Source organism: Molossus molossus, unplaced genomic scaffold (assembly GCF_014108415.1).
Source record: "Molossus molossus isolate mMolMol1 unplaced genomic scaffold, mMolMol1.p scaffold_m16_p_4, whole genome shotgun sequence".
NCBI classification, from domain to species: Eukaryota; Metazoa; Chordata; class Mammalia; order Chiroptera; family Molossidae; genus Molossus; species Molossus molossus.
Window position 1 is genome coordinate 121,079,962 of NW_023425377.1, and position 144,179 is coordinate 121,224,140.

At 41.2% G+C, this 144,179-nt stretch overlaps 2 protein-coding genes across 2 annotated transcripts in view; both read right to left on the bottom strand.

The window, feature by feature from the left end:
* The window catches only part of SLC25A31 (solute carrier family 25 member 31), a 14,116-nt gene extending 13,418 nt beyond the window's left edge, over positions 1-698 (bottom strand). The window contains exon 1 of the mRNA XM_036241435.1: positions 455-698. Coding sequence (XP_036097328.1) covers positions 455-698 — 244 coding nt within the window. The remainder of the gene's footprint in view (positions 1-454) is intronic.
* A 4,904-nt stretch (positions 699-5,602) lies between these two features.
* Positions 5,603-66,885, bottom strand: INTU (inturned planar cell polarity protein). Its single transcript, XM_036240692.1, has 16 exons — positions 66,684-66,885; positions 56,375-56,913; positions 45,895-45,980; positions 38,286-38,492; positions 32,661-32,779; positions 29,926-30,015; positions 27,335-27,412; positions 23,823-24,012; positions 22,217-22,270; positions 17,840-17,902; positions 16,658-16,879; positions 15,338-15,811; positions 13,385-13,482; positions 11,647-11,836; positions 10,703-10,860; positions 5,603-6,020 (listed from the first exon to the last, which is right to left on the bottom strand). The coding sequence occupies exons 1-16, from the start codon at positions 66,824-66,826 to the stop codon at positions 5,909-5,911; spliced, it is 2,823 nt and encodes a 940-aa protein (XP_036096585.1). The 5' UTR covers positions 66,827-66,885; the 3' UTR covers positions 5,603-5,908.
* Between the last annotated feature and the right edge of the window lie 77,294 nt (positions 66,886-144,179).

The window sequence follows — 144,179 nt, forward strand, 5'->3', positions numbered from 1 at the left end:
TGAAGAATAAACAGAACCCCTTTTCACTGAATAGGGACCAGAGTACTGGGAGGCCCCAATGGTCCCAGATTTGGAACACCTCTCAAACATATTACTCCAACCAGTATTTACGCAATTGGAGCATTTGTTCACACACACCCCAGTGCTTAGGAGCGCCTCCCCTAATCCTGGCAGTCAGCCTCTGCCTTCTGGGCCAGGCTCAGGGGCCCCGACCTGTAATCCGCCGCGAAGGAGAAACAGAAAGAGGAGGCGGTGGGCTCCCCTGCGCGAGGACCGGTCACGTGCAGGCCCTCTGGGCCCCGGGAGAGCAGAGCCTCTTAGACTGGGTAAGACCACTGAATTGTCCCAGGGGAAGAATCACACCCTGCGCCCACGGCAGACCTGGCGTGGCCCCTGCGGCCGGCCCCTCCCGGCCCACCCCGGGGAGGGAAGCGCGGAGGCCGCCCGTACGCACCCTGCTCGCGGGGAATCCGCACCAGGCAGTCCACCATGCCTTTGTACTGCGCCTCGGGGCTGATCTGCTTGGACGACGCCTGCACCTGCAGCAGCAGCTTCACCCGCTCGATGGGCGCCACCGCCGTCTTGGACACTGCCGCCGCGACGCCCCCTGCCAGCAGATCCTTCCCGAAGGACGCGGCGTCAAAGAGCCGCTTCTCCGGCTTCTTCTCCGGCTTCTTCTTCGGAGGGTCACGCTGCATGGCGGGGCGATGGGCGTAAAAAACCCACAGCAGCAAGTTAAACCGAGCCCAGGAGAGACGACGAAGGGGAGCAGAAAACCGCTTCGGCGTCGTCCTGGCGGGAAAGCGGCGCTGGGGACGCCGGGAGATCAGCGCACCATGTGGGCGAGGCGGGCCGCTGCGCATGCGCTGCCAACCGCCTCCCGCCCCCGGGTGCCAGCCACGTGACTCCCGACGCGCAGCCGCCTGCGGGCGGCGTTGTCTGGAGCAGTGTCCGTGCGCAGGTTTTTCCTTGCAGGGAAGGTGCAGGGAGGGGCCGGGAGGGGCTCGCTCTGTGTAAGGACCGCGTACAAGCTGGAGCAGGGCAGTCAGCTGCCGGGTGGGATTAGCCGGGTTTGGTTTTAGTTTACAGGATTACTCTTAGTTTTCTCTTAGAAATCAATGACATTTTGCTCCTTATTTGTGCAGGGGTTTAGTTACGTTGTCACTGCTTCATGTTCCGCGTTCTCCTTTGTTGCATTGAAATTGGTAATTCCCTCCAGAGCCGTGCCTCCCCCAGCCCCACCTGCACCCAGGGCGCCGGGAGTGGCATTTAACTGTGTGGAGTGCGTGGGCCTAGGGAGTTCTGATACGCAGAGCACCAGGGCCCGGCTCTGGAACCGCGGCCCACAAACTCTGATTTCAGGACCCCCTTTTCACTGCTCAAAATGAGGAGCACAAAGAAGCTTCCGTTTGTGCGTGACATAAATGGGCATGTACCATTTCAGAAATTGAAACAAAATTTCAAACTATTAATCCATTTAAAATAATATGCACAACACAAATACCATTTAAAGTAATTTTTCAAAACAAACCAAAAAAATGTAGTGAGAAGAGCCTTGTTTTGTATTTTCAGAAATCTTTCATGTCTCAAGGAAACGGCTAGATTTCCGTAACTGCCCTTCGGCCCGTCGCAGTGCCACCCCCACGTGGCTGCTGGCACACCCCACTTACACAGCCGAGAGAATGAGTGGCTGGCCGGTGTTGTCCTAGTATCATTAGGGAAACTCTGGGCCTCACGGAGGCAGGTGTCTTCGTGACACCTGCACCTGTTGCCTGCCACACTGAGGACTCCTCTGAGATTGATCAGACTCAGGTTTGACTTCTCTGGGCAAGAATACTCAGCACGTCATGTCTGTCTCTATTTCCTTCCCCCTCCCTTTTTTAAAAAAATTTGTGTATCCTAGAGATCCCTCCATAATATATTCCTTGTTCCTTTTGATAGCCGGTTTGGTGGTTTCTCATAAATGGAGGCACTGCTATTATTTCTTACTCTGTAGAACCTGCAGTCTTGAAACATATCCAGAAAACCTGAGATGAGTTATTGACATTTTTGAACTTAGGTTCTGATTTTTTCTTCGTTATCTTGTGTGTTGTAACACTTTTTGTACTACTTGTCGCTAGTCAAAAACCAAATATGTAGGCCAAACGTGTTCCGGAGTAGGACTTGTGTTAATATTTTGATTACCTCACATAAATCAAGTCGGCAAGTCCTACTGGTCTGGTGTCTCATGCTACTTCCCTTTCCATAGCTGCTTATCAGGCTCTTAAGTGGTTTTTTAGCCCGAGTCTCTCTCTGTTTTACATGTTGTCATCAGATTAATCTTTCTGAAGAAACTGCATTAGTCATCATTCCTAGGTTTAAAAACTTTCAAATCTTCTCATTGCATGGACTTCAGAATCCTTTGTGAAATCCATTGCAAATTCAAGAAATAAATGATTGGGGGTGGGGGAGGACAGGGAGGAGGGTGTTAAGGGGGAAAACATCTGTAACAAAAATCAATTAATAATAAAAATAAAAGGATTCATGTTTTATTTGCAAAAATCTGAAAACTGAAAGGTTTCAATCACCTTAAAGGGAATTTGAAGCCTTAACAAGCAGACAAGGAGAAATATAAGTGTAATTACTTGAATCACCCTGCAAGGTGCCGAGAGAGGTCGGTCAAAGGAAACATCTCTGGTCACAGGGAACTTCGATGTACGGAGGATGGAAAAGCAAATGTTTGGCTGCTCCCTAGGGCAGTTCCTGCTTCTTACCTTCCTTGCATCCCTTTCCCCTCGCTCCTGCATTTGACTCTACAGTCGACAATGTTTATAACATATTCTTTTTTGATATCTTCAAGCTTATTTATGATATATATATTCACTGATATAAGACAGCAAAACTGAAAGCACTTAGAAATGTAGCTTTTTTCCCTTATTAAGAGCTTTAGATCAGCTCTTTTCAACAGAGTGAGCTGAAAATGTTTATTTTAATGTGCTGCATTGCATTTTATTTACTGATTTAAGGAACAGAAACAGTTCTGGTGATTCATATGTTAATAAAAAAGTATAGAGTCTCGGGTCTTTGTGCTCCTCTCTTCCATGAAGGTGGGAATCCACCCCCAACCCAACCATTCCTGTATCCCCAGCATCCAGAACAGTGCTTGACACAGAACAGAAACTCAATACACATTTTTTAGACCAATGCATGAAAAGGCAACACAACCACAAACTCCAAACCATCTTTATTAAAATCAATATTGTATAAAAATAGCTTTAAATATATAATATAGAAATACAGTTCTACAAAAGTAAATTATTTTCACACAGTTTAGTATGTAGACTGAAGTTTTAGCAACTTTAATATTTAAAAAAATATCCAAAGTATAAATCCTTGTTCTAAAAATATGTTTAGTGCTGAATACTTTTCATCTGCTTCTTTCCAACATTTTGTATGGTAGCGGGTATGATTTAGTTTTCAACCAATGGATATTTGATCATAATAGTAGCAGCAGCTAACACTTTTATAGCACATAACATGTGCCAGGCACTATTTAGAGGTAACTCACGCACACACTACTTACAATAGTCTCAAGAATATTCAAAGCAGACAAACCTACTAAGCTGGTTTCATAGGTTTTCCCATTTGTATTAGAAATATAAAAAAAGGAAGCACTGCAAATTTATTATCTTGCCTATGTGCTTCATCATTAATAGTCCCTTGGCACAAATCAGAAACTCTCCCTTACTAAGTACAGTTCTCCAACCCCACAAAAATAAACCAATGAGAGCTAGAGAAAGGAGAGGAAGGAGAGGGAGTAGACTCTAAAATGGAATTTAGTGGGGCTAAAAATACAAGTTGGGACAAAAGTAGGTTTATAGTTGTGAGTACGCAGACTGCAGAGTTTATTCTTGTATTATTATTATTATTAATTTTTTTTATCCTCACCCGAGAACACTTTGCACTTATCTTAAGATAGAGCGGGAGGGAGAAAGGAAGGGAGAGAGAGAGAAACATCGATGTGAGAGAGACACATCCACTGGCTGCCACCCACACGACCCCAACCAGGGCCAGAGACAAACTGCAACCGAGGTAGGTGCCCTTAGCGGGAACTGAACCCGGGACTCTCCGGTCTGCGGGCCAAAGTTCTAACCATTGAACAAACCGGCCAGGGGTGTATTATTATTTTTGTTGTTGTTAATCTTCACCTGAGGATATTCCTTCCACTGAATTCCAGAGAAAGTGGAAATGAGGGAAGAGGAGAGAGAGAGAGAGACATCAATGTGCGAGAGACACCTTGATGGGTCAGCTCCCCCATGTTCCCGGACCAGGGCCCGGGATCCAACCTGCAATCCAGGTACTTTCTCTTGACCCGGAATCAAATCCGAGACCCCTCAGTGCTAGTGACTCTCCATTGACTGAGCCACAACAGCCAGGGCTTGTATTATTATTTATTAATTATTGTATTATTTGCCAAATAAACTGTAAACCTACTTTTGTATATGATGGTGATGAGATTTTTTTAAAAATGATAATTATATAACCTTTTGCATTAATAGTCTTTCGTGAAAGGGACCATTTGCAGGATGCTAACAAAATCCAACTTAAGAATGTTTCTATCCTTGCCAAAGAGTATAAATACCTCTGTGGTATCTGCACTGTTGTTGTTTTATCCCCTTTATTTAATAAAGTGGCAGATAGGTATTTATTAACCAGTAATCAAACTAATGTACTTTCAGATGTGACTACGAACATATTTGGAATAATGGGCAACTAAGTTTGTCTGCAATGTTTACTTCAATATCCATTTAGATGACGTTTGGTTTCATTTTTTTTTTTAAATGCAATGTCTCTACAACATGGACATTATGGTGTACATCTATAATATAGCAAATAATTTCCCCTTATTAAGATCAGTAGTTTGCTTTATCTCCTTATTTCAGTTATTGAGCAGTGGTCAATATGATTCTTTGATACCAGGAAAGCAGTTTAATAAATTAAACTTTCATTAAATGAAGCAAAAAAAAAAAAAATCCACTATAATAAACCCCCAAGTTTTCAGTCTGTTGGAAAATGTGAGGTGATCAGTAGCTGAATGTGTTAATAATTCTCAGTATTAAAATTAGGGTATGGCATTTTGGGGGGAAATATCAAGAAATTTAAGAGATTTAATATATACTTTTTTTTTTTTTTATCCTCACCCGAGGACATTTTTCCATTTTTTGTACAGATAGAGTGGGAGGGAGGGAGAGGAAGAGACAGAGAGAGAGAAACATCAATGTGAAAGGGACACATCGAGTGGCTGCCACCGCACGACCAACCAGGGCCGGGGACAAACTGCAACCGAAGTACGTGTCCTTAGCGGAAACCGAACCCGGGTCTCTCCGGACCGCAGGCCGATGCTCTAACCGCTGAGCCAAACCGGCCAGGGCTTAATATATACTTTAAAAAAAAGTGCCTTAATACCCATGATACCTTAATGCCCTGAGCTCAGAGAGGTACAAAGACTTGCTCATGGTCACAGCACTAATTAGTTATAGGTCACGTTCCCCCAATTTCACGATTCTTTCACTAGATTCAATATTAGTTTTGAGACAGATACACAACCAATTGAATATTTTTCCAAGATAAATATTTCCTATATTAATTTTATATAAAACACTTCACATTACTTCAAACTAGTCAATAAATTAATGTTATATTATCAAAATGCAAATAAGTTAACAATTCCTTCTTCATATTTTGATAAAGTATTTTTTAAAAAGTCTCACAATACTAATTAAGATCTAGTGTATCAAATCTAATAGCATATGATCTCAATATTTAGCAATACTATGTTCAATACTAAACAGTGAAAAAGAAGCTAAATCTTATCTTCTGTGTATGGATTTCAGCAATCCTAACACTGCTCAGTGCTCCATGTACAGTGTTACAAAGTCAACCCAAAGAACAACTTAAAAGCCATTTCAACGGCAATTTCTGTGACTGAGTCATGGAAACAGACGTAAAGTTCTTGAACTTTGGGATGAAGAAAGAGTCTCCTGTAGAGGAAAAGGAAACACTTATTTTAGAAATTCAAAAACAAAGAAAAGTTAAAACTTCCAATTCATTTCATTTTATTTTGTTTTGTTTCTGATAGTATCAGTAGTAAATTAAAACAATAATCTAAATCTATAGTAGGGTGAAATGCAGCTAGGTTTTCTTTTAAATAAATAATATAACCTTAGGTCAATTATTTTTTATTTTTCCAAAGTGTAAAGCCTATTTTTACCAATATGTTTTACCATATTCCTCAGTTTTTAAATATTAAATTTAGTCATTATTACAATAAAGTCAATGGTGATACCATCATTTTAGGTATAACAGTTATTAAACACGGCCATTTACTTTCTAAAGGGTAATTATTATTAAAATATTAAACATATGATACCTCTTTTTGCAGATAGTATTGGATTGGGATTAACAATGAAACTTTACTTGGTTTTCTTAAAGAGTTAAAATCTATTTAATCAATACTACTGTCAATAAATCAAACTATTTAAATTAGGGGTAGTCTACCTGACTTCCTTAAATATCTCTATTCTACACAGATCTGCATCAACAGATTCAACACCTCTTGATTCTTTCTTTCTTTTTTTTTTTAATCTTTATTGTTGGATGTAAAATGTACTACAGATGTTCCACATTTCCCCCCCATTGACCCCCTCCTCCCCACTCCCGCCCCCCTCTCACCTTTTCCCACACTATTGTCTGTGTCCATTGGTTATGCATATAAGTTCTTTGGTTTATTTCTTCCCACCCCCCCAACTCCTTTCCCTTTGAGGTTTGTCAGTCTAGCAATGAATTTGTGCTTCTTAATCCCTTCACCTTTTTCACCCATTCCCCCAACCCCGCTCCCAACTGGCAACCAACAAAATGTTCTCTGTATCTATGAGAATGTTTCTGTTCTACCTGTTCATTTTGTTTGTAGATTCCATTGTTGATAGATATGTATTCATTGCCATTTTGTTTGTTCATACATTTTATCTTTTTCTTCAAAAAGACCCTTCATCATTTCATATAATAACGGTTTGGTAGTGATGAACTCCTTTAACTTTTTCTTGTCTGGGAAACTCTTTATATGTCCATCGATTCTAAATGACAGCTTTGCAGGATAGAGTAATTTTGGTTGTAGGTTCTTACTTTTCCTCACTCTGAATATTTCTTGCTACTCCCTTCTGGCCTGCAAAGTTTCTTTTGAGAAATCAGCTGACAGTCTAATGGGAACTCCCTTGTAGGTAACTAGCTGCCTTTCTCTTGCTGCTTTTAAGATTCTCTCTTTGTCTTGAACCTTTTGCATTTTGATGATGATGTGTCTTGGTGTGGGCCTCTTGGGGTTCATCTTGTTTGGGATTCTCTGTGCTTCCTGGACTTATATGTCTGTGTCCTTCACCAAGTTAGGAAAGTTTTCTGCCATTATTGTTTCAAACAGGTTTTCGATTTCTTGTTCTCGCTCTTCTCCTTCTGGCACCCCCAAGATGCGAATGTTGGCACGCTTAAAGTTGTCCCAGAGGCTCCTTACACTATCCTCATTTTTTGGGGTTCTTTTTTCTTTTTGCTGTTCTGATTGGGCATTTTTTGCTTCCTTATATTTCAAATCGATGCTTTGCTCCTTGGATTTACGTACTCTATTATTGAAGCTGTGTAAATTATTCTTTATTTCAGTTAATGCCTCCTTCAATTCTAACTGTGTATCCATGATTTCTAACTGGTCATTTTTTTATGCTCTTGAGGCCCTCCCTAAGTTCACTGAGGTTCTCACTAAGTTCATTGAGCATCCTTATAAGCAGTATTTTGGACTCAGTATCTGTTAGGTTGCTTATCTCCATTTCGCTTAGTTCTTTTCTTGGGGTTTTGTTCTGTTCCTTCCTTTGGGACCTGTTTCTTGGTCTCCTCATTTTGGCTGCCTCCCTGTGTTTGTTTCTGTGTATTACTTAACGAGAGGTATGGGGCTCGCTGAGACCAGATGCTTCTCGTTTGAAAGAATTTAGGAAAAACCTGAAGCAGGATCCAAGACAGGCTAATCCTATGGTTAAGCAAGTGGCAACAGCTTGGGTGGGCTTGAAAGTTGGGTGGGGTGGGGCCTCAGGGAGTCAGCAGGGCGGGGCTACCAGTATGAGCCAGGTTGCTGGGGTCCCAGTTATGGCTTCTGTCTTGCCGCCCCAGGGAAGGGCTCACCAAAGGAACAAAGGCCTCTGACAGCACGTCTGTCCTGGAGGAAGCCCCCTCTCCAGCCTTCGCTCCAGTGCCAAACAGCTCAGTTCTTCCCTGTGTGTCTCTGGCTCCCCTCGAGCTGCCTCCCCTCCGAGCTCAGAGGGAGCGAGTCCGATAAGTCCGTGCGCGGGCCCTTTAAGGAGCTGCCTGGGGCTCCAGCCGCTTCAGCCTCCCTGAGCCTCAGTTCCCGCTGGTTTTCCAGCCAGAAGTGATGGGGATTCTCTTCCTGGCACTGGAACCCTGAGTGGGGCACCTGGTGTGGGACAGGGACCCCTCAGTCCTCAGGAAGGGCCTTCCCAGCCAAGGTGTCCCCTGATTTTTATCCCCACACGTGGGTGTGGGCCCAGCCTGTTGCGCCGCCGCCCCTCCTACCAGTCTGGATGTGGCTGCTGCTTTAATTTCGTAGTTGTAGGACTTCCATTCAGCTTGATTTCAGGCGGTTTTGAATGATGGTTGTTCTGTAGTTTAGTTGTAACTTTGATGTGGTTGTGGGAGGACGCGATACCGCGTTTACCTACCCGCCATCTTGACCGGACTTCTGATTCTTTCTATTCTAATTGTTGTGAATGCAGTTAAGGTTCCACTATGCACCTGTATGTGTGCCTAACTGTTCCTCTCTGTAGCCTCTCATGTATCCATACCATTCCACTTGCTGCTCCCAACTTAACCATCCAATAGCATGGCTCTGATCACACTACACAGAACTGAACTTATGCTGATGCTCCCAAACTTGGCTGGTTATACATCAGAATCACAAGGAAGCTTACTGGGGTGGGGCGCAGGCATCTCTGATTTAACAAGTGACTTGAGTGATTCTAAATCCCATGGACCAGCACACTGGAATCACTGCTTTGGATACATTTGTAAAGCGTTTGTCATATAATATATTACTACATGGTAGGTGTCCAGTTAGTGTCACCTAACTTCCTGCCCCTTCCTCCACCAAGTCTTTAACCCAAATCAGAGACTCTTCAGTGGCTCAGTATTTCCCTCAAAATGCAATTCCTTAGTCAGAATTGAAGGCTCTCTGCTTCCCAGCCTGACCTTTTTAACTTTCTCTTTGGGTATATCACTCCTTTACCATCCTGGCAAGCCATACTCATTGCTGTGCCTTATGATTTCCCTTGTTTGGGTCTTTGTTCATCCTTTCTTTTTCTGAAATGTTCTATCCAAATCCAATTCATTTCCTAAACCAGATCAAATGGGTTTTCCCTTCCTCTGAATTCCCATAACATTTGGTTGTATCGACTAATTAGCCCCCCCATCTGACTATATATATCTGTATATTCTAATAAGTCTATATCCATATAATATCTATCCATAAACATATAGATATCTGAGCATAGTTCATATTTCTTCTGCTAGATGTAAGACCATTAGGTGCAATGCGTGTGACTTTATCTTTCTATTTGGCATACCACCTCCCACCACAGTTTGCCAAGCACAACTCTATTTACTAAATTGTTTATTTTTTTTTTATTTTTTTTAAATTTTTTTTATTCTCCAGAGGACATTTTTCTATTTTTTGTTCAGATAGAGTGGGAGAGAGAGACAGAGAGAGAGAAACATCGATGTGAAAGGGACACATCGAGTGGTTGCCACCCGCACGACCCAACCAAGGCTGGGGACAAACTGCAACCGAGGTACGTGCCCTTAGCGGGAACCGAACCCGGGTCTCTCCGGACCGCAGGCCGACTCTCTAACTGCTGGGCCAAACCAGCCAGGGCCTAAATTGTTTATAATATATTTATCAATATATGTGTTAGGTACCAAGGGTGCTCGAGACAGATATGATTCATAGAGCTGACACTGTAGTAAGAAAGACCATAAACAAACAAGAAAATAAATAATAAAGAGGTTATATAATACAGCATAACTGAGTAGCCCTTTTAATGCCGTAAAGAGATCATGGATCCTCTCTTTGAGGAGATGACATGTTAGCACTGGTCTGAAAATCGAGGAGCCAGAAATGCAAAGGTTAAGAGGCAGAACATCCCACACACAAGGAACAGCAGGAACAAGATTCGATTGGCGCCAGTGTGGTTGTGCATATGGGAGGAGGAGGAGGAGAGTGACAGGAGAGAGATGGAGAGGTGGGCAGGGACCAGGGCAGGCAGGGCTTGTAGTTGGTGTGGGGTGAGGGGAAGGAGAGCGAAGGGAAGAGGGAAAGCAAGGAGGACAGAAGGAAAGAAGGAAGTAGGGATGGAAGGAAGGAAATAGCAGTAAAATTGTGAAATCATTGTTTTTTTAGCTTGTTACTAATATAATTTTGTAAGATCACTGACTAAGCTATTTGTTTTTAATAGAAAAGGACTTGGGAGGAATTTAAAGGAGATAGCAAATAAAATTCTAAAATATATTAAAATATTATAGTTAGATCAATAATTGTATGCCTACATCTTAAAACTTTGTCTCCTTTACCACTTTTCTAACATTTTACTTAACTTTCAAATACTCTTTTTCGACTTACCCTACTACCCAGTAAGCCATTACTGGGGGTGCTTTTCTCTGATCAGTCCAGTTTTCAGGTGAACATTCAAACAACACCCCATGTTCTTTCACAGGGTTTAGAGAAGACCCTGAATTCGTAGATTCTGAATGATCTGCAACATTCAGTGCTTTCTTTTTCTGTAAATTAACAGGTATTATTAGTATTGACAGGTGCTAATAGTGTTACTTTAAAATGTTTTCACAGATAGACCTGAATTGGCTGATTCTAATACTTAAGAGCCTGCAATGACATTCTTCTTACCTGTAGGAAAATTTCTACTCTTCCTCATACTTTAAATACCATCTCCTAAAAAAGACTTCGTGGATAAAGCATCCCTTGACTCTTGCAGGGAACATTTTGTTCATAACCGTGTATTAGTAGTTACCTTATATTATATCAATTATATTTGCAGTTTATAGGTCTTTCTTCCCCAGTGGATAAGCTTCTTTTCCAGGGCAGAGACAGTACACTATTCATCTCTGTGTTTTTTAAAGTGCCTGGTACATAGTAGGTACTTAATGAATAGATTGCTAATGAGTAATTACTAAGTGAACAGATAAAATTTTATAATATACTTAAAACACATTAAACTTAAAGCAGTATTGTCTCTTACTCTGATTTAAAACTCTCTAAATTTCCCATTGATAAAAAAATCATTAGAAAACAGTGACTTATGTGGAATATAAATACTTTTTGTAAGGTTCAGGCCAAAACAGTAGTGATCCTTGGTTCTTCTTTCTCTAATAATTCTTATCTAATTCCCCACCAAATCATTTTGGCTCGCCCTCTAGAACACATCCCGAATCTATAAACCATTGTGCTTCTTGTTTTGAGAGATTCCAAAGCTGGACATACTGATTAAAGAGCGTTTAGAGATCTGGAAATGAAACTGGCAGAAAACTATATTTGCAGCATTGCCCTACCTCTTCAATCAAGGTCTGTTGGAAAACTGCACGGATGGAGAGACAACACTGATGGAAATTCTTTATTAGCTGAGGGTGAATAGAGCCACCTAGCTGGGCCACTTCTTCGTGGGTAGGAGTAATAAAGATCCCTTGCACTGTTTCTAAGGCAACATAGTGGAAAAGTGTGTTCTCTGGACCGGATGTCAATCTTGAAAACAAGAAAAGAAAAAATATATTTAAGTAAACTTAAAAAATATTGCTTCATTTTAAATTGTGTAGACTCCTAACAAGTTTTTTTTATCTACAATATAATATTAGGAGTCTAATTAGGGAAAGGAAATTAGGCCAAACATTTAATTCCCTCTTCCTCTTTAACTGACGTACAGGCAAGGGTTATTACCAATTCCCTAATGGAGGTAAGTATTACATGTTATGCAAGGATAAACAAATACCAATTCATTTGCAAGTAACTTAATTCGCCCCCCTGCTAAACAACCCAAACTGGCCAACACCCTCTTTTTCCACAGTTGGTAATGAATAACTCAGCCCATGTCTGGCCCAGATCTCTGCAAGCCACAAACATGCTGTCAGTTGAAGTGGATCACATATAAAAACATCTTCCAACAAACCAAACACATTTAAGTTAGCAGCATTAAAGCCTTTTCCCATGATAGTTAAATTGATGATCCTGAATAAAAATGAAATTGTTACCAACTGCGGAGCTGGGTTAATATTCTGTAATACCACGACAAGACTAGTTGTATTCTCTTTTTCATTATTACAGTCTTACTTCTCTTCTGGCTCCTCTTATTATTTTCATTTCTCCATTCTTCTTCTTCTCCATCTTTTCTTCCCCTAGTTAGGTCTCAGACTGGCAGGGAGAACCTATACATACTGCTTATTTCTACCATTAGTAAACAGAGCTGAAGAACAACAATATAATAATAATAATGACAATAATAATAATGATGATGATGATAAACTGAATGCCCTCGATGTGCCAGGGTAGGCGCTTTAAAATATCTTAGTCTTAATTCTCATAATGACTCTTCAGGGTATTAAATATTACCATCCTCGTTTTAATCACGAGGAAATCAATGTTCAGAGGACTTAGATTAACTTGAGGTCACACAGCTAAGTGGCAGAGCTCAGCTGACTCTGTAACTTGATCCGTGGTACCTTGCTTTTTTCTCTCTACTGCAGACTCTGACTGGCAGTCTTTAGATACATGGACAGCAGTTCCCCATCTGGATCTCAAATACTCAGGCTGCCCCATTCTAATTCTAATGTCTAATGTCATTTGACTTACACCCCCCCCACCCCCCCGCCGCCCCATGAGCACAGAGGCAAGGAACAAACTTATTCCAGCTCTTAGCCTATGTGCTGCCTTGGTCGTCCCTGGTCAGCACTGGGAATGAGCACTCCGGGACAAGGGGTATCTGGGCAGCACACCACAGCCTCTGTCAGAGTCTAAAAATAGTAAACTCTAATTTAGAAATTAGACACACAAAAGGGAGGGTACCTGTGGAAGAGAGATAAAGGGGCTTTCACATTTTGAACTGTTACTTTGTATGTTTTTTATCTCTTATGAGTATGTTTCCTACATGTGTAATGACGAACATTAGAGAAATAGCATAGATATTACCTATGACATGTAAGATACATCATAATTACAATTGTTGAATAAAATCTCTACATGTTTTAGACTTGTACAGGGTTTAAGTGAAAAAAAGAATATTATAAGAAAGTTTCTTACTTCATTGTGTTATACATTTCCAATTCTTTTTCTGAAAGGTCCCTTTTCAAGTTACCCAAATGAAACGGATTTGGAAGAGTAGACTTCTTTTTAGTGACCTGAAAAATCCAGTTTAGTAGATCAGTTTATATCTAAGAATGGAATCAAATAGCAGAAATAATGTAAAAACTAAATATCATTCTAAGAGAACTATTTACTATTTTGCAATGTTACCTTTAAATATTTTCAGTGCTGCCATGGCCAGTTTGCTCAGTGGTTAGAGCGTCAGCCTGCAGACCAGAGTCGCAGGTTCGATTCCAGTGAAGGGCACGTACCTTGGGTGCGGTTTGGCTCCCAGCCCTGGTTGGGTTGTGCGGGAGGCAGCCAATCGATGTGTCCCTCTCACATCGATGTCTCTGTTTCTGTCTCTCTCACTTTCCCCCTCCCTCTCTCCTTCGCACTCTATCTGAAGATAAATGGAAAAAAAGTATCCTCAGGTGAGGATTAAAAAATAATAAGTAAATATTTTTAATGCTCACCTGTCTCTAGGCTTGTCCTTTGCTATCAGAGACCGCAGGGCCATGTCATAGGAGGACATGAAAGTTCTCCCCCCAAAACCTTCTACCACAGCCATTATGGAGCCTTTACCAAGTTTTGTTATAATTTATATGTATGTGTACTTGTCTCCCTCTCCAGACTGCACTCCCCAAAGGGCAGGGGCTGTATCTTTTCTTTACGTAATTTTAAAATTTTTTTATTGATATTTTAGAGAGAGAGAGAGAGAAACATTGATGTTAGAGAGATACATTGATTGGCTGCCTCCTGCACTCACCCAACTGGGGATGGAGCCCGCAACCCGGACATGTGCCCTGGCTGGGAATTAAACCAGGACCTCTCAGTTCATGGGATGATGCTCAATCCACTAAGCCACACAGGCCAGGCTGGGGGCAACAGTAGGTGTTCAATCAATATTTGTTGAATAGCTAAATCTTAGACATTAATTCACTTTTTCTTAGGTATTGCTCATGGCTTCTTAATTCTTTCCAAATAGTCTTAAACTGTATTTCTGACCAATTTCACTGACTGGGATGATGAGTACAGTACCAATGTGAGCACTTCCTAAATACATCCACTTAGGGCTGAAGAGCACTCTACTGTTTAGAATTAGGAGATCACATCTATAGTTATAGTTATAGTTATAGTTATAGTTATAGTTATAGTTATAGTTATAGTTATAGTTAAAGTTATAGTTATAGTTATAGTTATATAGTTATGCCATGACACTCAGAAACTCATATTTTATCCCTGCCCCTTCTCAGACACCTCCTTCTTCACCACATCCACCCAAATGACAACTTTCAAAAATGTTTTAAAAAGCCACATTACTAGAATAGGTAGAGAGCCTCCAGGAGCAATGACTTTGATAATAACAGATGGAAAAAACACACATAAAAAATGATAAATAAGAGGTCTGAAAAATGAACATTCTCTTTGCTTAATAGTCACATTTTCAATTCTTGAGTATGGAGACCAGGACTTCACAAGTGCACATTAAAAAAAAAATCTATAAAATAAATAGAACAAGGCACACATATATTTTAAGTTATTGATTCTCTCTTTGTTTCCGCTGAACATTTTATTGGCTAGTCAGATCAGCCCCCTAAATGCCCCACAACTAGGCTGTTCCCTGTTAACATCGTAAACAGAGAAGATCAAGATGAACAGGGAAAGCAGGATTAAAGAGTTTCCCTGCTTGTAAGTAGTGTCAAAGCAGAAGTCCTGGATATAACTGTTATTTCTTCCTCTTTTGGGTTCTAAATCATTGGCTTCCCAAGAGTGACTAAAACAACCACCAGTTCAAATGAAGGATGACCTGCCTTTAAAAACTCTATTGCGATGATAAAACAAGGGCTCGAAAGCCAGCTGCGCTCCCAGAATGCACAGCTGGAATGAACACACACCATGAACACACACCGTAAGCAAGGCCCCACTCACTTCCGAGGCATCAGATTCCCTCTGCCTCCGCACTGCGTCCGGTGTCGCGTGGGGGCTCGGGCCACCGCCTTCTCCCCCTTCGCAGCCAGGGTCGGATCCTGCACCGCTTCGGGAAGGACTGGGCTTCCGTGTCTTTAAAGAATAGTCACCAAAAAGGGTTCTTCTGCAGGTTGGAGAGGTTGCTACTTTGGAAGTACCTTGTAGCCTACTGAGGATGGGTGAGGTTGTCAAACAATCTAATTTCTCATGTGACCCCGCAAGGAACCAGTCAGCACAAGACAAGCAGGGGCTTGCGGAAGCCGCCAGCCGCTCGTGTATGCGGCACTCCGCTCCTCCCAGCTGGTGGAGGGCTGTTCGGGCCTGATCCACGTACACACAGTCTGGTCCAGGGTTCCCAATGGCTCTGGATGTGCAGCCTCCAGCTTCTAAGAGTACACACAACATATACTGCCTCTGCGAGAAAAAAGTTATTAGTATGGATTTAGCTACATGAAGATATTTATATGTAATATGCATGCATGAGTTTATGAATAATGAAGACATACGGGCATATGGCATAACCATGTGATGATTATTAAAAACTCCTCCTTCCCCCTTCCTTCTTAGTTATGCTCAGTGCTTCTTGATCACCCTTGAAAACAAATCTCATGTTGCCTTATCCTGATACACCATCAGCCACTACTTCTGGCACATGGAATGCCCTAGGGTAGCTTTCAAAAAGCCTCAATTACTGGAAATCCTTTCACTTATGATTACATATTTATTCTGACTCTTTATTCTTTTTATGTTTCCCTCTATTTTCCCCTGCAAAAAAAACCCAGAGGATAAAACCACTATATAAATGGGGAAAAATATCTTAATAACCTACTAAAATTCATTAATTTCATTAATATTTCTCCCTAAGTATTCAATGAATGCTATAGAAAAGGAATAAGGGGCATTTAACATCTTCTTGAATACTGGCATCTGACATGCTCATAATTTTATTATTATTTTTTAAATATGGTTTTATTGATTTTAGAGAGAGAGGAAGGGAGAGGAAGAAAGAGACAGAAACATAGATGTAAGAGAGAACCACTGATCGGCTGCCTCCTGCATGCCCCACCCCAGGGATAAAGCCCACAACCTGGGCATGTGCCCCGACTGGGAACTGAACCAGTAACCTCTTGGTACATGGGTCGACGTTCAACCACTAAGCCACATGCTCATAATTTTAAATTATCATTTTGTGTATTTATTTAGATAGTAAATGGCAAACAAACATACAAGATAACAAGAAAGAAACCAAGGTAAACTCACCCAGCCAACAATTAACAAAAAATATCTCCCTTCAGGTTCCTGAAAGACTTCAGTGTTTGAGTCTGTAAAAGGTTGGAGGTGATGTCGAGGAAATACTTCTCTCCATATGACCAACTGACCAATTCTTTGTTTTGCTGCTAAAGGCAGGAGGCCATAGTGGCGACAGTATATAGCAATATCAATAAGATCATCCTTAGGCAAATGACTGCATATCAAATAACCCTTGAATTTAACCACAAAGAACAAAAGTCAACCAGTGATATCAAGCAATAATCCCATAATATATTTCTAAAAGTTTTATAGGTACTTCTTCAGTTGACTTAAATTATTCCAGTTTCAAATGGAATAAATCAAGACATAGTAAAAATAATTTCCCTCCCCTGAGGTCAACTAGAGATAAAATATTTATGATAACTTAAGTCTAAAACAGGTAGACAGTAGCACGAAGCAAGTCAATCACCTCTGAGTAGCATGAGCCTGAGTGGCAGAATTAGAACAGAACTGAATTCTGAGGAGGGAAAGTGGAGAATAGGGAGTTGAAAAATTAAAATACTGAAATTCATTTGATGCTTCACTTTCTTTCCTTCTTTTTTTACTTTGTTTCTATTGTTGACACTACTACAGATGTCCCCATACCGCCGCCCTTGTCTGTCCCCACCCCCCCTTCCCTCTGGCCATCACCACACTGTTGTCTGTGTCTATATATGTTCTTTGGCTAATCCCTTTGCCGGCTTTCATCCATCCCCCCTCCCCACCCCCTCTGACAGCTGTCAATTTGTTCCATGTATCCATGCCTCTGGATGCTTAACTTTCTTTACATGGAAGTCAACTACTTAACGTTAAAGTATTTATTAAAACAATGCATGGTTATGTCGGAAGATAAGAATAAGCACACGACTGCAAAAGGAAATCCCGAAAGCGCTCTCTCCTCCTCTCTTACACCCTTGGCCCTTTAGTTTCTTCTCTACAAATTGACAGATGCTTTAGCACACAATGAAACCAGAACTATTTCTTGCATTTGTAAATATGTAGGTACAAGTTTTGTTTTAAGATCTTAATTTTAGGGTACCTACATTCAGAGGAAAAGAAAAAGATGTATTTTTCATGTTTGTAAAAGTTTGAGAAAATTTGGTCTGTTCATACAGCAGTTGGACATTTATAAAAATTCAAGCTTCAACTTACCTTGTAGAACAGAGATGACCCTAGAATGGAGTACAGCCTCCTCATGTCATAGTAATCCTCAGACTGGGGGGAAAACAGTGGATTTAAAAATCCCCGTTAAGCAACAAGAGTTAAAATGACAACCACATTCTTTAGTAACTGAACTTTTCATAGGATCTTTATTAGAAATCAATATGCTAGGATATTAAGGTAGAAGATAATGTGAAAAATAAGTATTTTGACTTAGTCTTACTTTTTATTCTTATAAGAAACTGTTGATTAGAAACATCTAAGAATTAACATAATATTTGTTTCACCAAGAAGGATAAAAACAATTGTATCAAGACAAAAAGCTTCTACACTATCATCATCTAAAATATCTAATATTACCATATAATATTTTTGAAAGTAAAAATTGGTATAACCTATTTGGGGGCCACTGAGAAGTATGTAAAAAATATATAAAAACATATACTCTTTAATAGTAGAATTATTTATAATATGTAAAAATTTTGATGTAAAGTGATTTTTAATAATGGAAATTGGTTAACAAAATTAGGTAGATTCATGACACAATATCATACCTGTGTTTAAAACTATGGTTGATCTATATAGCACACACAAAATGTTTTAGGATATACAATTTGGCAAAGAATGCAAGCTGCAGAACCAAATATCACTAAGATCTAGTTTTTGTTAAAACCAGCACCCCTGATGCCCTGGCCAGTTTGGCTCGGTGGTTGGAGCGTCGGCCCAAGAAGCAGTGGTCATGGGTTCAATCCTGGTCAGGGGCACAAACCTGAGTTGCGGTTCATCCCTGGCCCTGGTTGGGTTGTGCAGGAAACAACTAATCATAGGTCTCTCTTACATTATGTTTCTCTCTCTCTCTCTCTCCCTCTGACCAGTCTATCTGATGATAAATGGAAAAATATCCTAGGGTGAGGATTTAAAAAAAAAAAGCACCTCTGATGATACACATGTATGTAGATATACATGGGTGTTGGTTTGTGTGTGGGTATGTATATAGAAAAGGTCTGGAAGAACGCATTCCAAACTATAAGGGTAGTTATAACTGAGGATGGAACTGGGGAGAGGATGAGGAGGGAAGACATTTGCTTTTAGTAACCAGGTTGCATTTTTTATCCAATATGTATGCATTACTTCTATAATTAAAAAAATAAAATCTAAAGAAAAGCAAAACCTGGAAATAATATAAATATCCTTAATTGGGGAATGGATAAACACTGTGATACATTCATACAATGGAATATTATTCAACAATAAAAGGGACGGAATTACTGATACATATAATGACACCAATGAATCCAAATTCATCATGCAAGGTCAGCGATTTTCAACCTTTTTCATCTCATGGCACACATAAACTAATTACTAAAATTCTGCGGCACATCAAAAAATGTATATTTGCCAATCTGACAAAAAAAAAAAAAAGGTCTAATTTTTATTGATTTACAACAAAACCAATAGTAGTAGTAATTATCTACCTTTTGCTCCAAAGTGACTTTTAAAAAAATCAGGTGCCTATACTTGTATATAAGGATTTCTGGTACCAAGAATTAACCAATCAGATGCAATATGATGGGACCAATAAGATGCAACTCTGTTATGTGACCTATATATCTATGATTCAAGACAGAGCATTCACACCAGACGGCTACGGCTATTGTGCTGGCTGTTGTCATGTTGTTTTTTTGACAGTCTAAGGGAAAAGAGGTCAGTGCCCCGGACTAAATAGTCAGGCACTGCATGTTTTAAAAATTCTTGCAGCACACTGGTTGAAAATTGCTGGGCTAAATGAGAGAAGTCAGATCCAAAAAAAATTACCTACTGTATGATTCCATTTATATGATATTGCAGAAAAAGTAAAAACCATGAAGATGGAAAACAGATCAGTGGTTGGCAGGGGCTGGGGGTGGGGAGAGGGGTTGACTTTAAAGAAGTGAAGATGTAAATTATACCTTAATAATAATTTAAAAAACTAAAGAACACAAAATAAGGATATAAGATTAAATCTTAAATCTAATTTCTAAACACTTAGACTAGATCTTATTTTAATTTTCTTCAGTTACAGATGACATTCAACGTATTTGAACTCAGGTGTACAGCATAGTGGTTAGGTAATCATATACTTTACAAATAGTGTTCCCCTCATTATTATTTTTTTCACTGTGAATTGTTCACTGTGAGTTTTGATTAAGTGTGTACAGCTATGTAAGTGCCACCAAAAATCAGGATATAGAAGTTTCACCATCATCTCCCACCAGATTTTGTGCTGAGTAGTGTTCCATTGCATGAATACACCACAGTTCGTTTCTCTATGCACCTGCTGATGGACATGTATTTGAATTGTTCCCAGTTTTTGGCTATTACAAATAAAGCTGCTATGAACATTTGTTGACAGGTCTTTGTATCGACATGGTCTTCTGTTTCTCTGGGTCAAAAGATAGGAATAGAGTGGCCGAATCATATGATCAGTGTAGGTTGAGGTTCTTAAGAAACTGTCAAACTGTTTTCCAAAGTAGTAGTCTCAGTTTATCAACTATGACCAGTACATGGCTAATTTTGTTGCATCTATATCCCTCCTTCTCACTTCCTGCTGAATTATTTCAAAACCAATACCAGACGCTATGCTATTTCACTTGTACACACTTCAGAATGTATAGGAGGGCTTAAAAATATATATTATCATAATATCATTACCACATCTAAAGAACTACTCTCACCTAATAGCCAATCATCAGTATTTATAGTTTGACTGTCTCATAGATATTTTTTAGAAATTTTGTTCGTTTGAATCAGGATCCAAGTAAGGTCTGTATATTGAAATTGGTTGATATGGTATAAGTCTCTTGTAAGTGATAGGTTCTCTCTCAACTTCTCCCACCCATCTCCCTTCTAATTTATTTGTTGAAGAAACTGTCTTATTGTTTCCCAGTCTAGATTTTGCTGATTGCAGTCCCTTTTCCCCAAGTAGGGTCATTGCACATGTCCCTTTCCCCCTGGTATTTCCTGAAAACTGGTAGTTAGATCTGAGGCCTGCTCAAGTACACTTCATAGGTGGTGTGTGTGCTTCCATCGGAGCCGCATACTGTCTGGCTGACTTGTGTGAGTGATGTTAACAGCTACTTATAATCATTGCTTAGATGCCATTCATGCACTAGGGGAATTGCAAAATGGTGACATTCCAATTCTGTCATTCTTTCTTTCTTTTTTTTTTTTTTTTTTATCCTCATCCGAGGACATTCTTCTATTTTTCTGTTCAGGTAGAATGGGAGGGAGAGAGAGGAAGAGAGAGAGAGAGAGAAACATCAATGTGAAAGGGACACATCGAGTGGCTGTCACCCGAAGGACCAACCAGGGCCGGGGACAAACTGCAACTGAGGTACGTGCTCTTAGCGGGAACCGAACCCGGGACTCTCTGGACCGCAGGCCGATGCTCTAACCGCTGAGCAACACTGGCCAGGGCCTGTCATTCTTTCTTGATACATTAGGTAGTCCACTTCCATAAAGATACCCCCCTGCCTATCTCTACTTGGTAACCATGAGGTGTGGTTCAGATAGGAAAGGCAGATAAAAGTTTGATTCTTCTTCCTTACTGACCAGTTTTCACAAAAGTGACTTGTTTCCCTAGCTCTTTCCCAAGTTGACCAAGAAATTTTTCTTTTTTCCTTTAGTATCATTATGAACTTATGACTTAAACATACCTGATATGTTTCAATCTCTTGCAGTTATTATCCTTATAGATGCTTAAGTGGAAGCCTCTTCAAGTTGTCTCCTGTTTACTTGAACCCTACATTAACCCTAGTAATTTTTGAAAGTTTCCTTGATTCCTGATATAACAAGATGGTGCCAGGCTTATCATGTACATTTTCAGGCCCAAATCTAGATTCAGCCATTGCTCTTAGGAATCTTGGTTCCTTTTATTGAGAAATATTATTTATATACCATGGCCTGGGTGATAGTGGTGCTCATTACTACTGGGGATGGTCACAATTTCTAGGCCTTTTCACTGAACAGAGCTATGAAATACATTTTTTTTTAAAGATTAAAAACCATACTGATACTTCCAATTTAAATACAGATCTACAGGGCTTTTACTTAATTTAATCAACATTACGTGTGTGTCCTATCTCACAAAGCCCAGTTCTTAATGATACTAAGGTAATTTATCATTACATATACATTATGTAACAAATATTTTTAACTGAATAGAAATCTTTAGGCAAGCAAAATAGATTTTGTCCTTGTCAAATCAGAGACCTAATGTTATGTATTTCAAGATCATTACACGCCCACTTGTAAAATATTTAGAATAATGACTGATTTATGAAATGAGAAGTCAACATTGTCTTTCCTAAAATCCACTGCTTCTCTTACCAGTTCTGCAAAATCTGCAGCCTCCAAGTCACTCAGAGCCGTGTCTAATTCCATCTGTGGGGGTGGGTGGGGGTAAACAAATATTTAACTCACAACTCATTTCTAATCATGGCCATATAAAAATGTTTAATAATTAATTGAAGAACTGAGTATCTTTCTCCAAATAGAACATCTCGTTTTTAAGCTTTGCAATGGCAAAAAAGTTAAATTAACATATAGGCATTTTTTCAATTAAATCACAATTGCAAAATGGGCTTCACTCTGTATTCAACATAAAATAATTTATAAGATTAAAAAGTTGCTTTCAGTTTTGAGTTAGAAAACATTTTAACATATTAAAATTCTTAGAGAAAAAAATCAGTCGTAATGTAGCCAATCTATTTAAGTTGTTTTTGTTTTTCTATTTCCTATGTATTTCTCAACAGATGGATTCTTAGAAAAATGCCAACATTCTTCCCTGTCTCTCTCTCATGTTTTATATAAAAAGACTGTTAATCTTTATTCATGGATTAAAACATGAAGGCAAGTGTTCCCCTGGAATCGGGCACAGTTTAACTACACTATAGAGTTATTAGAAAAATCTTTTACTTAGGATTTAGCCTTTTTTTCTATGGAAATTGCCTGAACTCCTTCATGCACATTTTTTCCCTTCCTAAAGCATTCACAATTTAAAAACAATAAATTTAATCAGCAGTTTAATATGTGCATATACATAAATTAAAAACTATTGGCAATCAAAGTTTCTAGCATATGTGCTATTTGTGAGAAAGAATTCTTTCTAAAACAAAGTGCAAGGCACTCTCTGCAGAACTGTGTTACCAACTGGGTCTCACTGGGATGACAGAAGCTTTGGAAACATTAGTCATGCCTTTCAGTGCTTTTCACACTGTATGACTTATTACTCTCTTGTGACCTACACTTTTCTGCATCTAGCAAATTCTTCATGTTCTCCTTTCTGCAGCTACAATGTCTCTTGAAAAAAAACTATAGGACACAAAGAAAGTTACCCACTTGTGATTTTGAACTTCAGAAACATTGCTGTTTAATGGGTTGCTGCTCCTGCTATAGAACTCTGTAGGCTAAAGCACAAGGTTGCTATAATTGTTTCCCATATTCCTTAAGGGAAAAGGTAGAATAAATTTTCTCTTAATTATTTCAACATATCTTAGGAAAAATTATTTTTTTAAAAAAGAGAATATCTGGCAAACAAACAAAATAAGGAAATTCTCAAACACCTGAGAACGATAACTAAAGACCTCATTGTATACTAAACTCAGAACAAGTCAGTTTTTGCTAAATTAAAATAACTTTCCACCTAAAATTTATTAGGCACAAATAACCTCTCACACATATGTTTTTAACTAGATTTTTTAAGGCATAAAATTCCTTAATATTTTTCATTAGACAATATATGGTCACTAAACCCTATATATATATTTTTTAATCCTTACCCAAGGATATTTTTCCATTGATTTTTAGATAGAGTGGAAGGGACAGAGGGAGAGAGAGAAAAACACTGACTCTTACCTACAATCCTGAAAATAACAAAAAGCTTAAGGGGGGAAAAAGAGAAGATTGATTCTTATTCTATGACACCTAGGCTTACCTTGATTTCCTGCGGGAGAACGAGCCACCGCACTCCAGGGAGATTGTCGAGAAGAACTGCACCGGCGGCCTCGTACTGCTGGGCACCGGGACTGGCCCTGCTGTGCAGCCTGGCAGGCTGGAGGGCTCTTTGAAAGAGCAGTTCAAAGAAATGATCCAAACGAGGAACGTTCTCAACCTGGCAAAAGGCACTGAAGAACCCAGAGCTCTGTTAGAACGCGCAATGGTCATCTCGTGCGTGCTGCCAGGGCCCTGGGCCTTTCCCAGCCCAGGAGCTCCTTACTTACCCTGTTCCTCGGGGAGAACTACTGCCGTAATGTGCGAATGGAGTGTGTTCAGAAATTCACCCTGTCGATATTTTTTACCCTGAAACCTACTCTCAAATGCACTGAGTAGATGCTCCTATGGAACATCCATGGGCTAATACGAGTGGTGTGTCTACAACAGAATGGGCTGAAGTACCCTCTTTGTAAAAAATGTAAATTGCTTTTACCTCTGACTATCAGCCGTTTATATCTCTCAATATCTTTTGGACAATATGGGAAAACAAAGAGATTTTGAGCTGTGTAATAGTATAGATCTGATCTAGTTTTGAATCTTATCACTATACTATAAGATAGACATCACAGGAAAATCATCTAACTTTTGTCCGAACTTTTCTCCCACTCTGTAAAAGTGGGGAAATACAATTTAATTCACATTCAAAGTATGTAGTATATAATAAGTATAAGCACATATTAGGCTTATTACTTAGTAAACACATAAATTAGCCTAAGTTTCTTCCCCCTTCTTTATTAATGAAGGCATAACTGTTGAAAACGCAAAAGAGGGAGAGAGAGAAACTTGGTTTTAGCCATGTATAAAAAATACAGCTGTGCCTGTGACTATTCACTGAACAGCTCACTGGATAACACAGTAACTGGTGCATATCAGAATACTACTCACCGATCCATTCGACAAATTATCTGAGTGCCTGCTATATTCCAGACACTATTCTCATTGCTGGGAGCACAGGGGGAGCTCAGTACAAAAGCCAAAGGTGGGAGGAGGGGGGTGCACAGGGGTGCACAGGGTTGGCCTGGGTGCCTGCAGAACAGTGCAGACGGGCGGGTGTGATTTGAGATCCAAAATAAAAAGGTAGGTAGGAGCCACATAACAGAAAGATCGCTTTAACTGTGTTTGGAAATTAATTAAAAGTGGACTTGACTTGGGATGGTGAACACACAATACAATATACAGATGATGTATCATAGAATTGTATACCTTAACACCTATATACTTTTATTAACAAATGTCACTCCAATAAATTAAATTAAAAAAGAAACGTAATTAACGTAGCAAGAATGGAGAGAAGGAAGCAGTAGGAGCTGAGTGCGGTAGTGAGAGGGGTTGTGGCTGAGGGTGATGGTGAAGATGGGGAGAACTGGATGGGTTGGCTGGGAATGGTGCAGGAAACTGTTATAGCTTCAGTTTGATCACAGCACTAAACTCTGTTAATGTACCATCAGTTTTCTGTGGCTCAATTCGCCTTTCATGTCTTTCCTAATCAGAAAAAAACCTTGCCCTGGCCAGTTTGGCTCAGCGGTTAGAGCGTCGGCCTGCGGTCCGGAGAGACCCGGGTTCGGTTCCCGCTAAGGGCACGTACTTCGGTTGCGGTTTGTCCCCGGCCCTGGTTGGTCGTGCGGGTGGCAGCTACTCGATGTGTCCCTTCACGTCGATGTTTCTCTCTCTCTCTCCTTCCTCTCTCTCCCTCCCACTCTATCTGTGCAAAAAATGGAAAAATATCCTCGGGTGAGGATAAAAAAAAACCAAAAAAACCTTGCCCTGGCCGGTTTTGCTCAGTGGTTAGAGCGTCGGCCTGCGGTCCAGAGAGACCCAGGTTCAGTTCCTGCTAAGGGCATGTACCTCGGTTGCAGTTTGTCCCCGGCCCTGGTTGGGTTGTGTGGGTGGCAGCCACTCGATGTGTCCCTTTCACATCAATGTTTCTCTCTCTCTGTCTTTTCCTCTCTCTCCCTCCCACTCTATCTGAACAAAAAATGAAAAAATGTCCTCGGGTGAGGATTAAAAAAAGGAAAAAAAAACCTTGTTGTTAAAAAATTATTGCAACGTGACTATTAACAACATATTGGATCCATACTGCTTTTTAGTTTGAAGAAATCAATGGGTCTTCACATTTATTGCACAATTTGCCTTTCAAGTTCTCACTTGAACAAGAAGAAACTAATTAAATTTGCTACCAACTTGGAGATACTTCCAAATCAGTGGAAGCTAAATTTCAAGATAAATTTCAGAGAAATCAAGAGTCCCTCTGCCTCCAAACTACTCCACTGAAATCTGCAGATCAACTCCAACTGATGATCTTCCTGAGCAGAATTCACTGTAGGAGTTTTTTCCTTGATTACCTCTGGTTTTATGAAAACAGAAAGCTTCGATTAGGGCCAAACATAGCAAGGTTTGCTCATCTAGTACAAATTGAAGGCGGTAGTTTATAACCACACCCTTACACCTCACTGGTTAAACATTTCCTTACTAGTAAAAGGTAAAAGCCTGGACTTTAGTAGTTCACACGTTTGGAAAATGCTAACAAGCGGGTCTGAGAGGAATGTGTCTCCTAGGCAGCTCTCGAAGCAGAACACTGCGAACCAGACAATTACCAGATGGCACAGTCACAGAAGGTTCCTGCTTTGAGAACAGCAACAGCAGAGATCCACAAAGACACAGAGAGCGGATACCACTGCGGTTTGGGAAAATGTGTGAACTGATACACAGTTAACGCTTTGAAAGCAAAGGTATCATTTTAGCTCTCTGAAGTAATGGAACTTACAAAAATCCCACAAAGAGAAAAATTTATTTTCCACTCATAATTTTACGTGTTCAAATGTTGAAAGGCTACCTCAAATATCCTTCTTTGATCAAGAAACACACATCACATTATACTGTAAGGTTATAAAAGCAAGAGGCAGAAAAATATGTACAGTATGAGCTCACATGTGTAAAGAAATAGAGTACTCATATTCACATTACATAGAAAATAAACATGGAAGGAAACTGAACAGTCAATACCTTATCCATTGTCTTTTTATTTGTTTTAATAGTGCATACATATTTTTTACCTAACATTTTTTTTAGAAGGAAGTACTCCATTTTAGGATGGTACATTTGACAATGGTTTCATAATCAGAGAAAAAGGCTACATAAACACTTAAAATCTTCTGTTTTGAACAAATGCTCTTACAGTGACCCCTACAGAAATATATCAGAATATAATTGTGGTTCATCACTTTTCACTAAAGTAACATATGACACCAAAAAAAGAAAAAGCCAGGGATCGAATGAAAAACTGCTTAGAGCTGTAATAAAAGCCACTAATAAAGGATGAGAAAATAAGAAGGGAAAAAAAACAAAACGAAACTCAAAACAACTAACTTGCCAACCAAGGAGTAGTAGTAAGTACAAAAGGTGATTGAGAATCATACACTTAAAACTTGAGATTTAATTCAAAGAAGTACTTACCTATCTAAAGAACCATACATAAATTTTAATATTTGGGCAACATCTTCTATAATATTCCTTAGCTGAGGCAGGGGAACTCTAAAAAAGGCAAAAACAGTTGCTTATGTATAGCGCAATCAAATGATGCGTATCTGAAAGAAGCAGACCCCGTTACAGCCTCCACTCAGCTCCCTCGCTGGGCTTTCCTCTCCCCCCTCTGACGGCCTGTGCTGCCCTTTTCTTGCCATGGTATTTTGTTTTTCTTTAGCCTTTTGGACTACTACAAAAATAAAGACAATTTTTTTACCCTGCCACTACATCCGAAAGTGTCTTATTATGGATTTTCTACATTCTTGTAAACCCACACTTACAAAACAACCCAGCTTTTCATAATCCAACCCACTGGCTGCGAGCTCTCTCCAGCAGGGTCCTTGTGCTATTTTATTAAAGGGACTTGAGCATCCCCAGATTGGGTATCCAGAGGGGTCCTGGACCCAGTCCCCGCGGACAGGAAGGGACGACTACAGTCCCCTTTACACGGAAACATGCACCAGCTGATTAAAGAGAGCCATCGTCGCACCATGATTGCCTCGTGTTACAATTCTGAACCCCACATTTATGATAGATCATATCTCTGTTGAAAACTAAAGTCACCTTTAAAACATAATCCTTTTGATATTTTTCACTGTAGCCTACTTTGGAGTTCCTGTTTGTGGTGTTAAAACATGTCCCTAAATTGTTTGATACTCTTCCCCTCAAAAGATGGAGCTTAATTTCTTCTCTTGAGTGTGGGCTGGACTAGGTAACTCCCTTAACATTCCCTTAGTGGAAATGATAGTGTATCTATTCTGAGACTAAGTCATAAAAGGTCTTGCAGCTTCTCCCTTTCTCTATTTTGGATCTTGCTTTGCGATAAGCCTGTGGACATGTGTGAGGATGCTCAAGCAGTTCGATGGAGAGGTCCATGTGGCATGTGTGTGACAGCAGCCATGTGTGTGAGCCATCTTCTGACTAAATTCCTGGCCCACATTTTGACTGCAGCCTCGAGACAGCCTGAGCCAGAACCAGCCAGCTAAGTTGCTCATGGATTCCTCACCTACAAAAAATACCTATGAGATAATAAATAAATGTTTACTGTTTTCAGGCTGTAAATTTTGGGGTAATTAGTTACGCAGGAATAGAAAACTAATGCACTGTTACATAATGAAAGAAATCTGATTAACAAAGTCATTAGGAATTAGTAATTAGAAAATAGTCATATTCATGAGTTCAGATTGACTGGATAATACATTTTTGGGGTTTAAGGCAAAACACCAAAAGAAAATTTGTCCAAACTGGTAGGTATTCTCTAAAGTTGTGTCAGTCACATACTATAGTATTTATTTTATAATTGACTAATTGTTAGACAATATATGAGGGTTCTATGGACCAGCAGGGAAAACTAAAGTGCATAGTTTCATAGAAACTGACCAGTTATGCCTGGCTGGTATGGCTCAGTGGATTGAGCCTCGTCCCATGGACTGAGAGGTTCTAGTTTGATTCTTGGTCAGGGCACAGGCCTGGGTTGTGGGCTCAATCCCCAGTAGGGGGCATGCTGGAGGCAGCCAATCCGTGTATCTCTCTCACATGGATGTCTCTCTCTCTAAAAAATCAATAAACATATTAAAAAATAAAATAAAAAAGAAAGAAATTGACCAATTGCTGCCTAAAGTAGGCAAGTCCCTAAATTACAAGTGTTACAAATCATTGAACAGGGACATAGTGTAGTCTACCAGTAGTGAAACCCATCACTGTGGGGCTGTTCTCCATATTCCTACATTTCTTCAGCTTTCATGTGCTCAGACATTAGGGAAGCGATGTAATACTAAGAACTCAGACAGACTCTTGTTCAATTTCCAATTCTGCCTCTTGCTGATTATGTGACCTTTGGCAAGTTATTTAAACCTCTTTGTTTTACGCTCCTCATTGGTAAAATGTGACCAGAAATCGTTAAGTCCATTGGGAGCTGATTTTGAAGATTAGAGGAGATCAGTGAATGTGAAGTACCTAATGCAGTCTCTAGGTACATGGTCAGCTCACTGTCAATATCAATCCTGCTCTTACCTCCAACTATTAAAATAAAATATATTTAAAAATACTTGCAAACAAGTTAAGAAGGAGACCATGATGAACTTATAAGACATACCATCAGAGAAGTCACTTTAGGGTAAATATTCCTTATTTTGCCAAAGGTACTCAAGATCAGGGCAAAACACCTTTCTGCTGACCATAATTCTCCAAAATCTCAACAGTCAACAACTGTAAACATGCAAAATCTGAATCATGGTATTGTCCAAAGTTTGACCAGAGGACAAGCTCATCTCTATGGGCCATGTCGCAGAGGACAGTGTGACAGCCCCACCCTTACCAATCGGTCCAATGGGCCCTCCTGCCCTTTCTGCACTACTCATATCACAGGAACACACAGCTATTGTACTAGCACAACAGACCTTTCAACTGTAAAGCAGCTTACGGAGTTTGCCTTCAGACAGAAATGGAGTGATTTTAATGAAACAGACTTTGTTAGCAGTATTCGAGAGATTATTTTAAGGTAAAAAAAAATCTCAACTTACTCTTTAGCAGGCAGGCCGATTAGCAACAACTTGTCGGATTCTTTCCAATAAGCCACGTGAATTTGTTTCCCATTTAAAAGAAGGGATGAGCTGAGAAAGAATAAAGTTAGATATCGTCAGTGTTAGAAAACTGTGAACAGTCGTTCAGGAAAGGCTGCATGTGGGGTGATTCAAGAGCCGCGGGCTTAACAAGCACAGTTCTCGGCACATCCCTAACTGCCGCGCGGAAAAGACAGGAAATTGTGTGACAACAAAAACATATTCTGAAATAGTTCTTTAAACTCCATTAAAAAAAAAAAGAAGTTTTTTGCTAACGCTGACTATACAATTTTTTTTCCAAAAGAATGCTTCCTTCCCAGTGTGTTCATTTACTAAATCTTGTCTGACTGCCAGCACATTAACAGGCTTTACTAAAAGAGACTACAACAGAAGACATGGTCCCAACTTACAAGATAATAATTCAGTATGGGGCACAGATACACAGATAAATAACCAAAATATAAGTCAGATTTAAACATGTTCCTCAAGGAAACTTTTAGAGTGATAGATACATTCATCGCAGTGATGGTTTTAGTATCTAGACCTATGTCAACACCAATTATATTGTCCAGTTCACATATGTGCGGTTTATTGGACTTCACGTATACTTCAGTGACGGTGGAAAACAAAAGAGAGAGTATAATGAACTATGAAAATAGAAAACATGAGTCCTTTTTATAGGGTGGGTATGTACAAAAATAAAATTAAAATAGATTTAGTATTTTCCTTCTTTAAATGAAAATACACACCTCAGTCTTTATCTTTTTAGTCCTTCAGATATAGTGTACCTTCTATACTGCAGTAGATATGTGGGATTTTAAATATGAAATGCTAAATAGATTTTTGTTTCAAAAAGGATATTACTTTTGGCTTAAAGTTTAAAAATGCATCTACATTTAGACAGATATTAAATTCTAACAGACATTAATATTACTATAGTTTTAAAAAGGCATGTGCAATAAAAAATGCGCACATCGCTAAAGAATCCCTGAAATAACAATTTTCATACTTGTTTCACAAAAAAGGTTTTTCTGCCTCTATTTAAAAACAAACCCACATGGAGAATTTAAATTGAATTTTCGTCCTAATACAATTAGAAAAGAACCCTGAACCTTGAAAACATATGCTGAGAGAAGTTAAGTGACAAATGCCCACACATTATGATTTCATTCACACACAGTGTCTAGAACAGGGAAACGCACAGAGACAGAATGTAGACGAGTGGTTGTCTAGGGTCTGGGGTGGGGCAGGTGGGCTGACGGCTAAAGGATGCAGGGTTTCTTTCTGAGGTGATCAAAATGTTCTAAAGTTGACTCTGGATGGTTGCACATATCTGAGAATATACAAAACCACTGAATCGTATGATACAAACTGTATCTCAATAAGGCTGTTTAAAAAATCAAAGGAGGCTTGCAGCATGACTTTATGATTGCAAACGCATACACTACATGGAACCTCAGTTACTAGTGTCTCGGAAATAAACCAATATTTTCTATATACACACTATATTAAGGGTCCCACAGCTGAAAAATGACTTTTATTTAGAACAACAAGTTTTCTTCCTGTTGTCTTGCAGATACTACTTCTTTTAACACCACAGAGATGTCCTTTTTACCAGAAGATGGAAAAAGAAAAGTTAAAGCCTAGAAAATCCAAGCTGACATTTTATCAGTATTTTAGGGCTCTTAAAATTTGAGATAAACCGTTTTTAGTAAAGTTAAAGATTGTTGAAATATTAAAGAAGAAAATGAGTTATATTTCATAAATTTATTTTATGAAAAAATCAACCCCAAAACAAAACTTAAAAGCTTAGAGCCCCTCTTCCTATAAGTTAATCATGGCATTTCAAAGTCAGGGCTGGATAAGCCAATGTGGAATGGGATATTTTGCTTTATAATGGCCTATGTGATGTATTTTATTTTTCCCAATTTTTTTTTTAACATCAGTCTTGCCTATCTCACTGGAAAAACTTGCAAAGATGATACTGCATTCTAAATATGCCTCCTGAGGTGTATTCTGTATTTTTCTATCATTGTTGTAAGAACCATGGAAAAAATAAGCACTTAGTCCTTCTTACCCACCACAAAGGCATTACCCACCCAGGAAATTAACAATCAAGATAAAAACATGAAACAGCCAAGACTCATCATAATGCCATGCTTACGAGATATCACCTTCATGAAACAAATTCTAAAGGATAGGTCATTGGTCCAACTTTGTGTGCCAACCCCGGGCTAGTGTGGCTCAGTTGTTAGAGTGTCGGTCCACTCATCTAAGGGCCATGGGTTTGATTTCCGATCAAGGGCACGTACCTGGGTTGTGGGTTTGAGCTGGGGCATGTGAGGGAGGCAACCAATCAATGTGTCTCTCTCACATCAATGCTTTTCTCTCTCTCCCTCCCTCCCTCCTTTCTAAAAATCAATGGAAAAATATCCTCAGGTGAGGATTAACAACAACAAAAGTAATAAAATAAATAAATAAAGTGTGCCAAAATAGCCAGATCTACAGCCATACTGAGAACCTACCCTTTAAAAGATGACCGGTAGAAATAACTTAGGTGAGAAACAAAGTATCTGCAGATACATTACAGATACAAATATATTTGTATACTGGATACTTCTCTTAGCATTTTGTCAGAATCAAGGTGAAGAACTTGAAATAAAAAGAATTAAAGCTAAATAAAAATCAATTATTACCTAGTGACTTGTGTCCCAGTTACATTTTCCAGCATGTCACACAGTGTGAGAAATATCCCTCTCACACTTTTAAGTTTCTGAGATGCATCGGATACTGGATAATGATAAAGAATTTCCTGCTGTTAAAAGAAAACAAAACAAAACAAAATGATCACATTCCCCAAATTTTCCAACCGTTTATTTTTTTTGTCATGGAAAGTTCAGATTTTGTATTAAGAAAAGAACAACAACAACAAAAGAATCCTTTCCAGCTTCAGTGGGCGTTTCATTGAAACATAAGAAGAAAAATATGCCTGGAATTCAACACATTCGAAAATCAGTTAGAGACTGTCAAAATTAGTCATAATATCAAAATATGTACTGAGTAGGACACTAATTAGTTGGAATAATTTCAAACAATTTTTTAAACTTTAATCTACTTTATAATAAATTCTAATACTAATATTTTACTATATTTCATTCTATAGATATTTTTACCTCCTGTAGTTAATATCTCCACAGATATTACATGTAACTTTTAGGAGTCTTTAAATTTAATTACTTTCATACTGACTTTAAAAAGATAATCTTTGTCATTTTTGGTGAATTTGTTAAATTATTACATCTTTATTTAAACCCAACAAAACACTAAAATGAAAAAGTTCGAGTACTGCAGATAGGAAGAAAGAAGCATCATGATAATATGAAATTGTACCTGTCTGAGACTTGAAAGGGTTTTCCCACCACAAATTAATCTGAATGAAATCTTTAAAAGACAGCACATTTTAAATTGTGGAAAATGCTAGATCTGTAAGATTAATTCTCAAAATGCTTACTACTTTTCCATTTCCAAGAAGAGCCTGTTTCCAGGAACATGCAGTTTTAACAAAATACCATATTTCAAATTCAGGATGTGAACTTCCACACAAAGGGATAACTCATTCTGGACCTCACTTTTTCGCTGTTAAGGCATCATGCCACTTTTCTTACAAGGCAAATAAATAGCAGGCAAAATAAAAATTTCCAGAGAAAAACCTTGGAGAATTCAGAGTAGCTTGCACTAATACTATTTAATGGCAATATACATAAATGTAAATACAGCCACTATTGAAAGCCCATCCTCCTAAAACATTATCAGTTCTTTTCCTTGGCTCTCTACCTCTCTAAGACGGTTCTGCACCTTGCTTTGGTCTCTTTATATAAGAAATTGTGACATGGTGTGTATGTCTTGGCAACTTTTACATTAAGGCAAATATAAATAATGACGAACTGTACACATCTGCTTTTTATACTTACTAACAAGCACATTCAATATATGTAAATTGCTATGGAATGTGTTGGCCAAATACACTGCCTAACAACTCACATCTTGCAATTTTTCTAGTGTAAAAACAGTTAAACACTTTATCTCTAGAAATTAAGTCAAGCATCAGTTAAGATCTGTTATGTCTACTTACATGTTTAAAATTTTGTTAGTAAATAACAAATTTTGTTTTTGTTTTGTTTTATCTTCACCCGAGGACATTTTCCCATTTTTTGTTCAGATAGAGTGGGAGGAAGGGAGGGAGGGAGGGAGGGAGAGAGAGAGAGAGAGAGAGAGAGAGAGAGAGAAACATCGATGTGAAAAAGACACATCAAGTGGTTGCCACCCGTACGACCCAACCAGGGCCGGGGACAAACTGCAACCGTGGTACATGCCCTTAATGGGAACTGAACCTGGGTCTTTCTGAACCACAGGCCAACACTCTAACCGCTGAGCCAAACCGGCCAGGGCACAAATTTTGTTAGTAAATAAATTTTGTTAGTAAATAAAAAAAAAATTTGTTAGTAAATAACACCACTTTAAACAACTAACCATAGTTCCTTTGAGTTGTTTGGTAAAATTTCCAAATCATGTAATTCGAAGAAAACAAGCTTTTCTTAAATATGTAACTCACAAGAAAACAAAATGACCCTATGACATTGTGTTGTAAAGTAAGTCATATCAGGCCCTGGCCGGTTTGGCTCAGCGGTTGGAGCATCAGCCTGCGGTCCGGAGAGACCCGGGTTCAGTTCCCGCTAAGGGCACGTACCTCGGTTGCGGTTTGTCCCCGGCCCTGGTTGGTCGTGCGGGTGGCAGCCACTCGATGTGTCCCTTTCACATCAATGTTTCCCTCTCTCTCTCTTCCTCTCTCTCCCTCCCACTCTATCTGTACAAAAAAATGGAAAAATGTCCTCGTGTGAGGATAAAAAAAAAAAAAAAGTAAGTCAAAGTAAGTCATATCAGCGAGAAACGGTCCTTTAAGAAAACCTTTGTTCCAAGCGCTGTAGCAACCAGCCCGGGGAGCCTTATTATTAACGGCCTGGCGAGCTCCGCAGCTCCTAACCGATTTAATTGGCTGTATTGTAAGCACATGAGCAGCGCATTTGCTGCAGCTTCCACTCTGTTCAGTGAGAATAAAAGCCCCTCCTGATCACAGTTTTGATCCAGGGCTGTGCACAGACAGAAACCTGTTCGTCTGAGAAACATCTACACACTTTCCCATGGAAAGAAAGGCAAGGATGACAAAAGGCCTCAGCGGTACCCTCCTCTAAGACAACCTATGCAGAGCCAGGGCGCTACCACCCCAGAGATTTGTTGTGTTTTATATAATAAATGGTTAAGTTTCTCATTTGTTTTAAAGATATAAACGATTAATCATACATGCAAGAAATTAGAATTGTTAACGCTAGGTCTCTAGGCATTTCAGAACATAGAAAATAATAAAAAATATACATGAGTAAATGCCTTCTTTTCCATTTCATTTAGTGACGACATTTTGATATACAAAGAACATCAATCAAGGAAATACACCCCTTGGATAAAATGGCTTTGGCATGGAGAATACAGACTGCAAGGATTTCAAACACAAAGAAATGTAAATTAGGTAAACACTGTTTAGATCCCACGTCTGCGCCAAGCTTTATGGTAAACCAGATGCTCTGAGACTCTTGTGCTGTAAAACTAGATCCACGGCCAAAACATGCTTGTTTAACTGCTGCATATGTGAGAAGTACTGAGGTTTCCAAGGACATCCTCTGCATACCAGTCCACAACCCTTCCTCACCACTGCAGAGCAAGCTGGGGCCTCGGCTGGGAGTGGTGAGTGGTGGGCAGAAAGACAGAGGCAGGGAGCTCTGGGCCAGTGGCTCAGCAGGTGAGCTAAGCCCAAGACCAGCGGGTTAAACCCAGATAGATGCTTGAGTAAGGCTGAAGTGTCCAAGGTCAAAGGCAGAGGCAGAAGCAGCAAATTCTCTCAGGGGGAACAAATTACACTTTGGAACCACAGGACTCTCAAACATAAAATCAAGCAGTAGGCCCTGGTCAGTTTGCTCAGTGGTCAGAGCATCAGCCCGCTGATAGAAGAGTTGCGGGTTCAGTTCTGGTCAAGGGCATATATGTCGGTTGCAGTTCGATCACAGGCCCTGGTTGGGGTTGTGCAGGAGGCAACCAATCGATGTGTCTCTCTCACATTGACGTTTCTCTCTCTCTCTCTCTCTCTCTCTCCCCCTCACTCCCTCCCACTCTATGTAAAAGTCAATGGGAAAATATGCTTGGGTGAGGATTTAAAAAAAAAATCAAGCAGTAGGTTTAGCCAGTAACCTCCTTGGCAAGTCATCACAAGTCAGAGTCCTCTCAGGACGTAGCAATATTGGGATGGGCAGATTCAGAACAGAGAAAAACTGTATGAAATGCTTAGAGAAATAAATTATAGAATCATTAAGATGACCAAGCAACAAAAGACTACCAGGAACAGCACTGCAGACCTATATGCATAACAGCTAAACATTCTTCAGACTGTTTAAACAGAAAACACAGTGGAGAGGTTAAAAAACAGTATGTACATAGCAGAAGCAAGAAACTGAACAAAGAAAATAGAAGGCATTCCTTAGAGAGAAATGACTGACAATAGACTTTTTTTTTTAAATAATTTTTCTTTATTGATTTTAGAGAGAAAGGGGGAAACAGAGAGACATCGATGAGAGAGAACATTGACTGGCCACCTCCTGCAAGCCCCCCACTGGGGAGTGGGCCCACAACATGGGCATATGCCCTGACTAGGAATTAACCCGGTGGCCTCTTGGTGCACGGGTTGATGCTCAACCACTGAGCCACACCAGCTGGGCGACAGACTTCTTAAAAGCAATTATGGAAGTCAGAAGACAAGGGAACACTATCTTCAAACAGATTAAGAGAAAATCACTTCCTACCCAGTCAGCATAAGCAATACTATATCTTGACCCCATCTTCTTCCTGGCCACACAGAAAGTCTACATTTATGACCTCCTTGCACCAGGAGAGACCATATAACCAGTTCTGGGCACTGGAACATGAGCAGAAGTGATGTTGCTACTTTTAAGCCAGGCCTCGGAAATGAGCCATGTGTTATGGTTTGTTTTCTCTCTTCTCACATTGGTCAACTAGATGTAAAAGATGCGACAGAGGACTGGGAAACTCTTAGAAATAATGAAACCACTAGACGAAGGGCTCGAATCACAGAGCCACACAGCCAGTAATGTTCCATTGAAATGAGAAATACTCTTCCATTATGTTAAGCCCCTGAGACAAGAGAGTTGTCTGTTATAGCGACTGGCCTATTCTGACAATGTAGAATTTTATTTTTAATTTTATTTTTTTTCTTTATTGATTTTTAGAGAGAGAGGAAGGGAGAGAGAGACAGAAACATCAATGAGAGAGAACATCCATTGGCTGCCTCCTGCATGGCCCCCTCTGGGGATCGGGCCCACAACCCGGGCGTGTGCCCTGACCGGGAATTGAACTGGTGATCTCTTGGTTGACGCTCAACCACTGTGCCAACACCAGCCAGGCAGAATATTAAAGCTACCTTTCAAAAAGAGGTGAAATACATCAACAGATAAATAACAAAAACAATTTATCATGAAAAGACATTCACTAAAAAGAAATTCCTAACATATGTTTTAGGAAGAAAAAAACAAGATCAAGTTAGAACAGTGTGAGATATAACAAAGAATGGTGAATAAAGAAATTGGTCAGCATATATGTAAATTTAAAAAAGAAAATAAAATATGTATGAAACATGAATTTTATAATATATAATTTATACATTTTTATAAAGTATAAAATATAATAATCACTAGTAGTAATAGTATACTTATGCCAATTTGTGGAATTAAAAAATGATGGCACTAAAATATTGGCGACAATAGCATGTCGGTGAAGAGGGGGAAGATGAAAGTGAAGCATACCAAAGGCCTTGAATTCTTTTAAAAAGTGGTAAAGATCGTGTTAAACTTTAGAATCTGGTAAGACAAATAGGATAAAATTTTAAGAGTAATTATGCACACACAAAACAGAAATAGAGTATACTACAAGAATAATAATGATACAAGCAACCAAAAATAGGTAAGAAAAATATCATGGAAAAATCAGTTCAAACAGAATTTTTAAAGACAGCATAAACAAAGTCAAGTATTTCACTCATCTCTACCAATGAACTCATTGAGTTTGGCATTTAGAAGACAACAATTAGAAGAAGAGATGTACCAAAAACATAAGGACACAAAATGACTGAGAAAGTGCTTCTCCTTCACTCGGAAGACTACACTAGGTCCTCCCGGTTTCCCTGCACTTTGGGAGACACTCACCTCCTCCTTCGAAGTCTCGGAGTCCAGCTCCAGGGTGAGGTACATAACGACATGAGGGGTGTCGAGCAGATCCTGCTGCACGCCTTCAGCCTCCGCTCCCCACAGCAGTTTGACTAAATCACCTTCGGTGTTTGACTGTGCCTTTTTCTGTTTTGGTTGGGTCGTTTCCTTTTTCACGGCATATGCATTTTCTAATGTCAGTTTCACCTTTAAAAATTAAAACGACAGCGTTGATGTTCCGTCAAGGGAAAGTCAGCTGCAGTTCTCGTGAGGAGGCCCTGCACACGCACGCACACCCAGGTGCGCACAGCAGGCAGGGGTGTCGGTCTGCAGCCCGGGCTCCCGCCGGTGTCCGCACACACTCAGCAATACCTGCTGAGCAGGAAAGTATACTTCTCTGTATAAAAATTCATTTGTTTATACATAATCATTGCATTGTAAGTATTGACAGCAAAAACAAGAAATGCCCCAGAAAAAACAAAAATTAGTGTGATCTGACAGTGTACTAAAGTCTACCACCACCTTACCAAGCACTGACTCCTCTGGGAAAAGCAGAGGAGGGGACTGGGGGGTGAAGGGCGGAGGAGGGGGCTCGGGGCGGGGTGAAGGGCGGAGGAGGGGACTGGGGGGGGGGGGGGGGGGGGGGGGGGGGGTTAAAGGTGGTGAGGAGGGGGGCTGGGGTGTGAAGGGCGGAAGGGGGGCTAGGGGGGGTGTGGTGTGAAGGGCGGAGGAGGGGACTGGGGTGTGTGAAGGGCGGAGGAGGGGACTGGGGGTGGTGGTGAAGGGCGGAGGAAGGGACTGGGGGTGGTGGTGAAGGGCGGAGGAGGGGACTCGGGGGGGTGTGAAGGGCGGAGGAGGGGACTCGGGGGGGGTGTGAAGGGCGGAGGAGGGGACTCGGGGGGGGGGTGAAGGGCGGAGGAGGGGACTGGGGGGGGTGTGAAGGGCGGAGGAGGGGACTGGGGGGGGTGTGAAGGGCGGAGGAGGGGACTGGGGGTGGGGTGAAGGGCGGAGGAGGGGACTGGGGGTGGGGTGAAGGGCGGAGGAGGGGACTGGGGGTGTGAAGGGCGGAGGAGGGGACTGGGGGTGTGAAGGGCGGAGGAGGGGACTGGGGGTGGTGGTGAAGGGCGGAGGAAGGGACTGGGGGTGGTGGTGAAGGGCGGAGGAAGGGACTCGGGGGTGGTGGTGAAGGGCGGAGGAGGGGACTCGGGGGGGGGGGTGTGAAGGGCGGAGGAGGGGACTGGGGGGGGTGTGAAGGGCGGAGGAGGGGGCTCGGGGCGGGGTGAAGGGCGGAGGAGGGGACTGGGGGGGGTGTAAGGGCGGAGGAGGGGACTGGGGGGGGTGAAGGGCGGAGGAGGGGACTGGCGGGGGTGAAGGGCGGAGGAGGGGACTGGCGGGGGTGAAGGGCGGAGGAGGGGACTGGCGGGGGTGAAGGGCGGAGGAGGGGGCTGGGGGGGTGAAGGGCGGAGGAGGGGGCTGGGGGGGTGAAGGGCGGAGGAGGGGGCTGGGGGAGGTGAAGGGCGGAGGAGGGGGCTGGGGGAGGTGAAGGGCGGAGGAGGGGGCTGGGGGGGTGAAGGGCGGAGGAGGGGACTCAGGGGGCGGGGGTGAAGGGCGGAGGAGGGGACTGGCGGGGGTGAAGGGCGGAGGAGATTCGGGACGAAGAGCGACCTCGTACACCAGAAGAAGATGCTCACATATTCTTCCCTTAGACAGTCGTGGCCCATGGACACACACAATAGACAGGCCAAGGCCAAGGTAGGGCGGGAGATGGGTGGAGGGGAGCAAAGGGGGGGGGGGTAATGGGGGACATTTGTAATACTCTCAACAATAAAACAAATTTTAAAAAAAATGCTTAGGAGAGTAAGAAACAACGTGCTGGATCTTGGACCATGGCCCGGAGAAGACTATGTATCAGCGTTGTCAAGACGGTTTTCAGTTGATGGCCTGGTGCCCAGCCAGCCTGGTGAACGTCCAGGGCGGCCTCCTCCCCGATGCTGGCAGGAGCTTCACCCTCGGCGGCCTTTCTTTGAGGAAGGAGGCGGGTCGGACGCTGCCAGCTGGAGAGAACGCGCTCACTTCAAAGCCCCAGTGTGCATCTTGACTGCAAGGAGCTTTCACTTCACTAGAAGAAGCTCTAAATATACTTAATTTTGTGCAGCAAGGACGTCATCATAAGCTAGAGAAGTACGAAGTAGTCCTAATGTTTAAAATCTGACCGGAAAACAGAGGAGTAAAATGGGACATTCTAACTGTAACAATCCATAAAATTTTAACTTTAAACACTAAAATGCAATGACTCTTTTATAATTAGATTAAATTTTAATTAAAAAAAAATTTTTTTTTTTCTTTTTTTCGGCCCCTAGTGGGAACCGAATCCGGGACTCTCTGGTCCACAGGCCCATGCTCCAACCGCTGCGCCAAACTGGCCAGGGCTAGATTAAATTTTAAAAGTTAAAAAATAAGTTCATGCTTATCAAGAAAAATGTATGGTCAACATAGGTATATTTAATATATTGTATAATTTTTTAAAAATCACATTGTACAACACAGATACATACAATTTTTATTTGTCAAGCATACCTCAATAAAGCTGGGGGTGTGGGGGGAAATCTGGTTAATATTTAAAAGCAGATCAAACTGTTTGTATGCAGTAAATTGCATCTGGGGACAAAATATCTAAAAATTATTATCAATATAGTAATAATCCCTATTTTTAGAAATTTATTACAAGAGGTACCATTTTTAAGGCCAAATATAAATATATGATAAATACACATTAGAAACTCTTTTTTGATATCAGTTTTATATATTTACTTATTTTTATTAAAAATGTTAAGCATATTAGTTAGTTATTTTAATATCACCTGAGGATATTTTCCCATTTTATCATCAGACAGAGTGAGGTGGAAAAAGAGAGAAACATCGGTGTGAGAGGGACATATCGACTGGTTGCCTCCCGTAGGCCCCAGACTAGGACTGGGGACAAACTGCAACCAAGGTACGTGCCCTTGACTGCAATCGAACCTGCAACTGATTGGTCCGTGGACTGACGAACTAACTACTGAGCAAAACCGGCCAGGGCAAGCATATTATTTTTAAAAAATTCATTCATAATCCCACCGGCCCATCTAACGGTTGTTTGTATTATACTATAAAATAAATATTCCCCAATGAATAAAACCTTCCAAAATAAAAATACCTAGATGCCTTCTTTTTTGTTAGCCAGGAGTGACTTTGGCTGTGTTCAATTTTTCAATCTGTGGCTGTCTGTGGCATTTCAGGAACACTAAGTTATCCCTGTCTACTTAAAGTGAATTAAGTTAAATAAGCATCTTTTCTAAAATAAGTCTCAGAGTTTATTTTAGTAACAAGTAGAGAAGAGACTTGAGGTCTAAATTCAGTCCTGTGTATACATTCAGAATAAAGGCAAACTCGGTCACAATGAGCAGTAGTCTGTACAGAGAGTAGGAGAGAAGTCCCTCATGAAATTTTTCTGAGACCTGATGATCTCTTTCTTTACAAAACAATATCATTCCAAATGAAAAAGAACAACCTTTACTAAATTTTTTGTTTTCTGTAAATCTGATATTGAGAAATGGGCCCTTTGTATTAGAACATTGTATCAAAAAAGGCTGAGTAGCCCAGGTGGTGTGGCTCAGTGGACTGAGCATCATCCCATGGACTGAGAGGTCCCGTTCCATTCCCGCTCAGGACACATGCCTGGGTTGCGGGCTCGATCTCCAGTAGGCAGCGTGTAGGGGGTGTGTAGGAGGCAGCCGATTGATGTATGTCTCTCACATCCATGTTTCTACTTCTCCCTTCCTCTCTCTCTAAAAAATCAATAAAAGCCTTTTTTTTTTTAAAGGCTCAGTATAAAATTAGTATATTTGGGGGGGTATTAAGCAAACTAAACAAAAATACAAAAATTACAGATCCTACGCGGGAACAATCAAAATTTATCTGGCCCTGACCAGTTTGGCTCAGCGGTTGAGCGTCAGCCTGCAGACCAGAGAGTCCCGGGTTCGGTTCCCGCTAGGGGCACGTACCACCAAAAAAAAAAAAAAAAAGTATCTGATGGAAATTAATATGCAGTTAAGGTGAGGAAGAGTTGAAGAAACATTGTTTTAGAAATGATCTTAGAAGGATATGAAAAACAGTGCTTGGTATGAGGTTTTCACTCAAACCAGCAACCTATTAAGCATTATATGGCCTGAAAAACTATTTTCTGAGGGCAGCATCTGCTCTAGTGGGTTATGCTCAATATATGTATGCATGAAGCATAAACATAAAATCCTTGAACAAGAATCTGGTGAAGTGAAAGGCTTGGTGGTCAGGAAGTCCTTTACCTGAGAATAAGGATTTAGGAGCATCCAGAAAAAAATTCATGGGACCCTTTGATGGCATTGCTTAGAAATATAAGAAATCTGGAATTTGGGGAAATCCGCAGACTTTGTAATGGGAGCTTAGAAAAGTGTTCTTGGATGCTGGTCTTGGGGCAGGAGTGGCAGGGAGGGGAGGAACCTGGTTATAGGGAGGAGATGAGTGACTTCCTAGGGCCAGGCCAGGTCGGCTGGAGCGTCTACGGGAGCTGTCAGACCAGCAGTGAGCAGGGAGGAAGACGGGTCCTCAGAGAGTGCGTGCCTCAGCACGGAACAGCGTCTCCAGCTGACTCTGGTGGGCAGAGAGGTCCAAAGACAGGGGGTGATTCCCCAGAAATGACTGAAGGAAATGACTTGGTAGACTTAAAATAACAATTCTCCAATTTTACTTTAAGCAGCAACAGCAACCTAAAATGTAAGACCGTTTGCTATGCTTCATGAAGAACAAGATGCTTGAAAACCAGCTGTAATGTTATGCTTGGCAAACAACAGTGCTTCGTTTCTGTGGTACAAGGACCTTCTCTCCTCACCATGACAAAAACTCAAGCCAACACACACACCAAAGCACCATCCATTAAAATCCTGTAAGGAACTATTGTAGCCAGCATTTTTCTGATTTAAGTCAAGTTGGCTCTATAATTCCAAGATAATTACACTTTAGCAAGATATTCTGAAAAAGCGTACATGTTAAGTAACTATAAATGTCAGGAAATCTGGTTGCCTTAATAAAATAATAAAAGGTGAGACAGAAAATCAAATTAAAAGTTAAGTGCTACTTTTAAAAGGGGGGTTGATAAATGTAAAAATCAGAATATTATGAGTTTTACAGGAAAAACCTTTTATTAAGAAACATCTAAGCCCTGGCCAGTTTGGCTCAGCAGTTGGAGAGTTGGCCTGCGGACCAAAGGGTCTCAGGTTCGATCCCCAGCCCCGGTGTGGATCGTGCGGGAGGCAACCACTCTATGTGTCTCTCTCACATTGATGTTCTCCCTCTCCATCCCCTCTTTCCGCTCTATCTGAAAATCAATTGAAAAATATCCTCGAGTGAGGATAAAAAGAAAAGAAAGAAACATCTAATATAAGATAGTGTTTATGAAGTTCTCCTAAAGAGGGTTTTCTGTTGTTCTTCCATGGACATTAACCTATGACAAGTTGCGTGGTTCCTCATGTCCTATCTCACTCAGAACGGTTTCTGCTGTGTGCAATGTGCCCATGCTTTTCCCTCCTTCTCTCCCAGTTCAAGAGAGGACATGCCTCTCCTCAGGTCTAAGGACATGTTCTCTATAACACCTCACTTCCAGAATTTTGTTGTTTAATTATCTACTTCTGTCTCCAACCTACCTCATTTAACATGCGAATTCTCTCTCCTTGATCCTCTTCTCTTTGGGGCAATCGCATTGAATTACTCAAGACCAAACCTGGAAGGCATCTTTACTCCTCTCTGTCCTGCAGGAAGTACTGTCTCCTTCGCTTCTCACATGTCTTTTTGTTTTGTTTTATTTTGTTTTTTTCATTTATTGATTTTAGAGAGAGAGGAAGTGAAAGGGACTGAAGATAGAAACATCAATGAGAGAGAACATCAACTGGCCACCTCCTGCATGCCCCCCACTGGGGATCGGGCCCACAACCTGGGCATGTGCCCTGTCCGGGAATCAAACCAACGACCTCTTGGTGCATGGGTCGACGCCCAACCACTGAGCCACATCAGCCAGACATGCTTCTCACATGTCTTAAATCTAATCTCCTCCTCTTCCACATCCCCAGCCAATGCCTTGCCTCAGGCCTTAATCACCTCCCTTCTGGACTACTCTAAAGCTGACCACCTGGTTTGCCAACCTTCAGTCCTATCCAGAGAGATACAATCCTAAAATGCAAATCTGCTAAACTTCTAGCACTTCCATTTTCAAAGACAGCTACATTCAGGGAAAGGATGTGGGGAGGGAGTTAGTTTTAAGAGAGGCAGCGAGCATAGATAAATCTTATTTCTTAGAAAAGAAGAAATTTCACCATGGGTCCTATTATGTCAGAATCTCAAGTCCAGTGTGGATAGGACTCTGATTCTGCAGGGATTCTGTTCATCCTGATCAATCCCCAGACACCAGCATCCTCTCTTTGCCCCCGGCGTCACTGGCCTCTCTGACCACGGCGTCGCTGGCCTCTCTGACCACGGCATCGCTGGCCTCTCTGACCACGGCGTCGCTGGCCTCTCTGACCACGGCGTCCCTGGCCTCTCTGACCACGGCGTCTCTAGCCTCTCTGAAGCACATCACCCTCCAGAGCCCTCAAGGGAGAGAAATCAAATTCCTATGCTAACAAGAGCAGCACATTCATAAATAGGAGGCAGAGCACTTTCCAAGTTCATCCAATGACCTGGAAATGTCATCTCTGATACAAAACTGTCAAAACATCTTACTACAGGAGTTGGTTTTTTTTTTACCTACAAGGAGTGGACAGTAATTCAAATAGCTAAACAAAAGCTCAGGAATAAGGCTAAACTAGATAACAGAAACACACACACACACACACACACAAGAAAATAGTATGGCTTAAAAAATAAGTAAAACCACATAAAAGACTTGAGAGCAACAATTGTAATAAGTCAGAGAACAGAAAGTCCCATGACCGTTTAGGATGACTCTTCCAGGAACTGGGTTTTCACCAGCACACAGGACAGTTATAAGGGTAAGTTGGTCATTATGTATGTTTTTATTATTATTCTTGTTCCTGCTTTATTAGGGTGAGCTTTATTTGTAGACCCTGTTCTCTCTTTTAAGAACAATCTCCAAAAGCTAAAAATGTTTAACAAGATCTAAGATGTTTTATTTTTTTATCCTCACCTGAGGACATTTTCCCATTTTTTTGTTCAGGTAGAGTGGGAGGGAGAGAGAGGAACAGAGAGAGAGAGAGAAACATCGATGTGAAAGGAACACATCGAGTGGCTGCCACCCACATGACCGACCAGGGCCAGGGACAAACTGCAACCGAGGTACGCGCCCTTAGCGGGAACCGAACCCGGGTCTCTCAGGACCGCAGGTCAACACTCTAACCGCTGAGCCAAACCGGCCAGGGCAAGATCTAAGATGTTTTAAATATCCAAGTATGTAAGTAGAATTCCCCATCATTACACATGATAATTTCTAGAATCTCAAAAAGAAAGAAAAAGAAAGAAAATAGCACAAGATGCACTTATTTAATGTAGTTCATCATGAGACCCAGAAAAAGAATGCCCGTACCTGCATAGGCCCAGGAATGCAGGACAGAACCCTCTCTATGTTCTCAGAGGTCACATCAACATCATTCACAGCAACAAGGACATCACCTGGAAAAAAGAATGACAATAAAAGGTAGTTGTGCAAATATCCAAAACCCTGAAAGACCTAGAACTGAAACACTGAAAAGCACCTATTCTGGTCCAGACATTCAGGGGTTTGTCCAAGGTCAGAAAGCTCATTGGTGGCGGAGCTAATCCCCCACTCCACTCTTAAACTATACTGCAGCCTAACGTCCACAACTGAATACAGCCTATGGATATTTAGAGATGAACATTTTCATTAAAAAAAATTTTTTTTATTGATTTTTTTTTTAGAGAGGGGAAGGGGGGGGGGGACATCAATGAGAGAGAGAGAGATATTAATTGGCTGCCTCCTGCACACACACACACACACACACACACACACACACACCCAATGGGGATCAAGCCTGCGGCCAGGAAGAATACTCCCATTTTTTGATACAATTGGGAGAATTATGCAAATCCAAAGACAAATGGAAAACTTGTAGCATAAACCAAGTACTGCACTTAACAAAACTGAATATAACCACTTATACCCACAGTAAAAAAAATTCAGTGGAAATTTTAATTGAATCCATGTGGTACATCATAACTCAATACGCTATGGCATTCACTTATTGATCTGTGTCTACACATAGCTCGTTGTTGCAAAGGCCCCACCATATCAAACCCATAGCATGTTTTGGTAAAAACCTCCTTTGCCATGACTTTTCTTTAAAAGTGTATGCTTTTAAATCTGGGGGCTTTCATAAAGTTCAGTCTTAAAATGGACATTTACTTTCACAACACACATAAAGGTAATATCAAAATATCGGTAAGCCATAGTCATAAAAATATATACATGACAAGGTTATTTCTCATCATATTTAAATATATCATTATGAAACTGATCAAATAATCATACTCATCTATTCAGTAATTAATCCAACAAATATTGAGCACCAACTGTGTGCCAGGCACTGCAGATAGAGAATTGAATTAAACAGAAAAATATCTCTACATAGAGCTTGATACTCTTTGGGGAAGATGGATAATAAACAGGTGTATAGATAAAAGTGTTGACAGACAATTCTTCATCGGTCTCCCATGTTTTTTTTTTTGTTTTTTGTTTTTTGTTTTTAATCCTCATCCAAGGACATTTTTCCATTTTTTGCACAGAGTAGGAGGGAGAGAGAGGAAGAGAGAGAGAGGAAAACATCGATGTGAAAGGGACACATCGAGCGGTTGCCACCCGCACAACCAACCAGGGCCGGGGACAAACTGCAACCGAGGTACACGCCCTTAGCGGGAACCGAACCCGGGTCTCTCCGGACCGCAGGCGGACGCTCCAACCGCTGAGCCAAACCGGCCAGGGCGGTCTCCCATGTTTTGTACATCTTGCAGTCCAAGGCACTGAAAGTCTGCATTCTGGGTTATCTTTTTTTGGATTCTTTTTTCTTTTTGCTGTTCTGATTGGGCATTTTTTGCTTCCTTATATTCCAAATCGATGGTCTGCTTCTTGGATTTACATAGTCTACTACTGAATCTGTATAAATTATTCTTTATTTCCGATAATGCCTCCTTCATTTCTGACTGTGCATCCATCATTTCTGACTGGTCCTTTTTTATGCTCTTGAGGTCCTCACTAAGTTCACTGAGGTTCTCACTAAGTTCATTGAGCAACCTTATAAGCAGTATTTTGAATTCAGCATCTGTTAGGTTGCTTATCTCCATTTTGCTTAGTTCTTTTCTTGGGGTTTTGTTCTGTTCCTTCCTTTGGGACCTGTTTCTTGGTCTCCTCATTTTAGCTGCCTCCCTGTGTTTGTTTCTGTGTACTACTTAACAAGAGGTATGGGGTTAGCTGAGACCAGATGCTGCTTGTTTGAAAGAATTTAGGAAAACCTGAAGCAGGATCCAAGACAAGCCAATCCTATGGTTAAGCAACTGGCAACAGCTTGGGTGGGCCTGAGAGTTGGGTGGGGCAGGGCCTCAGGGAATCACCAGGGCGGGGCAACCAGTGTGAGCCAGGTTGCTCAAGTTCCAGATATGGGGGCTGTCTGCCACCCCAGGGAAGGGCTCACCAAAGGAACAAAGGCTTCTGACAGCAAGTCTATCCAGGAGAAAGCCCCCTCTCCAGCCCTCCCTCCAATGCCAAACAGCGCAGTTCTTCCCCGTATGTCTCTGGTGCCTTTCGAGCTGCCTCCCCAACACGGGAGCCCAGAGGGAGTGAGTCTCAGTAAGTCCATGCTCTGGCCCTTTAAGAGGAGCTGTCTGGGGCTCCAGCAGCCTCAGCCTCTGCTGGTTTTCCAGCCAGAAGTGATGGGGATTCTCTTCCTGGCACTGGAACCCTGAGCGGGGCTCCAGGTGTGAGACGGGGAACCCTCAGTCCTCAAGGAGGACCCTCCCAGCCGAGGTGTCCCCCTGATTTTTATCCCCACACGTGGGTGTGGGACCAGCCTGACCCCTCCACCCTCCTACCAGTCTCCGTGTGGCAGCTGCTCTAATGTCGCAGTTGTAGGACTGCCATTCAGCTCGGTGTCAGGCGGTTTTGAATGATGGTTGTTCTGTAGTTTAGTTGTAACTTTGATGTGGTTGTGGGAGAACGCGATACCGCGTTTACCTACCCTTCATCTTGACCAGCAGTCCTCCCTCAATATCTTACTGTTAATAATTGTTCTTTATAGAAGAATCACATTCCCTAAGGTCAAAGTTCCTCTCCCTTTAATGCAACTCACTACAGGTATGTGTTTAGGTGTCATCTGGCCCTATTCTTGTCGCCCTGGGAATGAGGTTTGGGGAACAGGTAGAAATACAGTTCCTTTAGCTACTGCTATTCGTCCCTGGCCCCTCTCTGCCTTCCTTCCTCGCTCTCCTTAACCCTCTATCTCATGGGGAAGGGGTTGGGTGCAGAGTCAGCAGGTGGAATTTCTTAGGTCATCACCATGATGGCTTTTAATGACCTGCACTAGGTTTAGTGCTATTCAGTTCACAGCTCTGCAGGTGTGGGCATTGAGTCACTGTGATGGTCAACTACTGCCACACTTTGAGCAACCTGGTATCTTCTTGAAAGTAAGAATTTGCAGCCCTGGCCGGTTTGGCTCAGCGGTTAGAGCATTGGCCTGCGGTCCAGAGAGACCCGGGTTCAGTTCCCGCTGAGGGCACGTACCTTGGTTGCAGTTTGTCCCCAGCCCTGGTTGGGTCGTGTGGGTGGCAACCACCCGATGTGTCACTTTCACGTCGATGTTTCTCTCTCTCTCTCCCTCTCATTCTATCTGAACAAAATATCGAAAAATGTCCTTGGGTGAGAATCAAAACAAAAAAGTAAGAATTTGCAGACTAAAACAAACTTCCAACTTCAGTTCAACCTGGGGGAGAAAAAACAACATATACCCCATTTTTTAAAACAGGAGATTAAATAATTGTACTATATCAAATAATTTATAGCTGTAGTGATTTTTTTTAAAAAGGGACAATGAACAGTATCAGAGTACTGATGCAAAACAAAGCCATTTCTATACCATTCTATCCATGATTTCCATTGTCCCTTAAGATGATCAGAACACCTAAATGGTGACACCACTTGAAGCTTGCTCCTTTAAATACACACTTTATTGGATACTGTCCCAAATGATTTTTTTCTTCCAAACCCTAACAAATACGTGCAGTTCTATCTGCAGTTGAGCATTTTAGGGAGAGTCACCGAAAGCATCACGTCTCACACACTTCTAAAAGCAGGAGACATGTATCATAAAAGATATGAAAATAAATTTTAGGGCAACTGTAGTAAAGTGCTTTTAAATGTTCAGAAAATTTTCTTTCTATAAAAGAAGTGTGACATCCACGTCTCCGTCTCCCGGATACTTGTTTTTCTGCAGCGGCTCAGAGATGGCAGGCTCCCAGGACATCAGGGCACAGCACTCCCGGCAAGACCTTCCTCAGCAAGTGCCGGGGAGGCGTCGGGCGTGCTGTCCCGTTCCCAAGGCTGAAAGGACCTGAACTGCGCAGACTGGTTTGAATTAAGAAGAAATAGTCAAGGGATTAGTGATGGTTAGAGGTAAGTAGAAGAAAGTCATCAAGAAATACAGCCGAGGATCACTGGCCGGTTTGGCTCAGCGGTTGGAGCGTCGGCCTGCGGTATAGAGAGACCCGGGTTCGGTTCCCGCTAAGGGCACGTACCTCGGTTGCAGTTTGTCCCCGGCCCTGGTTGGTCGTGCGGGTGGCAGCCACTTGATGTGTCCCTTCACATTGATGTTTCTCTCTCTCTCTTCCTCTCTCTCCCTCCCTCTCTATCTGAACAAAAAATGGAAAAATGTCCTCGGTTGAGGATTAAAAAAAAAAAAAACTTATTTTGCCCTGGCCGGTTTGGCTCAGCGGTTAGAGCGTCGGCCTGCGGTCCGGAGACACCCGGGTTCGGTTCCCGCTAAGGGCACGTACCTCGGTTGCAGTTTGTCCCCGGCCCTGGTCGGTTGTGCGGGTGGCAGCCACTCGATGTGTTCCTTTCACATCAATGTTTCTCTCTCTCTCTCTCTGTTCCTCTCTCTCCCTCCCACTCTACTGAACAAAAAATGGGAAAAAAATGTCCTCGGGGGAGGAAAAAAAAGAAATACAGTCAAGGATCAAATAAAACATAAACAGGTGAGGTAAATTTATCACAGTGCTTCAATCGATTCTTCAATGTAAAGTCAATTGTTTGGGAAAACCTATCAATTGCTCGGCTTCTACTTAGTATCAAACAACAAAGGTGTATTGATGGGTTACGACCTAAAGCCACCAAGGACTATGAAAATACACGTGCACAAGCTTGTTTCCTGCTCTAGCGGTTTCCTGCTGTTACACTATATACAAAATGAATACAGTTTAACAAATTACTTTTGAAACAAATTACACACAAATGTAGAGAAAAGAAAGACTAGATCTTATCAAAACACACAAAAAACACCAACTCACTGTGGTAGGCACAGTAATTGTCCTCCAAAGACGCTACACATTGTGGTCTGTAAATATGCTACCTGACAGCGGCAACAGAGACGGAAGGATGCGCTTGAGTTAAGGACTCATAAGTCGAGTAACATATAGATTAAATTATAATGTAGATAACCACACCCTTGTTGGACATATTCATTTTTTATTGTTACTTAAAAAAAACGGTTCAATGAATGTTTCAGGCAGTTTCTCCCTTTTTTGTAGCGGGGGTCAGCAAACTTTTTCTATAAAGGGTCAGATAAGTAAATACCTTCGGCTCTGCAGGCCATATGGCCTTTGTCACAACTACTCACTCTGTTCCCATAAACTGCCTTTATGGACACTGGTATTTGAATTTCATATTTTAATATGTCATAAAATATTATTATTTTGATTTAGTAACCACTGAAATAGATAAAAAGCATTCTCAGTTTGCAGACTGTATGAAAACAGGTGGTGGGCCAGACATGACCTGCTGGCTGTGGTTTGCAGGTCTGTTTTAGATTATTTCTTTAGGGTAAATGTCTCAAAATGGACTAATTGGGTTAAATGGTATATTGTTGTGGCTTAATATTATTTCTAAATTATATTTTGAAAAGATTTTATTCATATATATGTATTTTTTTGGCTTCAAACAGGAATGCTTTGCCACTCCCCTGGCCCATTCAAAGGGGCCGTAACAAGTGAGAGGCCTGTGAATGGAAACCAGAGCCCGTGGGCACCGGCTTTATCGCTGCCTGGCTCTGTTCCTGGGGGAACCGTCTAGTCCCTTTGGCGCTCATCTGTAGAAGGAAATAACTACACCAGCTCTAGAGAAAGGCCTTTAAACCCTAAAATTCTGCCTTGCCAATGAACTCACAGCCTCAGTTTCTTTCCTTCACTACTGGGTAAAGTACTACAGGTAGAAATGTGGGAAAGAAATGATGTGAGAGAGGAAAGACAGACAAACACAGTAGAGTTATTTTCATTAAGAAAATCGAAATGTTACAAGTATTACAGAAAAAAGAAATATGTGCACTGAATAACAACATGCAAACTATTAGAGAATAAAACCATATATTTAGGACTTCATGAAAACCAGATCTATCTTTTAAAAAAAATACATTTAAGTCCTGGCCAGTGTGACTCGGTTGATTGAGTGTTGTTCCATGCACTGAAAGGTTTCGGGTTCAATTCCTGGTCAGGGCACATGCCTAGGTTGTGGGTTTGGTCCCCAGCTGAGGTGCGTGCAGGATGCAACAGACAGATGTTTCTTTCTCACACTGATGTTTTCTCTCTCTCTCTCCTTCCCCATCCTTTCCCCTTTCTAAAATAAATAAAAACATATTTAAAAAAAAAAACAAAAACCCACTTCAAATATTTTAACTGGAAACAACCAAAACATCCATGAACAGTAGAATGGAAAAACAAATAGTGTATATTTTAATACAATGGAATGCTACATAGTGACAAAATGAATATTTATCATAGATTATAAACTAAAGAAACCAGATACAAGCAAATATGCATTACATGCTTCCATTTATAAGAAGTTCAAGAAGAGGCAAAATCAACTGTTGATAGAAAACTTGTGACTTTAGATTTGGGGGAGGGGGAGTGGACTGGGCGGACCACCACGAGCTTTCTGGAACTGTTCCGTATCTTGACCTGGTGGCAGTTACACAGGTATATACACATGTCAAAATGCATCAACCACACACAAGATTTGTACATGTTTTGAATGTATGTTATACCTTAATTAAAAATATTTTTAAAAAGTAAACCCCCCAAAACCGAAGAGAAACATAGTAAAGGTGTGTCACACAAAACAAATTTACTCAGTGATCACAGGTGGGGACATTAGACGTTAACACAAAAAGAGTGTGAAACAAAAACTTTGTTTTACTGATTAGCAAGAACAGTCTGCATGCCTGGAGCATTAACGTGTCATTTCTGTAACCCAAGCCTTAAGAAATCACCAGGGTAACATGCAGTTTCTAAGACGTAAGTACAAGGAGGACTTCCACTTGCTCTGGTCTGAGGGCGGGGCTGGCTATAGGAGTCTGGGAATTATCAGCTGACTATCAAACTTGAAAAACTCAGGAATAGAAATATAAAAAATTAAAATGCAAGTTCTTGGCAGAAGAACAGTAAAATGGCACCAAAATAAAGCAGCAAAACTCCCAAGATCCCGGCAAAGAAAACTCAGAATAGGATAGAGATCCGCTGTCTGAAAGGCAAGAAGGAGGTCACCAGCTCGCCGTGCCGGCCGGCCGAGGCACTTGAGTCAAAGGAGGACCACTCTTCGCTGCCAAGGCAGCAGACACGCCAGCAAGTGCATTACCAGGACAGTGCTCATGGTCCCCCTGCCTGTGGGTGACCTCACAGCTCAGCCACAGATGGCAGCGTGAAAGGCAACCAGGAGAAACTTCCGTCACAGGAGCGCCTTGTGCGATTAGCAAACCCTCTGACAATAACATAGTCTCTTCTTTATTCCTAAAACATATAATTTTTAAAATACAGAACATAATCATAACAAAAATGTTTTGGAAAAGTAGAGAAAACAATCACCTATACTGTTCCTACACCAACCCAACACTATTAGCAATTTGTTGTGTTTATAATGACTTCTAATTGTTTTTCCTGTACATATTCTTTCGACATAGTTTATCCATTCACCCAACAAATGTTTTTCAGGGCTTGTTTTGAGGCATTTCGCTATACACCAAGGATGAAATAGTCATTTTATTCTGACAAATATATATTTTTTTACTTATTAGTATATTGTTTCTGACAAATCTTTTTTTTTTTTTTTTTTTACTTATTAGTATATCATAAGCTTTTCCATCATAAAAATGAATTCATGAGCCTCATTTTTCTAGTGTTTTATTGCTACTTAAAACATATGCAGCACCCTGGCTGGTTTGGCTCAGCTGTTGGAGCGTCAGCCCACAAACCAAAAAGTCCCGGGTTCAGTTCCCACTAAGGGCACGTACCTCGGTTGCAGTTTGTCCCCGGCCCTGGTTGGTCGTGTGGGTGGCAGCCACTCGATGTGTCCCTTTCACATTGATGTTTCTCTCTCTCTTCCTCCCTCTCTCCCTTCTGCTCTATCTAAAGATAAAATGTCCTCGGGTGAGGATAAAAAAAAATACATGCACGAAGTGTACAACAGGTATTCAGAGCAGTAGCCCCACGTTAACTACACTTGTCCTTCAGTATCCACAGATGACTGGTTCCAGGACCCCTGCAGAACCCAACATCTGCAGATGCTCAAGTCCCTCAGATAAATGCCACAGAATTTGCACAAACCTACACACCTCACCCCATACACTGTAAAGCATCGACAGATTACTTATAATACCTAATATGTAAATGCTACGTAAATAGTCCTATACTATATTAATTCGGGAGTGACGACAAGAAAAAAGTCTCTACATGTTCAGTACAGATACAGCCATCATAGGCTAAATACATAGTACACGTCAGAAACAAAGGAAGAATTTTCTTTAGAATATTTCCCATGAGAGGTTGGATGAATCTGCAGACATGGAACCCACGGATAGGGAGGGTTGTACAAAGAGAATGCATTAGCTAGAATTTCCCATCCTAAAATTATGGGGTCAGCAACAACCAGGCAGGGTTTCACAAGCAGGAATCCTGGCCTCCTTTGACAGAACTAACAGAACAAACCTTAGAGAAATTTTAGTCCAACTTTTCATTTTACAAAAAGAAAGTTGAGGATCTGAGAGAATGTAAGTATGCTTTGGCTTCTGTGCTGGTTACCTATCACTGCATCATGAATCACCCTCAAAACTCAGGAGCTTGAACTAACCATCATTTTTAACTTTGTGTGGTGAGGGATGTTAACTAGACTTACTAAGGTCATCACTTCACAATATGTACAAATGTCGAATCGTTATGTTGTACATCTGAAACTAATATAATGTCATATGTCAATATAGCTCAATAACAAAATGAAATAAATAACCAGCACTTATTGTCTCTCCCGGAGCTGGGGTGAGCGGGGCTCAGCTGAGGTCCTCACTCAGGGCTCCTCATGCAGTTGTAGCCAGATGGTGGCTGGGGCTGGAGTTATCTGAAAGGCTTCTTCGCCACGTCTGGCGGCTGATGCTGTGGGTGGCTGGTGCCATCAGCAGAGCTGGTCCGATGGCATTTTCATGTGGCCTGGCCTTCCTCACAAAATGGCAATAGGTTCCAGGAATACCAGGCAGAAGTGCATCACCTTTTCTTTTATGATCTCATCTCTTAGGTGAGTCCCAAGTACAAGTCAGTCACACAGTACCACTTAAACGGCCGTCGTCAGCCCACCCAGATTCAGAGGGCTGGGTGGGGAGAGACACACAGGCCGTAACTCTCTATGGGACGAGGGTCAGCATGACACTGTACGAGGAGAATGTGGGGATCTGTGGCAACCCTTTGGAACACACACTTGGCACAGCTGCCCTTCCTGCCCCAGTCCTCCCTGCCCCCTACCACGGCACTTACCACACGGTGCGACACTGGCAGCCTAGCTCTGACCTGTCTCCTCCACTGCAGTGTGAGCTCCGTAAGAGGAGTAGCTGGATCGGTAACCTTTGTACGCCTGGCACTTAGATGCTCAAATAAATATTTGTTGAATCAGTGAACAAGTCAAATTTATACAAAATAAAATACTTTTTAAATGTTTCTAAAGTAGCAATAAAAGTTCCTTTATTTAAATCTCTTAGGCTAGATCAACTTAAGACCGTCAGCTTTTAGCACTGTTAATACCTTTAAGTTTTACTAACAATATATTCTCACATTTGTCTAACTTATCTTTAAGTAATAAAGCTACTACTAACTCCAACATTATCTACAGCAGCTTAAAATATAGCAGTAACACAAAATGCTCATCTTAATATATATTCAGAATAACTTGTGGATTTATTTTTTCCCTCAAAATTGGTGGGTAATTTACGGCAAACACCCTTAAAAGGAAATTTATGTATAACACCGCTGTTGCCAAACATGCCAAATAAAATAGTTAAAACCACTCCAAAACCTTAGTGCATTCAAGTGCAAACATACAATTTTAAAGTACTTTTATTCACAAATTATGTATTTTTGTATCATGTTATTTATTGGACATACGTCATTCAACCCTAAATTATCACTGTACAATCGACTTTTCTTTTACTTGTCAGCAAATACAGCCCAGATGATATAAAATTACATTATCCCAAACTCACAAATCAGTTACGCTGTTCCCTGGCCTAAGCAAGGCACACACACATATTCGAGGCACTAAAATATTTCTTTTCAGAATACGGTGCCAGCCTGGCCGTACACCACCTTAAAACAATTTCACTCTTATCCCAAGTATCGTCAAGGAGGCCTTAACCAATGAGACCCTGGCTGTGATTCTGTTTTGATCACATTTCTCACAAGACACCATTAATCACAAGACACCATTAATCACATGTCTCAGCAAACAAGGGCTGGTATTCAGCAACAGCACTCACCGATGAAAACCCGACCGCTCTTCATGGCCGATCCCCCTGGCAGCAGGCCGTGGACCACCAGCTTCTCTCCGCCGGCCTGCTTTCCGGTTCTCCTCCAGCTCCACTTGGTCTGATGGATGATCCCAACCAGGACTTCCAGAAGCTTGAGATGCTCTTTGGCCTTGGTGACAGTTAGCTTCTTTGGGTTTACATAGACGTTCACGTCTTTGTATCTCTGCTGGACAATGACTCCCGTTTTCTGATTGGACTGATGCTTTAGAATGGAGACTGGCCCACTGTCGTTGCTATTTTTTTTATTATAGCGCTTGGGCAAAAGTCTTTTACTTTTTAAAATTTTGGTAAACCTCTTGAGTTTGGGTTCATACTTTCTTCCTCCTTTGTAATCATCCTCTTCAATAATAATCTCATTTTCACTGAACCTGACACGGTTCACAACAGGTGTCTCAGGAAGGAGGCTTTCTTCTTCACCTTCGCTCAGTTCCAGATAAAACAGCTCTCCATTTTTCTGCACACTGTCCAGCCATTCAGGCTCAAGGTCACTACGGGGAAAAAAAAATCTGAAAAGCAGTCGAACATAAGAAAGACAGTTATGCCTTTCTGGCACGGGGGTGATGGTGGGGGTAGGTAGGGGACAGGTGAAAGATGGAGAAGTTCTTTGATTAGAATCCTCTTACTATTTCTAATTTATTATGAATACCAACAGTTTTTTTCTTGATGATGTTTTTTGTAGAGCACTGAAGAACAGGGGTTAGAGGAGAAAAAATCCAAAAGGCATAATAATTGAAAAGAAAACAAAAACTGAGATGGTCTCCTTTTAGAGTCTAAGGTTTTTTTTTGTTTTTGTTTTTTAAAAGAAATTTTGTTCAGGTCGTGTGGTTATTGTTCACATGAGACAATTTCACTGGACAACAATTTACATTAGTAGTTGATTGTACAATTATATCCATAGATGTAAGCCATTTGGAAACTGTACATAAAAATATCCTATTTGCATAGCAATTTTTCAGCATGGCTGTCATGTTAAAATGAAAGCTAAAGACCAGTATTACTAGACTTTGTTTATATAATAAATTTTCCAAAAAGAAACATTCCTTTCACTGTGAATAAAAATCACTGCTGAAAACAACCAGTTTATAATCATAGTTAATAACGATCACTTCTATGGCCTATAATTTCTGCAAAACTCCTTTTTATGAATAATTGTAGTAGGAAAAGTAAACCACATATTACATAATTCATCATGTGATTGTACAGAAATTTTTAACCGGGAAGTAGGCCATTGAAAGAAACAAAGTTACTGCTATTAGAAAGAACTGAAACAGCCTTAAAAAACAAAAATACTCATCTTAAGGTAACATGCCTAACCACAAGCTCTACCCTGTTCAATGTTATGAACATTTACCTTTAAAACTGCTATTCTTTAAAGCAAAACTGGTTACAGTGGAAAACTAACTAGTGGAGACTTATTCTAGAAACATGAGTTGTAATATCCTGGCATGGAAGGGTATAATTTGTGTCCTAATCATTCAATCAGATAGAAGACAGTTTGGTTTTTTGCAATATTAGCAACTCCCGTACTTTTAAGTTAAAAGTCTCTTTCTAAATACTGTGAAAATCCATTTTAAAAATGCACTTTTCTATTACTCAACTCTGAAACTAACCATTGCCTTGGTCTGTGGCTGGTTATTAACACAGAATTGTAACTATATATGAAAGGTGAAAAAGGGCATAACTAGCCCCAAATATCAAAACTAGTATTTTGTTGGCACTTGTTGGTTCCTGGTATGTGGCATCATTTTAAACACTTAGCATCACTCACTGCAGGTTATTTATCACGTATTAGCTATTTCACCCCTCCCTACCTGTACCCACAGAAATAGTACTTCATAACCGCAGTCCCACCCGAAAGGGAGAATCTAAAGAACCGTGTCCCCACCATAAACAATGTAGGTAACGCTACCATAACTTAAAATGTAAAATGTAAATACCACGATTATACAATTACTTATGAAGACACATATCAATTTAAACAGTGAATGAATTTATTTGTCTTATAATCTCAAATCTCACCCCCATTAAACATGAAGATGGTATATCTTATTCCCTAAAATCTAAATGTGGAACCACTTTTGGGTTATGATTTAAAGAGCCATGCAGGTGTGTGTAGGGTGGGTGGGAAGCTCTGGGGGTGGCATTCACTTTCGAAGCAAATAAACAGTTCTAGGCACTGTGGAAAATCTAAAAATACCAGAATGAAAACACCAGTTCCTTCCCTTGAGTAGTGGGGAAGAGGAACTGAGAAAGAATTCATGACAATACACATGGTAATATAATAGAGAGGGGTCATCAAGCTTAGCCATGGTTTGAGAGTGAGGTCAGGGAGGACTTCCTGGTAGATGAGACCCAAGAAGTGAATTTTAAAAGAATACGTGATACATCACCTAAGGCAACAGAAACAAAGGAGACAATGAACACATGGGACTACATCAAACTCAAAAGCTTCTGTACAGCAAAAGATACAATCAACAAAATGAAAAGGCAACCCACTGTATGGGAGAGCATCATTGCCAATGATATATCAGATAAGGGGTTAATTTCCAATATATATAGAGTGCTCATACAACTCAACCAAAGAAAAAGAACCCTATTAAAAAAATGGGCAGAGGAACTAAATAGACACCTCTCCAAACAGGATATACAAATGGCTAAGAGACATATGAAGAAATGCTCAACATCACTAATCATCAGAGAGATGCAAATTAAAACAACAATGAGGTATCACCTCACACCTGTCAGAATGGCCACCATCAACAAATCATCAAACAATAAGTGTTGGCGAGGGTGTGGAGCAAAGGGGACTCTAGTACACTGCTGGTGGGAATGCAGACCGGTGCAGCCACTATGGAAAACATTATGGTGTTACCTCAAAAAATTAAAAATGGAACTGCCATTTGACCCAGTGATCCCACTTCTGGGAATATACTCTAAGAAGCCTGAAACACCAATCAGAAAGAATATATGTACTCCCATGTTCGTAGCAGCACTATTTACAATAGCTAAGATCTGGAAACAGCCCAAATGTCCATCAGTAGACGAATGGATAAAAAAGCTGTGGTACATATACACAATGGAGTACTATGCAGCTATAAGAAAGAAAGATCTCTTATCCTTTGAGATGACATGGAGGGACCTAGAAAGTATCATCCTAAGTGAAACAAGCCAAGCAGAGAAAGACAAATATCACATGATCTCACTTATTTGTGGAATATAATGAACATAACAGTCTGAGGAACGGGCTAGTCCCAGAGACGTGGAAGTGGGGTACAGACTGACAATCCCCAGAAGAGGGGGTGGGAGGGGAAGAGATAAACCACAGAACTTATATGTATGTGTGCATGAACAATGGACATGGACAACAAAGCTGGGGACAGGGCGGGGAGGGAGGGGGAGGGGGGAATCTGGGGGGGAGGAAACATCTGTAACAAAAGTAAATAAATTAATTTAAAAAGAAAAAAAAAGAATACGTGCTCAGGGAGGGAGCCTGGAGAGCTGTAGGAGAAGAGATGAGAATTCCAAAAAGAAGCAACAGTGTAAGCAAAGGCCTTGAGCAATAGTCTGCATGGACTGCGTGGGCAGTTTAAACTGGTCTGTGGTGGCCAGAGCTGAATTCCTGAAGTGGGGAGTGACAGGAACAATCAAGGCCCAACCTTGCGAGGCCCTGGACCATGGCAGAGGTTTGGGGTTTTATAGCGCAGGCCATGGATGAGTTTCCATGCCAGGCATCCTTGGATAGGTGTACTTTGACAAGAAGACAGAAGAAGGATCCAAGGTGGACAAGACTCAAGACAAGAAACCCAGTAGGGCTTTTCCGTCATCTAGGCAGAGATGATAATGAAGACCATGGTAGAAAAAATGGAAAATAGGAGAAACATTTAAGAATGATTGAAATCACCAGGACTATAAGACTGAGTAGACGAGAGGATGAATACTGACTAGATTTCTAGTTGCTGACTACACTTTCATGAATACATAGGCATAGACGCATTCTACACAAATGGGGACATAATTACAATACATGTCATCTGCCCTTCTTACCTTTCACTGACATAAAGTGTTAAAAATCTATGTTCTTCTAATCATATAAAAACACACAGGGTTGCCCTGGCCAGTCTGGCTCAGCAGTTAGAGCACTGGCCCATGGGCCAAAGGGTCATGGGTTCAATTCCCAGTCAAGGGCACATACCTGGTTTGCAGGTTCAATCCCCGGCCTGGGTCGGGGTCAGGTGGGTGATTCTCTCTCTCTCTCCTTCTCCCTCCCTCCCTTCCACTCTATCTAAAAATCAATGGGGAAATCTCCTCAGGTGAGGATTAACAAAAAGGAAAAAAGAAAAATCCACATAGGGTTTTTTTGTCATTTGTTTTAAAAAGTGGAATGTGTGTATCTATATACCTGTGTATCTATATGTATTTCTATATATCTATATCTATATCTATATATCTTTGTAATTTGTCAATTAACAATACAATTTAGAAACCCCTCATGGCTGCATCAACTGTCCATATCAGAGATATAACACATTTGGTTATTCACCTACTGATAAGCTTTGTGTTTTGTTGTTGCTGTTCCCCCTCCATGAACAACAACACACTAACCATCTTTACACGTATATATATACAGATCTTTACCCAAAAGACAATACTAATTCACACGTCCAGCAGCAATGAGTGAAGTCCATTTTCTTAACCTTTAGATAAAAAAACAAAACAAAAAAACTTCACTTTAAGAAGACGACATTTTTAAAAAAGAAAAATTACAAGAAGGGAGATGGGAGAGACAAAAGTAAAGACAGGAAATGACTGTAAGAGACTCTGCAAAAGGAGCCGCCTACAGTGAAAACAAAACGAACCGAGAGACACAAAGACTCTGGTTCTGTGTTGACACTGCCCACTCCCGGAGATGGAGCTTAATCTTCCCTCCCCTTGCGTGTGGCCTGGCCTTGGGGCTGTGCTTCCAAAGCCCAGAGTGTGGGAAGTTAAAAACAGTAACCACAGCGAAGAAACCTGGCTGACAGGACCTCGAGCAAGAGATGGAGGTTATGAGAAACGAGGAAGGACCGAGCACTGTTACAGACCCCAGCACACTAAGGAGATCTGCCGACTAAATGCAGCAGGACATCCGGGGTTAGATCCTGGAACAGAAAAAGGACATGAATAGAGGAATGGTGAAATCTGAAAACAGTCTGGAGTTTACTTAATAGTTCAGTATCAGTGTTACTTTCTTAGTGCTGAGCAACTGCGGTAGCTGTGTGAGACGTGACCGGCACCGGGGAAACCCGCGGACGGACATCCAGGAACCCTGCACTGTCTCCGCAACTTTGCTGCAAACCTCGACTTATTCCAAAATAAAAGGTTTACTTTTAAAAAGGAATTAAAGCTTACTGTTTTATTTCAGATTTTTGTAATACACAGTCACATTGATCAGTATTGACATAAATATTCTTTCGTCTCTCTTCTGAGACTCGCTGGTGCAAAGTTGTCATTGTGTGTCTCTCAATGAGAGTATTTTGTTTAGTCTATTTTGCTCTAAACAGAAAACTGTATGGTTATAGTCTGCTCCAAGTGTGACGGCACTTTAGGCCCTAATTGATGTGACAAACGTGAACAGAATGCTTTCCAAAAAAAGACCTGCTTTTCGGCACATGGGCAAGTGCATGTACACAGGCTATAATATAAACATGTTAAAGGAAATGAACTTCAGATAATGCTAATACCTTCTCAATTCCTGATGTATTCAAGAATTCTACACTGATACTAAATTTCTTTTTCCTTCTGCTTCTAAGCTATCACATCTCTCAGGTGTATTTGCATTAATGCCAGCATTTTTCATCAATTAAAAATGTTATAAAAGAGCCAACCCTCCTGGTACATTTCCTTAAGAAAAACAGATTTTTCTGACTACTACAAACCTGGTACATTATACTTTCTTTTTTCTTTTTAGTGGGCAAAGCACAACGTGTTTTACCAAAGTGGCCAACACACAGAGTTACAAGGCGCTAAGGGTGCAGCAGGATGATTCTAGAGACAGAGAAAACCACATACAATAAAAACACTGGGAAAATTAATAGGGGTTCTGTCTGGTGCTCAGTCAGTGAATATCAGTCTGCCTAAAGCTTTTCTGTGTTCTGCCTACCAGCAATACCTAATTTTCATCCACGAGGTCTCTTGATTGTTTTCTAAAAGAAAACCATGATTTAGAGGTTAAAATCTATGCTACATATGTTAGCAGTATCAGAGGGTAGGGACCTAGGAGGGGCTGATGCTCCTTCTAGTTTAGCAACCACTGGAACAAATGCACAGCTTGTCAGAGAAGAGGAAAGAATCAGCCAGACAACTAACTGTGTCCTCACTGCTTGAAATACTTTTTTGTTCTTGTTATCAATCCTCACTCAAAGATACTTTTTCCAGTGATATTTAGAGAGAGTGGAAGGTAGGGAGGGGGAGAGGGAGAAATTGAATTACATTTTTACATCAGGAATACATCTCCATTGGAACTATGCTCATAATGATGCTGTGCCCAGAACCCCACCACCCACCCCCAACCCTTCAGCTAAACAGGGCATGTCTACACATCACTGAGATAGGGATACGATCCAACCCTGGCAGAATCGAAATCACAGACCAGCAAAACATTCCATGATAGAGCTTTACTGTACTTGAAAGATGTCAGAGGGACAAAGAGCTCACCACCTCACTGAAATGCAGGTGCCAAAGGCAAGGAGTAAAATCTTCTAGAGAAGGGTAGAGTTTGGGGAAATTAAGTCTAAGAGGGATCAAAAAAGGTTCTAGGAGAAGGCGGCACTTAGTGAGACCCAGAATGATTTTGGCAAGTAGAGAGAGGAAGAAAGGGGGTTTTAAACAAAGAGAACAAAGCATATAAAAGTACCGGTGTGACCTTCCAGAATGGCTGCCATCAACAAATCATCAAACAAGAAGCACTGGCGAGGGTGTGGAGAAAAGGGGACTCTAGTACACTGCTGGTGGGAATGCAGACTGGTGCAGCCACTATGGAAACAATATGGTGTTACCTCAAAAAATTAAAAATGGAACTGCCATTTGACCCAGTGATCGCACTTCTAGGAATATATCCTAAGAAGCCTGAAACACCAATCAGAAAGAATATATGTACCCCTATGTTCATAGCAGCACTATTTACAATAGCTAAGATCTGAAAACAGCCCAAGTGTCCAATGATAGATGAGTGGATAAAAAAGCTGTGGTATGTATACACAATGGAACACTATGTACCTGTAAGAAAAAAAGATCTCTTATCCTTTGAGACGACATGGAAGGACCTGGAAAGTATTACCCTAAGCGAAATAAGCCAATCAGAGAAAGACAAATACAACATGATCTCACTTATTTTTGGAATATAATGAATGAAATAAGCTGATGAACAAACTAGACCCAGAGACATAGAAGGAGGGTTCAGACTGACAAACTTCAGAGGAGGGGTGTGGGGAGGAGGAAAGACATAAACCAAAGAACTTAACATGCATGTATGCATAACCAATGGAGACAACAATGCTGTGAGGGGGGGCGGGATCTGGAGCAGGGTGTCACATGGGGAAACTTTGGATAAATTAATATGTTCATTATCTTGACAGATGTATACACATAAAAATTTATCAAACTGTACACTTTAAATATGCGTAGTTTATTGTATGTTAATTATACTTCAATAAAGCTGTTAAAAATCCCTTAAAATTTGAAGGACATATTTCCCTTCTTCTCCATTCTTTTTTAAAAAATTGTAATCCTTACCCAAGAATATGCTTGTTGATTTTAGAGAGAAGGAAAGGGTGAGAGACAAGGAAGAGAACATCGATTGGCTGCCTTTCATCTGAGCCCTGACCAGCAATCAAACCTGCAACCTTTTGGTATAAGGTATGTGCCCTAACCGGGAAACAAACCCACAACCTTCTGGTACATGAGATGGCACTCCAATCAACTGAGCCACACCGGCCAGCCTCCAGACGCTCTTCTTATTTTCAGTGGAAGTTCCTTATCTTTTCATAGCTAAATTCCCTTTAAGAAGTATCCCTCTTTCTCGGTCAGCCACGGTTTTAAACCTAACAATAACAAACTATCACTTTGAAAAATCAAAGATCTACCTCATAAAATGGATAACTTTGGCCAAAATGAACTAACCAATGTTACTTCAATGAGTCAGATAATTGTAAACCAAAGCAAAGCAATGTGGCATTGCAAGTCAATGTATGATTTTTGTTATTTCAATACTGCAACTAGGCACTGGTTCCCTCAACCCAGCCCGCCCACCAGAATTACCACAGAAGCTTCCCCAGGGACTTGCCAATGCGCCAGGATAAGATATACTGCAATAATCTAAAATTCCCTCTTACATGTCATATCTATTAAAAGTACTTCACCAGAATGTACCCAAAAGTAATTTTTATTTAAAAAATGATAAAACTGAATGATTTTGTATTGACAGTCTCATGCAGCTCAAACTGGTTTTCCATTACATATGGAACAATGATAATTTCCAGAAAGAATATGCAAACAATTAACTAACTAGAACCTTGAAAGTTCAGGATACTTTATGTGAATCAATAAGCAGCATAACTTTTTTAATAACCTTCATCTAGGCAATGAAAGACAATAGACAATTCACCTCTCTTGGCTTTGATGAGAAAGAGTAAGTTCACATCCCTCTTACAATGGTGACTCTGCAGCTTAGGGAGATAAATACCTACTGCCACAACGAAAGACAGAACTGCCTACCTGGTCAGGCCAGCAAATCAACTCTCTCACATCCTACACACCAAGAAGGGCCAGCCATGAAGTCTGAATTTTGGTTGGACTCAAAACATAGGCCAGTAAAACATTTCACAACAGAGGTTTACTGTCCTTTTACGATAAAGACACTGGAGGATAAAGATGCTGGAACATGGGAGTGATCACTGAATGACATATAGAAAGCTTAACAACCATGTTCTTAAAATTTAAAATATAACACACAGATACATGTATTCTGAATTGCAAAATGCTTTCAAGTAAAGAGATTTCCTAGCCCTGGCCGGTTTTGCTCAGCGGTTAGAGCATCGGCCTGTGGTCCGGAGGGACCCTGGTTCGGTTCCCGCTAAGGGCGCGTACCTCGGTTGCAGTTTGTCCCCGGCCCTGGTTGGTTGTGCGGGTGGCGACCACTTGATGTGTCCCTTTCACATCAATGTTTCTCTCTCTCTCTCTCTTCCTCTCTCTCCCTCCCGCTCTATCTGAACAAAAAATGGAAAAATGTCCTCGGGTGAGGATGACAAAAAAAAAAAGAGATTTCCTAACACGAAGTCCTCAGATTGCTCATTTCCTAGGAAACAGGGTTAGCTCATTTATCTTCATTCCACCAAAATCAGGGTGCCCCATTTGAAATAAGGTCTCCTAAATTCCTACACTAACAACTCACAGCTGTATGGCTATGAGCAAATTACAGATTCTCTCTGGGATAAAACTGTGATTTTAAGGTGTAGACAAGCCAAGAGTTTGAGTCTCACACTGTGTGGCTTCCATACCAAGACCAAATGGGTTCCACACAGTCCATACTTCCTTCCAGCAGCCTCGGCTAATAACCATAAATTTTCTCATTAGTGTTTAAATGACCATGGCAGAAGAGTATGCAAAATATGTGATATTCTTAAATTTGTTCAAGTCTTCACGAATGTAATCTGTCCTCATTAAGCCTCTAAGAGTATATTAAGCAGCCATTAGTGATGGTTTTCCTCCATGCTTCTAAGACAATGATAAAAAGTGTTCTGCATACCTATAGGTGAAAATAATTGTCAAGTAACTGTTACTCCTAAATACACATAAAATGTAATCCTAAAACTGACCATATTTGGCAGTCCATTACAGCAGCGATTTTCAACCAGTGTGCCTCACAAATTTTCAAAACATGCAATACCTGACTATTTCTATTTAGTCAGGGCACTGACCCTTTCCCCTTAGATTGTCAAATTCAAAAAAAAAAAATGACAACAGCCAACACAAGGATAGACGTCCGGTGTGAATGAATCAAAATTATACCTTTTTTTTTTTTTGTCAGATAAGCAGAAAGTGCCTTTTTTTGGTGTGTCACAGAATTTTAGTAATTAGTTTATGTGCCACATGAAAAAGGTTGAAACCCGCTGCCACTGAAGGTCACGCAATCCCAAGCAGCCAGCTCCCTGCAGTCCCCCGGCCCCCGTGCACACTCCCAGGACTGAAGGGATGCGTGCAATCGGCCCTCGGAGAACCTTACTCGTAATCGCTACTCCCAGACGAGTATGAACCCCAGTCGCTGGCCCTATCTTCAGGATCACAATCTTCATCTTCTTCTTGCCCAGCGGGGTCTCCAAGGGGCCCCTCCGGACTCTGAGAACTGCACAAAGCGGAAGACGCCATCGGCAGGGCTGCAGCAGGGCTGCAGCAGCGTTGCAGCAGCTCAGACTAGCGTAATTCAAATCTTGCAGCTACCGGGGCCGCCATGTTTCCTCCCGAGAGACGCGGCCGGCACCACGTGACCGCCCATCCTTGGCTGCAATTGGCGGCAGCTCGGTTGCCAGGGGAACGGGGAAGCTTCCGCGGGAGAACTGGGAAAGCTGACGGGAGCCAAGGAGCGGACGTTTCTGGGAAGGCGCGTGGGAGGGATGGAGTAGCCAGAACTCTGCCGCGCACGCCCTCCAGACGCGCTCCTTTGGAGCTGCCCAACTTATTCAAACGGGGAGAGCCACGGGGTCCCCCCGCCCTTTCCTGCCAGTTTGCCCTTTGCTTCTACGCGACGTGCGGTCCGCAGCCTTGGAGACGCTCAGCCTGCGTTTCCCTGGAGGCAAAGGAAACTACCCTCCGCTTTCCTCGGGGCCTGAGCGTCCCTTTCACCGGGGAACCGACGCAGAGCAGGACCCTCAGGGGTCAGTGTGATGTAATGTAAATACGCGCCCTTGTTTCCTTGGTTTTCTTACCGTTTCGCATTTGCAAACATTTCTGCACTTCTCCCAAGCAGATAGTGTAGACATAGGTGGCAATGTTGTGAAATCAACTGCATGTTCATTTTCTGACTCAAAGTTTTGTAATGTGATGACGTGTTCTCCTCACTGAAGTTGGAAGTGTAAACAGGTAAGTTTTACCTGTCATTTGTGAAAACCTACACCAAGTGTTTTTTGTAAGTACAAAAGAGCTAGCATTTATTGAGAGGTAGCCATTGCTCTAATTACTTGTTGCATTCATATCGTATGCTAAATATTCACACTATGAAGTAAATATCCTCTACTAAACAAAGCCGACCAAGAATTGAACCACTAGATTCAACTATTAGAGACCTAAGAAAATACGGGATGCAAATTAAGTTTATAAAAGTGAAAAGCTGAAAGCAATCTTAATGTTCAACAATTGGGGAAAAGTTAAATACACACACACATATAAAATGAATATTGTGATGCTAACAGAAATATAATCTGTGTAGATTCCTTTTTTAAAAGGATTGGATTTTTTAATCCAATTCTACAAACAATTGAGCATCAATTAGGAGTTTGATGCCTTATTTCCTACTATACATTAATGAGGTTAATCAAGTGTGCCCAACTTGCCTCATTGAAAGATGACCTAGGGCCCTTGTTAAACATACAGATTTTAATACCTTGCCCCACTTCAGCAGGTTCAGAATGTCCAGGGGAGTCCGCTTGGAAATCTCTGTTTTAAATAAGTGCCCCAGTGATGCCTGGGTTGAGGCAAATTTGGGGGACACTACCCTAAGCCTTTCCTCAGCTCTGTGCTTCACACCACTGACCATTTCCCAAGGAGGCTGGGCCCCACTCCTGCCTCCGGATTTTGAGCCTGCAGACACCCCTCTCCCTGCTCCAGAACCCATCATCTGCATCATCTTGAGCAAATCAGTCTCCCCAAGCTTCACTTTTCATATCCGTGAATTTGGATATGGGTGTGTACTTCACAGGACTGTTTGGGTCCAGTGAGTTAATACATGTAAAATACCTACAAAATGTCAATAAAAGTATTTTATGGACTGTTTACTCATACAGTTCTCTCACTGTGGAATGCTACTTATCCAAAATACTACATTTTCGTTCAAGACCCAATTCAAACAGTACCAAGAAGCCTTCTCAGACTTTCCTATCTCAATAAGAATTCCTGTTGCCACCTTCCCCTCACAATGTATCCCACAAAGTTCTATTATAATAAGTAACAGTCTGCCCTGGCCAGTTTGGCTCAGCGGTTAGAGCGTCAGCCTGCGGTCCGGAGAGACCCGGGTTCTGTTCCTGCTAAGGGCACGTACTTCGGTTGCAGTTTGTCCCCGGCCCTGGTTGGTTGTGCGGGTGGCAGCCACTCGATGTGTCCCTTCACGTCGATGTTTCTCTCTCTCCCTCCCACTCTATCTGTACAAAAAATGGAAAAATATCCTCGGGTGAGGATTAAAAAAAAAAAAAAAAAAAAGTAACAGTCTGCTTAGTATCTAAATTATTTAGGGGTGTGTCTATCTTTGCTGCCAAATGATAAGCTCCAGATTTCTAACTTTATATGTCATATTGGTACTAACTAAATTAATATTTAACAACTTTTTTTTTTTTTATCCTCACCCAAGGACATTTTTCCATTTTTTGTACAGATAGAGTGGGAGGGAGAGAGAGGAAGAGAGAGAGAGAGAAACATCGATGCGAAAGGGACACATCGAGTGGCTGCCACCCGCACGACCAACCAGGGCCGGGGACAAACTGCAGCCGAAGTACATGCCCTTAGCGGGAACCGAACCCGGGTCTCTCTGGACCGCAGGCCGACGCTCTAACCGCTGAGCCAAACCGGCCAGGGCATATTTAACAACTTTAGATGTATTAGAGAGGATGAAGAAAGGAAAAGAATAAGATGCCATTTTCAGGGCCTTTTCAAGAAGACTGTTTTTGTCTGTTTAATAATTAGCAATTGCAGGAAGATTTTAAAGAAAAAAAAAGAGTTGGACTGGGGAATATTTTCATTTTCTATTTTCCACTTCACAAATGACCAGCCATCTTCTGAGGCCCCAAAGTTTAGCTGAATGTATATGAGAATTAAAGTCCGTATTTCCACAGATTGCCATCTCAACTAGGCAAACAATACAATTCTGACATAAAATACACCAGATAAGAACATAATTAAATATTTAGTACTTTAGCAGGTTCAAGAGCTCTTTCCCTAGTAGTAATAGAAGCTAGCACTGAGAAGTAAATGAAAACAGGGCCAAAGGAGGTCATGTCCATTAAATTTTTAAAAACTTTGTTAGAAACTAATTATTATTGCCTTACTTGTGAACAAGGAAATAATAATTCATGAACTATGTGGCAATACTGACAACCACGGCCATTTTGAAAATCATGAATAAATAACTTGATAGGTCAGCACATCAGCATTTTACAAACTGAGACTTATAATGTGGAATTTTAAAAATCTGGGATAGAGATATAATATATAAAATGACATTTCGGCAAGCCTGCGTTTGTAGAACTGCATTATGATCGGAAATTTTCATTTGCCTGTATAAAAATTGAATTACGTGTAAAAAAATATATGGAACATGTGCTAAGATCATTCATTCTCCAGGAATAAACACAAAAGGAACTAAAGTAGATGGCACAAAGCTCAAACTCCAAACCCTTCATTTACTCCTAGGTATCCTCATTGGCACTTTCATTTATAAATTATAACACATCCAGCGGAATGCTGTGCTGTCAGACATCAGTAGCTGCCAACCAGAAGTAAGGGAAGCCTCCTTCAAACAGGACTACAGCAACAGCAGGAATTGCTGGTGGCTGACAATCCGCCAATGAAGAGCAAAGTGGGAAACCAAAGCAGACAGAATTACCAAAAAGAAAAAAAAAGCATAGCATAAAAATGAGTGCAAAGTGCCCTCAGTAGCACCTAAAAAAATAAATAAAAGTCACTGCATTGTGGAACCTTACAGTAATTTGACAACTATGAAAATTCTTGACAATCCATAGGTGCCTTGCATTCCCCAGTCAGAAGAGCCAGGTTCTCATCCTGATTTTGATACTAGACCAAGTGAAACACGAACAGTTTCCTCCTATGTAGACAGAGATAAGAATCCCTGCCTACTAAGCAGCTTTGCTAAGAACCAGATGAGGCAACCTTTAGAACCTCATGCTTTACACCTTAAGAAATAGAGTAGTGTGTGCTACATGTTAAATATTTTTAAAGTTTTCTATTATTTATTTTAGCTTTTACTTTTGGAGTTGAAAAGGATATTTATTATCAGAAACATCTAATGAGGCACACCTTTACCCTCGACAGTTCTAGATATTTGAGGTATTTTAAATATGCCATTTTGCTCTTGATGAAAGTATGACATTTAGGTCATCAAACATTTTCAGAGGTCTGCCTCACTTTCCCTACTGGTTTAGGCATCAGAACACACCAGCGCTCCAGCCTGGTCCAGCATCATACATTAGCCATTAGGCTTTGGGCAAAATCCCTTAGCTGAATTTTCCCAGAGCCTCTAGGAATAGCTATCTTGTTGTGCTTTGTTTTAATATTTTAGTACAGTTGTTAACATAATCCCTTATTTTTACAGAACTTTAATTTTTTTGAGTACTTCCATATCATCTGAAATTCACACCACCACCCTGAAAGGTGGGTATTATCTCTTCATATTACTGGAAGAACAGGAAAATATAGACAAGTTAAATCTCTTGCCAAGTCACACAACTAGTTTGAAATAGGACTCCAAGGGAATGATTACATTGCAATAACCTTGTGCATAATTTTCTTAATCTTTGAAAAATACTGAGTGCTAATATTATTTGAGTACTTCTTATAATCAATAAGACAAAATGTGTTAATTTACTTAAGTGAAAGTATCTGAGAAATGCAATACTGACACTTTTTCCCTGACTCAGACAACCTATATATAACTTTTTAATCAAAAAGTAGGATAGCTAAACATGTTTTTGCCAAGCTATTGTTATTTTAGTAATGACATATTTTGAAGCTAACACCACATGCAGAGAAAAGTTTGCAACTTTGCTTCAATTTTGGTTTGGCTGAAGTATCTTTTTCAAAAGCACAGCAATTTAATGCTTTACATTTTGAAACCATATTTACAACAAAAAATACACAAGTAATGAAAAAATAAACATGCAGAAGACATCCTTCAAAATAAGATGTAAAAATCAAATAGAATACTCTGCTAGTTTCTCTTATCTATACATTTTCTATGACTCAAGGCTACTGGTCTCTTCAGTGCAATTTCCAACATTTTGTGGATATTCTTTCAAGGGATGTTTTAAAGGAAAAAAATATGTAAAACCGATCTAAAAAAAAAATAGGCCATACACTGGACTAAACAATGAGAACTATGGTTAATAGATGAGTAAGGCTTAAAGGTTATCTAATTTCTCTTACGTTACATCTAAATTTATATATATTACAAGCAAGAGATATTTGATTAAATATGATCTGAACTTGTAAGCAAATATAGCTTCATTAAATGAAAGAGAAACCTCTCTAGATGTGTCAAAAATTTTAACTGTGTTTGAAAACATTAAACAACGAATAAATAACCAATGATAAAAATAATGCATCGCAAAAAGGTTTTCATATACTGTTATAAATAAAGTACTACGAACTATGATCCGACAAACACATTTGCGATCTCAGATTCCATTGGTTCCTATAGCATGAAGTAGTTATTTATAATTCAGATAACGTAGCTTTTCATTTACTGAGCAGGTTTATTCCAGAAACACTCCACCACTTACTTCTGAAATCATCACCTCAGTCTTGATGGATACAGTGTAAGCATATTCATTTACCCTGGCTCATTCCGATAGGTTTGTGCTTTGGATCTGAAACACTGCAGTGCTAATCAGAATTTTTTTGGCACCTAATGTTTAAAACATGAAGAAATTCTGTTGCAGGAGGGTCTTAAACTTTTAAAACAAACACCCCTCTCAGCTTGGTCAAAGTCATGCTGTGAATGAGTTGCTAGTTGATACTTTTGGGGATTATTTCTGGACTGTAATTTTATCAAATGCAGGGGAAACTGTCTTTGGGAATTTGGCAGAATCCCCTTTTAGCTGCCCACTTGATAATATTTTATTGTATATGGCAGGGGCTCTCTTGGGGAGAGGGAGGAAGGAAACCAACTGTGGAAAATTGTGGGTTTCAGAAAACAGCTTTTAAATCTATGAGACCCAATTCCTTCCTTGCACAATGTCTTTCTTTTTTACTCTTCCAACAGAACAGGGTTTCTACAGCTCATATGGTTTTGTACAAAGACTTAAAAGGGTCACTTGAAACGTTTACAGATGAGAGAACTCACATAAACCTACCCCTGACAGTTACTAAGCGCCACTTACTCTTTCTCACCACAAATGTATTCAAGAGATACTTTCCCTATATTTCTAGAAGAGTTTTTCCCATGTAGTGTCTGAAGGCCAGGCTTTGCTAGAGTTAAAGCAGTATTAACTGCCTGGAATTTCATTCCCTCCTCTCAATCTTAAAATGGAAAGGGAATTTGCATTCCATGTGGATTCTTATTTCTTTCTCTGCTACAAAGTCATCACCGTTACCATGGAATTTAATATGTCAGTCTATTTTGCATAAAGTGTAATGTTGGACAATACATTAACACATTAGCAGTTAATGGAGAGTTTGGGTGTTCATCTCTCTAGAGGAACTCCTGAATTTCTTTTGTGTAGCTTTGTGCGCGAACGCGTGTGTGCGTGTGGTGTGTGTGTGTGTGTTAAATTTAGATTTCATAAAAAGTGGCTCGTTCTAACTCCAATCACAACCAAACTCCAAACAAAACTTCAGGATATATATATATATATATATATATATATGTGTGTGTGTGTATATATATATGTGTGTGTGTGTATATATATATGTGTGTGTGTATATATATATATATATATATATATTTTTTTTTTTTTTTTCCTGGAGAAAATCTAGAGGTGTTTAAAGAACAGCTTTGCTTAATCATTCCCCCCCCACACTTCTTTAGGAAGTGGTGTTTTCTGGAGGGGGTGGATCCAGGATCCGTGTGGAGCCAGACTCCCGGCGTGGAGACCTGGCTGACCCAGAGCACGGAACTGTGGAACAAGTGTGCGCGGGACCCACCACCTCTCCTCGCACAGGGAGCATCCCAAGGAGTCTTCAGCGAGACCCTGGGAACGGTGGCCCCTCCCCTGCCGGCCCGGGAACGCAGGGCGGTCTCTCCCCGAGCCCAGCCAGCACTGACCTGTGCAGGAGGACGCGCTGCACGGAGTCCAGGTCCTCCAGGCTCCGGGGCGCGGGTTTGGGAACGCTGGACCTGCCCACCTGAAACATGCCCGCTGGACGGTGCTGCGAAGGCGCACAGCGGGTACCAGGCGGAAGGCGAGGGGGCGCCCGGACTGGGGCGCAGCTCACTCTGCGGCTGGGAAACCGGGAGCTAGAAGGAAAGCTGGCCAGCTTCAGACGCACAGACGCGCGATAACCTGGGGCGGACGGGCAGAGGCTGTGCCTCTTCTTAGCCCACTTGCTAACTCACAGGCAGCGTAAAGCCGGGTTGGCGCGCGGCCACCCTGGCGCCGGAGCCCGGGGCCGGTGGGCCCTCTGTTGGCCACTACCCTGCTTGGGCTGATCAAGTCCAGTCCGGTTCCCTGCCCTTCACTGTCCAACCGCTCGGAAGGGACCTCGCATCCGCGGCCAGGCTTCTAGCGCCTCTGGCCCGGCTACCCAGAGCTGCGCGCTCTCGCCGCCTAGTGCTGGCCCAGGGACACCAGTGTCCAGGCACCGCCCCCAGCAAGGGAAGCGCCCACCTGCATCCTGGAGGGCCCTGGACATTGAAGGGGCACCTCGGGAGACTGGAAAGTGGGTGGGAAAGAGGCGAGTTAGCTGTTGGTTCTTGGGAGTTTAAATTTTGTATAAAGACACCATATCCATCCACCCATCTATCCATCCATCCATCCGTCCATCCAGGTAAACATACTGATTACCTACTATGTGCCAGGCTGAGTTATCGTCTCTGTGGATAAAGGATAACTAAAAACTAGTCGCTGATCTGCCTAGTGTGGACCCTCTATTCTCTTTTGTGGATCTATTTGCTTGAAAAATTGACCCTGTACAAGATAGTACAGGAGAAAATCCAGATGACTTTGGGTGTAGTGATGACTTCTTAAGTACAACACCAAAAGCACGATCCATGAGAAACAAATGGATACATTGGACTTAATTAAAATGGAAACAATGCTGCTGTGCAGGAGATGCTATCAAGATCATAAGCTACGGCATGGAGTAGTGAAAGCATGGAGTGTCTTATTTCCACCCTCCAGACAACATGTACATAGGATGTCTAGATTTTTTAAATTATAGAAATATCTTTCTTTTTTTTTTATCCTCACCCGAGGACATTTTTCTATTTTTTGTTCAGGTAGAGTCGGGGACAAACTGCAACCGAGGTTCGCGCCCTTAGTGGGAACCGAACCCGGGTCTCTCAGGACCGCAGGCCGACGCTCTAACCGCTGAACCAAACCGGCCAGGGCTAAATTATAGAAATATCTTGATCTAGTCTTAACTCTTACAGAGATTCGTTTTCTTTGGTTTTCACAATTGACAGAACAGTCTTCTCAGTTTTGTTCACACCTCATTTAGGAGGGGTCTTTAGCCTAAAGGTAGGTTGAAATTACTGTCAATTATCAGGAGAGTTTTACTTGTTGATTAGGTGCTCCTTTATGAAGAATTTCAGGATCCACCATTGCACTAGAAAATGGAACAAAACAGACCTCAAAGCTCTCTTTGACCAGGAAAGACACCAGAAGGATGGTCCTGCGGCAGAGGCAGGATGGAGGAGAGGGGGCTGAGGAGGCTGAGGAGGAATAAGGACGAAGGACATGGCTTTGGACACACAGCAGCCGATGGGATGTAGGTAGTAAAGACAGGTGTCCTCTCTGGAACCTGTGTTCAGAACTGAATTCTGGTGACATTGTGTTCTTACTGCTGATGATCTATGCTCTTCCATACATTGAGGGGAGCATAATGACAAGATTATAACAATTTAGCATGTCTGACTTTTTTTCATTTTTTAAATTAATTTATTTTAATCCTCACCCGAGGATATTTTTCCATTGGTTTTTAGAGAGAGTGGAAGGGAAGGAGGAAGAGAGAGGGGGAAAAACATCAATGTGAAAGAGACACATCGATTGGTTGCCTCCCACATGACTCCAATGGAGATTGAACCTGCAACCCAGGTATGTGCCCTTGACTGGAATCGAACCCGGGACCCTTCTGTCCACGGCTGATACTCTAACCTCTGAGCCAAACTGACCAGGGCTTTTTCTCATTTATTTAACAAATATTTTATGCTTTAACCAATATCTTAAATGCATATCACTGTGCTGTCATTTAGAAATGATTTTAAAAGCCTACCACCTAGTTCCAGTTCCGTCTTCCTAATGAGCGGAGGCATTTTGTTTGAAGCTCAGCCTCCCACAGGGCCAGGGATTCTGGTTACTTCTCAGGAATTGGCACTTAGCTCTGGCCAGCAGGGCTCTGCCCTTTCTCGGGCTGTGCCCACTGCTGTTCCAAGGGAACAGAGCAGGAATATCTGGCTCCACTATCTGATACCCTATCAATATACACTTGCCATTTCCCACTGAACCCAGATTCAGGTTCTGTTTTCATCCTAAACATTTTGATAAATGTGTGGAGTGATACGATAATAAGTGGGTAAAGTTGGATTTGCCTGGATGCAGATCCTTTCTGTGTGCAAATCCTTAGAACAGAATAAGCAAGAAGGGCTCTTTCTTCCACCTACTGCTCTCTCTAGGCCTGGCATGTACCCCCCTCTTCAGGAGCTGGGGATCAGTTGGGTGGCATAGAGACCACTAATGATACCCCTCCCTTCATGAGTTGGAAGATACAACTCAGTCTTAGAATACAGGGCTGTGTTTTGAACATGCCCTTCATGTGTTTGTGTGAACTGCCGTCTGTCCCACCCTTCCCTGTACCTTTAAGGACGTTACACAGATGACAGTGAGGTTAGCCCCGAGAATGGGTAGGAACCTGTGTGGGAAGTGGGAACAGAAGCTCCACAAAGCCCCTGTGGTAAGGGCGTCTTAGTCTGCCATTGTACAAGTCTGTGAAGTGGTAAAAGATAAGGACGTCGTGTCCACATAACAGAGAATTAAGGAAGTGAGAGAAAACCTAAGAGGAAAAACCTAAAGGGAAATAGGGTAATGGCTGCACAGAAAGTCAGTGGCTCTCGTATTTGGCTGGTGTTTATGTTGTGAGGACATATGTGAATGAGGACACACAGAACAATGCATAATTTGTTATATTCAAAGAACCTTTCACAACATTTTCCAATGCCACAGTGGGATCAGGTGAAGAGAACAGACAGTTTCAAAGGATAGTGTTAGAGACATAAAACAAGTAGTTTCTGGGAAGGGAACTGTGAACAGCAGGGACCGCCAAAAAAAAGCTACAGTAGATGGGTTTAACAGTTTATACATAGTGGAAAGCAGGCCCAGGCAACGACAGCTTTGCACTTGAAGATACCACTTGTTGCTAAGCTATTTTAGAAATTCTAACGACGATGAAGTAAACTACAGGAAGATTTTTGCTAACTATATGAACAGACCAAAAAGTGCATATTAAATTCCAGTGATAGAAAATACATGGGAAATTTAGCCAAATTGTATCTATTTATAGGTATCAGTTATGAGCCAGGCAAGGGACCAGGCAGTCAATTAAGATATAATCTCAGTATGTATAGTCTAGGAATTCAAGATTTTTAAAAAATGTTGATATTGGATGCAAAACAAAGGCTGTTATCAACTCTAGGTCTAAGACAAGATGGTCTTAGAGCAGAGTTCCACGCACAGTTTTGGATGATACTCTTTATTAAAATTATAAAGAAACCAGCAAATATTTCCAGAGGGACACTTTAAATGATTAAAGACGAGTGGGTTGGAAGTCTTTAAGGGAGTAGGACTGCAGTTTGGGAAGATGGCCAGTGAACGTGACTTATTAATTGTTTCTTGATTTTTTATTTTGAAAAGTTGCAACTGAGCTACTCAGCCAGTGGACCTGGCTGGGTAGCTCAGTTGGTTAGAAAATCATCCTGATACACCAAAGTTGTGGGTTTGATTTGCACATAGGGCACATAAAAGAGGCAACCAATGAATGAACAAGTAAGTGGAACAACAAATCTTAATCTCTCTCTCTCTCTCTCTCTTTCTCTCTCTCTCCCTCTCCCCCCCTCTAAAATCAATCAATAAAAAAATATTTCACTGTAGAGAAAAGTTGGAAGAACAGTAATGAACACCCATACGTCCTTCATCAATTAGTGTTTTTCCACATTTGTACTGTTTTTTCTAATTATTTCCCAAGTAAGTTGCAGGTATCATGTTGCTTAGTACATATTTCCAAAGTAAAAGGACATTTTCTCCTATAACTACATATCATTCTCACAATATTACTGATATACCAGCATTACATAATAAATGGTTTCGAATGTTTCCAAATTTCCAAATTGTTCAGAAATATCTTAATAGCTTTGAAAAAAAAAGGGGGGGGGTGGAGAGACAACCAACCATTATTTGTTGTTGTCTCTTTAATCTTTTGTCTTGACCATAATATCAGCCTTTTCCCCCCTTGGTCGTAACATTTATGAAGAGTCCAAACCAATTGTTTCACAGGATGGCCCACAGTTTGGACCTACTTACGTTTCCTCATGACTGGATTCAGACTAGCATTTTGGACATGAACACCGCACAGACGATGTTGCTTCAGTGCATGGCACTAGGAGGCCTGTAATGTCAACTTGCCTTTTCATTGGTGATCTCAAGTTTAATCACTTGGTTAAGGTGGAGCTTGTCACATTTCTTCAATATGAAATTTACTTTTTGCATTTGTAATCAATAAACAATCTTCAGAGTGATATGTCAAGGTTGTGTTCCACCACTTTTTAGCTAGAGTTTTGGCACTGTTGGGAGAAGTCACTGAGAGGAAGTGACCTCAGTTTGACCCTCTAGCTTGACCCAGGCAATGGAAGGCTCCTCCCCAGTCCCATCTTGGAGTGTGTGTTCCTCTGGTCTTCCTCACGGGAGAAGCTGCCCCTACCACAAGGACACAGTCTAGAGAGAGTAATGTGATGCTGAGACCATCTTGACATGAAGATGTGACTGAATCCCATTAAGGCTTTGATATAAACTGTAAAGGTTCTGGCTGGCAGGTGTGGAAGTCACCTTTCAGCGTCCCAAGACAAGCCTTGTGAGCTCCGTTGCATGTTAAACCTGCCACGACCAGTCTCTTTCTCGTCTCTCCTTGCCCTCTGTGTACACGGGGAAGTTTACAAACAAGAAGCATCCACTGATGAGCCATACTTACTTTCTCATTCCTTCATTGCTTCTTCGTGTATTAGCTGGCATTCTTTTGTAAACACAAGCTCCCTCCACCACCTTTTCAAAGGATTACTATGGCCTCATGATTTTTAAATATTTAATGTGTTATAGTCCATTCCACAACTATTCTTGTTGATGCTCATATTGTTCTAGCTCCTGTGTTCTTTTAAATCTCTTCATCAATGTTTCAGAAGTTCCTCACTTTCTGACACAATAAGATATTCCAAATTCACCTGTACTTTCTCTTCCCTAAACTTAGCTACTTATCAAGAGTCAGTCTTGCCCTGGCCAGTTTGGTTCAGCGGTTGGAGCGTCGGCCTGCGGTCCAGAGAGACCCGGGATCGGTTCCCGCTAAGGGCATGTACCTCGGTTGCAGTTTGTCCCCGGCCCTGGTTGGTCGTGCGGGTGGCAGCCACTCGATGTGTTCCTTTCACATCGATGTTTCTCTCTCTCTCTGTTCCTCTCTCTCCCTCCCACTCTATCTGAACAAAAAATGGAAAAATGTCCTCAGGTGAGGATAAAAAAAAAAAAAAAAAAAGAGTCAGTCTCCTTCCTTCCTTCCTTCCTTCCTTCCTTCCTTCCTTCCTTCCTTCCTTCCATCCATCTCTTTCCTTCTTTCTCCCTCCTTCCCTCCCTCCTTCCTTTCTTTCTTTTTTGTTGTCTTAAGTGGGGTTAGTGTTTAGACACCAGGATCTGGGTACTGGGAGAAAATTCTCCATGGCTCTCTCATGTCTCGGTACATCTTGTGAGTGACACAGTAACCGCCTTTGTTCTGCACTGTTTTCTCAAGGATGCTTGTGTAATGAACTGCCTTAGAAGACACAGACACTGTCTCCCTTCAGAGCAAAGGACAGGTTTGCTTACTGTACAGTATAACAAAAATACTGTCTCCCTTTGGGGCGGTGAATCTAAGACAGCCTTCCCATTTTACAAGATTCTGATTTTCCCTAGGAGCAGGTTCCTCTAACAGAACCCATTGTGTGTCCAGACGTCACCTGGCCCTTTTCATATTCCCTGTGGGATTGGAGCTGGGGAGTTGGTACAAATGCTGATACTCTGGTGACTGCTATTACTGAGAGTCATAAAGTCCTTGGTTGCTGACCCAGAAGTTCCTTGTGTTCTCTAGCTTTCATGAAACTATGTCAAGCGAGCTTATTAGGTTGCAAGCAGGATAAAATCTCAGACTCTTTACAGACACTGGGGACTAGCTGTGTTCACTGCTACTAGTGTGTCTTGCTTCTGTGCCTCCCTAGGGGAAAAACTGGGAAATACATATACTTTTTTTAAAAGAGCATGAGTGGACGTCTTAATATCTCTTATTACAAAACAATGTCATAAGGTTCTCCCTCTCCTTCCCCTAATCCATATTTACATCTTTCTCCTCCCACAGAGAGAACCTCAGGTCCTGAAATATCAATATATTCATTTCATTGCTTTTTCCTACAATTTATATAAATTAAGATTAGAATTATTATGCCAAGTTCACTACCAAAGACAAATCTTCTAAGTAGTTCTTTTTGTCCTCAGAGTATGTCACACTAAATATGCAATCAGATTACTGTATTACTTTAAAGATGCTTTCTCTTTTTCTGTGATTATGTTATCAACTGAATATATAGTTAGGTTCATTTGTTTATATTAAAATTCAACTTTAGCACTACATAATACTCAACGGTGTGCATGTTCAGTTGTTTACTCAACCAGGCTTCTGTAGATGGGCACTTAGATTATTCTTAGACTTTTTTGTTGATACTGTTGTAATAACCTGATTAGTAACTAACAGGAAAGGAGTAAAGGGGAGACTAGATAATATAGGCATGCCATCTATACAGGTTTGCCGGGAAGCTGCAGTCGAACATTCTCCAGGTCTATCCCTCACGGATCGATGGGGCAAAGGGTTGTACAAAGGCAGTTTAAATGCATGCCCAGTAAGATCTGGATGATGCTGGAAGACGCTTACCTGTCAGTCACACCTGGGAGCAGGGCATTGGCCAGAACAGGTGTGACCACTCCAAAGGTGAGACATCTGAGAAACAAGCTCCTGAACAAACGGAGTTCTCTCTCTTAGCCCTCTTGCTCTCTTGGGACTCCTGCTGCAGGGCCATGCTCCCCTGTTTTCACGTGGGACCCACACAGTGCACTGATGGACGTACCCAGCTTAATGCAGTGCTGGACTCAACTCCAGGGAACGCAGACTCTGGACACTGGCTCTGCATCCAGCTCTCTGAATTCCCAGCTACCCCTCTTCCAGGACTGGACTAAGGGAAATGGGACTTTGGAAACAGAGGAATATAACTCTGTGCAAATAAAAAAACTTATTCTTGCCCAGCCGGTGTGGCTCAGTGGATTTAGGGTCATCCCATGCACCAAGAGGTCAATGGTTCAATTCCTGGTCAGGGCACATGCTTGGGTTGTGGGCTCCATCCCCAGTGGGGGATGTACAGGAGGCAGCCATTCGATGGTTCTCTGTCATCCATGTTTCTCTCTCCCTCTCTTTCTAAAAAATCAATAAAAACATATTTATAAGCACATACACAGTTTTAGTGGATATTGACCATCCCCACCCAGGGGACTGCGCCATTTGCACTAGCACCTGAACAGTTTCAGAATGCCTGTATCACCATAGCTTCAAGGGCACATCGAAAGCTCCTGAATTTCTGCCAACACGAAACATAAGAAATAGCATCAATGTTTTGTGTTTCTCATATTAGAAGTGAAATTATGTGTCTTTTAATATGTTTAAGTGTATTTATTTATCTTTATTTATTTTAACTGTCTGCCCATTTTTCTATTGGAGTTTTGGTCTCTTTTCTGTCCCCCTTAATTATTAAAAATATTTTCCCTTACAGTTTTATTGAGGTATAATTGATGTACAATAAATTGCACATATTTAAAATATACAATTCGTGGAGCTTTACCATACGTTAATGTATAACGCACATACTAATCACCCCCAAAAGTCTGCTCAGGCCCTTTGTGACCCATCTCTTTCTTCTCCCTCACTGCCATCCCTAGTTTCTTCCTTGCTGTCTACAGATTTATTGTCCATTTATTTCCAGGATTCTCTGCTCTGCTGGTGGGGACATAGCTATTCCCAGGGCTGCATCCTCTCTGTCTGAGGATTGTTTCATCTGCTCCTTTTCTGTGGTCCTTTCTCTGGCCTCTGGAAGTTGTATCACACGCAGGTTCTCAGCAGTACTTAGCTGAAGACCCAAGGAGTCCTCCGCAGTCTCGAGTTCTCCAGCCGCTCAGCCCTCTGCTCTGCAGGCTCACTTCCCTCTTCGACTCTGCCCCACCTTGACTTCCCCACCCGCCAGCTCCTCAGCTCGCGGAGACAGCCGGCTTTGTTTGGGTTCCCTTGCCTTTGTTGTGGCCTGGAAACTCCCTCCAGGCAGCCAACTGGGGCCATCAAAGACGTGACTTCATTTGTTTTGCTTCTCTCAGGGTCCTGCCCTGTGCTGCCTGTGGTCCGGTGTCTGACAACCATTCTTTCTGTGTTTTGTCTGGTTTTTCAGTTGTTTGAGATGGAAGAGCAGCCTAGTCTCTGCTGCTCCACCAAGGCCATGGTCCCCATCAGGGACTCCCGCCGCCCCCCCCCCCTTAGCTTGTATTATTATTTTTTTATGTATTTCCTCCCACTTTGTCATGTATCCTTTTATTTTGCTTATGCTGTCTTTTTCTTCATGCTAAAGCCTTTTCTTTTTATGCAGATTAATATTTTCTTTTATTGCATCTGGATTTCAAGTCATTTTTTAGGAAGCTTTTTCCACACTCCGATTATAAAGGAATTTACCTATAATTTCCCACTACTTGTATGGTTTCTTGGTTTCCTTTTTTTTTTTTTAAACGTTTCCTTTTTTGATTTGATCTTTTATCCACTCGAAGTTTATTCTAGGGTATGGTGAGAAGTGTGGATCTAATTTTATCTTCTTCCACATGACTCTCCAGGACACCATTTATTTAAAATCTCGTTCTTTCCTCGTGGGTTGAGAGGCTACCTTTGTTACAGTGACAGAGGGGCTTCCACGTGCACTGGTGTCTGCTTCTGGAATCTGTGTTCTGTTCCCCTGTTCTACCATCACCAGCGATGCTCTTTCTGTTCGAGAGCTTCCTCTATATTTCAGTTTCTGCTCTCCTTATTGCTTTTGCTTTTCAGAGTTTCCTAGTTTATTTTTCTATTTTTTATTTTATTTTTTTACAAAACAAAACGTTTTCATTTGGTCCCTCCGGGCCTGCGTCTGGAAACACCCATGGATTCACCCTGCAGGGCTGGGGACCGACTGATAAAATAGTCTCTGCATCGGAAGAGCTGTGTATGCACAGGGTTAGAAATATTCACAGCTCGGAGGCAAAGGAAGAAATATGAAGGAAGGGGGGGGGTGCTCTTGGTTTGATGTTTCTCCAGGTGTCCAGGTGTCTGTGTGTCCTAATCACCTTTTCTTACAGGAACACACTCTTCCTACAAGGGTCAGTGCCCACCCTAACGATCCATTTTAACTTAATTATCTCTTTAAAAGTCCCATTTCAAATATATTCTTGGGGGTAGGGCTTCAACATACAAATTTGGGAGTACACAATTAAGCCCATGGCAGCCCATAAAATTTTTTCAGAGTTTTTTTTAACATTCCTGGAGATAATCATAATTTTTGTCTTTTTTACATAACTATAGTAAATTACAAGAATGGATTTCCTAATATTGAATTATTCTTACTTTACTAAGTAAATCTCATTTTATTACAATGTATTATTTCGTTAACATGGTTTTAAAATCTGCAAATATTTTATTTAGGATTTTTACATTAACATTCATAAGTAAGACTGGTCTGCTAATTTTTGGACTATGTTTCTCATGTGTAGATAGCAATACTATACCTGCTTTGTGAAAAGGATTAGGGAGTTTTGCTTCTTTTCCCATGCACTACAACAGTATATATGTCATTGGGATCTTTGATGTTTTCAATCTAATTTTCCTGTGAAATCATTTATGCTTAGTGCTCTCATGTAGGGGTAGTTTCTCAATAACTTTATTACTTTTTCTTTTTCTTATACATCTTTTTAAACACTCCTCTTTTACTGAGATCAATTTGATAATTACATTTTCCTGGGAAATTATTCAGTTCATCTAGGTTTCCACATTCATTTACAAAGTAATCTTTTATGACTTTAAAAATATCCTGTTTTAATGGTTATTTCTCTGTTATAATTTTATATTTTGTGGAAGCCTATTGACACTATTGTCACCCCTCATATGTTTGGTTTCAACTCTGTCCTTTGATGAAAACCTATTTTTGATTAGTGACATTATTTCATTCCTATAAACCATAACATTAAAATTGTGCCATAAATTAAAAACATATTTCTGTAAATTTTTGAAAAATTACCATGTATTCTATCTCACACCAAGATAACCAAACACTTTTCAGAGAGAAAAAAATATCAATTGAATGATGTTAATATAAGTAATAAACAACAATGTGAAAGTAAATAAATTAAGATTGTGCATAAAATGTAACATAATGAAGATTTCTCACATCTTCCAAAGGAGAGATGATTGATAGTAGGTGAAGGAGGAGGGGACAAGGGAGTGTTTCTTTGAAAAATGCATTGTTCTTTCTGCATGATCTTCTTCAGTTTTTTACTTTAAGGAAGCTCATGATTATTTTGTACTTAAAAAGAGAGTTATATGCCTGGCCGGTGTGGCTCAGTGGTTGAGTATGGACCCACGCACCAAGAGGTCACTGGTTCGATTTCTGATCAGGGCACATGCCCAGGTTGTGGGCCCAATCCCCAGTGAGGGGGCATGCAGGAGGCAGCCAATCGATGTTCTCTCTCATTGATGTTTCTATCTCTCCTTCTCCCTTCCTCTTGCTCTAAAATCAATAAAGAAAAAAATTAAATATTAAAAAAAAGTTATAGCAATTAAAAACACCTTCAGAATGAAAAAAAAAAAAGGTAAATACTACAGTGCTTTAAAACACCTGGAGAGCCCTGACCGGTTTACTCAGCGGTTAGAGCATCGGCCTGCGGTCCGGAGAGACCCGGGTTCAGTTCCCGCTAAGGGCACGTACCTTGGTTGCAGTTTGTCCCCGGCCCTGGTTGGTCGTGCGGGTGGCGGCCACTCGATGTGTCCCTTTCACGTCGATGTTTCTCTCTCGCGCTCTTCCTCTCCCTCCCACTCTATCTGTACAGAAAATGGAAAAGTGTCCTCGGGTGAGGATAAAAAAAAAACGAAAACAAAACAAAAACAAAAAACAAAAAACAAAAAAAACACCTGGAGATCACCCATGTGGACCACAGACTGCAGAGCGAAATCCTTTGGCATAGAATGGTCTGCTGAGCAAAATGTGTTGGATCATCCAATCGTGGAGCTAAATTCAGATTTGCTCCGTTAGAAACTTCCTGACCAGAAATGTATCTGGTGAATTGGTGACTGTTTTTCTAAAACTGTAACATTGAAATATCACTTTTTTCCCCAGTGAATTTAATTAGTATGTTTTGAGTGTAAATATAGCTGCACCAAGGGAAACTAAAAAGAATCTGAAAGGCAGCATAACTTTTCAAGAGATGTTATGGTAAAAAGTTACAAAAATCAAGGGTCATTATATGAATTGGGTCTGTATTTTTAATGCTATTCTTCTGATGAATAAGGAAAGCGAAGTAGTTTATTTTGGTAGGGATATTGATGATTCATTCGACATATTGCTCATTTAGACTACGAATGCTTCTCAGGCTAGTTATCACATCCTTTCAGACTTAAATTCATCCTTTCAAGTTTAAATCATCCTTGACTTATACTTCCCATGGTTCTTGGATAAAATTCAAATTTCTTAATTCGGTCAAAAGATCGTCCACCTTCTATTTTGCACTAATACCTCCACATCTTTTCTTTTTTTCTCTTTCCCCAGGGCCTCGTGTTTAGCTATGTGGAAATGTTTCGACCGTCGAGAATTTGACCTACTCTGTCTCACCCCTGCCTTTTTAAAAAATAGTAATTTTTCAAAATTTTCAGTTGACAGACAAGATTAGATTAGTTTCAGGTGTACAAACCAGTGATTAGATATTTACGTAACTTTCGAAGTGATCACGCCCTGGCCTTTTAGAAAGCTGTTTCTTCACCTGCACACCCTTCCTTTGGATTTCACCGCCTCCTGTCCCACTGAGGAGTGGCAGCTCACCTTTCCTCTGTGGGGAGTCTGCTCTGTCCCCTGGACGAGGTCAGTCGTTTCTTTGCTGTGTGCGCCCACGTTTCTCGGTGTTTCCTTAATTACAATAGCCTTGATTTTAATTGCTTGCTTCGTTGTATACGCCCAAGCTCCAAAGGCAATACAGTCCTCTTATTTATTCCTCGCTCTTCAACATGTAGTAAGTTCTCTGTACCTGTTTTTTGAATGGATGAAAGAATAAGTAGGTACACAAACTATTCCTTTAAATACAGTTGTCTCTGGGCATCTGCAGATTGGTTCTTGGACACACACACACACACACACACACACACACACACACACAAAGGGGGATTCCCAACTCCCTTAGGTCAATGTGGAATATTATTTGTACAGATCCTACGTACACCCTCCCGTATACTTTAAATTATCTGCAGACTACTTATAAAACCTAATACAATACAAACAGTTGTTACTCCGTATTGTTTACTGAATAGTGATAAGAAATAGAAGTCCGTACATGTTCACAAAAGACGCAAACCACCATCCATAGGCCTGACTACGTGGTGCATGTCAGCTAAAAGATGAAGTTTTTTGTTTTTTCCTTATTTCCGATTCCTAGTGGGTGGAATCCCCAGATGCGGAACCGGAACCGAGGACATGGACCCTGACAAGACGGAGGGCCGACTGAGTGTTCCTTTAAAGGTAGGTGAATCCTGTCATTTAAAAACATGATTTCTTTTTTGATACAGAACTGTATTTATTTGTATCTGTCTCTGTCTCCCTGCAATGAGAATGAAAGAATTCTGAGGCATAGGCACAGAATCAATAATGCCTCCCGGCCACCACAGTTTACTTGTAAGAAAGCACGTCTGCATTATAAAGTTAATTTAATCCTTTTGCTTCTATTTAGACTTGGCATAGAAAAGTTGTTAAAATATTCTATTTTATCCTTATAACCTAAAACCTGTTTTAAAGCAGTATCTTTCCCCTGGAGGAGGTATTTTGGATAAAACAGAATAACTGGGGAGCAAGTTGGAGGTTTGGGAGAGCATTGTCAGTAGTTGTTGATTTGTTTAAGGATTTACTATGGGATTTTAATGAGCTTAACTCTTTCCTTTGCAAGGACACACATGTTTAAGGAGGTATTATTTACAATTTTATTTTAGAGATTTAACAATATTGTTAGTCTTGGGGTTTTATTTTATTAATATTGCAGTTCAATCTAGTCTGTGGTATTTGGAAAAGATATCAGGTTTACAATGGTGACAAATATGGCACGAAAGCATGCAAATGATTTTAAAAGGAGTCTTAAGAGCTATGAAATAATTAATTAGGTTAAGCCTGTATTAAGAAAAAATAAATTCTTTCAGTGTTTTAAAAAGCAAAAGAGCTCCACCTGGTGTTGAACTAAGCTACTGAATAAATTCATTGGAGCATTTAGACTTGCTCATTTTCTAAGAATTGTAATTCATAATGCTTTTGACAATATTCTACTCTATTTATATTAATGCTATTGATATTGTTCCCAAATAATGTGAAATTCATTCTTTCATGAACTGATGCATTTCTGATAAAAACAGGCCTTCCCTTTAATGTTTAAAGGCTTTTAGAAAAGGCTCTCTCTGCAGTAAGAAGGCTGCTCACAGACCCAGGGCCCCAGCTGCCTTATTTATTTATTTATTTATTTATTTATTTATTTTCCTCACCCGAGGACATTTTTTTCCATTTTTTGTTCAGATAGAGTGGGAAGGAGATAGAGAAAGAGAGAGAGAGGGCCCCAGCTGCCTTATTTATTTATTTATTTATTTATTTATTTATTTTCCTCACCCGAGGACATTTTTTTCCATTTTTTGTTCAGATAGAGTGGGAAGGAGATAGAGAAAGAGAGAGAGAGAGAGAAACATCGACGTGAAAGGGACACATCGAGTGGCGGCCACCCGCACGACCAACCAGGGCCGGGGACAAACTGCAACCGAAGTACGTGCCCTTAGCGGGAACCGAACCCGGGTCTCTCTGGACCGCAGGTCGACGCTCTAACAGCTGAGCCAAAACGGCCAGGGCACCCAGCTGCCATTTTAAAACCCACCCACTCCTTGGTTTCACTCAGGCCACACCTCCCACCTCCCATTGGCTGCTCCTGCGGATGACTGAGCGCAGTGATACATTGAAGCTGACCAGAACCTGGGAGACAAGAGACTCCTCTGTTGGCCCACTTGGGCTCCCCTGCCCCTGGGGCTTTGCATACCTTTTTTATTTTTATTTTTATTTTTATTTTTATTTTTATTGCACAGCAGTATGGATGCATCCGTTCAGCCCTCTCTCAGTCTCTTGAATTAGATTTGCATGCAATCTTTCCCATCCCCCTCCCGATTTCTTTTTACACAGGCATTTCCTTTTCATAAGATCCTGTCGTGATACTTGCTTCTGAGAGATCCCAGGCTAACACAATATTTGTTCTGGAAGTTTTAGGGAAAATTTGGAAGAGAAGACACCTGTCTCATTTTCTGACATCTGGGTTGTCTAATGTATGGCTCTTATGCATTAAAATAGATTTTGAGATATTAAACTCAGGTCTGGGTCTCTCCTGCTGGGCTGATTAGTGCATGTGTGGAAAAGGGCATGCGCCTTGTGAGGCCACTGGGCTCTTTGATGCCCCGTGGACGCGGAGGCCTTCTAAATTAGCCTGCCACCTCGTTGCTTGCACCAGTCAATAGGGCAGCTAGGCAAGGGTGATATGAATCAAGGCAAATCCAACACCTCTTCTAAAATACACCTCCATGGATTTGTTGTTGTTAATCCTCACCCAAGGATATTTGTCCATTGATTTTTAGATAGAGTGGAAGGAAGGGAGGGAGGGAGAGAGAGAAAGAGAAACATCAGTGTGAGAGAGACGCATGGATTGGTTGCCTCCTGCACAACCCCTCCCAGGGCCAGGGGTGGAACCTGCAACCCAGGTATGTGTCCTTGACCGGGAATCGAACCCGTGACCCTTTAGTCCAAGGGCTGATGCTCTAACCTCTGAACCAAACTGACCAGGGTGATTATTTTTTAAATTCACAGAGGGAGGGACTTTAGTGTCATCTTTGTACACAGGGAATAAATTATATCCAGTATTACATTTCAGTATTAAGTGCTGGTGATTGAAATGCAAAGGCAGATTTGTTTGACTTTGTCATTGAAAAGGGACATACCTTATTGGAATATTCTGGAAAATAATCAATACTCTCAAGTGAAAGACACTTTGCAGTTCCTGATAAAAAGGCAGTGAGCACCAGTAATTTACAGCTCCTGAAACATGCCCAGGGGTTCTGAGTCAGGGCATGTTCTTGGTTTACTTCCGTTTCACTGATACTGACTCTAAGAGGTAATACGATGCTAGGAAAATGAACTTCACACTGCTGTGGTACTAGTGCAGAGTGGAAAGAACCACAGCCTGGAGATGGGATATCTGTATCTGAGTTGGTTTCACTACATGATAACTGTCTTTTAGCCTCAGTTTCCTTGTTTATAAGATGGGACTAAACATCTTTGACTCTTTACAGTCATTAGGTTTCAATGAAATAGTTCACATGAAAACATTGGGTGAACTAAAGCACACACCATATGGAGGGTACGTAAACAAAATCGACAAGTTGTGACAAGCTTGGACATCCACAGCTGCTGTGGGGGCTTCTGCTTCTCCTCCTAAGGAAACGCCGCCTTCGAGAGACCAGGCCCTGGGTGAGACCTGTCAGGCACTGGCGTTTGGTATCCTTGGTGTGTAAAGTGAAGTAAGGCAAGGCACACGGGAACACTGCAGGTGAATTGTGCTGCTTTACTGCTTTGTTGTCACCGTGGCATTACCAACAGGGGGACTTGAGCAGAGGCAGAGGATGCCCATGGAAATAGTGTTCTGTCTTCCAGAGACAGCAGCTCTGTATTTGTAACACGTGCCCGCAGACAGGACACGAGTGTGGCTTTGATGCTTTAAGAATGCATATTGCTTCTTTAAGGAGGACTCCCGTAATTACTGGAGTTTGGAGTTAGTTAGGAAGGGAGTAGTGCTAAAAGGTTGAAGGTGTGTTTCAGGGGTGTCAGCACTCAGAACAGCTCTAATTTCTATCCCCTTTGCATGTCCGTAACAATAATATCTATTGTTTAGGTAGGACAACACCTAAGCAAATGTCTTGCCACTCCATTTTGGGTAACACTTAAAACATTATTCACGTTCAGATTTTATTGTTCATGAGTTTACTTTTTAAATAGTTACGAAAATATCATTTACACATTCAGTTTTTGTCATTAAAACGGATATTCTAACAAGAAACACTAGAGGGCATTCATTGCTCTGTGAAAGGAATTTCTACACTATTTTTATACTTTCCAATGCAATTTGCTCATGTGCTTGAGAAATAAAATATGAAAAATTGCATTTTCTAAAATATGTCACTGAATACTCAAAAAATAAAAGCAAGAACAAAAAATAGATAAGTGGGCCATGGGGCACGAGTATACCCAATATATACTGAGGTTATAATGGAAAGAAATCCACAAGCAATTTTTAATGTGACTTCATTTCTCTTAAAATATGTCAACAAATATACAAAATATCAAAGTTTTAGAATTTCTAGTATAGATAGAAAAACAAACGTGGCATAGCCTCAGACCTCCATTGAAACGCACACCAAATTTCAAAATGCAAAAATAAATTATGATATGGAAGTGACATTGATGAGTTAAATCTATACATTACTCAGTATCATTTTCTTTAAAAATATCTCCAAAATTGCTTCACTTTTCTTTCCATTTTTAGTATTTCTTATTATACTTACTTCGCTGTCTATACAATTGAATTCATCTCTTTTATTGGGCACCTTCTCCATGTACATGGTATTGAGTTGTATATTGCAATTCTCAAGATAGTATGTGTATGTCACAGCAAAACGTGCCCAAATAAACGAGACTAAGCCCAAGTCCTCACGAACATTTACGGTAGAGGTGACTGAGGGAAGCAGCACTTTCTATTAGCCTCAATTTCTTTTGGATGGGTTTATTTTAGATGGTACATATGGCTAAATATTTATTTGCTTGATTGTGTACCACAATATGGAAACTCATACTAACAATTTTATAAATAGGTAACTTTATACAACCGCATGGCTTAACAAAAATTCAAGAAAACAGTTTCTTAGCAGTTTTACCCCCAATCTTTGTGTATTTATATGTGAAAAAAAAATATATATATATTTTTTTATCCTCACCCGAGGACATTTTTCCATTTTTTGTTCAGATAGAGTGGGAGGGACAGAGAGGAACAGAGAGAGAGAGAAACATCGATGTGAAAGGAACACATCGAGTAGCTGCCACCCGCACGACCGACCAGGGCCGGGGACAAACTGCAACCGAGGTACGCGCCCTTAGCGGGAACTGAACCTGGGTCTCTCAGGACCGCAGGCCGACGCTCCAACCGCTGAGCCAACCAGCCAGGGCTGAAAAAATATTTTTAATCCAAATGTCATAAACATAAATCTTAACATATAGGGCTCATTTTTTCAGATTAAGAAAGAATCTAATGAAAGTTAAATAAATTGAAATAATATGCATGAAATCCTTTTAAAAGTATAAAGTAGTGTTTAACTGAAAGAAGTTATTTCGGGGTTTGAATTCTGACTTTGATATTTACAAGTTCAGGATTGTCATCTGTGAAAATGGGGGTGACAGCTCATTTTGTGACTCCTCCCTCCTTTTTTCTTCGGTCCTTTCCTGAAAAATGACAATCTAGTTGATGGATAGTGTCTAGGTATATCACCTGAGGAACGAGAAAGATAAAAGCAAGGAAAAATTTTGTCAAATAAGGGAAAATGATAGAACTCTGACAATGATTTTTTCCCATTGTAATATAATACTACCAACCTAAAAGATAAGAAAATTACAAAGGGACATTTGCATCTCTTTTAAGTCACTAACGTTACAATATCGAGGTTGTCAAATTTCTGTGTGTGGGTCGTCTGTTTTACAGATTATTCCAACATGGTCTGGAACTGCCATTGGCTTCTTCCAGTCAGTGCTGTTTCCATTCCGTGTCCTTGTTATAAATTCGTGCGGGATAAGGAAATGCAGAACTAGATTAGGTTAAATATAATTAGAAAGATATATCAGTTAGCATTCCAAAGGAAACATGCATGACTTTTGGATTATTCACTCTTTCCCCTGCCTTTAGTGTAGAAAATTAGGAAGTTTAACTAATAAATTTGCCCCCCCCCCCTTTTTTAGTATGGAATTCTCTCAGCAGAGCACTGTTTTTATAAACAATAGCTCTGTTTTAGAGTCAGTGCTTTTGTTCAAATATTATAGATGTGGGATTATTATTGGTGTGGGATAGAGGAGTGTATTCTGAGAGATGGCTGGTAGAGACATCAGAATCCAAACAAGCATATTTCCTTCCTTCCTTCCTTCCTTCCTTCCTTCCTTCCTTCCTTCCTTCCTTCCTTCCTTCCCTCCCTCTCTCTCTTTCTTTCTTTCATTTTTAATCCTTACTCGAGGATACTTTTTAAAAAATTTATCTTTATTGTTGAATGTATTACAGATGTTCCTCATTTTTCCCCCCATTGACCCCCTCCTCCTCACTCCCACCCCCCTCCCACCTTTCCCCACACTATTGTCTGTGTCCATTGGTTATGCATATATACATATAAGTTCTTTGGTTTATTTCTTCCCACTTCTCTGCCCCCCTTCCCTTTGAGGTTTGTCAGTCTAACAACCAATTTGTACTTCTTAATTCCTTCACTTTTTTCACCCATTCCCCCAACTCCCCTCCCATCTGGCAACCAACACAATGTTCTCTGTATCTATGAGAATGTTTCTGTTCTGCTTGTTTATTTTGTTTGTAGATTCAACTGTCGATAGATATGTATTCATTGCCATTTTGTTTGTTCATATTTTTTATCTTTTTCCTCAAGAAGAGCCTTCAATATTTCATATAATAATGGTTTGGTGATGATGAACTCCTTTAGCTTTTCCTTGCCTGGGAAACTCTTTATCTGTCCATCGATTCTAAATGATAGCTTTGCAGGATAGAGTAATCTTGGTTGTAGGTTCTTGCTTTTCCTCACTCTGAATATTTCTTGCCACTCCCTTCTGGCCTGCAAAGTTTCTTTTGAGAAATCAGCTGATAGTCTTATGGGAACTCCCTTGTAGGCAACTAACTGCTTTTTCTTGCTGCTTTTAAGATTCTTTCTTTGTCTTGAACCTTTTCCATTTTGATGATGATGTGTCTTGGTGTGGGCCTCTTGGGGTTCAACTTGTTTGGGACTCTCTGTGCTTCCTGGACTAGTATGTCTCTTTCCTTCACCAAGTTAGGGAAGTTTTCTGCCATTATTGTTTCAGACAGGTTTCCAATTTCTTGTTCTTGCTCTTCTCCTTCTGGCACCCCCAAGATGCGAATGTTGGCACGCTTGAAGTTGTCCCAGAGGCTCCTTACACTATCCTCATTTTTTTTTTGGATTCTTTTTTCTTTTTGCTGTTCTGATTGGGCATTTTTTGCTTCCTTATATTCCAAATTGATGGTTTGCTTCTTGGCTTTACCTACTCTACTATTGAATTTGTGTAATGTATTCTTTATTTCAGTTAATGCCTCCTTCATTTCTGACTGTGCATCCTTCATTTCTGACTGGTCCTTAGTTATGCTCTTGAGGCCCTCACTAAGTTCACTGAGGTTCTCACTAAGTTCATTGAGCATCCTTATAAGCAGTGTTTTGAACTCTGCATATGTTGGGTTGCTTATCTCCATTTCGCTTAGTTCTTTTTCTGGAGTTTTTTTTTCTGTTCTTTTATTTGGGACCTGTTTCTTTGTCTCCTCATTCTGGCTGCCTCCCTGTGTTTGTTTCTGTGTATTACTTAACGAGAGGTATGGGGCTAGCTGAGTCCAGATGCTGCTTGTTTGAAAGAATTTAGGAAAACCTGAAACAGGATCCAAGACAGGCCAATCTTATGGGTAAGCAAGTGGCAACAGCTTGGGTGGGCCTGAAAGTTGGGTGGGGCGGGGCCTCAGGGAGTCAGCAGGCCGGGGCTACCAGTGTGAGCCAGGTTGCTGGAGGCCCAGGTATGGAGACTGTCTGCCACCCAGGGAAGGGCTCACCAAAGGAACAAAGGCCTCTGACAGCACGTCTGTCCATGACAAAGCCCCCTCTCCAGCCCTCACTCCAGTGCCAAACAGCTCAGTTCTTCCCTGTGTGTCTCTGGTGCCTTTCAAGCTGCCTCCCCTCCGAGCTCAAAGGGAGCGAGTCCGATAAGTCCGTGCGCGGGCCCTTTAAGGAGCTGCCTGGGGCTCCAGCCGCCTCAGCCTCCCTGAGCCTCAGTTCCCGCTGGTTTTCCAGCCAGAAGTGATGGGGACTCTCTTCCTGGCACTGGAACCCTGAGCGGGGCACCTGGTGTGGGACGGGGACCCCTCCGTCCTCAGGGAGGACCTTCCCAGCCGAGGTGTCCCCTGATTTTTATCCCCACACGTGGGTGTGGGCCCAGCCCGTCCCCTCCGCCTCCTACCAGTCTGGGTGTGGCTGCTGCTCTAATGTCGCAGCTGTAGGACTGCGTCCAGCTCGGAGTCAGGCGGTTTTGTGGTACGTACCCCAGCGGGAACCCGCAGGCCGACGCTGGGCTGCTGAGCCAATCTGGCCAGGGCGATGTCAGGCGTTTGGAATGATGGTCGGTCTGTAGTTCAGTTGTAACTTTGACGTGGTTGTGGGAGGACGCGATACCGGGTTTACCTACACACCACCTTGACCGGAAGTCCGAGCATATTTGCTTTTACAAAGCATACCCCTCCCAGCACCCCGTCCCGCCCTCAGCGCACCCCAGAACCTCCCGCATCACCACTCCCACCTCCTGCGCACCCACACTCACCAGACCTCGCCACACCCACCCCTGCTCGCGGCAACCGAGCACAGGTTAAAAACATAATAATAATAAATAAATAAAAATAAAAAGCATATCTAAATGTATAACTACTTTGATATATTCTTATTCATTATTTTACATTAAAATTTAAAATAACATTTTAAAAGGGGCTGAGCTTTTTTTTTTTTTTTTTTTTTAGTTTTCCTTAGAAAGGGACCATAGGTTTAAAAAAAAGTTTATAAACAGATCACGGACTGCTTTCTTAGCACAGATGGTTTTTTGTTTTGCAAGTGGCAGCAGTGCAGGATTCCGGGGCAAACAGAATATAATTTGATATTTTACATTTTTCTTTATCCACCTTTTGGGAGGCACTGTGTCTACTTTGGAAATGAGGCGTATCTGGAACTTTTTTTCAACCTTGGTAGTATGTCCCAATCGATGGTTTGCTTCTTGGCTTTACCTACTATTGAATCTGTGTAAATTATTCTTTATTTCAGTTAGTGCCTCCTTCATTTCTGACTGGTCCTTTGTTATGCTCTTGAGGCCCTCACTAAGTTCACTGAGGTTCTCACTAAATTCATTGAGCATCCTTATGAGCAGTGTTTTGAACTCTGCATCTGTTAGAGCAACTACTGGGCAACTACCAGAGAAAATGAGGCATTTAGGGTCACAGCCTGGGGCCAACGTGGCAGCTTCTCCCACTGAATCCTTAGACAGCATTTACCTTCTCAGGTTACCAGCCTGACCTTGAGCCTCTCTCACCCTCAGCTTGCATCTGACCCCTGAGCAGAATCTTCAGTGACCCACCAGCACAGGTGAAGTGAAGTCCGTATTCTTCCGCCTGGGAGTTAGGGCCCTCCCTAATATACTCGGCCAATAGACTTCCCCGGGGTCTCTATTCCATTCTCTGCATTTCAGTCAAACCCATTCATTTGCCTTTTCCCCGTTAAATTGTGCCACCTTTTCTTACTTTCACACATTTGTTCCATTTAGTAGGAATGCTGTCGTTCCATTCCCATCTGCCCAAATTATTTCATGTTCTAGATGCATCCGAATGCCAACTCCTTGATTAAGCGACCTCCTCCCACCCCCACTCTAACACCCATTTCTTGTTTGCATGTGACAACCTTTTTTTTTCTTCTGAATTATGCATTTAACTTATGTCTTTATTAGGTCTTATGACCTGTTTCATATTATTTTATACTATCTGTCCTTGAGGACAGAAGGACTATCTTATCCATAGATTTATCTTTTCATACAGTGTTCAGAACAGGGCTGGACTCATAGTAGGTGCTCAACAAATATTTGTGGAATTGAGGATAACTCCTAAATCTATCCATGAACTTGCTTCTTTTTATTAATAACTTTTTATTGCTTTTTGAAAAAGAGAAAAAGGGAGAGGGAGAGAAAGATAGAAACATCTATTTGAGAGAGAAACAATGATCAGCTACCTCCTGCACGCCTCCTACTGGGGATCAAGCCCGCAACCTGGGCATGTGCCCTGACGGAATCAAACACATGACCTCTTGGTAAATGGATTGATGCTCAATCCACTGAGCCACACAGGCTGGGCTATCCATGAACTTTTTATTAGATCATCTTTCATGCATTTAGAATACTGAAATCACCTGAAATTACAGGTACTTTTAAAGATATGTATTCCAATTATTAAATCTAAAAATGTGCTTTTTAGGAAATGCTTTTCTACTCTCATTTTGCAATCAAATAAAATATTTTTGTATTATTTTCTTATTTATTAAAGACTGACTTTTTTAATTTTAATTTTTATTTGTTTTTAACACATTACAGTTCTGGAAACCATATTACAAAAACCGTTGTTACGAAGTAGATACGATTTGCACTGGAACAGTGTAATTCGGAAGCACCCCATGTGTGTCTGATCAAGGACCTGGACCTCAATGTAGATCGAATTCCTTACTTCACCTGTGGGGAGGTTGTACCACTTCTGGATTTAAATGAAACATAAGTTGAGGCCAATATTTACACTGAAGAATGTAACTCCCTTGTGGGAAGAAATCCTGCTATTGACTGGTTACCTTATTCTCTTCTTGGCAGGAAAATGTCCTAAGTCAAGTTGGGATTAGACAGTTGCTTGAAAATCATCATAGTGTCAATGTGAGCAATTACATGATCCTAAGGAATTTTGTCAAGCTCTGGATATTGATGACCTTTTCCACCAAGTGGGACTAATTTTACAGGGCACCCTCTTTCCAAAGCCTTTTCCTCTAATGCTTTTTTCCAAAATCCATGTAGACCACAAAGTGCGTCAGGATGGGGAGAACTTAGTGGAAACGGCTTTCTACTTATATCAACTGCTATTTGCAGCTCAAACTGCTTATCAGAGGGAAAAAAAAGATGGATTCATTCATTTTGCACATGTACTGATGTCTGCAGGTCATAATATTGGTAACTTTGAACTCTAAAACACATCCACTTTACCTCATTCAGACACATTATAAATAATTATACTTCTGTTGACGTCACTTTTGCAGCCCCTGTCTAAATGTCTGTCAGTTACACAGTGTTATCCGTGTGCAACACGGGCCTCCGCAGCCTGCTGAGACACTCACGTCTCCTCGGTCCTCCCACTGTTTGGCTACCTACACACCACTTCTGACAGAATCACATTTATAAACAATCTCAAGTTATTTCTCACTTTGCTCGTTATCTTATTCAGATGGAGAATCCTACTCATTTTGTAATGATTTCAAATGCACAGAACCCTTTACCTTAGACAATAGGAGGCACCTTATGAATAGTTCAATTCTTTTATTTGAGGCCAAATTTAAATAGTTAGACTCTTAAAAAACCTTACCCCCAATTCTGTAGTTGTTCTTCTGAATTGTAGTGGTTAGGTGGTAGCCCACCTGATGGAAATATATGACCAAGTATACACGAAACAGAAAAACAATAAGCTGATTAAGTCTTGCTATGATAGTAGTTTCCTAGTTAACTTTCCAGAATAAGAATACACAGGACTTTATAAGTAATCAGTTTACATACTATTCACCAGTTGAAATTCTTTTTTTTAATCCTCACCTGAGGATATATTTCTATTTGTCTTCAGATAGAGTGGGAGGGAGAGGAAGGGAGAGAGAGAGAAACATCAATGTGAGAGGTACACATCGACTGATTGCCTCCCGCCTGACCCCGACCAGGGCCAGGGACAACTGCAACCGAGGTACGTGCCCCTGGCTGGAATCAAACCCACGACTCATTGCTCCGAGGGCCTATGCTCTACTGCTGAGCCAAACCGGCCAGGGCACCAGTGTACAATTCTTTTGAATTGTTGTAGCACTTCCTTAATAACCTAAATCATTTAAGCAATTCTTCATATATAAAGTTAAATGAAGTCTGAAAAGAGATTGTAAAGAATAGTTGAAAAACTCTAGAAACCCCATAAGATGAATGAGGAATATTTAAGAAGTGATATGTGTTTGGAGTGGTAGATGTGAATGTATGCATATAGCCATGTGTGAAATCTTTTTTGCTCAGCAGTTTAATATTACATTATAAATAGAAACAGTCCATTTCAAAGAGCAGTCCGATGGAGAGAGTGGTATCACAGAAGTCTTTAGATTGCCGGGGTAATGATGTGTTAGCTGAGACACTCTGAATAAATGCCAGCTCTGTTAGGGAAGGATTTGGACCAAGTCTTGGTTACACTTTGTTGAGCACACAACTTGAACAAATGCCACCAATGTGGCTGATTCCGAGTGTCATTTTTCTTAGCCATAAAACAGGTCTTCAGTCAAACTTGATTCCAGCTGCTTGCTCAGTTTTAGGCTATGGGAGATTAGTCAGCAAGCAGGACATCATCTTAATCTACAAATAATCATGTAGAAAGTTGTAAGGAAGAAGCAATAGTAACCGTGTTGCGGACTTTTTAACCGGGTGAGCCTTTTGACGTAGTGTGTATACGTCTGAGAATGTGAGTGTGTCTGCCAGGGTTCACCCAAAGAAACAGAACTAGCAGGAGGTGTATATTAAGAGATTCATTGCAAGTAATTGGCTTATGGGTGATGGGGGCTGGCTGGGCAAGTCTGAAACGTGTAGGGCCGGCCCTCAGGAAGGGCAGGCTGAACGTTCGGGCACACACGAGCTGAAGCCGCCGTCCACAGTGGCCCTTCTCCAGGGAAGCCTTTTAAGGCCTTCCAGCTGATTGATTGAGGTCTACCCGGATCGTCCAGGGCGATCTCCCTCACTTTAAGTCAGTCGGTTATGACTTCATCACATCTACAAAATGCCTTCACAGAGACACCTAGATTTGCTCGTGTTTGATTGAATAACTGGGGAAAGATGAATTACTTAACGCATATTCTACTTTGTTGGAGTTGACAAAGAATTTCTTGAAATAGATTATGTTATTGCAGACATGGTCACATGGAAAGGTTGCGTGTATCCCTTTAGGATGTTTCATATTTCATAATCAAGTGGAAACGTGTAATACAAAACTATATTATCTGTATGATTCCAACTATATATAAAGTGTTTGCATAAGTGTTTATGTGTGTGCGTAATGCAACAAATTGTTAGAGATTATGTGTGGTAGTGTTTTATTATTGTTTTATTTTGTTTTCCAAACATTCTACAGTGTATTACTGTTATAATCATACAAGCATGCTCAAAAAATCTTTTTTTTTTTTTTTTTATTCTCACCCGAGGTTATTTTTCCATTTTTTGTACAGATAGAGTGGGAGGGAGAGAGAGGAAGGGAGAGAGAGAGAGAAACATCAGCGTGAAGGGACACATCAAGTGGCTGCCACCTGCACGACCAACCAGGGCCGGGGACAAACTGCAACCGAAGTACGTGCCCTTAGCGGGAACCGAACCCGGGTCTCTCCGGACCGCAGGCCGACGCTCTAACCGCTGAGCCAAACTGGCCAGGGCTCAAAAAATCTTTAAAAATTCGCAAACCTTTAAAAACATGCATGAATCTTTTAAAGTATGCATTGGATATGTAAAAAGAATCTATAAGGTATTGTGTAAAAAAAGATAATGAACTTGTTTGTACCTTGTAAGTGGGATGCAGAAAATAATATAGGTGGGACTCCGGGCTTTTATAACAAGAACTAACAATATTTTGGTTATAACAATGACTTGCAGATAAGCATTCTGAAGTGTTGAATGAATGAATGATCTCCACATGCCCCATATGTGTGACATGCTAACACCCCCAATCCTGTGGTTACTCTCCATACCCTGTACCTCCCTCTATCACCACACCCCTGCTTCGCCTCCTAGACTGAAAACTTCCCATGGACGGGGGCTGCTTCAGATATATCCATTGTTTCGAGTGTCTAGCCCGACACTTAGAACATACTGGTATTCAGTAAGAGTAGTTGAAACAAGTCATTGTATTTATCTTTGACAAAATGATAAATATAAGGGAATGTCTATAAGCATAAACATTCTTCCTTATGACTGCTCCGTTGTCTTCAACATCAAAAACTCTTGTTCTTTGTTTGGGTAATTAGCAGGAAGAGTACAGAAAGAGGCAAGAATTATGGGATTAGATCATAGTGCTAGAAATTATTTGAAAAGGGGTCTTTCTGCCAGATTCCGACCCCTCCTCATGCCAGTAGGGACATCATAGAATCAGTTCTCTATTAGGGAGCACATTGAAAAGTGTTCTCTCTCTCCTTTTTGTTTTTTGTTAATTCTCACCTGAGGATGTTTTTCCATTGAATTTTAGATAGAGTGGAAGGGAGGAAGGAGGTGAGAGAGAGAAATGAACATTGATGTGAGAGAGAAACATTGATTGGCTGCCTCCCGCATGACCCCAACCAGGGTGGGGATTAAACCTGCAACCCAGGTACATGTCCTTGACCAGAAATCAAACCCAAAACCCTTCGGTCTGTGGGCCACCTCTCTAACCACTGACCCAAACTGGCCAGGGCAAGAGAAGTTCTTTTTACAATTTTTCCTTGGTCTTGGAATTAAATATATAATCCTTGGGTTATATATTTATATATATAAATATATATGGGTATATTTGCTTGGGTTATTAGAGCAAAATAAACTCAATCCCTGGCTGTTAATTTAAAATTTAAGGAAAAAATTAGGAAAAAACAGAGATGGCAGCAGAGTGAATGGAAGCTACACAGACCATCTCCCAGGACCAAACTGGGATTACAACTAAAATAAAGACAAAACATTGGGAAGATCCAACTGAAGAGCAGCTGGAAGAAAGCTAGTACAACCAGGGACAGAGAGGACATCAAACTGAGCCTGTCAGGAATTGCAGAGTTGTATGGGGGCAGGCTGGGAGCCCACAGACACAATGAGGGCTGTATTAGCAGTGTGTGTTTCCCACTGAAAAAGCAGGGGTTTTAAAAAGCACCAAATCAGCTACAGCCACTCACCTTGGGCTCAGCAGAGAGAGGGCAGACTGGACTGAAACTGTGTGGAGTGAGTCCAGGGCTTCTGGCTCAGAGAGAGCTGAGAGCTGCATGAGAGGGCACTGGGAGTCTTATAATGAATCACTCCCTCACAGGACAGTAACCATCTTACTCAAAGAGCTCTTTCCCAGAGCCCCAGGAAGAAGCAAGTGCCCCTCCTGTAGGAATTCAACGCCACGAGGCCAGGCCAAAGAAATGCATACTGAGGCTCATTTACATCTAAAGTGTGAAAGCCCGCAAGTGCCCCACCTGCTGGAAATCCTCTTAAGCTAAGGGATTTTTCATACAGCTGCTGTGCTACAAATAGAGGCTCATCAAATAACTGAGACTAATATTCTGCAGGCAAAAAGATAGAGGATAACTGAACCTTTCCTTGGCTTGCAAATCTACCCAGGAAAGTAAGACTTGACAGTGGTGTTTAACGTGGGTCCTCCCATACTCATCCAAACCTAGTAGAGGGAGCCACAACCAGCAGAACACCAACACCCTCAGGGAAGATTTGGCAGGTTCCAAAACCCACTGAGACAGTCAAAATGGTGAAACAAAGAAACAAATACCAAATGAAAGAACAAGATAAGTCTGCAGGAGAAGAAATAAATGACATAGAATTAAGCAAGATATCAGAGGGAGAGTTCAGAGTAATAATAATGAATAAGTGCAACAGCATGAGTAAAGATGTAGAAACATTGAAAACAAACCAATTAGAAATGAAGAATGACATAGCAGAAATAAAGAACACATTGGAAGGAATAACCAGCAGAGTAGAGAAAGCCGAGGACCAGATCAGTGTATTAGAAGATAGGATAGGAAAAAATCACCCAATCACCCTGGCCAGTGTGGCTCAGTGATTGAGTGTCGACCCATGCACCAAGAGGTCACTGGTTTGATTCCCAGTTAGGGCATATACCCAGATTGTAGGCCTGATCCCCAGTGGGCGGCATGTAGGAGGTGGCCAATTGATGTTGTCTCTCATTGATGTTTCTATCTCTCTCTCCCTCTCCCTTCTTCTCTCTTTCTCTAATATCAATAAAGAAAAAAATCACCCAATCAGAAAAACAAAAAGAAAAAAAAAAATTAAAAAACAGGAAGACAACCTAAGAGAACTGTGGGACAATATGAAACATAACATCTGCATCATAGGTATGCAAGAAGAAGAAGAAAATGAGTAAGAGTTAGAGAATATATTTGAAGAAATAGAGACAGAAAACTTCCCGCTTGGTGAAGGAAAGAGACATACAAGTCCCAGAAGCACAGAGAGCCCCAAGTAAGAAGAACCCAAACAGACCCACACCAAGACACATAATAATTAAAATGACAAAAATTAAAGACAAAAAGAGAATCCTAAAGCAACAAGAGATAAGCAATGGATTACCTACAAAGGAAACCCTATAAGGCTCTCAGCTGACTTCTCAACAGAAACACTACAGGCCAGAAGGGAATGGCATGAAGTAATCAAGGTCATGAAAAACAAGGATCCGAATCCAAGACAACTCTATACAGCAAGGCTAACATTCACAATAGAAAGTGAAATAAAGAGCTTCCCAGACAAAAAATGCTAATGGAATATATTAGCACCAAACCAGAATTCCAACAAATGTTAAAAGCACTGCTGTAATAAGCAGAAGAAATAGGAAGAGAAACACAACCATAATAAACAAAACTGGCAATAAATAAGTACATATCAATAATAACCTTAAATGTAAGTGGATTGAATGCTCCCATAAAAAGACACAGAGTAGCTGAATGGATAATAAAGCATGACTCATATATATGTTTTTTACAAGAGACCCACCTCACAACAAAGACTCACATAGGTTGAAAGTGAAGGGATGGAAAAAATTTTCCAAGCAAACGAAAAGGAAAAAAAAAGCTGGGGTGGCAATACTCATATCTGATAAAATAGACTTCAAAATAAAGGCCATAACTAGAGACAAAGAAGGCCACTACATAATACTAAAAGCATCTATCCAACAGGAAGATAAAACCTTGGTAAACATATATGCACCTAATACAGCAGCACCAAAAGACATTAAAAAACTTCTGGAGGATTTCAAAGGAGAAATCAATAGCAATACAATCATAGCAGGGAACTTCAACACCCTGCTGAAATCACTAGATAGATTCTCTAGACAAAAAAATAACAAGGAAACAGAGACTCTAAATTATGCACTAGGTCAAATGGATTTAATAGATATCTACAAAGAATTACACCCCAAAACTGCAGAATTCACATTCTTCTCAAGTGCACATGGAACATTCTCAAAGACAGATCACATATTAGGACACAAACTAAGTCTCTACAAGTTCAAGAGGATTGAAATTATATCAAGCATCTTCTCAGATCACAATAACATTAAACTAGAAATCAATTACAGCAAAAACATTAAAATGCATGGAGGCTAAATGGCATGTTATTAAACAACAAATGGGTTACCAAGGAGATCAAGAAAGAAATTAAAAATTTCCTGGAAACCAATGAAAATGAATACACAACAACACAAAATGTATGGGACTCAGCAAAAGCAGTCCTGAGAGGGAAGTTCATAGCACTACAAGCCTACCTCAAGAAACAAGAAAAATTCCTAATTGATTTTTCTAACCCTACAACTTAAAGAACTAAAAAGTAAACAAAAAAGAGAAACCCAGAGCAAGTAGAAGGAAAGCAATAGTGAAGGTCAGAACAGAGATAAACAACATAGAAACTAAAAAACAATTCAAAAGATCAATGAAACAAAGAGCTGGTTCTTTGAAAAGATAGACAAGATTGATAGACCCTTAGCCAGATTCACCAAGACACAAAAAAAATGGACCCAAAATAAACAAAATAAGCAAAAGAGGAAGAGTAACAACTGACACTACAGAAATACAAAGGATCATTAAAAATACTATGAACAATTATATGCCAACAAATTGGACAATCTAGGTGAAATGGACAAATTTCTAGACACACATAGTCTCCAAAACTGAACCAGAAAGAGATAGAGAACTGGAAGAGACCAATAACAGCAAAGGAAATTGAAGATGTAATTAAAAAACTCCCAGCAAATGAAACCCAGGCCTGGATGGCTTCATAGGGGAGTTTTACCAAACATTCAAAGAAGATCTAACACCCATTATCCTCAAACTATTCCAAAAAATCCAAGAAGAAGGAACACTTCCAAACTCATTTTAAGAGGCCAGCATAATTCTAATTCCAAAACCAAATAAAGGCACGACAAAGAAAGAAATCTATAGGCCAATATACCTGATGAACATAGATGCTAAAATTCTTAAGAAAATATTAGCAAATCAGATCCAGCAATACATCAAAAAAATTATTCATCATGACCAAGTGGGATTCATCCCAGGAATGCAAGGATGGTACAATATTCACAAATCAATAAATGATCTTATTTGAGAACAGTTTATGAATGAACAACATATATTTTAAAATCTAAAGCACTATGAGTAAATCTTAAATGTAGAAGCAAATTTTATGCTTGCACAATATTTTAAATATAAGATATTTGAATTAGAGTTGAATTAGAGAAAACTGTAGTAATCATTAAGTAATGTCTTATTTAATAGATGAGTCCATTCAGAAGACAAACATACTATATAATCATTGCTCTAACATTCTGTGTCAAATGTTGTGCTGAGTGTTTTACACATTTAGCTGTCACAGCAAACCTTTGGGTAGACATCATTGTCCTCATGTTAAAGATGAGGATACCCCGGCCCTGGCCTGTTTGGCTCAGTGGTTAGAGCGTTGGCCTGAGGTCCTGAGAGACCTGGGTTCGGTTCCCGCTAAGGGCATGGACCTCGGCTGCAATTTGTCCCCGGCCCTGGTTGGGTCGTGTGGGTGGCAGCCACTCGACGTGTCCCTTTCACGTCGATGTCTCTCTCTCTCTCTCTCCCTCCCTCCCTCCCTCCCACTCTATCTGAACAAAAAATGGAAAAAAATGTCCTCAGGTGAGGATTAAAAAAAAAAAAAAAAAGATGAGGACACCCCGGCTGACAGAAGTTAAGTGACTTGGACAAGATCTGAGCCCTGAGTCATGAATCAAAGGCAGAGGCTCTCTTCCTCTCAACTGGCAGAAGCTTTCTGACAATTCATGTTTTATGTTTAGACCCTAAAAATTCCAGTATCCAGACTCCTTGAGTTTTAGGACAAGGCCTTCTTTTTCTTTCTTTGACTCAAACACTTGGGCTCTTAACCCATATATTCTACTGCTTCTGAGTGATAATGTGTTCCAAGATGATAGTTGGAATGGTTGGGTCTCAAACCATGAAGCACAGCCATTAGTCTCCCAGATTGGTGCTCTTTACAGGGTGCCACCCCATGCTTTGAACATCTTCACCCCCACTTTTCCAAGCAGCAAGTCAGGGACCACTCAGGGAAGTGAAGGGATGTTGTGTTAAAGCCTTCCTCTCTTGGTAGCTCCTGCTGCCACAGCCCTGTGTTCAGATCACCTGTTTGTCTGACAGAACCAACCATGAGTGTTTGCTTTACTGTCTTCCTTGTCCTAAAGTAGTTTGGATGTTGGTCTAAGAATGCTTCCAAATTAAACTGCATAGGGAAAATAATTCAGTAATTTTTTCCTGAAGTGTTATTAACTAGGGGAGAAATTGGAAGAAAGACAGAGCACATTTAATGATGCAGATCATACTGTTCTGCCAGAAATTCTTCCTTGTTTTTATTCTTTTGTCCAGAGACAACATTTTAAAGAACATTCAGAAGGAAGACGTAAAAGGCTAACATCTTTGGAGAAGAGAAATATGTGTTATCTGAGCAGAATAACCTGGATCAACATTTGCAAATGACATAATACACATCAGAAATGCTGAAACCAATGAATAGCAGGTTATAGCTTTCCAGAGTTTTCTTTGAGTTTTTGCCGTGTCTTTGTTTTGGTTTTCTTGTGAGAGAAGACCATTGTACACACGTCCCAAAGGACTCAGGAAAGTTGGCTTGTTTTTTCTCTGCCTACACCCGGCTAAATACTCTTTGGCACAATACAGCTTGGGGTAATACTTGGATTTATTGACCAAGAGGGTGGGGGTGACTGTGTCAAAATAATTCATTCAGTCATTTTTCAGAAATTCAAGTGAGCAAGAAGATTCTAAAGAGTTAGGAGTCTTGAAAATTAGAAAATTGACTTAGAAATACCACATCTAGACACTTAAACACAGGAAGTAATACAACAAGTAAAGGAAATTATAAATACAAAGTTGTTCATTGATGAGTTGTTTATAATAGCAAAAATAGGAAACAAATATATTTGAGAACATATAGGGGAATTAAGATGTTTTAAAAATAAATTATGTGCATGATATCAGCATCATGGTAAAATAAGATCCTCCTCATTTTTGTCACCACCACCCCCCCCCCCCCCAACAATAATTTGGTATTCATCCATGGACAATAATACCTTTGTGGGAGCTATGGGAGACTCATTTCTCACTAGCCCCAACAAAGTACTAAATTATAAGCCAGATGGTTTCACTGATGAATTCTACCAAACATTTTAAGAATTAACACCAAATCTTTCTCAAATTCTTCCAAAAAATTGAAAAGGAGGGAACACTTCCAAACTCATTTTAAGAGTCCAGCATTACTATGATACCAAAGCCAGATAAGGACACTCTAAGAAAAGAAAATAACTGTCCAATGTCCCTGATGAAAAGGCTGTAAAAATTCTCAACAATATACTAGTAAATTGAGTTGAACAGCACATTATAAGGATCACATACCATGATCAAGTGAGATTTATCCTTGGGATGCAAGAATGGCTCAACAGTGCAAATCAGTAATTGTGATATACCACATCAATAAAATAAAAGATAAAAATCATATGATCATCTCAGTGGATGCAGAAAAAGCATTTGACAAAATACAACATCCTTCCATGATCAAACCTCTCAACAAGTTGGATATAGAAGGAACATCCATTAACATAAAAAAGACCATATATGACAAACCAATAACTAAAATACTCTACGGTAAAAGGTTGAAAGCTTTTCCTCTAAGATGAGGAACAAGACAAGGGTGCCTACTCTTATTCACCTTGGCACTGGAAGTTTTAGCCAGAGCAACCAGTCAATAAAAATTAATAAAAGGCATATGAATTAGAAAGAAGGACATAAAATTGTATTTGTTTCCAGATGATATGATTTTATTTATAGACAATCCTAAAGACTCCAGCAAAAAGAAAAACAAAACCTGTATGAACTAATCAACTAATTCAGTAAAGCTGCAGGGTACAAAATCAGCATACAGAAATTAGTTTTATTTCTATGCACTAAAAATAAAACATCTGAACAATAAAACAGTCTCATCCACACTAGCCAATAAAATACTTAGGAATAAGTTTAACCAAGAAAATGAAAGATCTGCAAACTAAGCTATTGATGAAAGAAATTGAAGAAGACACAAATAAATGGAAAATTATTTTGTGTTCATGGCTTGGAGGAATTAATATGGTTAAACTGTCCATATTAACCAAAAGCATCTATCTATAGATCCAGTGCAGTCCCCATTAAAATTCCAATGGCATTTTTCACAGAAACAGAAAACAATCCTAAAATTTGTATAGAATCATAAAGACCTCAAATAGCCAAAGCAATCTTGAGAAAGAAGAAGAAAGATGGAGGCATCACACTTTTTGACTTCAAGCTGTACTACAAAGCTACAGTACTCAAAACAGTATGGTAGTGGCATAAAAACAGACACACAGCCCAATGTAACAGAATTAAGCCCAGAAATAAACCCTTATATATATAGTCAACTAATATTTGACAAAGCTGCCAAGAACACTTAATGGGGAAAGGATAGTCGCTTCAGTAAATGTTGTTGAAAGAGCTGGGTAACCACATGCGGAAGCATGAAATTGGACCCTGTCTTACACCACTCACAAAAATTAACTTGAAATGGATAAAAGACTTAAACATAAAACCTGACACTGTAAAACTAGAAGAAAACACAGGGAAGAAGCTCCTTGACACTGGCCTTGCCAGTGATTTTTTGGAACAGTACCAAAAGCTCAAGCAATAAAACTAATAGCAAAAACTAACACATGGTACTACATCAAACAAAAAAACCTTCTACACAGAAAAGGAAACTATCAATAAAATGAAAATCCAACCTACCCTATGGGATAAAATATTTGCAAATCATATATCTAATAAAAGGTTAATTTACAAAATATATAAAGAACTCATACAGCTCAATAGCAAAGAATGAAACAATTCAATTAAAAAATGGGCAGTGCGCCCTGGCTGGTTTGGTGGTTAGAGAGTCAGCCTACGGTCTAGAGAGACCTGGGTTCCGTTCCCGCTAAGGGTACGTACCTTGGTTGCCGTTTGTCCCTGGCACTGGCTGGGTCATGCAGGTGGCAACCACTTGATGTGTCATTTTCACATCGGTGTTTCTCTCTCTCTCTCTCTCTGTCTCTCTCTCTCCCTCCCACTCTATCTGAACAAAAAATGTCTTCGGGTGAGGATAAAAAAATAATAAAATAAATAAAGTGTACTCTTAAAAAAAAAAAAAAAAAGGCAGTGGCCAACAGGGACATGAAAAGATGCTCAGCATCACTGGTCATCAGGGACATGCAAATCAAAACCACATTGAGATTTCACCTCGCACCTGGTAGAGTAGCTATCATGAAAAAGAGAAGATACTACAAATGAAAAGGGAATTGTTGGTGGGAATCTAAGTTGGAATAGCTACTATGGGAAATCATATGATGGTTCCTCAAAAAAGTTAAATGGAACCATTACGTGGTGCACTATTTACACTGCTGGATACATATCTAAAGGAAATGAAATCTGGATCTCCAAGAGATATCTGCACCCCATGTTAATTGCAGCATTATTCACAATAATCAAGATATAGGAACAACCTGTGAGTCTCTCAACAGATGAATGGATAAAAAGATGTCTCTCTCTCTCTCACAGACACACATGAATATTATTCAGGCATGAGAAAGAAAGAAATCCTGCCATTTACAACAACATGGATAGAACTTGAAGGTATAACGCCAAGTGAAATAAATCAGAGAAAGACAAATACTGTATGATATCATTTATTTGCAGAACCTAAAATAGAGAAACTCATAGAAACGGAGAGTAGAATGGTGGTTACCAGGGACTAAGGTGGTGGGGCACATAGGGAGATGTTGGCTAAAGGGTACAGTTTCATTTTCCATAGGGCTAATTCCATCTCGTTTGCATCTTTGTTCAAATTATCTTCTCAGTGAGGACTAAACTGACCACTATATTTAAAATTGCATTCTTCCCCACACTCCTGATTCTTCTTGCTGTGGTCTAGTTCTTTCTATTGGACACTAGGGTTTTACCTAAGTGGAGGGTGAAATGGTGATCATCACATTTAAAGCACTCCAGATCCATGTGTTATTTGATCGACAGTAAATTTATTGATTAACATTAGATTTTGTTAGATTAAATGTGTATTTTAAGTGTCTAGGGAGGCAGAAGAAAAGTAAAAATAGAGTACATGTGTATATTCCCAGCTATTAGAAGGGAAATTAGGGAATTGGGGGAGGAGGGGGAGAGACATTAAAAAACAAAACAAAACAAAACTAGAAATGGCAGAATGAAATAAGAACACAAAATAAGAAATAAATCCAAATATGGTTTCAATAAATATATGTGTTTTCAATAAAATAAATTAGTTAAATTTTATAATTAAAAGCAAACATTGTTGGCTGGATTCTTTCTCTCTCTCTCTCTCTCTCTCTCTCTCTCACACACACACACACACACACACACACACACACCCCTAATCAGGTCACTTTAGAAATTAGAAAAGGCACAGGAAAATACACATAAATAAAGTAAAAGGAAGGAAATAATAAAGATGAGAGATAAATTAATAAAATTAAAAATAAAATACGATAAAGGGAATCTAGAAGTCACAAGTTGACTCTTTGAAATACTAGTAAAATTATCAAATATACAGCAAGATTTATATAAAAAAGAGAAAGGTCACAGACAAATAATAAAGAGTGAAAAAATAGTAAGATACAGCAGAGATTAAAAACATAAAAGAAAATTACGAACAACTTTATGCCAATACATTTAAAAGCAAAGTGGATAAATTCCTAGAAAAATGTTTGTTCTAATTGACTTAAGGTGGTTCTAAAAACTTGAATCATTCTATAACCAATGAAGAAATTGATTCAGTGGTTTCATATTTGTTCACAAAGAAAGCACCAGGCCAGAGACTCTTACTGTTGAGATCTAGCAAACATTCAAGGAAGACATAATTCCAATCTTTCAAATACGGTCTAATTCACTTCATAAGGATGGTACAGTCTTGACATCCAAACCAAACAAAGAGTAGGAGAAAAAGAAATTGCAAACTAATCTTAGTCATAAAAATAGATGTAAAAGTTCTAAACAGACTCATGAATCTAGTAGTATAAAAGTATAATACATAGATTATTCAGTGTTATATTTTAAAGTTTTGTACCATATTACAAATTAAAATTTGACCCCATACAGGAAAAGATTGACCAACATGCTTCTATTAAAATTAAGGTCTCTTTTTCATGATACCTAGAACAAAGTGACACACAAAACTTAATTGGAGAGAAGAAATTTGCAACATATATAACTGACAGAAGAAATGTTGCCTAAAATATAAATATTTTTTAAAAGATCAATTAAAAAAAAAGCAAGCAACCCAGCAGGAAAATGGGTCAGTGAGATGACCAGGCATTATACAAAAGAAGAAGCAGGAAGGATCATAAAATTATGAAAAGATGCTCAACTCCATTAGTAATCAGGGAAATACAAATTAGAACCACAAGGAGGTACAACGAGGTACTGTTTTATACCCATGATAGTGGCAAAATAATATGATGCATAATACCAAGGGTTGCTGAGCATGTGGATAAAGCAGAAATTCTTACATACTGATGATTAAAATGTAAATGTGTACAAAATCCTGGGAAAGATTTTGGGACTATCTAGTAATATTGAAGATGTGTACATCTTACCAGTCAGCAGCGACCCTCCTACTTTTATATCTAGGAGAAACTCTGGCACTGATGTGTGGATCAGGAGACATGTACAAGAATATTCATAGCTGCACTGTGTATGACAGCTCCACTCTGGAAGCAGCCCAAAGATTCAATGGCAGGAGACTAGATGAACACACTGTGGCAGATTCATATTGTGGAATACTATACTGCAGTGGAAAATGAAGTACAGCTACTCATATGGACAGAGATACAGCTCACACACAAAACATGGAGTAAAAGAACAAGTTGTAGGTGACTGTGAACAGTATGAGTCCATTTAAAAACATAAAAAACAGGCAAAATTCAACAGTACTATATATGTTTTTATTTTTTGATTACAGTTTATATTCAGTATTATTCTGGTTTAGTTCTAGACGTATAGAATAGAGGTTAGAAAATTAGGTAGTACTTTATGGAGTGGGCCCCCCGATGTTTCAAGTACCCACCTGGCACAGTTATTACACAGTTATTACAATATTCTTGACTATATTGTAATTTACATCCCTGTGTCTAATCTGTAACTACCCAGTAGGAAAATTTGTACTTATTTTTGTTGTTGTTGTTCAGATAGAGTAGGAGGGAGAGAGAAACATCGATGTGAAAGAGACACATCAAGTGGTTGCCACCTGCACGACCCAACCAGGGCTGGGGAAAAACTGCAACCGAGGCACATGCCCTTAGCGGGAACCGAACCCGGGTCTCTCTGGACCGCAGGCCAACACGCCAACCGCTGAACCAAACCAGCCAGGGCCAAATTTGTACTTCTTTTTTTTTTTTTCTTTTCTTTTTTTTTTATCCTTACCTGAGGATATTTTTCCATTTTTTTGTACAGATAGAGTGGGAGGGAGAGAGAGACAGAAACATCGACGTGAAGGGACACATCGAGTGGCTGCCACCCGCACGACCAACCAGGGCCGGGGACAAACTGCAACCGAGGTACATGCCCTTAGCGGGAACCGAACCCGGGTCTCTCCGGACCGCAGGCCGACGCTCTAACCGCTGAGCCAAACCGGCCAGGGTGAAATTTGCACTTCTTAATCCCATTACCTTTATCACTCAGCTCCCCCACCCCTCTTCCCTCTGACACCTGTCAGTCTATTCTCTGTATCTATGAGTCTGTTTCTATTTTGTTTGTTTTAATAATACATTTCTAGATTAATACAGATATATGGTGAAAGGTCAAGAAAAGTAAGATAACGATAAACACAGTTCAGGACCCAAGGGAGAGCTGAGATGGGGCAGGGCTGCCAGGTGCACAACCCCAGGGGGTAGTACCTTCCCACCATATTCTGTGGGAATGATGATCCCTGGAGTTGTGTAAAACAGTGGCCCTCGGGGAGGAGATTATAGGGGCTTCAACATCAGTGGTAAGATTCAGGTTCTTAAACTGAGTGCTTGATCCTAATATATATCCTTTCGTATATAAAAGAAAAGAAAATAGAAAAAGAAGTGTAAAAAACCCTGTGGATAGAGAATGTGTTTTGTTCCAGCTCCACTTCTAATAGAAAACTATGTCATCTTTGGCAAGTCAGCTTCCCTGGGCCTCACTTTTCTCATTTTAATAAATGGTTACAACAAATCCGGCCCTACCTATTTTATAGGATTGTGTGAGGATCAAGTGTACTTGAACACATTTAATACGCTATTAATGAAATGAAACATTCACATGCAACGCAGTTTTTCTCTGCATGTGAACCCAAAGGTTGATCTCTCCGGCTGATGTTCGGAATCCACATGATGAAAGGTAAGAATGTTCAGAGGATCATGCAGCTCTCCCTCTGCCAGTGGAAATGTTCAGTAGGGTCATTAGCGAAAGACTGTCTAAGGCCGGAGCAGCCGTGTGTAGCTAGCCTTGGAAGGCATCCTAGCCTTGGAATTAGGACACTTGGTTTTGAATCCTGGCTTTGTCATTTACTAACTCGGAGATATTGGCAATTCCCTTCCCACTTCTGCGCTGAGGTTTCTTGATGGATAAAACGATGATTTTATGGGCCTTGTTCTAAAGAGAGAACCGCAGTATTTGCATCATCCACACAGCTGTGCCGGCATTGGGAGCAACCACACAGTATGCTTGCCCAGGTCATTCAAACTGGCTTTTCATTATGGGGAACAACAGGCCCAACCCAGCTGTTTTCCTCCAGAGTTGGTTTCTTCTGTGAATAGGCCATTATTCATCCACAGACAATGACCTCTTCTGCCTTGTAATTATTGACTTGCTTGTGGACACTTGCTGAGGCGTGGAACACTTGCTTCTCTTAGGAGAAGCTGCCAGGTTCCCTTTGCCCTTCTGTCCCTCATACTCTCTCCTCATCAACATACAGTGCAACCAAGGTGATTCAAATTCCTTTGCTTGTAATCATATAATACAATGCTGCTTAATGCAGCAAACAGGACTGGGCACAGTGATGGGAACTGGGGTCTTTGTCCCAACTTTATGAAAGCTTTTCTGGGTTAAAAGTTAGCTCCAGCCCTGGCTGGTTTGGTTCAGTGGTTGGAGCATCGGCCTGCAGACCAGAGAGTCCTGGGCTTGGTTTCTGCTAGGGGCACGTACCAAAAAATAAAATAAAATAAAAAATTAAAATGTAATAAAAAAATAGTTAGTTCCAGTAGGTTGCATTACTTTGATAACTAAAATCTAGAGATAATTTTAAAAGGAAACTTCTTATTTTGAGATCATTGTAAATTCAGTTTCAGTTGTGAGAAACAATGCAGAAAGATGTGTATTCTTTACCCAGTTTTCCCTAAGGGCAACAACTTGCAAAATGATAATTAATATTGCAAGTAATCCACAGATTTTATTTAGATTTACTTGTACTCCTGTATGTGTGTATCTAGTTCTTGGAAATTTATGATCACATGTAGGTTTGTGTATCTCCCATTTCTAACTCTTGGCAACCACAAATCTGTTCATTTGTAAAATGTTGTCATTTCAAAATGTTATATAAGTTGCAGTTCCATTTTTAATTTTTTAAATATGCTGTTTCCTCAAAAAACTAAAAATGGAACTGCCATTTGACCCAGTGATCCCACTTCTAGGAATATATCCTAAGAAGCCTGAAACACCAATCAGAAAGAATTTATGCACCCCTATGTTCCTAGCAGTGCTATTTACAAAGCTAATTAGGATCTGGAAACAGCTCAAGTTTTTTGTCAGTAGATGAGTGGATAAAAAAGCTGTGGTACATTTACACAGTGGAATACTACGCAGCTGTAAGAAAGACCTCTTACCCTTTGAGACGACATGGAGTGACCTGGAGAGTATTATGCTAAGCGAAATAAGCCAGGCAGAGAAAGATAAGTATCACACGATCTTACTTATTTGTGGAATAAAATGAACAAAATAAGCTGACGAACAAAATAGATCCTTTTTGTTCTATCAAACCTCAGAGGGAAGGTGGGAGGGCGCAGGAAGAACTGATATGCATATATGCATAAGCAATGAGTACAGACAACAGTGTGATGAAGGCAGGGGCGGGGGTGGGGTGGGGGTTAGGGGCTGGAATGGGGAGGAAGGTGTCAATGGGAGAAAAAAGGAGAAACATCTGTAATACTTTCAACAATAAAGATACATTTTTAAAAAATGTTATATAAATTGGATCATGCACTAGGCAACATCTATTGTTGTGTTTATTAATGGCTTATTTCTTTTTATTGCTGAGTGATAGTCCACGTATGATGTTTAAAGATTTATTTGTTGAAAGACACCCAGGTGGTTTTCAGGTTTTGGCTTTCATGAACAAAGCTGCCAAAAATATCCATGTACAGATTCTTCTGTGAACACAGGTTTTCACGTCTCTGTGATAAGTGCCCCAGAGTGCAATGGCTGTGTCATATGGTAGTTTTACAAGGAATTGCCAAGCTGTTTCCAGCATCTGTACCAGCAATGCAGGAGTGATCCGCTCTCTGCGACTCCTCCACAGCATTTCGTGTGTTGCTGTTTCCTTTTTGCCGTCCTGATAGGTGTGTAGTACTATCTTTTTGTGGTTTTAATTTGCATTTGCCCAATGGCTAATGTTGCTGAACATCTTCTCATGTGCTTATTATCCATCTGCACATTTTCTTTAGCAAAATGTCTTTTCATGTCTTTTTCCCATTTTATAATTGAATTTTTTTTGTATGGTGAAGTTAAAAAAAATTTTTTTTTTATCCTCACCTGAGGACATTTTTGCATTTATCTTCAGATAGAGTGGGAGGGAGTGAGGGAGGAAGAGAGGGAGGAAGAGAGACCCACACGACCCCAACTGGGGCCCGGGACAAACTGCACTCTAGATATGTGCCCTTAGCACAGTGGTTCTCAACCTGTGGGTCACGACCCCTTTGGAGATCGAACGACCCTTTCACAGGGGTCGCCTAAGATATAACGGTAGCAAAATTAGTTATGAAGTAGCAACAAAAATAACTTAATGGTGGGGGGGGGGTCACCACAACATGAGGAACTGTATTAAAGGGTCGCAGCATTAGGAAGGTTGAGAACCATTAGCGGGAACCAAACCCCAGACTCTCTGGTCCATGGGCCAACACTCTAACCATTGAGCCAAACTGGCCAGGGCAGGTATCCTGAAGTTTTGAGAGTTCTTCATGTAGTCTATATACCAGTCCTTTGTTAGCTAGGTGGTTTGCAGATATTCTCTCCCGACCCATAGCTTGTCCTTCCGTCTTCTTCACTGGGTCTTTTGCACAGCAGAAGTTTTTATTTTTGATCAAGCCCAATTTATCAGTTTTTCCTTTTATGGATTGTGCTTTTGCTGTCAAGTCTAAAAACCCTTTGCCTCAACCTAGATCATAAAGATTTTCTCCTGTGTCTTTATTTTCTACATTTCGAGTCAATTTCGTGCAAGGTGTCAGGTTAGATCTAAGTTCACTCTTTTGCCTATGGATAGCCAATTACTTCAGCACCAGTTGTTTAAAGGCTATCCTTCCTCAATTGAATTACTTTTGCACTTTTATCCGAAGTCAACTGTGAATATTTGTGTACCTGTATGCACAGTAAAAATGAGAAAGGAATAAAATCAGAAATTGAAAAGTCATAATAATCAGTTCATAATAATCATGAATATTCATCATCAATAATATTATGAATAACACATTTATAAACTAGAAGTTCTCCACATTAACTTTCATGTAGAATATAATGTTTATTTAAAGATAAGTAACACAGATATGCCAATTTGAAGTTCACATGCATTAATATTCATATTAAAATTGAATGGTAACCGTAGCAATTTGTTTAGAAATTGGGGCAACAAAATATTTTTTCCAGGTAGTAATATTTTATCGCTGACATGGTTTAGAAATGTCAGCTCATGGTGATAAAAAGCAGACTGACTTTTTGTTTGTTTTATTATTGCTTTAAAAATCTGTACATATAATGGGTCTCTTTATTGCCTGCATCTGGGACAGATTGGTACACTGTGGGTTTGGAAGGTCTGAGATGTTTGGGGCCTTCTCTGGGTGGCTGGGAAGCTGTGCTCAGCTGATGCTGTTGATCAGAGTACCTTCTGTGGCTGGTCAGACTTCTCACACGGTGGTGCAGGTCCCCCGTCCCCCGTCCCCCGAGGGTATCTTAACACCCCAGGCAGAACTGCAAGGCTTCTTGGACCAGAATATTACTTCCCACGCCTTCTATAGGTCAAGAAGTCACTAAGTCCAGTCCAGATTCAAGGGGAAGGGAAATTAGCCTCCACCTCTCTGCAGGAGGGGCAGCAAAAGGCTTGCAGCAACCTTTCATCTTCCGGAGTCAGTGTAATTTGTACTTAGGGGCACACCTCTCTTCATTGCCTTCGACTTTGTTCTCTCCTTCTTACCTCTTACCCAATAAGTACTCAAGTCTGCAGGTTCTCCCTCTGGCAGGACTTTAGGATGTATGCATTGATCACTGTGACTTCTAGGTTTCTGATTTTACTTCTTGTTTTTATTCGTTTATTTGTCAAAGGCCCATTTGAGGCGGTGAGCAGCATAGTGCAGTATAGGTGCCCAGGCTCCGGAGCCCGGCAGGCTAGTTCAAATGGCAGGTGTGTAACCTCTCTGTGGTGCAGCTCCCCTTCTGTGCGTGGGGAATCGTGATGGTAGTATCCACCGTATCCAGTTGTGTGATACATAAGTGGTTTAATACATATAAAGCTCTTAGAACAGTGTCTCTCCCATGGCATATGCTGAACAAATGATAACTATTATTATTACCATATGTCTTGATTCGGGTTCACTAGCAGCAGCCCCTGGAAGAAAGATCTGATGGCAAGTAGCTTATTTGAAAGGCGATCCCAGTAAACACCACTAAGGAAGTGAGGATGTGAAACAGGGAAGGGAAGGTGGCCAATAAAGGCAAGTTGCCTTCCTGGAAAACTAGAGCTTCCTCCCGCAGAACAGTGATCTCACCCAAGGGGCAAAGGAACTGGGTATTTATACACCAACTCTTATCCATCATTGGACAAAGACTTTTTCTAGAGAGTGTTAATGCCCTGACACTTCCTTTCCGAGTGTGAGAAAGCCCTCAGGCCAAGAGATGCAGACACTAGCAGCTGGAGGTCAGGCCAAGGGCACGGAAATGATACAGCCCAGCTGAGGACATAGGGGAAGGGCACAGGGAGCTTCCACTACTCCACAGTACTTCCCTTGCCCAGTATTCTGAATTGGGTTCCTGTATTTGTTGACCACTCAGAAGATTGGCCAAATATAGCCTGGAGAGAGAGGGCAGTAGTTTCTGTGAGCTTGGAGAGAGAAAGTAGTAGAGGAAGTAGAAGAGATGGGTATGTGACCGGGCAATGGCTCCAGGCCCACATGAATATCTTCATGGGCCATTCAAGGCCTCTCATCTATTGGGCTCTCTGTATTTATCCACTTTCTTTCTTACTTTTTGTTTTTATCCTCACCCGAGGACATTTTTTTCCATTTTTTGCACAGATAGAGTGGGAGGGAGAGAGAGGAAGAGAGAGAGAGAGAGAAACATCGACGTGAAAGGGACACATCGAGTGGCTGCCACCCGCACGACCAACCAGGGCTGGGGACAAACTGCAACCGAGGTACATGCCCTTAGCATGTACCGAATCCGGGTCTCTCTGTACCGCAGGCCGATGCTCTAACCGCTGAGCCAAACCGGCCAGGGCATCTTTCTTACTTTTTGTTTTTTCTTCAGTTAGCAAGTCTGAGCTACTTGCATAGCATACACGAATCTCGGTCATTCCCACTTTAAATGCAGAATGACAATGTCATGCATGCAGTAGGAGGAGGAGAATTTCTCCTTATCAGCCCTGTGCTGAGTCATGGTCACAAACAGGACCTGTGAACAACACGAAGCATATGTTTCCCTCGAATTAGCATTCAGCATCCATACATAGTGAGGAGGTTGTTGTAACCTATGGGCCAGGACTTCCAAATCGGGTGACAGTTTGTAAAAAGGCCATTCAAGACGGCTACAGATCAGTGACTCTACTGTTGGAAGCTTTCATTCCGCGACTCAGAGCTCGTCTCTGAAGGCCACAGTTAGCAAGGAGGCCATCACACTGAGGCTGCTCCTACAGCATCCTGGCCTGCAGAGCAAACCACAAATCTAGGCCTGTAAATGCCTCACGGTTACAAAATTGAAACCGAAGGACAACCGATCCCAACCAGCCAACCTGAAGCTACAGCCGATCAATACTTCCCTTACGTTGCTTCCAGTGTTTCTCTGGTAAGTCTGTCCTCAGCCACTGTTGGTGGAGAGCTCAGCCACCACTTCCGGTTTGGCACTGCCCAGTTCGCATCTATTTTGGCTCAAAGAAACTAAAAATGTTTAACCTGCCTCAGCTGATCTTTTTAACAGTAGGAAGCACACTCAGGGAAAAGTCTTGAGGGACGGGCGTTGTGTTTGGCTTACTTTTCTGGCCTGGATAGAATCGCCCTGGGTAGATTTTGGATCTGATCTGTGACCCAGCGACAGAAGGGCTGAGTGCAGGGCCTGTTTGCACGGAGGGAGGCTGTCACCTGCTCCTGGATGTGTTCGGCCGAGCCACACCAGGAACGTCTCTGAAGCGGTAGGCTCGTTGAACAACCAAAGCCAGGAGCAGCGGGAGGCAGGCAGCGGTGCGAGCCCTCTGTGGACCGGGGCAGGGTGTTGCCACTGTGCTGGCAGAGGTGGTGTTTCTTCGGTGGGGACCAGCCCCCTGAAACCAGAGCCGGAGCCTCATCAGCTGTCCAGTCAGCAAGTACTGAGAGCGCCGGGCATGCACCAAGAATGTGGGCAGCACGCACAAAACCCAGAACTCTGGCCCGGAGGAGTTTCCAGTTCTACACATCAAACTAGGGTGTAATCAAAATAAATGTAGACTTATAAATGCAATAATTATGGATGTGTATTTAGGGAGACGGATGGATGAGAACTGAACTACTGGGTTGAAGAAGGGTGGAGTTCAGCGAAGGAAGCCGCAAAGACACATGTCCCCCAAGCACACTCTTCCTCCCTGGTTTTCTTGTGTAGGCTCAAGGGACGCTCTAGCGACAGGCTGATGACCAGCCACAAAGGACTTTGGAAACTACATTCCCATCTGCCAATACTCATGAAGGAGTGTGGCGATAGCTATTAGATTAAAATATCTGTTCTATCTAATTTTGACGCTCCTGTTTTGGGGACTCTATTTTAGAAATAGAAGCATCCATATCAAAGAACGTATTCAAAGATAATAAAATAGCGTTATTTGTAGTGGTCAAAATGTTGGGAAAAAACCTTGTATGCCCATCAATAGGGGTATTGTAGTATTATTTGTAGAGCGTTTATGCCGGGGATTGATTATACAGTTATTAAAAAATGAATTGAAGGCATATATATTAATCCGGAGGGATATCAATGACCTATTTATATTTTATTTAGGAAAATTTTCCAAAACTTGGAAATAAAACAGAAAAAGATGATTTCATGAACTTTATGTCCTGCTATAGTATTTTCTAACAAGCCAGTCTGAGGGTCATCTAGAGAGACTTGGCTGACTTAATGTTCATAGTTGATTAGGGCCAGCATTTTACATCTTAGTAATATTAAAGTTTAACTTGTAGAAATCTAATAAGGTGCAATGATTTTTTTTTTTTGTATAGTAAAATAGATAACCCTAAAGGTTATGATTTTATTTCCCTGTAGGACAATGACCGATTTTATATTTAATCTAGCAGCTGTATTTATAGCATTCCTTTGTTACCGTTTACGTAAGTCCAAGGTTTTCATATCCAAACTGAATCAATGTTGCCATTCTGCTGAGCGCCTCATTAATGAATCAAATGAAGTTTTGACACGTGGCCATTATATTTGCGTGCAACTTTATTTTAACCAATTTGAGAATAAGGTTTTAACAATTGTGTTATGTGAGAAAAGCAAGTTGCAGAGTAATGTGTATAGATTAGGGATTTTTGTACCATTTTATAAATATTCATATGTCTGCCTATCTATATATGTTTGTACGAGTGTAGATGCTGGTGTGGAAAAGTACACATGAACCCCAGTTAACATTAGTCCTGTTACCTTGGGGGATGGAGTGCAAAGGAAATTATGATGATTTTATATATATATAATTTTTGTGTGTGAATTTATTCTTAATAGTTAAACATTTTAATAATGAAAATTGAGGGGGTTGGGGAGCCCTTTTAAAAGATTCTACAACAGCCCTGGCTGGTTTGGCTCAGCAGGTTAGAGCAACAGTCCACAGACCAAAGAGTTGCGGATTCAGTTTCGGTCAAGGGCACATACTTCGGTTGCGGTTTGGTCCCTGGCCCTGGTCAGGGTCGTGCGGGAGGCAACCAACCGATATGTCTCTCAATCACTGAGACATCAATGCTTTTCTCTCTCTCTCCCTCCCCCTCCCCCTCCCCCTCCCCCACTCTGTCTGAAGATAAATGGAAAAAAATATCCTCAGGTGAGAATTAAATAAATAAATAAATAAAAGATAAATAAAAGATCCTGCAACAATTTGTCATTCATCACTATTACGATATGTATAATAAAAATGTATATAATGTAGTCATAATAAAAGTTTATATTTTCAAATGAAAAATAATTTCACAAAATTGTTTTTTTTTATTGGTACTAGCTGCTATGCTTGTATGATTGATAAAACTAGTTTGAAATTTACTCATTTAATACATTTTTATTAATTTTTTTAGAGGGAGGAAGGGAGAGGGAGAGAGAAACATCCATTAGAGAAGCATCAACATTTATCAGCCTCCTCCTACACACCCCCTACTGGGGATTGAGCCCACAACCCGGCTGGGAACCAGACCTGCGACCTCTTGGACCATAGTTTGACACTCAACCACTGAGCCACACCAGCTGGGCTAGTTTGAAATTTATTAATATCGCCCTGGCCGGTTTGGCTCAGCGGTTAGAGCGTCGGCCTGCGGTCTGGAGAGACCCGGGTTCGGTTCCCGCTAGGGGCACGTACTTCGGTTGCAGTTTGTCCCTGGCCCTGGTTGGTCGTGCGGGTGGCAGCCACTCGATGTGTCCCTTTCACATCGATGTTTCTCTCTCTCTCTCTCTCCCTCTCTCTCCCTCCCACTCTATCTGTACAAAATATGGAAAAATGTCCTCGGGTGAGGATTAAAAAAAAAGAAATTTATTAATATGCTATTCTCTTTTCCCTTTCTGAATACATAACCTTAGCTGTGTCTAGTCTAGAAACCCATTTCCTTGGGGTGGGGATGGACAGAGAGGGTGGCAGGAACGTAGCTTCTGAGTTCAAAGGTGCTCCAACACCACAGTCTTGCAAGCCAGGCTATGGACGAGAAAGGGTTGTGTGAAATCCTGTATCCCAACCCCGCCCCCCCCCTTTGCCTATCAGGGAGAAAATTTGGAGCATTTCATTCATGGAGCGGGTGCCACCACCTGGCCATCTAGAACATGAGCTGCTCCGGGGTAGAGGGACCACGGGATGCTACCTGTGGAGACAGTGCAAACTCCTGGATTGGACCAAGGTCTGAACCAGATTTGATATTTAGTAATTTCCCCCCACTGCCCGGGGAGAGGGTGGCGGCTCATGAGAAAAACCGTATGAACTTCAAAGTGGTGGAGCTACTGTCTCTCTCTCCACTTGGGCTGCTCTGTGAGTGCACGGAGAACACCTTTACATTTTGTGTTTCATGCCTGTAGTTGGGGTTGTGTACAGTGTGGTACACTGGAGAGGGCTTCGGGTTTGAAGTCAGCCTGATTCTTCAACATCATGTGTCCTTTAGTAGGTAATTTATTGTGACCTGTAAGAACCTGAGTTACTTGTCTATATACACGTTGGGAAATAATAATGTATATACCATGCCTAGTACTGTGCTTGGCACAAGGTAGACTGTCAGAAACAGTGACCTTCCTGTCTTGTAGGGTGAGATGTTAAACCACTCAATTCTGGTGAGAGTCTATAAAAGTGGGTCTTTGCCAGTACAGTGCACATAATGGATACTGCCTGTTACTGTTCCTTGGCTCAGAGAAATCCTCCACTATTTAATATTTAATAAGACATTTGTAATGGTTGCCACCTGCTTTATTAATAAAATGTTTTCTCTCATTAGAGTAGATGAGAAAAGCTGACTGTGCTCTGGGGTTTGGGTGTGTCCCGCTGAAATCAGTAGGAATTTTGCAAGGGCAAGTCCATTGGGATTATAAATATGTGTGACTGTGGTTTTGGTGGTCTGAAATGTAGAAGGGACTCCTTTTATGGGAATCTCTAATAGTTATATTGGCGTATAGACAAAGGGACATTGAGGTTTGAAGTAATGATTTAGAAAACTTGAGCAAAGTAATCTTTAATGAGTAGTTTCTCTTATATAGACTCCCTAGATGATAGACAGTTGCAATTCTCTATGACTGGATTTCCTTTGCCGGTATAGCTGGAAGTGTTCACATTTCTACTGGCCAAATAGATTCTCCAATGTGAGAGGATTATAGCTTTCTAAGGAATAGTGTTATGAAGAACTTAGTGTTTTATGTAGCCACTGAGTCTTTTGATCCACTCTGAGGCATGTTTGCCCAAACTGGCAATGTTTAGTGAAACAATGGAAATGTTTAGTGAGCCAATCAGATTAACATATGAATAATGCCTCAATTCATAAAGGGTTTATTGATTTTTGTTAAATGACCTCCAGATGTGTTTGCATTGTTTTCATAACTTATTACAACCCATACTATAATATTTATATATAATACAGAGAATTCTTTGGGGATGATGCTATATATAATAAGCTGATCTACACCAGATGGCATTAGGTAAGAGGCAGATACTGTTAAAGTCCTGTGTGGTGTAGGACTTGAAGCAATTCTCAAGCAAGTCGTAAACACCAGATAGCTAACTTTTAAAAATTTACATCTCTTCTAAAAGGAAAACTTTTGCAAATTAAATCAGATTTTCATCTCATGTGTGATGAGACTTAAACTTTTGCAAATTTAATCAGACTCTCATCTTCCTTCGCGGTTGAAGTAAGCTAGAACTATTGCAGTCTCAGCGTACTATTGATTCTATGACTCAACGGCAAGTGTTAACATTTGCAAAATCACTTACCTAAGCTGTTAGATAGTTATAGAAAGAAAGCTCTTATTTTTTGTGATGCATCTATATTAAGTAATAACCGAAGATGCACTGAAAAACATATTGTATATAATATGTATATGCATACATACATATCTATATACATGCATATGCAGACCATGCATGTAGTGGGTTGATAACAGTATAATGTCTGAGAGAGAAGACTCTCACCTAAAAAGAACTAAAGGGCCCTGGCCGGTTTGGCTCAGTGGTTAGAGTGTTGGCCTGCGATACAGAGAGACCCGGGTTCGGTTCCCGCTAAGGGCGCGTACCTCGGTTGCAGTTTGTCCCTGGCCCTGGTCAGTCGTGTGGGTGGCAGCCACTCGATGTATTCCTTTCACATCGATGTTTCTCTCTCTCTCTCTCTGTTCCTCTCTCTCCCTCCCACTCTACCTGAACAAAAAATGGAAAAATGTCCTCGGGTGAGGATAAAAAAATAATAATAATAAAAAAATAAAAAGAACTAAAGGAACTAATTTCAGCAATATATAAATATACAGCAATTATAGTTTATTACAGTAAGTAATGTTTATTGATTACTGTCAAAAAGAAGTAAGTAAGAAAAAAGAGAAAATTCTTTTAGGAAAATAGCACAGTTGACAGAAAACAAACCAAAAAAGCTCACTTTTCTCTGTGATGCTCTGTGCTCCTCCCGTTTCTCTGTAACAAGTGCCAAATGCCGTTTTTCGAAAAGTGGCTAATTTCGTTTTACAAGGCTCATTCATAATAAGAGATCTGATCATTATTTTAATTCCGCCACTTTTGCGATAGTATTTTTCATTGCTACAATGACAAGACCGACATGAGGTCTGCACAGGTATGACGCCAGGTAAATTCCACCTCAGTGAACATTATCACTAATGCTGCCTTATTTTTATTTTACGAAAATACTAAACCAGTGCTCAAATTCTAATTGATAAATAAAAGTGGAGGTATAGAGCCCCCCTATTATATAGGTGATTTTTTGTTCATATTCATGTAATGCTAGATTAAGCTATTTTAAGGCTTCAGCATGATAATGAAGGAATTAATTCCTCTGTGTGTGGGAGAAGGATTGTGACTAAATTTAGGTCAGTCTGGCGCCTCCTCTCCATCCGCATCATGATTGCTCTCTTCCGATCGTCATCATTTCTCTGCTCGACTATTTCTATATCCTACTGCCTGGTTTCCATGTTGGGAGCCACCGCTCTCTGCAATCTGTTATGTGCATTACAGAACGAAGGATATATGTATTTGGAATGCACACCTGACCATTTACACCCTGAGATGAGTTCTGTGGTGAGGTGTCCCCAAGAGGTGGGGAATCAGATTGCACTTTGGGAGGGAAACTCTAGAAAGATCAGATTGTAAAAATCCATATGGCCCCCGGGAGAGCCAGACCTCACTGCACCCTGATTGACTGTGTCCACTCCCTTACGGAGAATGCTACAGTCCTGGAAGCGGTTCTCACCTTCCTAGTGCCGCCACCGTTTAATGCAGTCCCTCAGGTTGTGGGGACCCCCAACCATAGAATTACTTTCGTTGCTACTTCATAACTGTCATTTTGCTCCTGTTGTGTCTTAGGTGACCCCTGGGAAAGGGCCGTTCTACCCCCAAAGGGGCGCGCCCTTCAGGTTGGGTACTGCTGAGTGAGAGGGTCCATGTGCTGTGTGTGTGCCCCTTTCCTAAGGGTCCGTGTGCTGTGTGTGTGCCCCTTTCCTAAGGGAGCGTGTGCTGTGTGTGTGCCCCTTTCCTAAGGGAGCGTGTGCTGTGTGTGCCCCTTTCCTAAGGGAGCGTGTGCTGTGTGTGTGCCCCTTTCCTAAGGGAGCGTGTGCTGTGTGTGTGCCCCTTTCCTAAGGGAGCGTGTGCTGTGTGTGTGCCCCTTTCCTAAGGGAGCGTGTGCTGTGTGTGTGCCCCTTTCCTAAGGGAGCGCAGTGGCTCCAACTTGCTAATGTGACCAACGCCCTTGCTTTGCCTTCCCTTCCATCTTCCTGCTCCTGGCTCACTGCCCTGGGTCCCTCACTCCCTCTGGGCAGCCCTTGCCTCCCCATCTGTCAGGTGCCCTCCTCTCTGCTCTTCTGCCTGCCCTGGGCACGGGCACTGACATCATATTCTGTGTGTCTAACTCTCCAGCCTGGTTTTCTTCTCCGAGACTGAGCCCACCAGAACAGGGAGTGTGTCTGACTTTTTTTTATTGCTAGTGCCCAACCCTGGGCTGGTCCCCCCTCCAGTATGTTCTCGTTTAAATGTTGTGTTTGCTTTCCTAGGAGCAGTGTGGAGAGCGGGCCTTCCAGGGGAGCGATCGGCTCCCTTTCCCTGTCGCTCACTGTGTGTGCGCATGAGCGCTTTTCAAACAGTCAAGGGCCATTTGTAACATCTTTGTGTGTGTGAGTCACCTGTTCAAGCCTTCTGCCCGTTTTTCTATCATGGTTTTGGTCTTCTACCCTTCCATTTTAAAGAGTTCTTTGTATGGTAGGGATACTAGCCCTTTATCTGCGATCTATGCCACAGATATTTTCTCAGTCTGTCAGGTGTCTTTTCACTTTGCCTCATTTTTTCTTCAGTAAAGTGGTTAATTTTTATGGAGTACAATGTATCAATCTTTAAAAAATTGGTTCTGTGTTTTTGGTTATGGTTAGAAAATTGTTTCCTACACCAGGTTAATGAAAAACTCAACCACGTTTTTGTCTAGTACTTGCGTAGTTTTATTTGTTACATTTAGCTCTCTACTCCATTTGGAGACGTGTGTATGTGTGCACGTGCTAATGCATGTGTGTGTCTGTGTGTCTGTGTGCAGGCACGCATGTATGTGCATCCTTTGAGGTATGGATCTAATTTTAACTTTTTTTTCAAATGGCTAAACAGTTCCATTTATGGAAAAGTTCATTTTTACTGTAGTGAACTGAAATGCCATTTTTAGTTCCAATTGTCTAGTCTAGTTCCATTAAAAAGCTTGCTGGTGTTTTTATTGAGAGATTGTATTAAATTTATAAATCAAGTTAAGGACAACTGACATCTTTGGGATGTCAAATCTTCCTATCCAAGAACAAAGAATGGCTCTCTGTTTATTCAGTTCTACTTCATGCCTTTTAGGAGTGTTTTAAAGTTTTCCTAATATAGGTTTTGCATATTTCTTGCTAAATTTTCCCACGTATTTTAATTTCTCTCTTGCTATTATAAATGGGCATTTTTTCCCCTACCCTTATATCCTCTAATTGATTATTGGTTGTATATGAAGGCTATTAATTTCCATATATTAATTCATGAATTTTTTTGAAATAGGAAGTCACAATAGTGTAATAACCTACAATTTCATTAAATATAAATAAAAAGTTTAAAGTACATTTTGGGTAAACCTTGCCAAAATTAAATTTTATCTGAAAAAGAAAATACGTGAGAATATCCAGGAAATTTCTTAAAATAAATCCTAATGAGGGGATACTTGACCAATCACATATTAAAATATATTATGATCCTGGCTGGTTTGGCTCAGTGGTTAGGACATCGGCCCGCAGACCAATGAGTCGCAGGTTCGATTCCGGTCAAGGGCACGTACCTCGGTTGTGGTTTGATCCCTGGCCCTGGTTGGGTTGTGCGGGAGGCAATCAATCGATGTGTCTCTTTCACATCGATGTTTCTCTCTGTCTCTCTCTCCCTCCCTCCCACTCTATCTGATAATAAGTAGAAAAATATCCTTAGGTGAGGAATAAAAAAAATAGATAGATGATAGATAGATAGATAGATAGATAGATAGATAGATAGATAGATAGAATAAAGTTTAGCAGTTAAAATAGTCAGTATAATAACAGCTCTATGGAATAATGAAACAGGATTCAGATGTAAACATTTGTATATATAAAAAATAAATCTATGGTAAAGCTTTCATTAAACATATTAAGGAAACTATAAGTTATGTAATGAATCATGTTGGGAAAACTGATGATCCGTTGGAAAAAATGGCTGGATTTCTTCTTTGAGTTCCTGCATTTAAATGAATTAAAGGCATCAAAGTTTTCATTACAAGAAATGAAGCCATAAGAATAATTGAGAGCCCTGGCCAGTTTGGCTCAGCAGTTAGAGTGTCGGCCCGCGGACTGGAGAGTCCTGGTTTTGGTTCCTGCTGAGGGCACGTACCTTGGTTGCAGTTCGTCCCTGGCCCCAGTTGGGGTTGTGTGGGTGGCGACCACTCGGTGTGTCTCTGTCGTGTTGATGTTTCTCTCTTTCTCTTCCTCCTTCTCTCCCTCCCGCTCGATCTGAAGATAAATGCAAAAAAAAAAAAAAGTCCTCGGGTGAGGATAAAAAAAAAAAAAAAGAAGAAGAAGGCTGAAAGGTAAATTACATAGGGAAAATATTGTTACGTATATGACAGATATTGACCAGGAAATTTTTTTTTTTTATCCTCACCTAGGACATTTTTCCATTTTTTGTTCAGATAGAGTGGGAGAGAGAGAGAGAAACATCGACGTGAAAGGGACACATCGAGTGGCTGCCACCTGCATGACCAACCAGGGCCGGGGACAAACTGCAACCGAGGTACATGCCCTTAGCGGGAACCGAACCCGGGTCTCTCTGGATCGCAGGCCGACGCTCTAACTGCTGAGCTAAACTGGCCAGGGTGGAAATTTTGTTTTTTTATTTTAATTTTTGCAGTTAGAGGTTTTGGCTTTTGAGATGGCCTCCTGTACAATAGCTATCCAGAGTTTATTTTGGAAGTCAAAGTCAAGAATATGAATTTTTTGTTTTCTCTCCATTCATCACGCTATTCAAGCAATATCTCATTCTCATGGCCTACTTTTTTTTAATCCTCACCCAAGGATATTTTCCCATTTATCTTCAGACAGATTGGGAGGGAGGGAGAGAGGGAGAAGGGAGAGAAAGACAGAGAGAGACATCGATGTGAAAGAGTCACATCGACTGGTTGCCTCCTGCATAACCTGGACCAGGGACGAACTGCAGCCAAGGTACGTGCCCTTGACCAAATTCACACTCGAGACTCATCGGTCTGCAGGCTGACACTCTAACTGCTGTGCCAAACCGGCCAGGGCATTTCATAGCCTACTTTTAATAGTGGAATGGCCTAGACGTAAAATGGAATTTCCAAAATGTAAAATAAAAACCAGCAGTAGATAAGTATGTTGCTAATTTTAAAATAACTTTTATAAATTGATAGGAGAAAGATAAATCCACCAATACAAAAATGAACCCAAGATAAAGATTTTGTTATTCACAAATGGAGAAGTGAAAATGGTCAATAAATATGTAAAACAAATGTTCAATTTTGCTTGTATTCAGAGAAAAGAAAAACTTATTACAATGTCATTTTCACATATCATATTAAAAAAGGAGGAAGAATGTTATAATGTGCAATGTTGGAAATTGGGCGTAGGAAAAAGAACTCCCTTGTAGTAAAACTGGCACTTCTTAGGAGGGGGACATGTGGGAAAAATGCATAATGTCTGTACCTTTTAGTCTTTATCTAGGAACTAATTCTAAGGATGGAATCTGATATCTTCACAAAGATTTGTTTGAGGAGTTAATTACAGCACTATCTATAATAATGGGTAAGAAGGGGTCAGTCATGTATGTCAGTTGCTGATAATGGACTATAATATAGTACGGGACACTACACAGCTGTTAAAACTAATGCTATATACCATCTTTAGCGATGGGAAAAATGTCCACGGCACTGTGGAGTAACAAAATAACAAGTATAGTAGTGAATGAGTGTTTGTGCAGAAACAGATAGACACATAACCTCAGGGTCCCGTCCACACAGACTGGGATGTGAATGGTGCCCCCAGAATTCTGCAATGTAGCAGCCCTGATACTGTGGTACTCTTTCTCTTTCTTTCTTTCTTTCTTTCTTGCTTTCTTGCTTTCTTGCTTTCTTGCTTTCTTGCTTTCTTGCTTTTTTTGCTTTTTTATTTTTTTTATTTTATGAATTTTTATTTATTTATTTATTTTTTTTTGAAATTTTTATTTATTTATTTTTTTGTTACAGATATTTTACCTTTTTACCCTATTGGCACCCCCCCCACCCCCCCTCCACCCTGTCCCCGGCTTAGTTGTCCATGTCCATTGGTCATGCATACATGCATATAAGTTCTGTAGTTTATCTCTTCCCACCCCCCCCCCCCCCATCCCCTCTTCTGAGGGATGTCAGTCTGTGCCCTACTTCCATGTGTCTGGGTCTACTGTATTCCTCAGACTGTTATGTTCATTATATTCCGTATATAAGTGGGATCATGTGGTATTTGTCTTTTTCTGCTTGGCTTCTTTCACTTAGGATAATACTTTCCAGGTCCCTCCATGTCGTCTCAAAGGATAAGAGATCTTTCTTTCTTACCGCTGCACAGTACTCCATTGTGTATATGTACCACTGCTTTTTTATCCATTCGTCTACTGGTGGACACTTGGGCTGTTTCCAGATCTTAGCTATTGTAAATAGTGCTGCTATGAATATGGGGGTACATATATTCTTCCTGATTGGTGTTTCAGGCTTCTTAGGGTATATTCCCAGCAGTGGGATCACTGGGTGAAATGGAAGTTCAATTTTTAATTTTTTGAGGTAGCACCATATTGTTTTCCATAGCGGCTGCACCAGTCTGCATTCCCACCAGCAGTGTATTAGAGTCCCCTTTTCTCCACACCCTCACCAACACTTGTTGTTTGATGATTTGTTGATGGCGGCCATTCTGACAGGTGTGAGGTGATACCTCATTGTTGTTTTAATTTGCATCTCTCTGATGATTAGTGATGTTGAGCATTTCTTCATATGTCTCTTGGCCATTTGTATGTCCTGTTTGGAGAGGTGTCTATTCAGCTCCTCTGCCCATTTTTTTTTTTTTTTTAATCCTCATCCGAGGACATTTTTCCATTTTTTGTACAGACAGAGTGGGAGGGAAAGAGAGGAAGAGAGAGAGAGGGAAACATCTATGTGAAAGGGACACATCAAGTGGCTGCCACCCGCACGACCAACCAGGGCCGGGGACAAACTGCAACCGAAGTACGTGCCCTTAGCGGGAACCGAACCCGGGTCTCTCCGGACCGCAGGCGGACGCTCTAACCGCTGAGCCAAACCGGCCAGGGCCCTCTGCCCATTTTTTAATTGGGTTCTTTGTCTTCCTTTTGTGGAGTTGTATGAGCACTCTATATATATTGGAAATTAACCCCTTATCTGATACATCATTGGCAATGATGTTCTCCCATTCAGTGGGTTGCCTTTCCATTTTGATGATTGTTTCTTTTGCTGTGCAGAAGCTTTTTAGTTTGATGTAGTCCCATGTGTTCATTTTCTCCTTTATTTCTGTTGCCTTAGGTGATGTATCAGTGAAAATTCTGCTCCGTATGATGTCCGAAATTTTGTTGCCTACATTTTCTTCTAGAATTTTTATGGATTCACGGGTCACATTTAAATCTTTTATCCATTTTGAGTTTATTTTTGTGTATGGTGTAAGTTGATGGTCTAGTTTCATTTTTTTGCATGTAGCTGTCCAATTTTCCCAACACCATTTATTAAAGAGGCTGTCTTTACTCCACTGTATGCTCTTGCCACCTTTGTCAAATATTAATTGAGCGTATTGCCTTGGGTCCATTTCTGGGTTTTCAGTTCTGTTCCACTGGTCTATAAGCCTGTTCTTGTGCCAGTACCAGACTGTTTTGGTTACAGTCGCTTTGTAGTATAACCTGATATCTGGTATTGTGATCCCACCTACTTTGTTCTTCTTTTTCAAGATTCCTGTGGCTATTCGGGGTCTTTTTTGGTTCCATATGAACTTTTGAAGTATTTGTTCTAGTTCTATGAAATATGTCGTTGGTATTTTGATGGGGATTGCATTGAATCTATAGATTGCTTTGGGTAGTATGGACATTTTAATTATGTTAATTCTTCCAATCCATGAACAGCGTATGTGCTTCCACTTTTTTATATCTTCCTCTATTTCTTTTTTCAATGACCTGTAGTTTTCTGCAAATAGGTCCTTTACTTCTTTGGTTAAGTTTATTCCTAGGTATCGTAATTTTTTTGGAGCGATGGTAAATGGGATTGTTTTTTCAGTTTCTCTTTCTGTGAGTTCATCATTGATGTACAAGAATGCCGTCGATTTCTTGACGTTAATTTTGTATCCTGCCACTTTGCCAAATTCATTTATTAAGTCTAATAGATTTTTGATGGAGTCTTTAGGGTTTTCTATGTACAATATCATGTCATCTGCAAATAATGACAGTTTTACTTCCTCCTTTCCAATTTGGATCCCTTTTATTTTTTCTTCATGTCTGATTGCTGTGGCTAAGACTTCCAGTACAATGTTAAATAAGAGTGGCGAAAGTGGACATCCCTGTCTTGTTCCTGTTCTTAATGGAAATGTTTTTAGTTTCTGTCCATTGACTATGATGTTGGCTGTAGGTCTTTCATATATGGCCTTTATTATGTCGAGATATGATCCCTCTATTCCTACATTGCTGAGCGTTTTTATCAGAAATGGATGCTGGATTTTGTCGAATGCTTTTTCAGCATCTATTGATATGATCATGTGGTTTTTATTCTTCATTTTGTTTATGTGGTGTATCACGTTTATTGATTTGCGAATATTGTACCAGCCTTGCATCCCTGGGATGAATCCCACTTGGTCATGGTGAATAATTTTTTTGATGTATTTCTGGATCCGATTTGCTAATATTTTGTTCAGGATTTTGGCGTCTATGTTCATCAGGGATATTGGCCTGTAGTTTTCTTTCTTCGTAGTGTCTTTTTCTGGTTTTGGAATTAGAATTATGCTGGCCTCATAGAACGTGTTTGGAAGTCTTCCTTCTTCTTGAATTTTTTGAAATAGTTTGAGGAGAATGGGTGTTAGTTCTTTTTTGAATGTTCGGTAAAACTCCCCCGTGAAACCATCTGGGCCTGGGCTTTTGTTTGCTGGGAGAGTCTTGATTACCTCTTCAATTTCCTTAGTTGTTATTGGTCAGTTCAAGTTTTCTATCTCTTCCAGGAATAGTTTTGGGAGACTGTGTGTTTCTAAAAATTTGTCCATTTCGCTTAGATTGTCGAATTTGTTGCCATATAGTTGTTTATAGTAGTTGTTAACGATCTTTTGTATTTCCGTGGTGTTGGTTGTTACTTCTCCTCTTTCATTTCTGATTTTGTGTATTTGGGTTCTCTCTCTTTGTTTCTTGGTAAGTCTAGCTAAGGGTCCATCAATCTTGTTTATCTTTTCGAAAACCAGCTCTTTGTTTCATTGATCCTTTGAATTGTTTTTTTGGTCTCTATGTCATTTATTTCTGCTCTGATCTTTACTATTTCCTTCCTTCTACTTGCTCTGGGGTTTTCTTTTTGTTTGCTTTCTAATTCTTTAAGTTGTGAGGTTAGACAGTCAATTAGAAATTTTTCTTGTTTTTTGAGGTAGGCCTGTAGTGCTATGAACTTCCCTCTCAGAACTGCTTTCGCTGCATCCCATAGATTTTGTGTTGTTGTGTGTTCATTTTCATTGGTTTCCAGGAAGTTTTTCATTTCTTCCTTGATCTCCTCGGTGACCCATTCATTGTTTAATAACATGCTATTTAGCCTCCATGTGTTGAAATGTCTTTGCATGTTCTTATTGCAATTGATGTCTAGTTTCATGCCATTGTGATCTGAGAAGATGCTTGATATGATTTCAATCTTCTTGAACTTATAGAGGTTTAGTTTGTGTCCTATCATGTGGTCTATCTTTGAGAATGTCCCATGTGCACTTGAGAAGAATGTGTATTCTGTAGTTTTGGGGTGTAATTCTCTGTAGATATCTATTAAATCCATTTGGTCTAGTGTTTCATTTAGAGTCTCTGTTTCCTTGCTAATTTTTTGCCTAGAGGATCTATCCAGTGCTGTCAACGGGGTGTTGAAGTCCCCTGCTATGATTGTATTGTTGTCGATTTCTCCTTGGAAGTCCTCCAGAAGATTTTTAATATATTTTGGTGCTCCTATATTGGGTGCATATATGTTGATCAAGGTTATATCTTCCTGTTGGATAGATCATTTCAATATTATATAGTGGCCGTCTTTGTCTCTAGTTATGGTCTTCATTTTGAAATCTATTTTATCAGATATGAGAATTGCTACCCCAGCTTTTTTTTGCTTTCCATTTGCTTGGAAAATTTTTTTCCATCCCTTCACTTTCAACCTATGTGAGTCTTTTGTTGAGAGGTGGGTCTCTTGTAAACAACATATAGATGAGTCATGCTTTCTTATCCAATCAGCTACTCTGTGTCTCTTTATGGGAGCATTCAATCCATTTACGTTTAAGGTGATTATTGATATATACTTATTTATTGCCATTTTTGTTTAGTGTGGTTCTATTTTTCTTCCCATTTCTACTGCTAATTACAGCAGTCCTTTTAACATTTCTTGCAGTGCTGGTTTGGTGCTAATGTATTCCCTTAGCCTTTTTTTGTCTGGGAAGCTCTTTATTTGATCTTCTATTTTGAATGATAGCCTTGCTGGGTAGAGTAGTCTTGGATTCAGATTCTTGTTTTTCATGACTTTGATTACTTCATGCCATTCCCTTCTGGCCTGTAGTGTTTCTTGTGAGAAGTCAGCTGAGAGCCTTATGGGGTTCCCTTTGTAGGTAACCTGTTGCTTATCTCTTGCTGCTTTTAGGATTCTCTCTTTGTCTTTAATTTGTGGCATTTTAATTACTATGTGTCTTGGTGTGGGCCTGTTTGGGTTCTTCTTACTTGGGACTCTCTGTGCTTCTTGAACTTGAATGCCTTCTTCCTTCACCAAATTAGGGAAGTTTTCTCTCACTATTGTTTTGAATATATTCTCTATCCCTTGCTCATTTTCTTCTTCTTCGGGGACTCCTATGATGCGAATATTATTACGTTTCCAGTTGTCCCATAGTTCTCTTAAGCTGTCTTCCTGTTTTTTAATAGTTTTTTCCTTTTGTTTTTCTGATTGGTTGATTTTTTCTACCCTGTCTTCTAATTCACTGATCCGGTCCTCAACTTCCCCTACTCTGCTTTTTAAACCTTCCAATGTGTTTTTCATTTCTGATATGTCATTTTTTATCTCTTCTTGTTGGTTTTTAATTTCCAATTGGCTTATTTTCAGTGTCTCTATGTCCTTATTCATGCTGTTCAGCTTCCTCAAGATCATGGCTCTGAATTCTAGCTCTGTTAACATGCCTAATTGCTCCACATTGATCTCATCTTCGGTGGAGGTGTCTTGCTCTTTCATTTGGCTTCTGTTTCTGTGTTTCACCATTTTGGCTATCAGTGTGGGCTTTGGAGCCTGTCAAGTTCTCCCTGTGTGTGTTGGTGTTCTGCTGTTTGTGGCTCCCTCTCCTGTGTTTAGATGAGCGAGGGAGGACCCACGTTGAACACCACTGTCAAGTCTTACTTTCCTGGTTAAAGTTGCCAGCCCAGGAAAGGTACTGTTATCCTCTAGTTTTTTGCCTGGAGGCTAGCAGTCTAGGTTAATTGATGAGTTTTGGGTTGTCAGTTGATTGAAAAACTCCCTCTGGTGCTCAGCCAAGGGGCTTTCAGGAGGGTGGGGCAGATGCTGGTTGTTAGTGAGCCTCAATTAGTACTTCAATGGCCCACAGGGTGGGGTTGGATCTCTGAGGGAGGGGCTGCTGCCTCTCCTCAGAGCCCTGGGAAGGAGCAATGTGGCCACCGTCCTGAGTGGCTGCACTCAGCCAAAGCTCTGAGCGCCTGCACTCATCCAAAGCTCCGAGTGCCCTCCAAACCCCGAGTGTCCCGACACAGTCCAGTCCAGTCCGCCCTCCCTCTGCCGGAGCCCAAGGTGAGTGGCTGTGGCTGTTTCAGCCTCTGTCCCGGCTGCGCTGTGGGGCTGCCTGGGAGTGTGACCCGAGGGCGCTGCTCCCAGCTGCTGCCGACCGTGGGCACCCCAGCCCCGTCTTGCGCCTTCGCAAGCCTACCGGGATGGAGTCGGTGTCCCTCGTTGTGTGGTCCTCGCAAGCTGCTTTTCTGTTGGTTTTTCCCGTCGATTTGTCTGTGTTATAGTTGTAATTCCAGTTTGGTCCTGGGAGACGGTCTGTGTAGCTCCGTTCACTCCGCCGCCAATTTTCGGTTCTCCTTCCTTCCTTCCTTCCTTCCTTCCTTCCTTCCTTCCTTCCTTCCTTCCTTCCTTCCTTCCTTCCTTCCTTCTCTCTCTCTCTCTCTCTTTTTGGTGAAAAAAATCTATATATATGTAGAGAGAGAAAGCTATTATTTTAAACGATGACCTCAGAATTCTCTGGGAGAAAACGGCGATTATGTTAGATGGGTGTACTTGCATATGAAGACGAGATTCATTCGATGTGCCCGGGATGGACAGGGAGGGATAAAGAGAAAGCTGAACCCCACTTTTAAGAAATCGAGTGGAATTTTGGGATCAGAGGAGAGGGTGGAGAGGGGGATGCAAAGGGGTTATATAGCATCAGGGAATAAATGGATGCAGTAGGTGCAAAGTTCCCAGGAGCAGAAATGGCCGAGGGACTTCTTTAAAAGAACATAATGTATAAGGTTAAATTTTCCGTTGATCTCTTTTCTCTGCTGTCCCCGTTGCTTTAAGCACCAGTCCTTTCTGCTGCGCACACTGCCTCCATTGGGAAGTGGTTTGCACGGGGAAGGGGCGGGCAGGGGCCAGCGGGTCGCTGTACAGAAAACAGAACGGAGGTGCAGAAACAGTACCCTTAGGATCCGAAACATGGGATTCTCACAAGTCACAGGGATTGTAGCCAATGTGTAGGTTAGATATTCATGGAAATTGGACATGAAAATAAAATAGGCTATTTATTTTTTTCTGCTGGTGGAATTTGGGGTAATATTTTACTTCTGTTTTTAACATCCCTGTGAACTAGTTACAATGATCATAATTATTATTATTTTTTTTGAATTGGGAAAACACCATAAAGTTATTTTCTTTTCAGCTATAGCACAACCACGCAAATACACTTAATGCCAGCGGACTATACTATTTCTAAAAAGGGTTAAGATGGTAAATTTTATGGCAGGTGCATTTTATCATAGTTTTAAAAAGAGGCCTCCATAATGACACAAGACATGGATATCCACTACAAATCCTTGTGATTTAGAGGACAAAAGGAAAAATAAAGATAAAAAGTACACTACAGTTTCTCTGGGGTAACGGAATGATTCTTGACATTTTATGCATTGTTTGTTTTGGACTCCTTAAAGTAGTAGGAGAGAAAAGCCCTGAGTAGGCAGGAACATTAACAATTAAAAACCGAGTGTGCATTACAAGGAAGGCATGCAGGGTTTTTGTTTCTCAGTTTCCATATTTTATTTTTGTCTTTGTCACTGCCTACATATTTCTAAAAATGTCCACCAGAGGGCAGGAGTGGGCCAGTGCTAGGTATGGGAACCAGCCAGGGTTGGATGTTCTTTTCAGACAGTGTCTCCACAGAGCCATTACTGTTCCTACTGTACAGGTTAAGACATTGAGGCACAAAGTGAGATAAACAGTAGGCAGCCCAGCATTACATGGGTGGCAGAGGTATGGTTTAAAGACTAGTTTCAGTAATCTTATCACTTTTAGGGCTCACCTGAGTTTATAGTTATGATTTCCACATTTTTTTAATGTTTTAGGACCCCCTTTTATTGAAGTCAATAAATAAAACTTTCAACGAACAACCAAATGAGCACAGGGGTGTTTACTTCATGGATGGCGTGGTGGTAGTTAAAATGAACGTGAGAAAGCCACAAATAGGAGATCAAGCCCAAGGGAAGGAATGAGGCTCCGCTGGTCCCCTCCCTGCTCCGAAGCCCTTACTTGTGAAAACTCAGTGGGTTTTTTTCTCTTTATAAAGTGAAAAGATGGCAGCAGCACTGATGAGGGTGACATATAACCACTCGTAAGAGTTTCTTTTATCACAGCGAAGTTTCTCAGACATCACTGTTACGGGCTGAATTGTGTCGCCCCTCTCCACCCCCTGCCACAGTCATGTGCTGAAGTGCTGATGTTTGTGGATTTCCTTTTTTTTTTTTTTTTTTATCCTGACCCGAGGATACTTTCCCATTCTTTGTTCAGATAGAGTGGGAGGGAGAAAGAGAGAGAGAGAGGGAGAGGGAGAGGGAGAGGGAGAGAAACATCGACGTGAGAGAGACACATCGAGTGGTCGCCACCCACATGACCTCAGCCGGGGCCGGGGACAAACTGCAACCAAGGTACGTGCCCTTGGCGGGAACTGAACCCGGGTCTCTCTGAGACCATCATTCAATACACAGAATGTGGCTGTATTGGGAGACGAGGTCTTCAAAGAGATAATTGTCATGAATTAGGAACCACTGGGATGGGTACTAATCCAATATGACTGATACCTTTTTAAAAAAATCCTCACCTGAGGATGAATTTTTATTGATTTTAGAGAGTGGGGAAGGGAGAGAGAGGGAGAAAAACATTGATTGGTTGCTTATGGGGCGACGCTCCAGCCTACTGAGCCACACCGGCCAGGGCTGCCTGATTCTCGGTAGGAAGAGATGATCTCTCCGTCACCTGGAGAGAGCCAGGCGAAGACACAGCGAGAGGGTGGCCATGTGCAAGCCACGGAGAGAGGCCAACACTGCCCACACCTCGACCCTGGCGGCTGGCCTCCGGAACTGTGAGCAAATACATTTCTGTCGTGAGACCATCCGTCTGCAGGACTTTGTAATGGCAGCCCCAGCAATCCAACTTCAAAAATCCTGCACCGAAAGGACACAGGAGGCTCGTGAAAAATGAGTCTGGTGAACGACTGGAGAAAGAAAGGAAAATACTAAAGAAAGCGTCTATACTTTTCGCTTCTTCTGAGAATAGTCAGGGCACAGGGCTGTCAAAAAGATGGCATTGACCTGGTGTAATTTTCATTCTTCAGTCACCATAATCACATTACCGTGTGTTTTTTGTGCCTAAAAAAGCATGATTTTCTGTTCTTTAGAATACTACTGTTACCTACACATGGATATAGATTTAAAAAAGGCAGCTCCACACTGACTGCGGAATCAGAAACTCCCTGTTATGGCATTTACTCTCGTATCCTCAGGCCAAAACCATGGGACTTAGATCAGTGACTCGGGGCTGAATATGTGGATTTCCTTTTTTTTTTTTTTTATCCTCACCTGAGGACACTTTCCCATTTTTTGTTCAGATAGAGTGGGAGGGAGAAAGAGGAAGAGAGAGAGAGAAAGAGAGAGAGATAAATCGACATGAGAGAGACACATCGACTGGTTGCCACCCACATGACCTCAACAGGGGCCGGGGACAAACTGCAACCGAGGTACGTGCCCTTAGCGGGAACCAAACCCTGGTCTCTCTGGACTGCAGGCCAACACTCTCACTGCTGAACCAAACCGGCCAGGGCTGAATATGTGGATTTCTTAAAGCTCTGACTGGTAGGTTGACAATTCACTTCTTGCGTATATCCCTAGATACACACACAGAAGATCCTAAAACCGTCCATTAGCCAAGGCATAACGATTCTGATATCTCTGCCTCTTTTTTTATGGCATGATAATGTTCTGTTTGTCCGTCTGTTCCTCTTCTTCGTGGCTCTCGGTGCCTCGTCTTCCCATCTCTCCTCTTTTCTCCCTCCTCGTCCCTGTCCCTGGCGTGCTCTGCCTCTGCTCTAATGCATGGATCCACGTGCTAATTCCATTCCCAATGACTGTTAAGCTGGTGTTCCGTGTGCTACAGTAGATAGCTACATGTGGAAAACAATGAGTGTTGTTATTCTCAGGACATTTGCTTTTTAAAAATGCATAAGTGGAAAACTACATGAAGAGAAATAAAACAAAAAAAAACAAATGTTTGCTTATAAAGCGTACCATGCTTTTCGGATGGCACTCATTTTCTAGCAACCCCGCAGGGGAAGGAGGAGAGGGAGCTGATTTTCAGCCACTTAAAGGGTTTTGTAATGTTCTTATAAATTTCTCTGAACACAAGAAATGTTAATTCTCTTTAATATTTAATAATGTTTTCACTAGAATTTGTAGAATTCCAAAGCCTTTAATCCTAAAAGCATATGTGATGCACTTAATGAAGCTGTTCTGCAGCAGTGCTCTGTGGGGATGTCTCCGAAGTCAGTACCAGGTGACGAGAGTGACCTTAGGAGGTCTGCAGTTGCCTTTATGGAAAGACAAGGGAAGAGGAGAAAAGACGTTTTGAGAGGAGCGAAGGGGGTTGGCATTGTGACCTGAAGAAGCGAGTCCCTCTCCTCATAGGAAACTGGGCACAAGGAACCATGGGGCCTGGGGGAGAAGCCAAGGCTGGCTGACTTTTTGAATCTACGAGGTGCAAGGAGATAAGCCCAGATGCCGTGAACCAGTGGGGTTTCATCTGCCTGGCTCCGGGAGTACTCTAGGAGGCTGGTCCTGGGACAGGAGGGAGCTACTGCCCCAGATGCATGCAATCACCCTGCAACAGAGAGGTCAGTGCTCATATTTCAGCTCTGGGAAAGTTGGAAAATGAAAAAGAAGCAAGTAGATGACCAAGTTCTTATATGCAGAGGAGAATTCCCATTGCTGGCTGGAAGCTGGAGAGAGCCAGGCACCCAGGACCTGAGAATAACTTCTAGGAGCCAAGAGTGACCCCTGGCCAGCAGCCAGCAGGAAAATGAGAACCTCAGTCCTACAACTGCGAGGAAATGAACTTGGCCAATGGCTCCAGCGAGGTTGGAAGCACTTTCTTCCCCAGAACCTCCAGCTGGGAACTTGGGTGGGCTAAAGCTTCCACGTGAGACCCAGAGCAGAGAATCCTTTTGAGCAGCTCCAGGACTTCAGATTTACATAACACTGGGAATAAGTGGGTGTGTTTAAGCTGCTAAATTTGTGGTACGTTATTATGCAGCAGTAGAAAATTAATGGAGCGACATATTATTGAAAACTCTTTCCTTAAGATAGCTTGGTGTCCAGAAATCAGCTTCAAACCGGCTCTGCCTCTCACCAGCTGTTTGACCCTGGCATCCTCGGAGTCTGTTTCCTCGCCTGCATAGACAAAGAAAATAATGACAACCTCCGTAAATGGTTTCTGGGTGACGCGAATGAACAGCAATATATGCCTAGCAGGCCCCTTAGCCTGCGCTAGACACTCAGAGGTGGTTCATTCTTCCCTTTCTCTTCCCACGAGCGTTCATGCTGTTTCCAGCTGTTTCCAAAGTACGGGCTGAGGCCTGAACTATTTTTATGATACAAAGATGATACTGGCCATTTCCACTCTTATTGTTTCATGAGTGTGCGGTGGAGTTTTCCAGAAACTACGTGACTTATCATAATAGCTGGGATGCAGAAGTAGATATGAGAATCTGGTTCTCTTCCACTAATCCTGACATTACAGAGACGTGTGAAAAAAGAGAAAAATGGCAAAACATTAAAGAGACAGTGCCCATCTTCCCTCAAGATATTCTGTTTCGAAAAATGTAGTTATCCTTAAAAAGAAAAATATTATTTATGCTGACATGGAAAACGTTTATTATATTTATTTTTCAGCGAATGACTAAAAACCTACATTTTCTGGAAAACTGTCAATAATCAAAAGCTCTTTGGTGCCCTCGATAATTTTTAAGAATGCAAAGGGGTCCTGAGACCAAAATGTTGTGTTTATCGGAGGACCAGTATCTCCTGGTAGGTGTTCACCTTCCACGGGGAGATGCAAGGTGCTTAGATAAAGCGGTCTGTTCAAAAAGGGACTTGGGAAACCTTGTACTGTGCTCCCCTCGACACCATCCCTTATGCACAAATGAAAGGGCCAAAGGATTCTGGAAACACAAATACAGGATCAGTTTGCTTAAGCCAGCATTTCCCCCGCTTAAACTGCTCTTTTTTTATTTATCCTCACCCGAGGACATTTTTTTTCCATTTTTTGCACAGATAGAGTGGGAGGGAGAGAGAGGAAGAGAGAGAGAGAGAAACATCGATGTGAAAGGGACACATCGAGTGGTTGCCACCCGCACGACCAACCAGGGCCGGGGACAAACTGCAGCCGAGGCACATGCCCTTAGCGGGAACCGAACCCGGGTCTCTCCGGACCGCAGGTCGACGCTCTAACCGCTGATCCAAACCGGCCAGGGCTAAACTGCTCTTGATGATCAAGTTAAAAGCGTAGCCAGGACCATCGTGCCGGCCACTGAGCGCGAGACTGAGATGCAGGCTCAGATTGTGAGGGTCACTGTACTGTAAGGGCATCCGAAAGGAAGCAAAGAGCACACATATGAAGGAAGGTTTTGTTCCCCAAGGGAAAAATTATTTTAAAACAGAATGTCTGTCAAGAGATCAACAGCCTTCTGTTCCCAAATTCAAGACCCACTCCAGCAAAGTCACCTCCACTGCCGGCCACACCCTTCTCCTGGGCTGGTGCATGGTCACCACCTTTGTGCATACTCACTGCACCTTTGGAAAAATCTTCAAAGATGTCCTTTTATGTATGTATGTATGTATGACCTTGCACAACCACTGTTTCAAGAAAACATTTTTCTAAGCCATGTGCATGCCCCCAGGAGACAGAGCATGGCTGGGGAAGGGGGAAACTCATCTCTGATTCTCTGCTAATTCCTGGTGCCTCGTTCCACTTCCCAGCCTCTCCAGGCTGCGGCCTCAGGTCCTGAGCTGTCTACCGTGGGGAGAGAGGGGCCCAGGAGAGCTGCCCCCCAGGCACAGGGAGCCCCGGCGTAATGAAAGGTGCTAAATTCCTTCCCTTGTTCTATTTCTGTTACAGCCCAGTTCTGTGACGTGCAAATCTCCGTCTCTATCTTAAAATAGTCTGCAAAGAAAGCCGCAAAGCTGTAAATCATTAAACGTTGCCCCCTACTGATTGCTAAGGAACCTAAACACAGCAAAGGAGGGTGCTGGGAATGTGAGGAAATTCTCTCAGAGGAAAAGGAATAGAACCAAAGTGGAAAAACCTCAACCAGTGGTTGGGGATTAGGGAACCAAAGGGGAGATGGTGCTTTTTAAAGGAGAAAGACTGTTTTGAGAAAGCCTTCAAAGGAGTCATGATACTGGCCAAGGAAGTCCAGCGGAGAGTTGGCAGAGCTGGGCAATGGGTCTTCCTTGTTATGCGTCTCCCGTTCTTCCTTTCTGACCCCCCGAGTCTGACGGCCCCGCTAATTCCAGCTGAGATTTTGATAGTCAAGTGCAGTTGAACGTAGTGTTGGTCCCTTTGGGTATTTCTATTTCAAGGTTGGGGAGAGAGGCTGAGAGGAACAGGCTGGGAGATCCAAACTCTGACCTGATTATGTAAAACCTCTGGGGTCAGTACTTTGGGGTCAGGGGGACCTCACTGGGAGCCTCTCAGGTTCTGTCTCCTCTGGAAGGACCTACCTGTAGGTAGGGAATAAGCCCCCTAGTGTGGGTCGTTCTCATGGTTCGTTGCTTCTCGTTTTTATTGTTTGACCGAGTCCACATATGCTTCCCGAGGGCAGGGTTTGCTGTCTGCTGTCCGCGTGGCTGGAGCCCCTCCGAGACCTCTTACTCGCCGTGTACATGTGCACGTGGCCCCGGGTCCACGTCTCAGGGAGGATCTCAGTGGATCCTCTGTTACACAGCGCCAAACAAGGCATTCAATAACTAAAAGCACTTGTCAGTATGTATAAGGTTAGTAATTTCCATTTTCTGCTTAGTCCGTCAGAATGTTCATTATATATGTGATACTTGTGTAATTAGCTGATTATTAATAATCGGAAAGGAGCAAAGGGGAGGCCAGACATTGTAGGCATGTTCCCTGTAGGACACTGGGGTCGGGGGACTGGATGAAGGGACGACAGACGTGAGCCTAGGAGAGTTGGGATGAGTAGGGAAGGTGCTTGCTGTCAGTCACATCTGGGGACAGAGGTCCTTGGCCAGAGTGGGTGTGGCCGCTGCAAGCCAATGCGGGTTTGGAACAAAGGAGTTCGCTCTCCTGTGCTCTTGGCTCTTGCTGGCCACCTGGCTCATGGCTCCACTTGGCTTCCTGGCTTTCTCCTGCGTGGCCCCCACCATGCGGACCCCGCACAACGGGCCGATGGGCTGCAGCTGGCCTGATGCTGCGCTGGACCCGGCTGCAACATGGGGAGGGAACTGGACACTGGCTCTGACTTTAGCTCTCCTGAAACCCCAGCGACACTTCTTCTATGACTGGACTAAGGGAAAAGAGACTTCAGAAGCACAGGGGTTCAATTCCATGGGAGTAAACATCACTCTTTCTCCGGTGTGAGTCTCAGACAGTTCTTTTTCTCAGGATCGTAAGAAGTCCACCCTTCCAGCAGCACCCGGTGGAGAAGAGGACCCCCCGCTTTGTGGGATAGGTTGTGCAAAGTGGTCAGAACTGGGTATCTGTGGAGGACCGATGGGTACTGTTTCAAGAGGGCAACAGAAACTCTGGGAGGTTGGTTCTGTAGCCTATACATTAAACAGCTGTGTGAGGATTCTTTGTTTTCT

Bases quoted from the DNA above. Each gene is read 5' to 3' on its own strand.
- INTU (XM_036240692.1), bottom strand. From the start codon at position 66,826: ATGGCGTCTTCCGCTTTGTGCAGTTCTCAGAGTCCGGAGGGGCCCCTT. The intron at 27,413-29,925 runs GTAAGTTGAGAT...TGCCTTTTTTAG, and splicing joins ATCGGCCTGCCTGCTAAAGA to AGTTCCCCTGCCTCAGCTAA. The intron at 13,483-15,337 runs GTGTGTGTTCAT...TGGATTTTTCAG, and splicing joins TGAGTGGGGCCTTGCTTACG to GTCACTAAAAAGAAGTCTAC.